At 48.6% G+C, this 144,179-nt stretch overlaps 2 protein-coding genes and 1 long non-coding RNA gene across 5 annotated transcripts; 1 reads left to right on the top strand and 2 right to left on the bottom strand.

Annotated features, from left to right (window-relative positions):
* The first annotated feature begins 13,172 nt into the window (after positions 1-13,172).
* Positions 13,173-33,289, top strand: LOC122463431. Its single transcript, XR_006286802.1, has 4 exons — positions 13,173-13,282; positions 23,970-23,978; positions 28,016-28,022; positions 33,277-33,289. It is a non-coding gene; the product is annotated as an uncharacterized LOC122463431 (long non-coding RNA).
* On the bottom strand, positions 19,133-21,231 carry RABIF (RAB interacting factor). Its single transcript, XM_037885221.2, has 2 exons — positions 21,012-21,231; positions 19,133-20,188 (listed from the first exon to the last, which is right to left on the bottom strand). Exons 1-2 carry the CDS (start codon positions 21,150-21,152, stop codon positions 19,943-19,945), a joined length of 387 nt encoding a protein of 128 aa, XP_037741149.1. The 5' UTR covers positions 21,153-21,231; the 3' UTR covers positions 19,133-19,942.
* Positions 33,290-45,244: 11,955 nt separating the features above from the next.
* On the bottom strand, positions 45,245-128,797 carry KLHL12 (kelch like family member 12). Of its 3 annotated transcripts, XM_043533358.1 has the most exons (12): positions 128,666-128,797; positions 128,445-128,634; positions 116,444-116,597; positions 115,658-115,875; positions 93,436-93,585; positions 92,137-92,251; positions 85,492-85,598; positions 62,890-63,085; positions 61,952-62,110; positions 60,462-60,560; positions 47,407-47,593; positions 45,245-46,852 (listed from the first exon to the last, which is right to left on the bottom strand). In XM_043533358.1, exons 2-12 carry the CDS (start codon positions 128,625-128,627, stop codon positions 46,726-46,728), a joined length of 1,695 nt encoding a protein of 564 aa, XP_043389293.1. In that variant the 5' UTR covers positions 128,628-128,634; positions 128,666-128,797; the 3' UTR covers positions 45,245-46,725. The 3 variants fall into 3 exon arrangements, with proteins under 3 accessions (XP_043389293.1, XP_007057964.1, XP_043389294.1); XM_007057902.4 differs by having other exon boundaries at positions 128,445-128,797; XM_043533359.1 differs by lacking the exon at positions 85,492-85,598 and having other exon boundaries at positions 92,087-92,251; positions 128,445-128,797.
* Positions 128,798-144,179: the final 15,382 nt, after the last annotated feature.

Below are 144,179 nucleotides of genomic sequence, written 5' to 3'. Positions count from 1 at the left end.
ATAGGGACGTGCTGAACTTGGGGCACATAAGTGGGGGGCAGCGGAGAGTGCTGCTCAGCTCAGCCCTTTGAGACCAGGGGCGCTTAAGGGTACCAGCTTGAAAAGTGCTGCGTAACCCAGCTCACTGAGCACAAGGACAGATGCGGGGATCAGCTGGAGAGTGCTGATTGACCCAGTCCATTCAGACTTGCTCTGTTAGTGTGTGTGTGTGTGTGTGTGTGTGCGCAGGTTCATCTAGCTCCAGGGCTGGAGGAACCCAGCCCGGGGAACCGAGGTCCGGCAGGACAGCTCCGTTGGGAGGGGACTTGCAGAAGGAAGGAGTAGAGCTCCACATGAACACACAAGTGACATAAGCAGCGCATTAATAGAATGACAGCACCCCCCCCAAAGAGTAACCCGAATAAATGAGCATACCCCAAAGTAACGGGCACATCTGGTAACACAGCCCCGCTCTCAAGACAAGGGGAGCGGAGTGAACAAAGCACTGTACATCAGGAAACTAGGCCTCAACTTCAACTCCCCATTTCGCTTCAGTGCTACCCAAAAAAAATCACTGATCTCCTTAACTCTGTACATCTGACTGTTTGGCACATCAGGAACCAGGGAGGAGTCACAGAGATCATTGTTGCTCTCTTCATCTCTCTCCGGCTCCAGGAGTTCAGAAGAACATTGAGCCGCCACTGTAACAATTTACAAAGGAGAGAGATTCAGTGCGAGCAGTGGGCATATCCCTTTCCCCAAGCGTGGCAGGCAGTGCAGCCCCAGGCTGGGACCCAGGGTCATCATGCAGGGTCAGGGGCTTAAGGATTCACCATGGCAGGGGAAGACAGCACCCCACCCAACACAATGCCATGCTCCTTCTCAGGACACACAGCTCCATCCTCAGCCACTGCCAGCAGCTCATGGGCCTCCCGAGTCTTAGCCCTTTTGCCAGAAGCTGGGAATGGGCGACAGGGGATGGATCACATGATGATTATCTGTTCAGTTCATTCCCTCTGGAGCACCTGGCATTGGCCACAGTCAGAGGACAGGATACTGGGCTAGATGGACCTTTGGTCTGACCCAGTATGGCCGTTCTTATGTTCTTATGGTGCTTTAAAGCCAGATTCAAGGACAGTTCAGGGTTATTTAGAATAACATAAACCTGGCACCAGAATAACATAATATGTCTCACATTTGGGTTCTTTCAGCCTCACGGAATCATCCTAAAAGCAGAAAATATCTTCCCAGAATGGGCGAGAGCAGACACTATTGTCTCATTGTGAAGGAGAAGGGACACTGGAAGAAACTGCTTTTAGTAGCAGGAGTAAATAAGGAAAAAACTTGAACAAAAGACTCGTTGACCCAGAGTCCCTCCTGTACCAAACAATTCTCAGATTACTCCTGGGCCAGGGAAATCATGGTACATTTACTCATTTGAGAGGCAGATTTTAGATTAGCACAGCCAATAACCCACTAACAGCTGAAATCACTGAGAACTGTGTTAAGTGTAGGGGGGGCTTGAAGACATCTTGGCGAGTGGGCAGCTGGTGGTCAAGCACTATTAGCAGGGCAGCTGGCGGAGAGGCGTGGCAAGTGGCTAGCAGGGCGACTGGTGGAGAGGTGCGACCAGGAGGACGGCTGGCAGAGAGCTGTGACCAGGAAGGTGGTTGGCGGAGAGGTGCGACCAGCAGGGCGGCTGGCAGAGAGGTGTGACCAGCAGGGCGGCTGGCGGAGAGGTGCGACCCGAGGGCGGCTGACGGAGAGGTGCGACCAGCAGGGTGACTGGCGGAACGGTTTGGCAAGCGGCTAGCAGGGCGGCTGGCGGAGAGGTGCGACCCGGAGGTCAGCTGACAGAGAGGTGCGACCAGGAGGGCGGCTGACAGAGAGGTGCGACCAGGAGGGCGGCTGGCGGAGAGGTGCGACCCGGAGGGCGGCTGACGGAGAGGTGCGACCAGGAGGGCGGCTGACGGAGAGGTGCGACCAGGAGGGCGGCTGACGGAGAGGTGCGACCCGGAGGGCGGCTGGCGGAGAGGTGCGACCAGGAGGGCAGCTGACGGAGAGGTGCGACCCGGAGGGCGGCTGACGGAGAGGTGCGACCAGGAGGGCGGCTGACGGAGAGGTGCGACAGGAGGGCGGCTGGCAAAGAGGCGCGACCCGGAGGGAGGCTGACGGAGAGGCGCGACCCGGAGGGCGGCTGGCGGAGAGGCGCGACCAGGAGGGCGGCTGACGGAGAGGCACGACCCGGAGGGCGGCTGGCAGAGAGGCGCGACCAGGAGGGCGGCTGACGGAGAGGCACGACCCGGAGGGCGGCTGGCGGAGAGGCACGACCCGGAGGGCGGCTGGCGGAGAGGCGCGACCCGGAGGGCGGCTGGCGGAGAGGTGCGACAGGAGGGCGGCTGGCAGAGAGGCGCGACCCGGAGGGCGGCTGGCGGAGAGGCGCGACCCGGAGGGCGGCTGGCGGAGAGGTGCAACCCGGAGGGCGGCTGGCAGAGAGGCGCGACCCGGAGGGCGGCTGGCGGAGAGGTGCGACCAGGAGGGCGGCTGACGGAGAGGTGCAACCCGGAGGGCGGCTGACGGAGAGGTGCGACAGGAGGGCGGCTGGCAGAGAGGCGCGACCCGGAGGGCGGCTGGCGGAGAGGCGTGACCCGGAGGGCGGCTGGCGGAGAGGCGTGACCCGGAGGGCGGCTGGCGGAGAGGTGCGACAGGAGGGCGGCTGGCAGAGAGGCGCGACCCGGAGGGCGGCTGGCGGAGAGGCGCGACCCGGAGGGCGGCTGGCGGAGAGGTGCGACAGGAGGGCGGCTGGCGGAGAGGTGCGACAGGAGGGCGGCTGGCAGAGAGGCACGACCCGGAGGGAGGCTGACGGAGAGGCGCGACCCGGAGGGCAGCTGGCGGAGAGGCGCGACCCGGAGGGCGGCTGGCGGAGAGGCGCGACCCGGAGGGCGGCTGGCGGAGAGGCGCGACCCGGAGGTCAGCTGACAGAGAGGTGCGACCCGGAGGGCGGATGACGGAGAGGTGCGACCCGGAGGGCGGCTGCCGGAGAGGTGCGACCCGCAGGGCGGCTGACGGAGAAGCGCGACCAGGAGGGCGGCTGACGGAGAGGTGCGACCAGGAGGGCGGCTGGTGGAGAGGTGCGACCAGGAGGGCGGCTGGTGGAGAGACGTGGCAAGCGGCCAGCCGAGAAGCTGGCAGAGAGGGCCAGAGCAGAGCCCCGCAGAGGTGTGGGAAGTGGCCGTTGGGGTGACGAGCGAGTGCCCGAGCAGTGCAGCGTGTAATATGCCTCCTTACCCCCCCCCCGCCCCCCCCCCCCCACACACAGAGCGCCTTCCACAAAGGTTGGGAGGTGAACTCTGCGGATGAACTGCTGAACTCTGGGGCTGCACTGGCCAAGGACAGCAACTGTGAGTGGGGTACAGAGAAGGGAAGGGCACGTTAAAGGGACTTTTTGGTTGTTGGACTTAAGACCCTGAGGGGAAAAGGACACTGCCCAACTTACTTGCGGGTGGGTCTTTTGCTCATGGTTTGTGTTTATGGGCCCTAGTTGCAATGTTTTCCCAATTTAATGCTGAGTAAATTCCCTCCTTTTATTAATAGTTTCTGCTAAACTCAGACTCTGTGCTTGTGAGAGGGTAAATATGGTCTCTTAAAGGTGCCCAGGGGGTGGTATGTAATTGTCCCAGGTCACTGGGTGGGAGCTCGAGCCGGTTTTCTGTTGTATTGTTGAAAAGGAACCCCTAGATACCGAACCCAGCCCTTGTTGCTGCTGGCTCCACCTGGCAGAAGTGTTACATAACAAAACCAGACAAACAGAAACCCAGCTAGTGCACACAGCACATACCAAACACAGTGTCACTCTCCCCCCTGGCATGTTTCTGGCTTGCTCGGCCCCTGTCCCTGGCAGCCAAGTCCGGGCAGGGAGCGGGTCACCACTGCCTCCCAGCCAGGCTCTCTCAGGCAGAAACGGCTCCATCCCACTCCCCGCCCAGCTGCCAGGGAGAGCGGCCAAACATGCTGGGGGAGGGAGGCGAAGGGAGAGAAGGACAGAGCTTTTCTCCCGCCCCCAGCAGGCCAATCTGACCCCACATGTCCCCCTACATGTCATCTCTGCTTAAACCCCTGCTTGCCTGATACACTGCTTACCCCAGCTCCTGCCCTCTGGTTTGACCCTTGACTCTGGCTCTTGACTATAGGCTCTGACCCTAGTGCTTGGGTCCTGATGTTCACTCAGACCGATGCCCACTGCAACCTCTAGGCTAGACTGCCCTTGTCCTGGTTGTCTGAACCGCTTTATACTGCTCACTACAGCACTATCTACACATGCATTTTCAGCAGGATCTGAGCGCAGAGTGAGGCAGGAGAACATGGTTAATAATTCATCAAACACTCCACCCTGGCTACTCCACAATGCAGTGCAGCGATAGGTTGGAGGTTATTGGTTTGTCAAAAAAGATAAGTGGGGCTCTATGCTGAAGACAGGTTGTGGAGCTAGTCTCCGAGGGCTGATTGATCCCCTCCACTAATGCACCACAAGGAGATTTGTTGGGAGCTGAGGACCCCACCAGAGCTGATCCTGGGTGTATCTGCCACTGGTTGACACTTGAGCAATCAACAACTTCATGGCATGTTTGCTTCATGGTGCTGGGATAGGAGCCCCCCTTGCATTGCTGGTCACTCCTGGCTGTTTCTGGTCTGGCATAGGTACAGAGTGTCAGTTACCACAGGATCTAGGTATGAGCCAGGGAGCCAAAAAGCCAAAGATCTCATTCACACTGTTCAGTGTGTGTAACATTAGCAACCGAGGTCCTGTCTCCACTGACCCAAGTGGACATTAAAGCTCCCATGACTCTCATCCCTTTGGCCAAATTCTTCTCATCTCTCACTGTGGTTGCAGTGTGCTTTGTACTGGTTGACTGCCAGGCTGCAGTCCTGTGTGAATATAGTTTGCATAGTGATCTGGAATGGATAGTGGTCCATAAATACAAGCTATTCCTATTAGATAAGTATTCTTTAGAGTGAGTGTCCTTTACTAAGCTAGATGAAAATCAGCAGAGATTACAATGCAAGGATAAACTGCTCGTGAAAGTAACTCTGCAGCCAATGTGGTGGCTTAAGCATTTTTATTCACCTCTTCTTGTGAATACAACTTTCCTTAGCAGGCAGGAAGTTGGGAACAACTCCTTTGAGAAGCAGTAGAAACATAGAAGCCAATTGTCCTTATTTAGAATGGACAATCCAGATTTAGAAACAAACAAACAAAAAACAACATTATTCTTTTTCTTTCTGTCCCACTGAAAAGTTCACACGCTCTGCTCCATCTCAGTAGGGGCCCAAGAAGCCCTAATTCTTCCTTCCAAAAGTCCCTATTCATTATTTTGCAAACACTGCCCTCTGTGGGTGGAGAGAACAGCCTGCAGATGGAGCTGACGTCATGACTGCTGAAGAGACTCCCGGGTCTACTGGGCAAATGGGCAGATCTAACTGTTGATCCAGGGGCTCCAGGATCCTGAAAAAATGTCTTCAACATCTACTAGCCTGGAGACGTAGGCCTGGTCTATACCTAAAACTTAGGTTGACCTAGCTACGTCACTCAGGGCTGTGAAAACTGTCATGCCCTGTGTAATGTAGTTAGGTCAACCTAACACTAACTATAGGTGCAGCTAGGTTGTCAGAAGAATTCTTCCATTGACTTAGCTATTGCCTCTCAAAACGAGGTAGGGGAATGTAATAAGTCACCAGGCCCAGATGGCATTCACCTGAGAGTTCTGAAGGAACTAAAATATGAAATTGCATAACTACTAACTGTGGTATGTAACCTATTGCTTAAATCAACCTCTGTGACTAGCAGATAGCTAATGTAATGCCAATTTTTAAAAAAGACTCCAGAGGCAAACCTGGCAATTACTGGCTGGTAAGCCTGACTTCAGTGTCAGGCAAATTGGTTGAAACTATAGTAAAGAACAGAACTATCAGGCACATAGATGAACATAATTTGCTGGGGAAGAGTCAACATGGTTTTTGTAAAGGGAAATTATGCCTCACCAATCTACTAGAATTCTTTGAGGGAGTCAACAGACATGTGGACAATGGTGATCCAGTTGATATAGTGTATTTGGACTTTCAGAAAGCCTTTGACAAGGTCCCTCACCAAAGGCTCTTAAGCAAAGTAGAATCACAGAAGATCAGGGTTGGAAGGGACCTCAGGAGGTCATCTAGTCCAACCCCCTGCTCAAAGCAGTACCAATCCCCAATCAAATCATCCCTGCCAGGGCTTTGTCAAGCCTGACTTTAAAAACCTCTAAGGAAGGAAATTCCGCCACCTCCCTAGGTAACGCATTCCAGTGCTTCACCACCCTCCTAGTGAAAAAGTTTTTCCTAATATCCACTCTAAACCTCCCCCACTGCAACTTAAGACCATTACTCCTCGTTCTGTCCTCTTCTACCACTGAGAACAGTCTCGATCCATCCTCTCTGGAACCACCTCTCAGGTAGTTGAAAGCAGCTATCAAATCTCCCCTCATTCTTCTCTTCTGCAGACTAAACAATCCCAGTTCCCTCAGCCTCTCCTCATAAGTCATGTGTTCCAGACCCCTAATCATTTTTGTTGCCCTTCGCTGGACTCTCTCCAATTTATCCACATCCTTCTTGTAGTGCGGGGCCCAAAACTGGACACAGTACTCCAGATGAGGCCTCACCAGTGTCGAATAGAGGGGAACGATCACGTCCCTCGATCTGCTCGCTATGCCCCTACTTATACATCCCAAAATGCCATTGGCCTTCTTGGCAACAAGGGCACACTGCTGACTCATATCCAGCTTCTCGTCCACTGTAACCCCTAGGTCCTTTTCCGCAGAACTGCTGCCTAGCCATTCGGTCCCTAGTCTGTAGCTGTGCATTGGGTTCTTCCGTCCTAAGTGCAGGACCCTGCACTTATCCTTATTGAACCGCATCAGGTTTCTTTTGGCCCAATCCTCCAATTTGTCTAGGTCCCTCTGTATCCTATCCCTGCCCTCCAGCGTATCTACCACTCCTCCCAGTTTAGTATCATCTGCAAATTTGCTGAGAGTGCAATCCACACCATCCTCCAGATCATTTATGAAGATATTGAACAAAACCGGCCCCAGGACCGACCCAGTCATTGGATAAGAAGGAAAGATTTCTCATGAATCAGTAATTGGTTAAAAGATAGGAAACAAAGGTAGGAATAAATGGTCAGTTTTCACAGTGGAGAGGTAAAAAGTGGGGTTCCCTAAGGATCTGTACTGAGACCAGTCCTGTGCAAAATATTTATAAATGATCTGGAAAAAGGGGTAAACAGTGAGGTGGCAAAGTTTGCAGATGATTCAAAACTAGTTAAGTGCAAAACAGACTGTGAAGATTGACAACAAAACTGGGTGATTCTGTAACAAAATGGCAGATGAAATTTAAAGTTGATAAATGCAAAGTAATACACATTGGAAAACATAATTCCAACAGGTTTCAGAGTAACAGCCGTGTTAGTCTGTATTCGCAAAAAGAAAAGGAGTACTTGTGGCACCTTAGAGACTAACCAATTTATTTGAGCATAAGCTTTCGTGAGCTACAGCTCACTTCATCGGATGCATACTGTGGAAGCTGCAGAAGACATTATATACACAGAGACCATGAAACAATACCTCCTCCCGCAGGAGAGTGGGATGGGACGAGGTATTGTTTCATGTTCTCTGTGTATATAATGTCTTCTGCAGTTTCCACAGTATGCATCCGATGAAGTGAGCTGTAGCTCACGAAAGCTTATGCTCAAATAAATTGGTTAGTCTCTAAGGTGCCACAAGTACTCCTTTTCATAATTCCAACAATACATTCAAAATGATGAGGTCTAAATTAGCTGTTTCCACTGTGATACAGGAGGGCCAGGTAGCAGGGTTGAGAGGAAATATATAAACCCTAGGCTAATTAAGGCATGGTTCCCTGTAGACTAGGGAGGGTTGCTACAGGTTAATTGGAGCACCTGTAGTCAATTAAGGCCCTGTCAGAAACCTAATAAAACCCCCTGCTTCAGGCAATCAGAGGAGGAGGAGGAGGAGGAAGAGGAAGAGGAGGACGAGGACGAGGACGAGGACGAGGAGGACTGGAGCTTGGAGGTGTGAGAGAGATTTGAAAGACTGGAGAACTGAAGTAAAGGAGACCCTGCCCTGGCATGGCAGGGAGACTCCCTCCCCCAGCATCTAAGGACTGAGGGTAACCCCACCCAACAGGGAAGAGGGTAAGAAACCTGCAGGGGTTGAGAGGGGCTGGGACTCAGAGCGAGGAGCAAACCCAGACCCCCTCCCCTGCTTCCCTCCTCTATCACCTTCCTGGGCCGCTAGCAGGGCCCTTGGTGCCCAAGAGCAGGGGGCAAGGGGTGGTGTCTTTGTCCCTCTCTTTCTTCCCCCCCCCCCCCCCCGCCCCCCAAGAAAAGTGCAGGACCCACCATACAAACATTGGTCATCTTGTCACACCACTCAGAAAAGAGATCTTGGTGTCACTGTGCATAGTTCTTTGAAAACATCCACTCAATGTACAGCAGCAGTCAAAAATGCTAACAGAATATTAGGAACCATTAGGCAATTGCTAGATAATAAGACAGACCATATCATAATGCCACTATATAAATCCATGGTATGCCCACACCTTGAATACTGTGTGTAGTTCTGGTTGCCTCATCTCTAAAAAGATATATTAAAATAGGAAAAGGTGCAGAGAAGGGCAACAAAAATGATTGAGGTTTGAATCAGCTTCCATCTGAAGAGAGATTAAAAAACTGAAACAGTTCATCTTAGAAAACAGATGACTAAGGGAGGATATGATAGAGGTCTATAAAATTATGAATGGTCTGGAGAAAGTGAATAAGGAAGTGTTAGTTAACTCTTTGCAAAACACAAGAACCCGAGGTTACCTGATTAAAATTAATAGTCAGCAGGTTGAAAACAGACAAAAGGAAGTACTTATTCACACAACGCACAGTCAGCTTGTGGAACTCATTCCCAGGGGATGTTGTGAAGGCCAACAGTATAAGAGGGTTCAAAAAAGAATTAGATAAATTCATGGAGGATAGGCCCATAAATGGCTATTAGCCAAGAGGGTCAGGGATGCAAGCCCATGCTCTGCACTTCTGGCTACCAGAAACTGGGAGTGGACAACGGGATGGCTCACTCGAAATTATCCTGTTCTGTTCATTCCTTCTGAAGCATCTGGCTCTGGACAGTCAGAGACAGGATACTGGGCTAGATGGACCATTGCTCTGACCCAGTGTGGCCATTCATCTGAGGGCTGTGATGGATGAAAATAGCCTGCTGCACAAAGCTGGCCAGGGTCCAATAGGTGCAAATAAGCAAATTACGCTTGCTACAAGATGACTTGCCTGCAGCCAGAAGAAAACACTGACACCTGTAGTGCTGGTTGACCTGCCGTGACTGACGTGACAACGGCCTTTTGGTGTGGCTGTGTGTGCACCACTCTCCAGTGCGCCAGGCCCATGCCAGTCATGAGCCAACCCGGGTATACCAGGGCTGACGGCCACGTCTTCACAGCACAGCAGTAACTCTGGGCTCAAGAGACAGACATTCACCATGTTGGTGAATTTCAGAAGCCCTAACTTAATTCAACTACCTGGCTGCACCTTGGGATGAAGATCCTGGCTGAGGCTTAACGGGCTGCTGACTGGAAAGGCAATGCAGAAATGTAGCTTAGTCCAGTCTTCCCAGAGTGACTGCGGGCCAGTGGTGCAGACAGTCCCATGTGTGGTGGGGAGTACGCAATTAGAAGAGTGGACTGCCAGGGGTTCCCTCTAATTTTTTACGTCCATGTGTGGAATTAATTGTGTTATGTGCACTAATATGGTGGTGATGTATGACACATAACAAAATCCATGTGGTGGGGGTGGGGCCGAGGGGTTTGCAGTATGGGAGGGGGCTCAGGGCTGGGGCAGAGGATTGAGGTGTGGGGGAAGGAGGGCTCTGGCTGGGGGTGCGGGCTTGGGGGCTGGGGATGATGGATTTGGAGTGCAGGAGGAGGCTCAGGGCTGGGGAAGAGGGTTGGGGTGCAGGGGGTGGGCTCTGGGGTGGGGCCAGGGATGAGGGGTTTGGGGTGCACGCTGCCCCGGGGCTGTGGTGCGGAGAGATGACTCCCCCCAGCCCTCTCTCCCTGCAGCAGCTTGGGGCTGGGAGAGAGGTGCCTCTCCAAGACCATGGCAGCTCCGGCGGGCCTGGGCCGAGCAGAGGGAGGGGCGCCTCCCTATCCGAGGCAGGTGCACACTTGGGCCAGGCCAAGGGAGGGACGCCTCTCCCCTAGCCGCGGCAGTCCACGCTGGGACCGGTGCAGAAGGGTGCATCTCCCCACCTGAGCCCCTGCGCGGGGCTTAATGGGCAGCTGCGCGGCTGCACAGCCACGCAGCTTAGAGGGCACTTAGACTGCAGCACCCTGCTACCCTTGATGATACAGCAATTAGATGCCTGAACAATCTAGTTATTGACTTGTGAGACATATGAAAGAAGAAGGTTGGAGACAGACTGAAATCACAGATCTAGAGATTGATTGTTCAGTGTGTGGGGGGGTGCTCACAATTGGGGCCTGCATGGGTTTGCAAGAGCATTTAAAGCTAGGGGTCACTTCTGGGCAAGCTGACCCCTTTCCCCCTCCGTCCCCAGCAGTGAAGTGCAGAAAGGTTACCAGACAGATCAGTTCTTTACTGATCAATGTAATGTGGGCTATCAGTGGGAAAACTACTTGCATCAATGTAGCTAAATTGGTGTAAGAAGAAGGAGGGAGGGATAGCTCAGTGGTTTGAGAATTGGCCTGCTAAACCAAGGGTTGTGAGTTCAATCCTTGAGGGGGCCATTTGGGATCTGGGGCAAAAACTGGGGATTGGTCCTGCTTTGAGCAGGGGGTTGGACTAGATGACCTCCTGAGGTCCCTTCCAACCCTGATATTCTATGATTCAATGACCCAGAGAGAGAGACAAAAGATTCCCACCTCATGCCAAAGCTATATAAGGGGGTGGAACAGAACAAAGGGGGCTGCAATCATGAGAAATCTCCTAGCTACCACCTGAGCTGGAACAAGGGCTGTACCAGGGGAAAGGATTGTGCCCAGACTAGGAAGGTGTCCAGTCTGTGATAGAAGCTTATTGCAACATCTGAGGGTGAGGTTTTATCTGCATTCAGTTTTCTTACCGTATTAGGCACAGACTTGTGTGTTTTATTTTATTTTGCTTGGTAATTCACTTTGTTCTGTCTGTTATTACTTGGAACCACTTAAACCCTATTTCTTGTAGTTAATAAAAATAACTTTTTACTTATTAATGCACACTCTGGGTTAATTAATACCTGGGGCGGGGGGGCAAACAGCTGTGCATATCTATCAGCGTTCTAGAGGGCGAACAATTTATGAGTTTACCCTTTATAAGTGTTATACAGGGTAAAATGGATTTATCTGGGGTTTGGTCCCCATTGGGAGCTGGCATCTGAGTGTTAGAGACAGGAACACTTCTTAAGCCGTTTTCAATTAAGCCTGCAGCTGTTAGGGGACATGAACCGGCTCTGGGTTTGCAGCCGGCTAGTGTGTCTGGCTCAAACGAAGCAGGGCACTGAAGTCCCAAGCTGCCAGGGGAAAACAGACTTAGAAGTAGTCTCAGCACATCAGTTGGCAGTTCCCTAGGGGTTTTCTGTGATCCAACCCATCATAGTGGTGTTATCACTAAATCAGTTTAAAATCATAACTTTTGTTAAATGTTGCAACTTTGAGTGTAGACCAGATCTCTCCCTCAAATGCAGTGTATGAACATGGTAGGGTGTGGGTCGAAAATGGGTATGGCTGTGGAGACCAGGCCTGGCCTTGAATATTTGGCAAGTATGGCTTTTCCCCAGCTGAATCTTATGCTGAAGCAGGGTGCTGGCTCAGCCTGATGGCTCTTGGGAAATAGGCCTGGAGGAGTCCTGAGCATTCGCCAGCTCTCCAGAGAGCTGCAACACCCTTTCATCCCCCTTTATCATTGCCTTCAACTCACATTTCCAACCCTGTCCCTTGAGCTCTTTTTTGTTTTGCCTTTTCCATGATGTGTGATGCCAACAGCCTCCCATGCAGTTCTATGGGCTGACCTGGCTAGAGCTTCTTCAGCTGGTCACTGGCCTGTCCTGGCTCAGTCACCCCCTCAGCTCAGGTGCCTCCCCTCGCCCTTCCACCTCCGAGCTGTGCAGCTAGTACTACACCCCCTGTTGTCTTGGTAAGCTACACAAGTGTGTGTTTCATAAGCATGTAAATACCTGCACCTCCTCACTCTCTATCAATGGCTAAACGTTTAAAATGAAAGTACAAAATCACATTTATGCCATTACATTCCATATTCCTTATGAAAATATGCTTATGATATGGATATGACATAACTGAGATGTACTTTATGCAAGATGGGTCTTGTAAGGTATCATTGGAAAGGTTATGATTTCTGGAGTGTGATTATCCAATTTGTATGCCTGTATCATTTCTGTATCTGAAGTTAGGAATATTGACTATGTATCTGTATTTCTAATGGGTTACTTTGGGTGTCACCCTCCAACTAGCCCTTCAGGTACAACAGTGAGAAAGCCAGACAGTGCTAAAGGCCCATTAGTAAAGACAATTGTCTGTAAAAGAGCTTAGTTTTCCTGTGGATGCTCGAGACAGCCTATGAGCAATGGCTGCCACAGCCCTGCAGAGACATGGGTCCAAGTCACCTGGTATTGGACACCCCTCCTCCCCTTTTGGAATGCTAGTGTTTTTCCACTGGAAGACAAAGGGTTTCCGCCTTACACAAGAGCTATATAAGACAGGAAAGTGACATCATCATGGTTCTCCTCTGCCTCCCCACCCAAAGAGACACTGAAAAACACCTGGAAGCAAGAACTGAACGGGGGAAGGGTGGAGCCCAAGCTGGATGGGCATGTAGCTTGTGAATAATAATACCTGGTCTCAAGCTGGAGACCAGTGCAGCTGCTTTTCAAGACTTTCTGTAATCTGTCTGCAACAATATCTAGGGTAAGAAATCACTATTGGTAACCAGTTTCTTTAGTGAAACAAGATTAGTTTGCATGTTTTGTTTTGTTTGCTTAGTAATCTGCTTTGTTCTGTTTGCTGCCTCTTTAACCACTTAAAATTCACCTTTTTAGTTAATAAACTTATTTCTTGTTTATAATATAACTCCGTTGGTGCAGGTAAGAGGCTGTGCATATTTTCCTCCACATTGAGGGAGGAGGCAGATTTTATAAAATACCTTTGGGTCTGCACTCCAAGGGAGGTGGACACCTGAGTGCTGGTGCAAGTTCCTTAAGCCAGGGGCTCTCAAATAGCGGGTCAGGACCTCAGGGTCACAAGGTTATTACAGAGGGGGTTGTGAGCTGTCAGCCTCCATCCCAAACCCTGCTTTGCTGCCAGCATTTATAATGGTGTTAAATATATTTTAAAGTGTTTTTAATTTATAAGAAGGGTCGCACTCAGGGGCTTGCTATGTGAAAGGGGTCGCCAGTACGAAAGTTTGAGAACCACCAGCTTAAGCTGTCTTCCCAGAGCTGACCTCAGCGTCTGTGTCGTTCTGCAGTTGGGGCGTGGCCCTGCCTGTGTGCACGCTGGAGGAGGCGTAATAGCCTGGCTCAGCAAGACAGGTAAAAAGGGGGCCCAGGCTGGCAGAACAGGTGGGCTCAGTGATATCTCAGCACATCAGGTGGCTTCTTAAAGGGGGGAAACCCAACACAACATTGTTCAAAGGGGGTAGGAGGGGTGTAACTACCTTCCTGGACTTGATCTCTAATCACTTCATGATATTTATTAAATAAATAGGGTTGCTCAGCAGAGAGGATGGGGTAGAGAGTAAGGGAAACCTAGGTAGGGCCCCAAAACTAAATGAACACTTTGTCTCAGTCTTCAATAAAAAAGATGATGCAGCTGACAGAGGCAAAGGCAGGATGGCTGATGGAAATGAGTGTATAGAAATGGAAATAGCCACATCTGCGATAGAAACAAAGCTCACACAGTTTGATGTGTGCACATCAAGGGGACCACAATCTCCACTGCAAAATACTGAAAGAACTGGCATATGAAAGTGCAAATAGGGGCAGAGCTCTTCTTGACCTGCTGCTCACAAACCGGGAAGAATTAGGAGGGGAAGCTAAAGTGGATGGGAACCTGGGAGGCAGTGACCATGAGATGGTCGAGTTCAGGATCCTGACACAGGGAAGAAAGAAGAGCAGCAGAATACGGACCCTGGACTTCAGAAAAGCAGACTCTGACTCCCTCAGGGAACTGATGGGCAGGATCCCCTGGGAGAATAACAGGAGGGAGAAAGGAGTCCAAGAGAGCTGGCTGTATTTTAAAGAATCCTTATTGAGGTTACAGGGACAAACCATCCCAATGTGTAGAAAGAATAGTAAATATGGCAGGCAACCAGCTTGGCTTAACAGTGAAATCGTTGCTGATCTTAAACACAAAAAAGAAGCTTAAAAGAAGTGGAAGATCGGACAAATGACCAGGGAAGAGTATAAAAATATTGCTCGAGCATGCAGGAGTGAAATCAGGAAGGCCAAATCACACCTGGAGTTGCAGCTAGCAAGAGATGTTAAGAGTAACAAGAAGGGTTTCTTCAGGTATGTTAGCAAGAAGAAGAAAGTCAAGGAAAGTGTGGGCCCCTTACTGAATGAGGGAGGCAACCTAGTGACAGAGGATGTGGAAAAAGCTAATGTACTCAATGCTTTTTTTGCCTTTGTCTTCATGAACAAGGCTACTGCACTAGGCAACACAGCATGGGGAGGAAGTGACCAGCTCTCTGTGGAGAAAGAAGTGGTTCGGGACTATTTAGAAAAGCTGGATGAGCACAGGTCCATGGGGCCGGATGCGCTGCACCCGAGAGTGCTAAAGGAGCTGGTGGATGTGACTGCAGAGCCATTGGCCATTATCTTTGAAAACTCATGTGTTAGGGGGCTTATTCCTTCACCCACTTACTTCCCTGGTCCTTCTCGCATGAACAGAGAGCAACAATACCCGAAGTCCAAAGGTACAAACAATTCGATGTTTATTGGGGTGAACTTCCAGCAAGCATGATTCCAGTTTCCTTCCTTAGTATCCTCCTTCCCAGCTCTAACACCAAAGAGCCTTACACCTGTGTCCCTGTTCCCATTCCTGCCCTTAGCCAAACATGATTCCAATTTCCTTACTCCCATTCCCTGTTCCCATTTCCCCCACCCCCACCCCCCCTCTTCCTGATTGACTGCAGACTATATAGTAAAACTTGAGGTCTGCTTAGCTATACCTTAACCAATCACTTTCCTGAAATTCAACAATCCTAACATACTGTAACATGATTATGTAACCAATTATATCCCACCACCTTAATTAGTTTACACCCAGCAAAATTAATTATACAGCAGACAGGAACAATCACAGAACCAGACAGAGATTATACAGACAAACAATAGCAAAGTGGGAACTATAATGACAAAACAATACAGAAGTGAGGATTTCACATCCCAGCTATTGATAAGTGAGTTCTTGCCAGACAGGATGCTATCAAACTAAGTTTCCTTTTACATTTTCTAGGCACTTCTCTTTCTCTGGAGGCGATAGGCATTATCAGGACAGGATTGTATCCTAACAGCCCAATAGCACCTTCTTTCAATGTGACTAGTTTGGAATGTGAGGAGGTGACCGGTCGCTTCCCAGTTTATGGCTGCCTCTGCTGCTTAGCCAAAGGCCTTGGCCTAAGAACAGGGCCTCAGACTGTCACAGTAAGAGAAGGACCTTACACCGGCAGACAGTGATTTTGATTCTTTCTTTTATACCTCTGTAACTAGCCAAGTGATAAGAATACACCTAGATTCTTAAAGTACAGGCCTTTGCAGACAGGCCTGAACATCTATATCCTAACATCATGGTGAGCGGGGGAGGTCCCGGATGACTGGAAAAAGGCTAATGTAGTGCCCATCTTTAAAAAAGGGAAGGAGGAGGATCCTGGGAACTACAGGCCAGTCAGCCTCACCTCAGTCCCTGGAAAAATGGAGCAGGTCATCAAGGAATCAATTCTGAAGCACTTGCATGAGAGGAAAGTGATCAGGAACAGTCAGCATGGATTCACCAAGGGCAAGTCATGCCTGACTAATCTAATTGCCTTCTATGATGAGATAACTGGCTCTGTGAATGAGGGGAAAGCGGTGGACGTGTTGTTCCTTGACTTTAGCAAAGCTTTTGACACGGTCTCCCACAGTATTCTTGCCAGCAAGTTAAAGAAGTATGGGCTGGATGAATGGACTATAAGATGGATGGAAAGTTGGCTAGATTGTCGGGCTCAACGGGTAGTGATCAATGGCTCCAAGTCTAGTTGGCAGCCGGTATCAAGTGGAGTGCCCCAAGGGTCAATCCTCAGGCCGGTTTAGTTCTGGAGGATGATCTGGAGGATGGTGTGGATTGCACCCTCAGTAAGTTTGCAGATGACACTAAACTGGGAGGAGAGGTAGATACGCTGGAGGGTAGGGATAGGATACAGAGGGCCCTAGACAAATTAGAGGATTGGGCCAAAAGAAATCTGATGAGGTTCAACAAGGACAAGTGCAGAGTCCTGCACTTAGGATGGAAGAATCCCATGCACCGCTACAGACTAGGGACCGAATGGCTCGGCAGCAGTTCTGCAGAAAAGGACCTAGGGGTTACAGTGGACGAGAAGCTGGATATGAGTCAGCAGTGTGCCCTTGTTGCCAAGAAGGCCAATGGCATTTTGGGATGTATACGTAGGGGCATTGCCAGCAGATTGAGGGACGTGATCGTTCCCCTCTATTCGACATTGGTGAGGCCTCATCTGGAGTACTGTGTCCAGTTTTGGGCCCCACACTACAAGAAGGATGTGGAAAAATTGGAAAACGTCCAGCGGAGGGCAACAAAAATGATTAGGGGACTGGAACACATGGCTTATGAGGAGAGGCTGAGGGAACTGGGGATGTTTAGACTGCGGAAGAGAAGAATGAGGGCGGATTGGATAGCTGCTTTCAACTACCTGAAAGGGGGTTCCAAAGAGGATTGATCTAGACTGTTCTCAGTGGTAGCAGATGACAGAACAAGGAGCAATGGTCTCAAGTTGCAGTGGGGGAGGTTTAGGTTGGATATTAGGAAAAACTTTTTCACTAGGAGGGTGGTGAAACAGTGGAATGCATTACCTAGGCAGGTGGTGGAATCTCCTTCCTTAGATATCTTTAAGGTCAGGCTTGACAAAGCCCTGGCTGGGATGATTTAGTTGGGGATTGGTCCTGCTTTGAGCAGGGGGTTGGACTAGATGACCTCCTGAGGTCCCTTCCAACCCTGATATTCTAGGATTCTATGAAATCCAGTAGCAGGTATTTGTAATCCCTGGAGGACAGCAGCTGGCTCACTTGACAATTGCCCTGTTCTGTTCATTTGCTCTGAAACTGCTGGCACCAGGCGCTGTCAGAAGACAGGTTACATGGACCATTGGTCTGATCCAGTGTGGCGGTTCTTATGTAATAAATTATCTAATTGTGGGATAGTACTGTGTGACTGAAGAAAAGCAAATATAGGGCCCATACTGAAGCAGTGGGAAGTAATCCAGGAAACTACAGACCCATTTGCGTGACCCCTAGTACTAGACTTTAGAACAACTTTTGAAGGAAAGACTGAAAGACATGGTGGAAAATAGGATAAAATGCAACATGACTCTCTGTATGACTGCCTTATCCCCGTTTACCACTATACCAATCTTTGTGTTATTCAAGTTTTATCAGCAATGATTTTGTATTTATTTCATTACCTCACTGATAAAAATATTGAATAGCAGCAGGCCAAGTACCGAATCCTGTAGAACCCCACTAGAAACACCCAGAGTTGAGGATTCCTTGCTGACTACTTCTGGAGATCTGCGAGTTAGTCACTTCTTAATTAATTTAATGTATTCTTTATTAATATTAAATATTGCTAATTTTTTAAATCAGCATGCAATGCAGTACCAAGTCAAATGCATCACAAACATCTAAATATATCAGATGTATACATTTATCTTTATCACCCAAACGTGTAATGAGGCTGAGTTTGTCCTAGAGCACGTAAGCAGATATTTTCTCAAAGTTAAAAGGATGAGTCTAAAAACCCCATGGCTGCTCTGCAAACCTCAAGCTAAATTTGGAGCACCAAGCCCACAGTTCAGTCAATGACTTCAAATAGCACACACCCTTCCTAGTTTAACCTGAATGACACAGCAACCTGGAAACACTATAGTTGCACCTCCTTAATCCTGCCCAGTCACTGAGTCAGCTAGCACTTTCAGAATGATTTGGTTTTCCTTTGATTTAGAAAGTTCATGAAGTTTACCACAGAAATATAATCAGAAGTCCATGTAGCAGTGTTCTCTCTCTGAAATCTTACCCTACAATCCCCAAACCCAGGACAAAGCAGCTGGTTTGTCAGCAGCCCCTTGCTGACCATTTCTTTATTATTCAGATATGTCATGCTGTTTTCTTTTTCTTTTAACTCACAGAGTCCACTGCTTTCACATGCATCAGGCTAATGAAGTTTTAAAAAGACGATTCTTCATGATGCATTTTTAGCTAAAACAAACGCATTTCAAGTCCCTCTCACCAAGAGCTAACTTTTGTAATTATCTGGTCTATACCAAGGATCATATTTGCTGACACTCAGTTTCCAATTTTTTTTCCTTGTACAGCAGTGGTTCTCAAACTTTTGTACTAGTGAGTCCTTTCACATAGCAAGCCTCTGAGTGCGACTCCCCTTATAAATTTAAAACACTTTTTAATATATTTAACACCATTATAAATGCTGGAGGCAAAGCAGGGTTTGGGGTGAAGGCTGACAGCTCGAGACCCCCCATGTAATAACCTCATGACCCCCTGAGGGGTCCCAACCCCCAGTTTGAGAACCCCTACTGTACAGTATGTTAAGAACTTGACTTTTGTATTAAGGCAGCATGTTCTAATTTTAAGCAAGTTTCATAATCACATTTCTGGAAAGACCTTAATAAACTTCTCAGCTAAGTCTTAATCAAATGTACTTGCAGTATGACCAGTCAGTCTACAGCAAGCAATAATAACTTGCAAAAATGTATACTTTACTGTCCTCCCTCTTTAGTCTCTACAGACAAAAGACAATACAAACATCATACTGAGAAACATGGAATAAATTTAATTAAACATGAATATTGATTATAGCAGTTCAAGTACATTTACTTTTTTGCAATTTGACTATAGATTTTATCTTACACAGGAAATACCCTCATATTTCCTGAAAAATGAAACCTCCACAGCAGTGCCAGCCCAGGCCATCTTTCATTGCCAGGCCATGAACAATTCAAACTGTAAATGCAAGTGGGAAAGTAATCCTTTAAAAGGAGGGAGAAAGCTGCCCTGGCTGTAAACTTTTACATGCGGCATGAAGGGTAAACCCTGTAGTCCAAAATATAGTGAGAAACCACTAAAACTGAATAAAATGCCTGAGAAAATGGGCAAAGTTCTGTCTACCTAGCTGTCCTCTCAAAGGTGCAGTTCTGAGTTTGTTCCTCCCTTTTGAAGAAAGCTTGTTCACTGAAATCGCAATGTTCCATATTCCAGTCAAAATTTAAATTAAAAAACAAACCATGAGTTTCTGTGGGAAAAACATCCGGTGACAGGAGTTATGCTCACATTTTACACTTCAGGAACCAAGATGAGACTGTCCATGAGTTAGGACTAAAAATCAGAAATGGGAAGACTGTGGAATCGCCATCCCCATGTTACAATGGGAAGAAGGACCAGATGAAGCCGAAATGCACTGAATGTAATAATTGCCTATTGCTTTAAATAAGCTATTAAGATGAATCCGGTGCCTCTGGCTTCATGTTGGTACATGTTAAGAGCCGTGGAATGGTTGTACTGAGGAATCCTGGCTGCCAGCTGGGATAGCCTCACAGAGAGTCTGAGCTCCACTCAGGATGCTACTCATGAGAAACACGGTCCAAGGCTATGTAGAAGCTCTTCTTATCATCTAGGCAGTGCCAGCCAATTGGCCCGATCTCACAGTCTGCGCATATGAGGAACTTTACATTCCCAACGTCCTTGGTGAACCCAATATTCTCAAAGGAAAACATGTCATCTACAAGCCAGTGATCCTGGAGCACGTCCCCATCCGGAGAGCTGCTGGCAAGCAGGGCTGTCTTCTTCTTCATGGAGGGAAGGAAAAGCTGTCAAGGAACAAAACATGGCATGAGCCATTTGTACACAGGAGCCATTTACAAACACCAGCGATCACCTGTACAGGCTCAGCTCCAATGCAGCCAGAGCTGCAGAGCAGACTGGAAGGACAAGAGACAGCCCTGCCTCACAAGCAGGCACAGATTAAGAGACATGCCGCAGAGACACACAGAGATAAATATAAGAAAAAAGCCCGCACGGGGCTGGGGGCAGCACAAGGAAACGAGGAGCCAAGCCTGGTCACGATGCTCCGCAGTGGTCTGGGGACACCAACAGGCTCCTCAGTCAGGGGCGTTGTGAGCGGGGTCTGAAGGACGAGGACGTGTCTGAAAAAGGACAATGAAGCAGGAAGGGGGCGCCGGTGGGGCTGGGGACTAGAGCCAGGGGCTGATCAGGAATCGCTGCGGATACCAGGTGATCGGGGGCTGCCCGGGCACGGCCGGCAGACAGGCAGGGTGGAGCCCGCCCCGGAAGGGAGAAAGCTGCAGGCGGGGAGCGGCGCTGCGGGCCGGGCCAGGCCGGGGGGAGGCGCTGCGGGCCGGGCCGGGGGAGGGGGGCGGCGCTGCGGGCCGGGCTGGGGCCGAGCCGAGGGGAGGGGAGCGGCGGGCCGGGCCGGGCCGGGGGAGGGGAGCGGCGCTGCGGGCCGGGCTGGGGCCGAGCCGAGGGGAGGGGAGCGGCGGGCCGGGCCGGGCCGGGGGAGGGGAGCGGCGCTGCGGGCCGGGCCGGGCCGGGCCGGGCCGAGGCGCTGCGGGCCGGGCCGGGGGAGGGGAGGGGCGCTGCGGGCCGGCCGGGCCGGGGGGGGGGGGGGCACACCTCTCTGCGCGCGAAGGTGGCGGCGCCGGGCAGCAGCACGCGCGAGCCGCAGCGCTGGCACAGCACGGCCTTGCGGTTGCGGCCCCGCGCGCAAACCAGCTCCCCCGCGCCCGGCTCCATCTCCGCGCAGGGCGCCGCCATGGCCGCGCAGGCGCATTAGTGCCGCCTCGGCGCGCGCAGCAGGGGCCCGGGGCGGGGCGAAGGTTCCACGCGGGGGGGTTGCTCCCGGAGCAGGGCTGAGTGGTGACGTCAAAGCCACACGGGGGGGCTACACGCTGGGTGACCATATTTCCCAAAGGGAAAACGGGACACAGCGTGGAGCCCCCCCCCGGCTTCCCTCCCGCCCCCCACGGAGCTGGCCCGGGCCCCCCACCTGGCTACCCCCCAGGTCCCCGCCCCTCGGCTAGCCCCAGCCCCCCCCGTGGTTGGCCCCAGTCCCTCCCCACCTGGCTATACCCTCTGCCCCCCCGCGGGGCTCTCCCAAGCGCCCCCCCCCCGGCTTCCCTCCTGCCCCCCACGGAGCTGGCCCGAGGCCCCTCCCCCAAGCCCTCCTCTCCCCTGGGTGGGGCTGGCCCGAGTCACTGGCTCGAGCCCTCCCGCACCCCTGCATGGGGCTGGTGTCCTGCTCACCCCAGCCCGGCCTGCCCCCTGCCTTGCCCCCGTGGGGGATGGCCTCGCTGCTCACCCCCCCACCCCACCCCACTTCTTTGACCAAAGTGGGCCTTTGTCCTGTTTGCTCTTGCCCAGTGATCAAGTTGGCAAACAGGACAAATGCCCACCTTTGCCAAAACAGTCAGGTCGGCTGGGACAGGGTTTAAAAAAGGGAGTGTCCCGGCCAAAACGGGACATATGGTCACTAGCTCTAGGGCTACAAGTGGAATGAGGTCAAAGAGGGGGGCTGAGCTATGGCATAGGATCACGGGCATGCAGCTATGGGGTAAGGATAGGTGACATGTGATGGGTGGTTCCAGGGCAGGGCCAGGGCCAGCAGTGGGTGGGTCAGTTGGGATTCGGTTAGTTTGAGAGCTGCCTATCCGTATCCATATCCAGCCTCTCTCAGGGGGCAGAGCAGGGCACCTGTTCTGTCCTGTTCTTGGCGATGCCTGGGGCACGTGGGCTCAGCCGTGGGGCTGTGTGGAAGGGGATGCTCTGGGTCTTTCCTTTTGTCTGAAGGTTTGTACTTATTTTCTATTTACTAAAATCTAGTTGAGACACAGCTTAATCAAGAGGTTTGTGAGGTGATTTGGCTGGGCAGCACCGACTAGTGACTGGAGCCCAGCAGTGGGAATTGAGAGTGCTGGACTCAGTTCCCAGAAGTTTCTTTTCCAGACAAGTCCCAGAAGTGAAGGCACAGTGCTAGGCCTATCTTTGGGCTGGCAGGCACAGCTTTGGGTGCATGCACTGATTATCCTCCTGAGGGAATTCTATACTAAAAAAAAAATGCTGCATACAATATTCTGAAATTCTGAATATTTTATTTGTCAATAATAAATGTGGAGGCTTCCACATGGGAGTGTAGAGCACATGCCACTGGCTGCACAGAGGTGGGCAATCACCCCCGTCCCCCCAGGACATGGATTCAGCACCTGACCCTGACACAGCGCAAGGGAAACGCCTGCCGACCTGCTCCTCCGCACCAGCTGCGCCAAGCTAGAAAGCAAGAAGGACAGAGTCTCACACACACATCCACCCTGGCCCCAAACCAGGCATGGGCAGGCAGACTCAGCCTGGCAGGATCCAAGTGTGGAGGGGATTAGTATGGGGGGACCTGGGTGTGGGGTGAGAGGGCTCTGTGTGGGGATATAGGGTGCCGCATTCTTTGAAGGGCCCAGATGCAGTGCGGATCTGGGTGCACAGGGGCTCACGGGGGGGAGGGGGGTGTTCTGGCTCCAGTGGCAATGGGACTCTGCAGGAGGGTTCAGGTGAAGGAGGTTGGGACTCATCTGAGGGGGTCTGGGGGGGGGGGGGGGGGGCTCAGCAAGGGGCAGTCTGGGTGCTGAAGAAGTGAGGCTTGGTGGAGTGGGCGTCTAGGTTCAGCTGGTTAGGGCTTAGTAGGGTGGCAGTCCAGGTGCAGGAGGCTCATCAGGGTGATCCAGGTGTGGGGTGAGGGTGGGAATCATCAGGGTTGGGGTTTGTGTGGGGCTCTGTGGGGGGGGGAGGGGGCAAGAGTGAAGGGTCTGGATGTGGGGGGGGGGGGGGAGAGGGGCTTGGCAGGGATCCGGATGCGGGGGGGGGGGGGAAATAAGGCTCAGCAGGGTGGGGGTTTGGGTGCAGGGGGGGCTCAGCTGGGAGTTCTGGGGGTCCAGATGCACAGGGGCTGGGTGGAAGGGGCAGCAGCTCCCTGTACAGTCACCCCTTTGCCCTGCAGCTGATGAGCAATGGGGGCAGGAAGCAGGGGGAGGCATACAGAGCTTCCTGCAGCCGGGGCAGGTTTCTGGGGGGGTGGGTCTGACTCAACTTCAGCCCTGGCCATTCCTTGCAGGGGAAGAGGAAGTCTCATCCTCCCCCAGCCCAGCTGGGATTAGCAGCTGAGCCCAGTGCAGGGTAGGAGCAACCGGCTGGGGTGTCCCCAGCCCTGCAGTGATTTACCTCTCTGCTGGCTGCTCCAGGCAACTGAAATGATGCACCCGCACTTCTAGGGAGGGGCACGAGACCGCTTTTGCAGCTTCCCTTTGCTTCCCTGTGAGAATTCATTTTTCTGTGGGGAAGCAAAGAAATCTGCTGGGGACATGAATTCTGCACATGCACAGTGGCACAGAATTCCCCCAGAGTATGATTGCCTTCTGTTGCTTTATCTCACCACTTCAATCAAAACAATTAAACTGCTTTTTAATCACCTTTACTCTTTCAGCCTGGGATAAACTGGTGTAAGGGCCATGTGGATGCATCATAATACTGCTATAACCCTCCCAGGCCTCCTAAAGTGGTGGTACAGCACAAAATGATGTGAGTGGCAAGGGGGAAAAAGTGCAGTAGATTTAATCTTCCTGCATTTCTCTAAAGCATTTAATACAGTTCCACATGGGAAATTATTAAATTGGAAAAGAGGGGGATCAATATGAGAATCAAAAGGTGGGTAAGGAACTGGTTAAAGGGGAGACTACAATGGGTCATGCTGAAAGGTGAAGTGTCAGCCTGGAGGGAGGTTATTAGTGGAGTTCCTGAAGAATTGGGCGTGGCATCAATCTTATGTAACATTTTCATTAATGAGACAAGGTGGGTGAAGTAACATCTCTTGTTTGACCAACTTCTGTTTCTGAAAGAGGCAAGCTTTTGAGCTACATAGAGCTAATAAAATGTGCTGATGACACGAAGTTGGAGGTATAACCAATATAGAGGACCAGAATATCCTACAAGGAGATTTGGCTGACCTTGAAAAAATGGCGTTATAGAAATGGGAGGAAATTTAGTAGTGCAAAGTGCAAGATCATGCACTAGGAGACTAGCAACAAGAGTTTTTGCTGTAAGCTGGGGACTTATCAGTTGGAAGCAGCAGAGGAGGAGAGAGAGGATGACTATGAGATGCTAATGTGACGTGGCCGTGAAAAAGGCTAATGCAATCCTAGGATGCATCAGGCAAGGTATTTCCAGTAGAGATGGATAATTGTTGTTATTGTACAAGGCCTCATCCGGAATACTGTGTGCAATTCTGATCTCCCATGTTTAAGAAAGATGAATTCAAACTGGAGTAGGTGCAGAGAAGGGCTACTAGGATGATCAGAGGAATGGAGAACCTATCTTACGAGAAGAGACTTAAGGAGCTTGGCTTGTTTAGCCTAACAAAATGAAGGCTGAAGGGAGATAACTCTTCTCCCTCCCTGGTGTTTGTCCCTCTGATGTATTTATAGAGAGCAAAGATAAGGGTCAATGCTGGCACAAGAACAAAAGGATATAAACTGGTCATCAACAAGTTTAGGCTTGAAATTATAAGGTTTCTAACTATTAGGGGTGAAGTTCTGGAACAGTTTTCCAAGAGGAGTAGTGGAGGCAAAAATACTAATTTGTTTGAAGACTGAGCTTGACAAGTTTATGGAGAGTATGGTATGATGAGGTTGCCTACAATGGCGTAGGCCCATCTGCAACTGCTATTAGCAAATATCTCCAGTGGCCAGAGATGGGGACACTAGATAGGGAGGGCTCTAAGTTACTGTAGAGAATTCTTTCCCAAGTGTCCAGGTGATGGGTCTTGCACACATGCTCAGGGTCTAACTGATCACCATATTGGGGGGGGGGGAGGGAGGGAGGGTTCACCTTCCTCTGTAGCGTGGGGCATGGGTCACCTGCTTGTTTATTCTAGTTCAAACCATGGAGTCTCTGTAACTTGAAATCTTTAAATCAAGATTTCAGGACTTCAGTAACTCAGCCAGAGGCCTGCGATGTGCAGGAGGTCAGACTAGATAATCATGATGGTCCCTTCTGGTCTTAAAGTCTATGAATCTGAGACTTTTCATGATTTTTCACTTCCCTTCTCCCCACCTCAAAAATAAATAAGTAAAGGAGCTATAAGTTGGTAATGGTACATTATCGTGCAGGATCCCTCTTTTGGAGGAACTGATGAAAAACATCTTGCCATATCCAAGGGGATTTCAGACTGAGACCATATATAAGGAAAATAATTCCAAAGTGGAGAGGAAAAAAACGTGAAAGCAACATTTTCTGTGTTGCCATTGTGCCCACTTTTACAATAATAAGTAATGTTGTGGTTCTGTGGCAGTTCACACAGCATCCTATGCCCCAGACAAGGAAAACAGATACGAGCCAAACTACACATCTGTAATGTGCCTTGCACCTACCTGCAAGAGCACTGTCTATTTGGACACTGTACTTGTGATGACTGGGAGGCAGCAGATGAGGGACTGCTTCTGTCTGGCTTTGTAAGGGGAGGCACTGTTGTTAAAGGAAGTTCTAGCTAATTGGTGCACTTCACTGTTTATTTAAAAAAAAATAAAAAACAATGCTACTTAATGGCTTTCTTAGAAAGAGCCATTGAACTTCTGAAGGAAGCAACAGGATGGGATCATGAGCACCATGTTTTCCTTGGGGGATGGTTTGCTTTATTTGAATTTGACCCTATCTTCCATGGGCAGCAGGTATAGTAGGTCAGGGGAGGCACAGCCTTCCCTAGTGCAGCTGCTGCTGCAGGGCCCCTGTTGCGGTTTGGCAGGGGAAATATTTGCTTTTTATTATGCTCCATGCAGGTTCCAGGGCGGCTGAGGAGATGGTATGTGCTATTCAGCTTCCTGGGTTCTCAGTAATCTCCCTGGACTCCCAAGAGAATACTGATGAACCTGGGAAGCTGAGTAACACATACTACCTCCTCAGCTGGCCTGGAACCTGCACGGGGCATATCAGAAGCTTAGGGTCTGCGGCAGGGAGGCGTGGCTGTGGGGGCTCCAGCCAGCCCGGGGCTCCTCTGAACGGGTTGGGGGGAGAGCTCCGGCTGCTCGGGGGCTCCTCTGGCCACGGGGGGGGAGGTAGGGGGTCTCAGGCTTTGGCTAGGGGTGGGGCAGGCGGAAGGGGTGGTGCCAGGGGCTAGCCTCTCCAAAGTGAGGCTCCACCTGTTGCCTTCTCAAATATTTTGATAAGGAACTCTGAAGACACAGCTTTTTAGAATAGTGATAAACATACATCTCACACTCTTCGCCAAAAGCACATTTGTCCCTCTATAAATAGTGCTCAGCAGTTTGTCCAGCCTCAGATATCATCTCTGCTGCTGACTGCAGCCCTCTCTCCAACATTACACGGTCTCCTGCCATCCAATGCCTCAACTCATGCTACTATCCAGGTTGGAAAGAGTTTAGAGATACCCAGATGAAGCTGGCTATTGTATAAACTTGACGTTTTGGATGGTTAATGATGATGATTTCTCTTGTGCTGTTTGCAGTGCTGCCAAACGGCTCCCAGCCCTTCACCAACACGCAAGTCATCTGGGACATGGGAGCAGGTCACGCTCCAAGAGAACTGAGTCCCTCTTTAACAGCCGCAGTGATACATGGGGGGTTGGTCCTCGGGTTTCTGAGCTCCCAGCCAGAGGGTAAGTAAAAAGAAATGAAACATCTTTTGCTTTATGCTGCAACCTGGGTGGGCTCTTAGCAGAGATTGAGGGGGGAGCACTCCAGAAGACAGGCCTCCCGTCTCTCTCATTGGGCCTCAGCAAGACAGGCAGAAGTTGAATCCACAGCACTCGGAGCTGCCAGAGCAGAGTCTTTCACAGAGGCGGGGCTGGCAGGCTCCCTACCCAGCTCCACGTGGCTCCTGGAAGTGGCCAACATGTCCCTGCAGTCCCTAGGCAGAGGCGCAGCCAGGGTGGCTCTGCACACTGCCCCTGGCCCGAGTGCCTGCTCCACAGCTTCCATTGGCCAGGAACTGTGGCCAATGGGAGCTGCGGGGGCAGCACCTGTGGGCGGAGGCAGTGCACGGAGCCACCTGGCCAAGCCTCTGCCTAGGAACCGGACATGGTGACCGCTTCTGGGGAGTGCCCCCCGAGGTAAGCGCCACTCAGAGCCCTCACTCCCTCCCGCATTCCAATCCCCTGCCCCAGCCCTGAGCCACGCCCAAACTCCCGCTGCTGCTGGAGGTGGGAGGGGGCTCAGGGCTGCAACTGCACCTGCCACTACAGAAGTCCCAGAATCTGTGACTTTCGTGACCTCCGTGACAAACTTAAAGCCTTAACGATAAGGCCATTGGGGAGAAATTAATTAATTCTTTGCATCAGACTTCACAGTTGAGGATGTGAGGGAGATTCCCAAAGCTGAGCCATTCTTTTTTGGTGACAAATCTGAGGAACTGTCCCAGATTGAGGTGTCATTAGAGGAGGTTTTGGGACAAATTGATAAATTAAACAGTAATGAGTCACCAGGACAAGATGGTATTCACCCAAGAGTTCTGAAGTAACTCAAATGTGAAATTACAGAACCACTAACTGGTTTGTAACCTATCATTTAAATCAGCTTCTGTACCAAATGACTGGAGGATAGCTAATGTGACACCAATTTTTAAAAAAGCACTTCAGTGGTGATCCTGGCAATTACAGGCTACTAAGCCTGACTTCAGTACCAAGCAAACTGGTTGAAACTATAGTAAAGAACAGAATTGTCCGACACGTAGATGAACATAATTTGTTGGGGAAGAATCAACAAGGGAAATCATGCCTCACCAATCTACTAGAATTCTTTGAGGGGGGTCAACAAGCATGTGGACAAGGGGGAATCCAGTGGATACAGTGTACTTAGATTTTCAGAAAGCCTTCGACAAGGTTCCCACCAAAGGCTCTTAAGCAAAGTAACTGGTTAAAAGATAGGAAACAAAGGTTAGTGTGACGGGGTTCGACTTAGCACCGCTGGCATCTCCTGCCGGTCGCTCCGGGAATTAGTTCTTGACCGCTGTGGAGCGCCCTCGACGCGTGGTGTTGGGCCCATCATTTGCTCTGCTGCCCTTGGACCCACGTTGCTCCCTGCTCAGCAGTGTCCTCTTCCGGACAGTCCTCGACTGCTTCAGAACACTGCCCTCCAGCAGTACCCACCGCTTCAGTCTCACCCTCTTCCGGGCTGGGGGGCATGGGGGTGTTGTTAACAGCAGTCCTTCTGTCTGCACCTGCCTCGGTGGCAAACCACAACCCTGTAGTCTAGCCTCTTATCTCAGGGGCCAGTTGCGGTCTGTCTCAGCCTCTCTCCTCAATGGCCAGGTGCAGTGCAAAGGGGGGGGGGGCAGGCCCACCTGCCCGCTACTCTGGACCCTGACCCAGGGACCCTCTAGCGGCAGCCTCTCTCTGCCCTTCTTCCTTCCCCTCTTGCCCGCTCAGTTTCCCTGGGCCACTTCCCCTTTGGCCCTATGCAGCCTGGCAGGTAGTGGGCTGGAGCCCCTATCTGCTCCCCGAAGCCTGCCCAGCACTGCTCTGTCCAAGGTGCTGCTCCTTGCCTCAGGAGCCAGTCCTTGTCCCTTGCTGGCTGGGGCGTGACTGCCTTCTCCCTAGCTGGGCAGCCTTTATATAGGACCTAGCCTGGTGCTGATTGGCTCTCCCCAGGCCTTCACTGATTGGCTGCTGATCCGCACAGCCTCTCAGGCCTTGTTCAGCCCTTTTTCTCCGGGGGTGGGGCTCTGTCCCACCACAGTTAGGAATAAATTGTCAGTTTTCAGAATGGAGAGAGGTAAATAGTGGTGTCCCCCAGGGGGTCTGTTCTGGGACCAGTCCTATTCAACATATTCATAAATGATCTGGAAAAAGGGGTTAACAGTGAGGTGGCAAAATTTGTGGAGGACACAAAACTACTCAAGATAGTTAAGTCACAGGCAGACTGCGAAGAGCTACAAAAGAATCGCTCAAAACTGAGTGACTGGGCAACAAAATGGCAGATGAAATTCAGCGTTGATAAATGCAAAGCAATGCACATTGGAAAACAACATCCCAACTATACATATAAAACGATGGGGTCTAAATTAGCTGTTACCGCTCAAGAAAGAGATTTTGGAGTCATTGTGGATAGTTCTCTGAAAACATCCACTCAATGTGCAGCGACCATCAAAAAAGCAAACAGAATGTTGGGAATCATTAAGAAAGGGATAGATAAGACAGAAAATAGCATATTGCCTTTAAATAAATCCATGGTACTCCCACATCTTGAATACTGTGTGCAGATGTGGTCGCCCCATCTCAAAAAAGATATAATGGAGTTGGAAACGGTTCAGAAAAGGGCAACAAAAATGATTCGGGGTATGGAACGGCTTCTGTATGAGGCGAGATTAATAAGATTGGGACGTTTAAGCTTGGAAAAGAGATGAGTAAGGGGGATATGATGGAGATCTAAAAAATCATGACTGGTGTGGATAAGGTAAATAAGGAAGTGTTTATTTCTTCTCACAACACAAGAACTAGGGTTCACCAAATGAAATTAATAGGCAGCAGGTTTAAAACAAAGAAAAGGAAGTATTTCTTCACACAACACACAGTCAACCTTGCCAGAGGATGTTCTGAAGGCCAAGACTATAACAGGGTTCAAAAAAGAACTAGATAAGTTAATGGAGGATAGGTCCATCAATGGCTATTAGCCAGCATGGGCAAGGATGGTGTCCCTAGCCTCTGTTTGCCAGAAGCTGGGAATGGGAGACAAGGGATGGATCACTCGATGATTACCTGTTCTGTTCATTTCCTCTGAAGCACCTGCCATTGGTCACTGTCGGAAGACAGGTGTGACGTTGCACCCCATAAGGCTTCATGGAAATATGCTTACGAATGTATATATGACATAACTGGAATATATTTCATGCTACATATGCCATGTAACACACCTCTGTAAAGATTATGATCTACTGAATCTATTCATCCTATTTGTATGCATGTATCATTTTTGTATTCAAAGTTATGAAATTTGGCTGTGTACTTGCTTGACTTTTAAGTAGCGTTAGTAAAGCATTTGGTCAGCTTCTTGAGAAAGGAATGTGCAAATTAAGTGCCCAATCAAGAAACACTTAATGAACATTGGATCTTGGATGGCTTCAATCCACATAAGAAGTCTTCCTGGAGACATTCAAGATAGCATGTGGGCAATGGCTGCTGCCTGTAAAAACGGAGTCATGCTAATGTAACGCCAATATTTAAGAGGGGCTCTAGAGATGATCCTGGCAATTACAGACCGGGAAGTTGAAACAATAGTAAAGAATAAAATTGTCAGACACATAGAAGAACATATATTGTTCCGCAAAAGTCAATATGGTTTCTGTAAAGGGAGATCATGTCTTACTAATCTATTAGAGTTCTTTGAGGAGGTCAACAAACATGTGGACATAGTCTACTTAGATTTCCAGAAAGCCTTTGACAAAGTCCCTCACCAAAGGCTCTTAGGTAAATTAAGTTGTCATGGGATAAAAGGGAAGATCCTTTCATGGATTGAGAACTGGTTAAAAGACAAGGGACAAAGGGTAGGAATAAATGGTAAATTTTCAGAATGGAGAGGGGTAACTAGTGGTGTTCCCTAAGGGTCAATCCTAGGACCAATCCTATTCAACTTATTCATAAATGATCTGGAGAAAGGGGTAAACAGCGAGGTGGCAAAGTTTGCAGATGATACTAAACTGCAAGGTGCAAGATAGTTAAGACTAAAGCAGACTGTGAAGAACTTCAAAAAGATCTCACAAAACTACGTGATTGGGCAACAAAATGGCAAATGAAATTTAATGTGGATAAATGTAAAGTAATGCACATTGGAAGAAATAACCCCAACTATAAATACAATATGATGGGGGCTAATTTAGCTACAACTAATCAGGAGAAAGATCTTGGAGTCATCGTGGATAGTTCTCTGAAGACGTCCACGCAGTATGCAGCGGCAGTCAAAAAAGCAAATGGGATGTTAGGAATAATTAAAAAAGGGATAGAGAAGAAGATGGAGAATATTTTATTGCCCTTATATAAATACACGGTACGCCCACACCTTGAATACTGTGTACAGATGTGGTCCACTCATCTCAAAAAAGATATACCGGCATTAGAAAAGGTTCAGAGAAGGGCAACTAAAATGATTAGGGGTTTGGAACGGATCCCATACGAGGAGAGATTAAAGAAGCTAGGATTTTTCAGCTTGGAAAAGAGGAGACTAAGGGGGGATATGATAGAGGTCTATAAAATCATGAGTAGTGTGGAGAAAGTGAATAAGGAAAAGTTATTTACCTGTTCCCATAATATAAGAACTAGGGACCACCAAATGAAATTAATGGGCAGCAGGTTTAAAACAAATAAAAGGAAGTTCTTCTTCACACAGCGCACAGTCAACCTGTGGAACTCCTTGCCTGAGGAGGTTGTGAAGGCTAGGACTATAACAGGGTTTAAAAGAGAACTGGATAAATTCATGGAGATTAAGTCCATAAATGGCTATTACTCAGGATGGGTAAGGAATGGCGTCCCTAGCCTCTATTTGTCGGAGGGTGGAAATGGATGGCAGGAGAGAGATCACTTATGTTATGGACCTGTGACTTGCCCGTGTTACTCCAAAACACCATCTTGGGGCTGGACTTTGCATAGGAGAGAGGAGGAGGTATCCACCCACAAGAGAAAGTCTGTTTAAGACAGTGAGAGACTCCTCCATTTTGTCTTCAGCTGGCTCAAGAGATAGCTTCTCCACCCCAAAGGATACCTGAAAGAAACTGGAACAAAGGACAGTAACCACAGGAGGTGTGAGTGGTTGCTGGACCCAGACTAGAAGAGACTGGTCTGTAAAAGGAACACCTCCGAGGGTGAGGGTTTATCTGTGTTCAGTTTTCTTACTGTATTAGGCACAGACTTGTGTGTTTTATTTTATTTTGTTTGGTAATTCACTTTGTTCTGTCTGCTATTACCTGGAACCGCTTAAATCCTACTTTCTGTATTTAATAAAATCACTTTTTACATATTACTTAACCCAGAGTATGTATTAATATCTGGGGGGGAGGAGGGGCAAATAGCTGTGCATATCTCTCTATCAGTGTTATAGATGGCGAAAAATTTATGAGTAAAACGGATTTATTTGGGGTTTGGACCCCACTGGGAGTTGGGCATCGGAGTGTTAAAGACAGGAACATTTCTTAAACTGCTTTCAATTAAGCCTACAGCTATTAGGGGACGTGGTTCAGACTTGGGTCTGGGTTTGCAGCAGGCTAGCGGGTCTGAACCAGGCAGGGCACTGAAGTCCCAAGTTGCCAGAGCAGGAAAAGTAGTAGTCCTGGCACATCAGTGGGCAGCCCCAAGGGGATTTCTGTGATCCAACCTGTCACAACAGGATACTGGGCTAGATGGATCTTTGGTCTGAGCCAGTATGGCCATTCTTATGTAATGGTGGTGTCCCACCCTGAATCGGAGAAATTTCCGGTGAGCTGGATGAATGTTGATGTGGATGTATGCATCCTTCTTGTTGAGTGCCGGGCACCAGATTTCCTGGGAGATGGAGGGGCTAATGAAAGCGAATGTCACCACATAGAATTTGGATTTCCTGATAAAGGCATGGTGAGCAGGTGGCATGCCCCTTCAGGGAGGCTAGCCCCATAGCCCCGCCCCTTCTGCACAAGGCCCTGTCCTCTGCGTCAGGAGCCCTGAACCCACTTGACCCTCCCTCCCATGGCTGGAGAAGCCCCGGGTTGGTCTGAACCCCCACCCCAAGATAGCCCCAATCCTGGGACGGCCCCAGCCGGCCAACCCACCCAAGCCCCAGCCCGGCCGGCCAGAGCAACCCCAGCAACGCTGGGCTGGCTTGAGGAGTCCCAGCCCTCCATCCCACGGCAGCAGCTCCAGCCAGAGAAGGCAGAGCCTTCCCTGGCCTATTATATCTGCTGCCCCTGGATAAAGATGTTGAGCACCAACAGGTCCAGAATGGGATGTCACCCTCTGCCCTTCTTCAGAATGAGGAAATATGGGAAGTAAACCCTCTGCCCCCTAAAGTGAAGTGGGACAGGTCTATGGCACCCTTCAGGAGAAGAGCGTCAGCCTCTTGTTGGAGGATGCATGGTGGGATGAGTCCCTGTGAGAAATCCAAGTTGGGCAATGAGGCAGAAACAAGAGGAATTTTATGGAGTATCCATGATGGATGATCTCCAGTACCCAACTGTCCATCATGATCTTGCCCCAATTTTGGATGAACAGGGCAAGACAGCCCCCAAAGACTGCTGCTGGGAAAGGCTTGAGGTGACTGTGGTGAAGGCCCCTGCGACCGGTGTCATCTGTGTGACAGCTCCTGATGGCATTGGTAGTATGCCAGGTAGGAGGTGTGGGGTCAGGGATGGAATGATTGGTTCTGCTCTCTGCATCTTGGGGCTGGGGTGTAGATGCCAAGGGACCTGAGTGTGGCTTGAGAGTCTTTCAGAGAGTGGAGGGACTCATCTGTTTTTCTCCTTGAACAGTTTTTGTGTGTCGAAGGGGAGGTCATCAATGGTGGTATGGACCTCCTTGGGGAAACTGGATGACTGCAGCCAGGAATCCCTGAGGAACACGACCCCAGTTGTTAGAGAACGAGAGGTCGTGTTGGCCGCATCCATAGCAGCCTGGAGTCCCACCTTGGCCACCAGTCTTTCCTCATCCAACAGCACTTGGAACTGCTGCTATCTGTCTGGTGACAGATGGTCTTTGAACTCAGCCAGTTTGGTGTAATTGTGAAAGTCATGTTTTGCCAGCAGAGATTGATAGTTGACTATATGAAATTGGAGCCCGACTGAGGAGGAGGCTTTCCTGCCTGTCCACCTTCTTTGCCGCTCTGTCCAGGGAGTGGATTTCTGTGGGTGATGGCGGGCCCACTCTGCCACTGCGTGGACCACCAGAGGGTTGGGAGATGGGTGGGTAAAGAGAAAGTCTGTATTTCCTCTGCCTGTGACAGGGTCCCCAGAGTGAAACCTGGACTGTGGGAGGGCTGAGCCCTTCAAACTCACCAGCCTGGGCTGTCCCTCACTTTGGGATGCTATTGTCAAGCTACAAACCTCTGACAGGCCCTGCATTTACACAGCCATTCACAGGCAGGGACACTCGAATGATCTCCCAGCCACTCATGAACCAACAATAGGGAGGCTCCAACCAATTCCCCCAGCTCCCCAGTACTGTCCTGTCTTGCATGCTCAGAAGCCTGGCCAGGATAAGCTCATTACCTAGTTCGCCAATCTGACAACAGGGTAGTAGGCGTGCAACACCCCTGTTAGCTGGAGCTGAGATTCCCCCAGGCACTTGCACTGAAACATGCTGCCTTAGGTAAAATATCAAACAGGTTTATTAACCACAGACATTGATTGTGAGTATAAGTGGGAGGCATAAAGGTCAGGGATAGTTACCTTAAGAAAATAAAAAGTAAATGCATTCTAAATCCTAAACTTTTAGTCTAAGCAAGAGTTGAATCATACAGCCTTTCTCACCCTGACAGATGGTCCAAGCAAGTTACAGTTCCTCAGTACACAGGCTGGGACACCCTTCCAGTCTCAGATTTTCCAGGTGTTTGGGGAGGAGGGGAGAAAGAACAGAAGGAGGCCAAGTGATGATGTCACTTCCCGTTTTTTATACTTTCTTTCAGCTTGCTGGAAAGATCTTTCCTGTGCCATGGGGGTCAGGCAGTTCCCACTGGTCAAGCAGTCTCCATTGCACACGTGCCTTCTCTAAGGAATCTTTGGGATAGTGAATTACTTTCTTGATGGGTGTTGATGAGCCAGTAACACTGTCTGGCTACTGATGGCTACTCCTTTGTTGTAACTGAAAGATTGGTTGTGGGTCTTCCCAACCTCACAACATATATCAGTAACACATATTGCAATACTTCATAACTTCACATACAATGACAGTACATACAATCCAACAGGTTATTATTGTTCAGTAGATCAAGCCTTACAAAATGATACCTCACTTTGTACAAAACATATCATAGTAATATCACCATGGGGGTTCCAGGTTGCTACTTTGAGGTACAGAGTGTCACACTGCCCTCTTGGGAGTGGGGGCACAGGAGCGTGACACATAGTGCTTAATTGCTTTGGCACCTCTGGGCCCGGCAGGTCAGAGCCCTGGCATCTCTGGGCTTGCTGCACCACTTATGAATATAAAAAAACTGCTTGAACCCTGGCATCTGATTGCTTGAGCCCCAACTCCTCTTTCATTACAATTTAAGCAGTGGTGCCACACTGTTCTCTCTAGTTTTCCCACCCATGTGTGGAATGAATTTTATGTGCACCAATATGGAGGTGACGCGTCACTCATCACCTCCATATTGGTGCACATAACAAAATTCATGTGGCGGGGTGGGGCTGAGGGGTTCGGAGGGCCGGGAGAGGGATCAGGGCTGGGGCAGAGGTTTGGGTGGGGAGGGGTGAGGGCTCTGGCTGGGGGTGGGGGCTCTGGGGTGGGGTCGGGGATGAGGCTCAGGGCTGGGGCAGAAGGTTGGAGTCTGGGGCTGGGCCACGGGATAGGCGCCCCTCCCCCAGCCATGGCAGGTCTGGGGTGGGACTGGGGCACCTCTCCCCTAGTCGCGGCAGGTCTGGGGCTGGTCTGGGTTGGGGCCTCTCTCCCAGCCGCAGTAGGTCCGTGGCTGGGGGAAAGGCATCTCTCCCCACTGCAGCCCTGAGCGCCTGCGCAGCACTTAATAGGCTGCCACATGGCTGCGCAGCTGAGAAGGACCTTAGGTGCCACACCAGCTGTGCCAATTGTGAAATGGCCTCGTTTATGGGAAGAGTCGTCTGAGAGGGTCCCTGGGGTTGGAGTCTGTCCCGGAGCGGATGCTGTGTGTCCTGGACTTCCTCTAGCAGGATCCCCAGATCCGCCGCCAGCTGCTGTGGCCGTTCTGGTTACTGGCAGTGGCCATCCAGCCGAGAGCGCGAGGCAGGAATACGCGCCTTGTCCGGAGATGAGGAGGCAGCAGTGCGGACCAGGGGAACCAGCAGTACCGGTTCCATCTTTTCTTCCTCCTGCTCATAGAGGGTGCTGGAGGGTGGACGGGATGGTTGATAAGAGGCCTGTGCCCAGTGGCCTTGGTACAGATCCCAGGGAGGCCAATAGGGCCAAAAGAAAGGGTGTCTCTGGGCATTTGTGGGTCCCACAGGTAATGATACCAGGCCGCCATGGCAGGGTCGTAAGCTGGGGGGGTATGTCACTCTGCAGCGTGAGTCCGGGCTCCAAGGTGGGGCGGGGGAAAACGAAGGCTCCGGCTCTGAGAAGCCCTCAGACTCCAAGGGTGGCTCTGGGAAGGGCGGCGCCGACAGTGCCAGAGGCCATAGTGGGCAAAGGGACATCTCGCGCCGGCGGCACCAAAAACAGTTTGCTCACTGGAGAAAGGCGGATGGTGGCGAGTGGAGGTGCAGAGACCACGGGGTCGGGAAGAGCAGCTCCTCCGTCAGCAGCAGCGGTTCCAGGTGCCCAGGAGTGCAAGGAGTTTGGGACAATGCGGAGGGTCCAGTTGGTGTCAGCGAAGCCAGGGGGATGGGCGCCACCTTGGTTATCGGGGTAGTCGGCAGTACCACTGGATCTCACTTCTGCTGTACCTTACCCTCTACTCTGGGAAGCGTGGGCAGAGGGCTGGCTAGATCCACCCGCGACTTCCCACCCAACCGGCTCGGGGAGGAAATGCTGTGTTTCTGAGTAGTCCTGGACAGGGATCTGCTCTTATGCCCCTGTCCATATTTCTTTCCCTCATTGTGGGGCTTGTCCAGCGGTCTTGGTGCTCTCAGATCTGGTGCCTGGGAGGTGCTCGGAGGTGTGTTCACCACCAGTGATGGGTGGTGCACGGCTAGTTCTATTGATCCTGGATCTGAATGCACCCGCGGGCACATGGCCTCCTCCATTAAGAGCTTGCGGAGGTGAAGTTCTCGAGCCTCCTGCATTTGGGGTGGGACGTACAAATGGCGCAGCGGGCCGTGATGTGGGTCTCACCAAGGCAGTACAGGCAATGCTGCTGCTCGTCGCTCACGGAAAACGAGCGTGGGCAAGCGTCACAGTTCTTGAAGCCTGGAATCTAGGGCATAGGTCCTGGGGATGGAGGAGTTTCCCCAAATGAGGGAAAAACTAGACTAAACTAAACTAAGAACTATATAATACTAACAACAACTATCTACAAGAAAAATGGACAGTAAATCACTCCCTTAGCAAAGCTAAGAGTATGAAGGAACAGGGATTCCAACTCCAGCCATGTGGCTGTAAGAGGGAACTGGAGTGGTGTTGACCTGCGCGGCCTATTATAACCTTGGCTGTAAACACAAGGGGGACACACAGTGCACGTGCGCATCAATGGACACGGCCCACCCATGTTTGGAATCCATATAGGGATCATCACTCAAAGAAGAACTAGTTCTTTTTTGAACCGCCATTATAGTTTTTGGCTTACACAACATCCCCTGGCAAGGAGTTTCACAGGATGACTGTGCATTGTGTGAAGAAATACTTCCTTTTGTTTGTGTTAAACCTGCTGCTTATTAATTTCACTGAGTGAACCATGGGTTTTGTGTTATGAGGAGTAAAAAACTGTTCCCTGGTCACTTTCTCCACATCAGTCATGATTTTATAGACCTCTACCATATCCCCCCTTAGTCACTCTCCGGCAAATACGATCAACTATATTTCTGTAAAGCCATCACACATTTAATTGCCTGCCAAAGGCCTGGACTAGAGCCAACTTCTCCCCATGCTGTGTGGGTTTCATGTGAGAGTCACCTGCTGCTGCCAGATCTCCTGAAACTGGGGCACCCGTAGCTTTGCGACAGAACATTTTAGTGCAGTGTGAAATCACAGCACATGCATCAAAATATCAGCTGTTCAGGCAACTCTGTGAGATAGGAAAGAGACAAGTTGGTTCAGACCATTTCCTGGTCCCTCCTTGGGGAGAGCAGCGTTGGCTCCATACAAGAACAGCATTAGGCCAGACATTCCCACATGAAATAAAAATTTCTGCATTAGCTGATATTTAAAAATTGGCAGTGGACTCTGTTTGTTTGGCTACCATATGGCGGCTGTTGAGGAGAACAGATGTCCTCTGTGCAGGATCCTTCAATCTCTTGGGTTGGGTCTACTCTGGCTAGGAAACTCATGCCTCAATCTCTGCTTGGCAAACAGGTGTTGCTATAAGAATTTTACAATCTGTGGCTAGATCAGTGTCTTTAGCGCAGGTGCTGCTGAACTGGTGCAATGAACAGCTCCACTCAACCTCCTTGTTAAGAGCTGGTGTAAAATGCTGTCTACAGGAAGCTGGTTTTAATGCAAAATAAGTTATATTTGTCCTACAAAGCCCAAGAATTAAGCTCCATGTTCTACTTTACCCATTAGCCGTTGACCTACCCACAGATACCGAGCACTCCAGTAACACTCCCAACTCTAGCGCACAGGACAGTGGCTCAGGTTTCACAGTAATTACACTGTCATTCCAAGACAGCGGGATCTTACTGGGATATCATGACTAGCACTTGCTGCTGCACCCGAGCATGAGTATCTGCTCCCGAGAGATTGTGTTCATCCGTGGGGTAGCTCCCTGCCTCCCCGGCTTTAGCTTCCTGCAGCATCTGCTCTGGTGATGGAGCTAGGAGCGGGTCTGTGGCATAAGTGCTCTGATCCAGCATCTGAAGTGACAAAATATCCGAGGCAGAAACGGCCCTCGATCATCAGCAGGGCCACACAGCAAGGGGCGGGGGAGACCTGCTGCTCTGGGAAGCGACCAGAGTGCTAGGCCGTGGTCACAGGGTGAAGTCACTGAAGGTTTGAACAGTGACGGCACCCCCAGAGTTAGCCAATCCCCCACCTCTCCCACGAGGCACTGAGCTTCATCGTGGGGAGCCGGCCTGGGCCTGGCCTGCTTGCTGAGAGGCTGAGGCCGCTGGCATGCTGTGGAGCTGCTCTCAGGGCAGCGGGAGGTTCCTGCAGGCAGAGACAGGCTCTCTGCGCATCACATGCTGGGTTCTACACAACTGTGCTGCATCTATTCTTTGTTTTACTGGATGCTTGAGGGCTGAGTGGGTTTCTTCAGACCCCAAGAACAGCCATTACTGGGTGCTGCCATTGTTAATGGCATGTCTGACAAGGATTGAGAACCCAGGAACTCATGCCCTTATTAGCAGGGGGGCAAAACTGCAGCCAGAGAACAGAATTCCCTTGAGCTGCTAATTCTAAACTTGTTTCCTTCCCCTGCTGAGAATCGAGCTTCCAGACCCCATTAGGAGTCCCAAACTGCTCCTCCCATGCTGGGAACCCCTCCCCCACTCATGAGGACCCACACATGGGCAAGTTACAAATATTAAGTAAGAAACACGTGTTGTTCACCAGACCAAGGCCTGGTGGACTGTGCTCAAGGGAGCAGCATGACAAAGTAGCAGCTCTTCTCACACTAGCTATTCTGCACTGACCTCTCAGCTTTCCCACCTGGCTGCAGGCCACACAAGCCAGCAAAATGGGAGACAAATGACTAGAACAGCACTAGGTTGTGTTGAGCATCCCACCATAACTGAGCAATTATCAGCTTTTATCTGTAACACCTGATTCAGGACACACTCACTGTATGACTTAAAGAAACAATTTTATAAAAACAAATGACATTATATACAAGCACAAGTGATTGCTGTGCGTGTTCGACTAGAACAATTCACATACACCTATTGCTATTGTTGGTGAATGTTAGCAGCATGTGAGGGAGCATAATGAAGATAACGTCAGTTTCCATAAGTAGATTTTTATTCCACACCCCTACAAACCTATCTATGTAATGTGGAGGGAAACGTCATACATGCAGGGGAAAGTATCTTTAAAGGGGAAGGAACAGGGTGACCCACACGGCTTTCACAGCTGGGTGTACGTGCAGCTGTTGTGTTTAATCTCCTGAAGGGTGGAGTGCCTTGCGTGCTGCTGCAGCCCTGGAAGATACATGTGGGTGGGTGGGTGGGTGGGTGCGTGTGGGGGGCGGAGTATAGGGTGGTCCTGAAATGCTGTTTCTTTTCTAATTAAGTTTTGCATGATTGGAGAACGTTTCAGCCAGAATGAAAACACAAATATCCTCCTCAAGAGAAGTAAACCCCTTTTCTTTAATGAATAATCTACAGGCGTACAAAAATTGTACCAATTTCCCACTCTTCATCAGTAATTTAATCCTGCACAGTTTACATCTATATGAAAAAGTGAATGCCAGTGGTATCTTTGTTTCTTCCTTAAAACCATGACAGCTTTTCCTATAGTCTGAGGTTAAGCACCCTGACCCCCACCCTGACTGCTCCCCCCAAAAGCTCCTCACCCTTATACTACTACCCTGGCTGCTCCCATCCATATACCACAACCCTGACCCCAGCCCCCATATTTCCCCACAGCCCTCACCCCGACTGCTCCCTCACCTGCGTATCAGCTCTCTGACCCCAGCTCCCTCCTTGTAGAAGCACATGCCTGCCGATCTGCACCAGAGCGACTATTTGTCTCCCTTGTCTTCTGCTATGCTTGCTGCAGCTTTTTGGCTTTTTACTCAGCACAGCTGTCCCCCTGTTATAGCCCTTCTCCTCCATGCCCCAAACAAGTTTCTGCAGCTGGAGCAGAGCTGGGCCTCCTCTGCCCCCAGACCCAGGGGATCCACCACCTCCTGCGTTCTCCAGGCAGGAGCAGGCTTGTCCTACACGCCCAGCAACAGGAAGAGCAAGTTCAAAACTTCCTGGGGCTTTAAAAGGGGAGGGGTACATGCCTGGGCACCTGGCTGCAGGCAGCGACCTTCAAAACGTGACCCTAGCAATCACAATGGACCGTGTGGGACACTTCCTAGAGGCCACTTAGGGCAATGGAAGCAATGCAGCATCTACACTGACGCTGCGTCGCTCTACCTACATCACCCATTATGCCTCTCGTCAAGGTGATTTTATTATGTTGGCGCAGCAGGAGCACCCCAGCCTATACACCTACCTTACGTTGACTTAACTTTGTAGCGTAGACAAAACCCTCCGTTTCTTACACAATATATCCTTAAGAGGCAGTTCTGACTCCTCACACGCAACAGGGTTTTTTGCTCCTCACACCTATCCAGAAAGGGGGACTCTGCAACCCCACATTGGAACATTAGCAATCCAGGAGATGCTGAGTTAAGGGCTGCCCACACACTTCCACTGATAGCCGAGGAGGGGGGACACTTACAAAAACCAGGAATGCAGAGTTAAGGTGACACTTCCCATATGTCCTTAACTCTGTCTCCTTCGAGCCCTGCCTTGAAGAATCCCTCAGGAAGACCACAGTACTGCACCCCTCCCTTCATCCTGGAGTTGTGCTGGGCACAGAGATAATGGAAGGTTTGGTTAAGGAGGACTAAGGCATTGTTATATTGCCAGTTTCTATTTCCCTCCCCTGCGTGGAATGCTGGGACAGAACAACACACGCACACCTACCCAGAAGAGGTGCAGCACAACAGACAACTGGATTCAGCCAGATTGCAGAATGGCTTTGAAAGCCAGTGCACTGCAGAGACCAGCCCGAGCAGTTCAGCAGCATTTTCATGCCATTCTCTGAAGAAAACTGTGCCCTTGATTTCACAAATGTGCAATACGCAACATGTTGAAATAAAAGTATTTAGCCACTATTCTACTCTTGCTAAGGCAGTAGTTGAATCAATGTCTGACCTGGCTGCGGTTTTATTAGTCAAGGGGAAAAAGGCCAGGGCATGGAAGTTCTGATTTTCCAGAGCTCAGCACCTGAAACTAGGGCCTGACTGTCAAATGGAAGCTGAGCTCTGGGCCAGTTTAGCGAAAGTGCTCACCTCCTACTGTGACCTCAGCTATCACCCAACATGCTGAGTTCTGAAAACCTGGCCCCTGGGGTTTGTGGCTCTGTTGCAACTCAATTAACTACCAATTAATGCAAGTTAACTAATAGGACTGTAAATGCTAGTCTAGATACTTCACAAAGGTCTGTTGCAGGAGTCAAAAGTTTGAGGTTTGGCCTGGGGGTCTGTGATAAAGATGCTAGCACAAAATACAGCACAAAGGTGGCTTTTAAAAATCAAATTAACTCGTCTGATTGGGTTAATGTGACTTGACACATCCCTTCCCATATTAGCTTTGTCCTGACTAGGATTTAAAGGTGTGATGATCGCATGCCTTAGCTGATGTCTCCTAACACCCACCCTACACTCCGGTGGAAACAGGGCAGTGTGGATTTCAGCATGCACCACACTGGGCAATTGATGTTTGGCTCCCCCAGGCTCCAATATACACTATTTAGCATCTATGTAGTAAAACTTATCCTGTCTACACTGGAGTGTAAAAATGTTTGTTAGAAGTTATTAGCTAACGTGATTCAGAAAAACACCTTTTATCCTGGTCTAGACATACCAGAGATTAGCCTCTACAGTGGTATCACTGCCAAGTTTTGTTCATCTTCATGTGGAACATCTCATGTAAATGTAATACACTAATTTGCATATGTGAAAATAATTTGCATATAACCATAATTTCACCTTTACAAAAATGGCCTAGATTTAGTGCTGGTGAAGGCATCACCTATTTGACAGCACTGTTGAACGAAGCCCTCATTCTTCTCCATGCTGTCAAGCCAGCAGGCCTCACTGCTAATCTGGAGATGGATGGTGTTTCTGCTAACGGGGTAGCGAGGAGATGGGTGGTAATAGACAGCCCATTGGATGATTATTTTTTCAGAACTATAACGTAGCCAGTTTGTCAGCTAGATAGTTTTTACGCAGTGTTGGTGTAACTGTGGTGGGCCCAGGATATTGGAGAGACAAGATGGGGGAGGTGATATCTTTTATTGGGCTAACTTCTGTTGTACACAGAGACCTTCTTTCAAGCTTACACAGAGACCTTCTTCACCAAGAAGAGCGTTGTGTAAGCTCAAAAGCTTGTCCCTCTCACCAACAGATGTTCAACAAAAGATATCACCTCACCCACCATGTTCAGCTAGTTTTTAATCCATTTAGTATATGCTGCTTTGATTTTGTACAGTGCTATTTTTAAATCAGAATTCCATACAGTAGCCAGTCAAAAACATGAGTCTAAATATATCACACTTATCTTTATCAACCATATTTGTAATTTCATCAAAAAACAGTATCAAGTTTGCTTGGCAAGATCTATTTTGCACAAAACCATACTGAATGCTGCCATTCTTTAATTGTTTACTGACTCCATCCAACCTCAGCCTTTCCATTATTTTACAAGGGATCGATGTTAGGCTAATCATATTAGAGTTACCTGGGTTGTCCCATTTACCCTTTTTAAAGCCTGATACTACATTGCCCCCTCCCCCCTTTTTTTTTAAAGCAGTCCTCTGAAACTTCCGGAACAGTGCAAGATTTTAAAAATTCCACATCAATGGTTAAGAGAACTCCTCAGCCAATTCTCTTAAAACTCTTGGGTGCAAGTTATCCAGTTTGCTGATTTAAGAATACTTAACTTTAACAGCTGCTGTTTAACATCCTCCCTTGTTGCTGTTGGAACAGAGTATTTCATTATCACTGTAAGATGTGAATACATCATCTAGCTTCTTTCGAAACACAGAAGAAATATTTATTGAGCACTTCTGCCTTTTCTGAATCAATATATACAATTTTACCATCTCTATCACTAATCAACCTAGACTATTGTTAGGATTTCTTTTGTTTGTGATATATTTAGCAATGACATCCCCCTCCAGCAAATACCACCTTTACAATACAGCTCTTCCTAGAAAGGTCTCCATGGTCCTGTGGACAGGGCCAAGCACTGCTATAACCTGGTTTAGGCCCTGTTATTTCATTTGCTGGACCACCATCACTGGAGGGTGGATGGACAATAGGGAAACTGGAGGTGGAAGCCTGGGGCCTGATGTTAGAAAACAGCACAAAAAGGTCTCTGCATGGAAGCTGACCCAAGAAAGGTCAGAGGAGCTGCTGCCTGCTTCGAGCGTAGACCACCACACCCCTTTGCTATGCTTATAGCCTGGGAACTCTCAGGAGTCTCTCTCCTTATGCCAATAACTCACAGGAGGTTTGGGTTAGGTCATTTCCTATTTACTGCCCTGGGGTCCTGCATGCAGTTATGGAAATAGTTAGTGCTTCCTAGTGAGTACTGGATAGGGCTCCTGTTTGGATCTTATCCCGACATGGGAGCTCACAGTTCATCAGCAAGGCAGTTCCTCATACACTCGTGTCTTAGGAAGAGGGCTAGAGAGTGGTCCAGCCAGTGCCCCTGCCCTCCCCTTGATGCAGAGAGGGTCAGCACTATAGGAAACCTGCATGTTTAAAATCCAGAAAACATGAGGAGAGGATGCTTGCAAGGGGACTAAGTGACAAGCTAGGGGATTGCAAGAGCACTCTCAACCCAGGACCAGGATCACTGAAGGATTTGGTGAGGGTGGGGAGGGAAATATGGAGGGTATTTTTCAATTACACCATTGGCAAGAAAGCAAATACGAGCTATTTTCAGGCTCTACAGGAAATACAACACACAACAAGCTGTGCCTCACCCCACTAACTCAAAAGTAACACATTTCGCAATCTCCATCTAGACTGGATGTTCCACGAACCACTTAAATGTCCAATCCTTTCCTGAATCCTCCTAAATTGGCCTCAAATCGATTTGGCAGCAGCACATTCTTCTAGATCTCCTATTCCCAAAAGATGTTTGTAACGCTGACCACAATGGACAGGACACATCTATTAAGAACCACCTACCTTGGCCTGTGTACTGCAGGTCAAAAAGTCACAGCTAAAGAGAACTTCAACATGGATGACTAACTGGTCTAATGAGGGTCTTTTAAGGCAACTACACAGGTGTATTCCCAACATAGCCCTTAAATCCATGACTAGAGGGCATAGGACAAACTCCTACGGATACTTTATTTTTGATACTTTCACTAAAAAAATACATAGGAAATGAAACACAAAACGTGATAGGAACCAATGGAGAAATTCAGAGTGTTGGCTGAAAGTGCATCATTAACTCCTTCTACTGTGTCCCTGATCCCACCCCATCCCCAAAGCACAGAATCAACAGCACACAAAAAGAGCAGCACCACCCAAAACGCAGGCATTGTGGGAGGCTTGGCAGGCTTCTGATCCTTGAGAGCAGAGAGCACCGGAGATGTAAGACGGGCTGAAGGGGAGGCAGTCTACCAAGCCAATGGATGAACCTGCAGCTTCAGCTGTGGCGCTTGGACTGTATGTTTTGCACACAGGATTACGGGCGTGAGAAGATGAGGTGTTAGGAGCCAAGGAAGTAAACAGCTGAGAGTAAAGGCATGAAAGGGGTTTGACGTGCCAGTTCTAGCTGCCTTGTGTCTCGAGGCAGGGAATGGTTCTTATTCAGTAGTATGTGTACATTCTAAATTGATCCCAAGTCCTGTCCACCCTCCCATTTCTCAGTCACCAAGGGACCTGCTGGTTCCACTGTTCTGCAAGATGACAAACACTCTCAGGGTTGTGGTGAGCAGCAGAGTGAAGTTTCTGCTGCCAGAAAAAGCTCTCTCTCCCACGGCAAGTCCATCAAGCTTCTTGAAGAAAATGCGACCGTGTTAAACACATTATTCTCCTCACCTCTTCCAATCTGTTTCCAGTAGGCAGACTGGGATACTGCAGTCTTCCCAACACCCCAATCTCCGTTTCTTCCTCCTCCACTATTAATTACCTGGAGTGCCAGACCCTTCTCCTCCTCTGCCGCACCTGAGTCTCAGTAGTTGAAAGCATTAGTGTGCGATTTCTGTCCTTTGTACACAGGTCAACGTATAACATGCAGATGTAGCTCCAGTGTAGTGCACACTGGCAATCATCTGTACGGAAGTGCACTTGGTACATGGAACACTGAGCTTTAAACATTTAGTTTGTATGAGAATCTGAAGCTGGCACATCAAGAACAGTTTGGATTCCACCCTCAAACACGCAGGTAGCTCAGAGCTGCCAGTGACCCTGCAAGGGCTGCACGTGCAGAGGTGACTGTCAGATCAGCTGTAAGTTCATATCTTCCTAAGCATTCATTAGGCTGGCTGACCAGCCAAAGCCAGAAGTCCAAGCATATCTGCTGTGTTGATAAAGTTAGCGGTTGGCAGAGGATGCAATTTCTCCTGATCCACCCAAGTACCTTTTTCTAGCTTCACACAGAGCTCTTGCTTTCCAGTAGCTGCTGGGGTGATGTGTTTGTCCATGCAACGTATTTCAAAGCAGCGCAGAAAGAATGCTGCACTGGTGCCTGCAGTCCCTGCATCCCCAGCTATCAGGAACAGTCCCTGCAAACCATGTGAGACTCTCCTCTTTCAGGCTGTCCTTCTCAAGGAGTCTCTCTCACCTGGGCTTCTCCAAAGTCACTTCTCTCGAAGGACACAAACACCAGCATCACAACGCTGTGTCCCCAGTGAGGTCACCACTTCCCAGCTGTCAATGATGGGATCATAGCACTCAATGCTGCTCAGCAGCGAGTTGCCATCATACCTGCAAATGACAGAGGGATACAGGTGAGCAATGATTTCTGAGAGGGAGAGAGGGGAGTACGGAGCCCTGGATGGGAGCTTGAGGAGTTACCCTGGGCATTCGAAGACGCAAAATGCTGCTATAGCTGTGTGCACAAGGAAGGAGGGCTGAATTAAGATCAGCACAGCAGTTCCAGAACGCCGCTCAGCAGTGTTGCAGCAGGTGGCACTGCTTGTGTAATTCACTATGGCGACACCATGGCCTTTCATTCTTTGGGAGCCAAAAGGGAAATGCATGGAGAGCCCCTGTTTTGAAGCTCTACTGCAGGATCTGCAGCCATTACACTAAACTCACTTGTATGCTGGCTATTAGTTTGCTTAGTGACAACAAGCCATCCCCCCCCACAACAGCCTGGGTTGGACACTCCCTGCCAATACGTTTTAAACATGGCTGTCCTTGTCTGCACTAAGGATTAAGTCTTGTTTAGCAGCATATCAGAGGACTCCTTTCCTACCACCAAGCAAGTTCCCAGTGTAGACAGCCCCTCAAAGAGCAGCAAGGCCCACCCTTCTTACCCAGCTATTGCATATAGCCGTCCCCTCAGCACGGTGGCACCCACGTAGCAACGAGGCGTTGTCATACTCGTCACAGTAGTCCAGGAATCAGTGCGAACGTTATAGGCTTCCACAGAGGAGAGATGTGCTGTCCCATCAAACCCACCAACAACGTAAATGTGATCGTTCAACAACGCTACTCCTGCTCCTGGAAGGGGAAGGGGAGTTATGCTGAGCAACAGAAACCAGCACATGATTATCACTGCAGCTAGGCTGTGTGTGGAAGGTCTAAGAGGGATGGGGTAAAGGAATTCCACCTCCAGCTTGGTGCAGAGCAGTTGCATTCTCCCCACTTCAGCCAATTTGGCTGAATAGCAGCTAGAGATGAATGCATTCACTCTGCAGGGGTTAGGCCTATGTGTGCATATTAATGGATCCGCTCATTTGTACTGCCACCAAACTGCTCCTCTGTACTTAGTCCCCCAGCATGGCCTCCTACACACACTCAGTAGCACCATGGAAGTTCCATTGGGTTTAAACCTTTCTGCACCCTTGAGTTGGGTGAGTGTGTTTAGAGCTATTGCTTCAGCTCTGTCTGAATACAGACAGACCCATAATCGCAGCTCTATGGCAGGGATGCTGCTGCACTTACAGGGACGGAAAGGACATTTCTTACTTGCTTCAACTTTCTGCAAAATAGCTTGTTAGGGCTGAAGTGTTTCCTGATCATTCTTACCCCAAAGGAGACACTTTGGTGAAAGTTTGGTAAACTTTGTGGTTTTCATTCATCCATCCAACTGAAAAACAACTGGATTTCCCTGCTTTTAGTGGACAGTTTGGGCAATATGCATGGGGAGGGGGCAGGGCACTGGGCTCAGGCTGCAGACAGAGCTGAAGCAATAGCTCTAAACACACTCACCCAGCTCAAGGGTGCAGAAAGGTTTAAACCCAATGGAACTGCCATGGTTCTACTGAGTGTGTGTGGGAGGCCATGCTGGGGGACTAAGTACAGAGGAGCAGTTTGGTGGCAGTACAAATGAGCGGATCCATTAATATGCACACATAGGCCTAACCCCTGCAGAGTGAATGCATTCATCTCTAGCTGCTACTCAGCCAAATTGGCTGAAGTGGGGAGAATGCAACTGCTCTGCACCAAGCTGGAGGTGGAATTCCTTTACCCCATCCCTCTTAGACCTTCCACACACAGCCAGGCAATATCTGGCTCTAAGGACATGAAGGCTGCTGTCAGTGATGCGGTGGCACTGAAGCACAGCGGAATTAAAATGTCAGTGTGAGCAGGTGCTGTTCCCACCTTGCTCCAAAATGACCATACTTACCGTATGAGGGCAAAGTTACCTTTTCCCTGGGGCATGGTTTTCTGGTAACTCAAACAACAGAAAATAAACCTCACCCTAATCTCTTTCCCAGCCTGACTGTTCCTAGCCACACGACCTTTCAGATCTGGTGCAGCTGTGAAGCATCTAGCACACTGAGCCAGCAGAATGTGCTCAGTAGCTTTATGCAGGGTTTTAAATCTTGCTAACAGTGTAGGTTAACAGCCGAGCCCTCGATAGATTCACAGATTCCAAGGCCAGAAGGGACCACTGTGATCATCTAGTCTGACCTTCTGTAGAACACAGGCCAGAGACCTTCCCCAAAAGAATTCCTACAGAAGATCAGTTAAAAACATCACTTCTTGATTTAAAAATTGTCAGTGATGGAGAATCTACCATGACCCTTGGTCAGTTGTTCCAATGGTTAATTACCTTGTAAAAATGTATATCTTATTTCCAGTCTGAATGTGTATCTCTAGTCAGGGTTGTAAATATTGCCACCTTGTTACAGTCAACACTATTAACTATTTTACTGCTGATCATCTTCACAGAAACATCCAGCTACCCTGGGATTCTATTCTATACTCACCACCATAGTATCCGAGAGCCTTCCAGTAATGCATTAAGCCATGTGACTATAGATCTGTCACATATTGTTTGTTCTCTCATTTTCTCCGCAGATGGAGAAGCACATGAAAGGGGGTATCTTGGGTTGGTAGCATCTATTGTTTTTAAATATAGGTATACCTGTTGCTCTGTGTTTATAGTAGAGAAAGCAAGGGGAAAGAACTGTGCAGAAAGTGGTGAGGTTTTTGATAGTCCTTAGTTCCTGGGGGAGTTTGTTCCATAGTCTCAGGCTACCCCAGACAAGAGTTCTGTCTCCTCCAGAGATGAGCTTTGCTCTTATTGTTGAAAGTTCAATTGTGCCAGACCATTGTGTGGGAGAGTAAAAAATGGTCACCTACCTTTCTTAACTGTTGTTCTTCGAGATGTGTTGCTCATGTCCATTTTAGGTGTGTGCACGCCCACATGCACAGTTGTCGGAGATTTCTGCCTTAGCGATATCCATAGGGCCGGCTGTGGTGCCCCCTGGAGTGGCACTCCCATGCTGCGGTATATTAGGTGCTGCCAGCCCCGCGCCCTCTCAGTTCCTTCTTGCCGGCAACTCCGACAGAGGGGTTGGAGGGAGGGGGGGAAATGGAATGGACATAATCAACACATCTCGAAGAACAACAGTTATGAAAGGAAAGTAACTGTTTTTTCTTCTTTGAGTGCTTGCTCATGTCGATTCCATGGTAGGTGACTCACAAGCAGTATCAATGGAGGTGGGCTCAGAGTTCACAGCTTAGCATCTTGCAGTACTGCCCTAACGAAGTCAGCATTGTCTCAGGCCTGCTGGGTCAGCGCACAGTGGGACAAGAAAGGGTGGACAGATGACCATGTGGCTGCTCTACAGATGCCCTGGATAGGCACATGGGCAGAACGGCTGCCGAAGAAGCCTGTGTCCTGGTAGAGTGGGCGGTGACCATCGCCGGGGGTGGCACCTTCACTTGGTCATAGCAGAAGCGAATGCAGGCAGTGATGCAAGAAGAAATTCTGAGTGGATACTGGGCGACCTTTCATCCTGTCAGCCCCTGCAATGAACAACTGCATCGACTTACGGAATGACTTAGTCCTATCCACATAGAAGGCCAGAGCCCTCCTAATGTCCCGGGCATGTAGCCTGCGCTCCCCTTCTGACTTACCGGTCTTCTTTCCAAAGCCACATGAGTAAATGTCCTTGTTTCAATGAAACTGAGAGACTACTTTAGGAAGAAAAGCCGGGCGCGGCCTTAGCTGGACATTGCCCTTGTAGAAGACCGTGTACTGCGGCTCCGAGGTGAGCGCCTGAATCTCGGATACCCAGCGGGCTGACATCACTGCAACCAGGAACATGACATTCCAGGAAAGGAGGAGAGAACAGGAAACCAAGGGCTCAAAGGGAGGACCCGTGAGCTGAGACAGCACCAGATTCAAGACTCACGGAGGGACAGGGTCTTTGACTTGTGAGTAGAGGCGCTCCAGGCCTTTAAGGAATCTGGCCACGATATCCTGAGCAAAAACAGACCTACCCTGGAAAGGCGGGTGGAAGGCCGAGATGGCTGCTAGATGGACCTTGATCGATGAGAGGGACAAGTCCTGGAGCTTGAGATGTGGGAGGCAGTCCAGAATAAGCGGCAGTGAAGCCCGCTCAGGACAAAACAGCTTTGTCCGCAATCCAACAGGGGAACCATCTCCACTTGGCCATGTAGGTCGCTCTGGTGGAGGGCTTTCTGCTTCCCAACAGAACGTGCTGAACCTCCACCGAGCACGGCTGCTCCTGCGCGTTTAACCACGCAGCAGCCAGGCTGTCAGATGTAGTGCCGCCAGGTTGGGGTGTGGAAGACTGACATGGTCTGGGACAACAGGTCTGACCTGAGCAGTAGCTGGAAAAGGGTTGCAACCAAGAGGTCCAGGAGGGTGCTCAACCAGCGTTGGTGCGGCCACACCAATGCCGTGAGGATGATCCTTGCCCTGTCCTGTTTGATCTTCATGAGGATCCTGGGAAGCAACGTTACTGGAGGTGTACATCAAAGCCCCCGACCATGAGAGCAGAAAGACATCAGACAGGGCTCCTCTGTCCATGCCCCCAATTGAGCAGAAGATGTGGTACTTCCTGTTTTGTCTGGAAGCAAACAAGCCCATCCGGGGAGTTCCCCACCTGTGGAAGATGGAGCTGACCAACTCTGGATGAAAAGACCCCTCGTGGCAAGACAAGAACGTTGTGCTGAGGCGATACTGTACTGTAGACAGAAGTTGCAGAGCCAGAGGGCTTCCTGGCAAAGGGCAGACGACCTAGCTCCGCCCTGCCTGTTGATATAGAAGACTGTAGCCATGTTGTCCATCAGGACCTGTACCACCCTATCTTGTATATGAGGTAGAAAGGCCTGGCAGGCCAGTCAGACCGCCCTGAGTTCCCCAACACTGATATGAAGGGAACGATCTTGACTGGACCAATGGCTGAGTGTCGAGATCACCGAGGTGGGCTCCCCAGCCCAGGTCCGAGGCATCGGAGACAAGGGTCACCAATGAGGATGGGGCCGCAAAAGGGAACACCTTCCAACACTGATGCGGGATCCTGCCACCAGATGAGGGACGCCAGGATGCTGTCCGGAATCCTGACCACCCGGTTCATGCTGTTGGGGACGCAGACCGACACCAGCCATGCTGACCAGGTCTGAGGCGGAGTTGTGAGAGCCAGACCGTGTAAGTACATACTACCATGTGGCCCAGCAGCCTCAGGCACGTGTGGGTGGCGGTGAGTGGGTGGGCCTGCAAGCCTGCGATAAGATCCAACATGGCCTGGAACCGAGTCTTGGGGAGGAAAGCCCTGGCCCGAGTGGAGTCAAGGACCGCTCCGATGAACTCTATGTGTTATACCGGGTTAAGGTTTACTTTGTTTAGTTTATTATAAACCCCAGGTCGCGACAGTTGGAACAGACCAGGCCTTTTCCAATGCCCCCAGGCAAAGGAAGTCTTTGACCTCCTGAATGAGGAGCTGCTCGTGAGAAGGGTCCCTGAAGAGGGACAGGGGAGAAGTGGGAGGGGTGGTCCGCTGTAAACGGCAGGGTATAGCCAGAAAAAAATGCATCTAGCACCCAGTGGTCCAAGGTGACACAGGACCAGGCTGACCGGAAAGGGCGGAGGCGGTTGACGAAAGGGAGGGTTTGGATCCAGTACATCCTTGAGCGCACCCTCAGAATGACTGCTTCTGGCCTCCCTGACTTCTGGGAGAGTCAGGTTGAGCAGCCGGACAGGAAGAGGATGGGTAGCGTCTCTTAGGTGCTTTGTCCTTGTTCTTTCTCCTGTAGGAGCCAGATCTGGGAGCTGGGGGCCTAGACTGCGTCTGAGGAGGAGGCAGAGGGCAGAACGGCTTCTTGGGCTGCTGAGGGGTGTGCAGACCCAGGGAATGGAGGATGGCTTGGGAGCCTAGAGTCAGTCAGGCTCAACAATGCGGCTAACTCTTGGGCACAATCCTGTGGGAGGCCTCCCGTGAACTTCTTAAGGGAGTCCCACAAGTTAAAGGTTTCAGAGTAGCAGCTGTGTTAGTCTGTATCCACAAAAAGAAAAGGAGTACTTGTGGCACCTTAGAGACTAACAAATTTATTTGAGCATAAGCTTTCGTGAGCTACAGCTCACGAAAGCTTATGCTCAAATAAATTTGTTAGTCTCTAAGGTGCCACAAGTACTCCTTTTCTTTCCACAGGTTAAAGTTATAACATCCCAGCAGGGCCTGATGGTTAGAGACCCTAAACTGTAAGCTGGCTGTCAAATAAACTTTTCTCCCAAATAAGTTGAGTCTCTTGGCCTCTTTATTTTTGGGGTTCTGCTGGGGTGGCCCTGTCTGTTCCTTTGATTCACCGCAGACACAACTAATGATGCTGTGGCAGGATGAGTATACAGATACTCAAAGCCCTTAGCAGGGACACAGTATTTCTTTTCCACTTTTTAGGATGTGGCAGAATAGATGAGGGCATTTGCCACACCAATTTGGCTAATTTTGAGCACCCCTGGGTGGACGGGCAATGCAATTTTTGCTGGTGTGGTGGCCAAGATGACACTTCAGCAACCTCTTCAATTTGCAAGCCCAGATTCTTTGTCACCTGTTTAAGGAGGGCCTGGTGCTTCTTAAAATTGTCCAGGGGACTGCCGGTGCGGGAAGGTCTGATCACTGCCTTGTACAGGGACAACGATGATGACTGAGTGGCCTGAGGGATAGTGTCACCCCCTTCTTTATTGGGGGAGGGCTCCCTTGGCGCCAGAGTACGGGGTGCGGGTTCCACCTCTGTCACGGTGCTCTGATTGTGGCACCAGCTGCACCTTGGCCGGTTTGTCCCATGTGGCAATGGAGGGATGGGAGTACTGGACCGGCATCCCCCATGGATTCCAGGACTGCCACTGCGGAGGGGGTGGGGGACACGGCCCCTGCTGCGTTGGCACCACAGCCGGTGCCACCTCAGTCTCCTGCATCGGAGGGGAGTCACCCCGCCTTGGTGATGGGCTGAGAAGTCACGGTCCGATCCAACCACTGCCCCTCCGGTGACCATGGCGAAGCTGTTGAGGCCTGAGTCTGCCTACAGACCCTGGTAGGCAAACGGTGGTGCGACAGGGAATTGTGCCACCTGCCGGAGGAGTGGTACTGAGGTGAGTGTGAGCGACATCCAGACCCCGAGTGAGCCCTCCAGGATGGGGACCGACAACAAGGAGACCTTCGGGGGGGGGGGGGGGGTATGCGGCGTATAGGTGATCTATGGCTGGACGGTCGTCAGTACTGCTGGTACGGGGAGCAGCGCCATGAGTCCAGAGTCCCCTGCCTTATAAGAGGGGATCTCAATGGAGATCTCAGCCGTCTGGCTGGGGAGGTAGGGTACGGTGCGGGTCCTGAGGTCGCAGCGAGGGGGACTTGCATCTGCAATCCGGGGTGTTCCGCCAGTCTAGGCTGCAGCACCCTGGTGGCCTTCCCCTTTGGTGCCACAAGCAGAGCCGTAATCGGTCACCTGGCACGGCACCTGCGGAGTCAGCTGGCCTTGTTCCTTGGCCGCTGAGACCACTTTGGGCACTGCGGGCCCCATCACAAACTGAGAACTCTTGCAGCTGCCCGGGGTGGGTCCTTGGTGGGGCTGGTGGGTCCAACCTCTGCAGTATCTCTGTGACTTCCCGTAGCAGGTGCTTGGCCTGACACCGGTCCTTTGCCTGATGCTCCTCTGTCCTTCAGTGCTGAAGGGCTCCGTTTCCTCAGCTGCTTCTTCAGCGTGGTGCCGGCGGCGCACTGAGGCCAAAGTGCTGGGCTTAGGTGCTGCGGTGGAGAGTTCCAACACCGGATGAAGAGCAGCCTCCATCAATAACGCCCTCAAGCAGATATCCTGCTCTTTCTGAGGCCGCAGGTGAAAGTTCTTACAGATGCAGCACCTGTCCTTGCGATGTCCCTCTTCCAGACACTTAAGATAGCTATCGTGCGGACAGCTGACTGGCATCGGCCTGCAGCATGATACAGATGGCTTAAAGCTGGGGGAGCGGGGCTCGGAGTAAAGTCCCAACGGGGGAATCTCTTGACTAACTAACACTATTAGCTAAAGAACTATGAAACTCTGTACAACCACAACTAGCAAGTCAATGGATAAACCGCTACTGTTCTTGCAAAGCAAGACAAGGCGCTCAACCAACCTCATGGGCGCTAAGAAGGAACTGAGAGGGCACAGGGCTGGCGGTGCTCGATATATCGCCGCATGGGAGCGCCACTCCAGGGGGCGCCACAGCTGGCCCTATGGATACCACTAAAGCAGAAATCTATGACAACTGTGTACGTAGATGCATGCACACCTAAAATGGAATCGACATAAGCAAGCACTTGAAGAAGAATCAGTATTCCCTTCCAAGCTATCCCATAGTTGAGCAAATTATACTTGATACTAGGGCTGTCGCACAATTAAAAAAAAAATCGCATTGTTAAATAATAGAATACCATTTAATTTTTTTGATGTTTTCTACATTTTAAAATATACTGATTTCAATTACAACACAGAATACAAAGTGTACAGTGCTCACTTTATATTTATTTTTTATTACAAGTACTTGCACTGTAAAAAAACAAAAGAAATAGTATTTTTCAATTCACCTAATACAAGTACTGTAGTGCAATCTCTATCATGAAAGTTGAACTTACAAATGTAGAATTATGTATAAAAAATAACAGCATTCAAAAATAAAACAATGTAAAGCTTTAGCGCCTGCAAGTCCACTCAGTCCTACTTCTCATTCAGCCAATCGCTCAGACAAACAAGTTTGTTTACATTTACAGGAGATAATGCCGCCCGCTTCTTGTTTACATCACCTGAAAATGAGAACAGGCGTTCTCATTGCACTATTGTAGCCAGCATTGCAAGATATTTATGTGCCAGATGTGCTGAAGATTCATATATCCCTTCATGCTTCAATCACCATTCCAGGGGACATGCGTACACGCTGATGACGGGTTCTGCTCAATAACAATCCAAAGCAGTGCGGACCGAGGCATGTTCATTTTCATGATCTGAGTCGGATGCCACAAGCAGAAGATTGATTTTCTTTTTTGGGGTTCTGTAGTTTCCGCATTGGAGTGCTGATCTTTTAAGACTTCTAAAAGCATGCTCCACACGCCTCAACCTCTCAGATTTTGGAAGGCACTTCAGATTCTTAAACCTTGGGTGGAGTGATGTAGCTATCTTTTGAAATCTCACTTTGGTACCTTCTTTGCGTTTTGTCAAATCTGCAGTGAAAGTGTTCTTAAAATGAACAACATGTACTGGGTCATCATCCGAGTCTGCTATAACAAGAAATATATGGCGGAATGCGGGTAAAACAGACCAGAGGAGATACAATTTTCCCCCAAGGAGTTCAGTCACAACTTTAATGAACGCATTATTTTTTTAACGAGCATCATCAGCATGGAAGCATGTCCTCTGGAATGGTGGCCGAAGCATGAAGGGACATACGAATGTTTAGTATACCTGGCACATAAATACCTTGCAATGCCAGCTATAAAAGTGCCATGCAATGCCTGTTCTCACTTTCTATTGACATTGTAAATAAGAAGAGGGCAGCACTATCTCTTGTAAATGTAAACAAACTTGTTTGTCTTAGCGATTGGTTGAACAAGAAGTAGGACTGACTGGACTTGTAGGCGCTGAAGTTTACATGGTTTTGTTTTTGACTGCAATTATGTAACAACAAAAAAATCTACATTTGTAAGTTGCACTTTCACCACACAGAAATTGCAATACAGTAGTTGTATGAGGTGAATTGAAAAATACTATTTCTTTTGTTTATCTTTTACAGTGCAAATATTTGTAATCAAGAATAATATACGCTTTGATTTCAATTACAACACAGAATACAATATATATATGAAATGTAGAAAAAACATCCAAAATATTTCATACATTTCAATTGGTATTCTATTGTTTAACAATGCGATTAAAACTGTGATTAATTTTTTTAAGTTAATTGTGTGAGTTAACTGCGATTAATTGACAGCCCTACTTGATACATTAAGGGTATTTTGGGGTGGTCTCAAAACAGAAAGCTGCCTAATAAATAGTGATCTCTTGTACAAGATTTCACTTTATATATTAGTTACCCAATAATACAATAATTAACAATAGACTCCAGTAAGTTACATTTAATGTTGCTAAGAGCAGTTCAAAAGAAGATATATCATTAAGCACATCTGTAAATACTTTAACATGTTAAAACATGTGGAAATTGTAAGTTAAAATTATATAAACAATTCTGATACCAACTGTAACACCCAGTCTGGAAACAAAAATGTGACCAGCACCCAAACTTTTACTCTGCCCCAAGCTTTGTGTTCATTAACATTTTATAGTCAGATCCAAATTCCACTGAAATCAATGGTAGTTTTTCCTTTCACTTTAATGACAGCTGAACCTGGACATCACATGCCCTTTTAACATGCTCTATTTGGATAACTGATCATATATGTATATTGTTTGTTCTGTCTGAGCAATTTGGCTCATTCACTGAGACATGAATAGCTCCTGCGTAATGGACACATTTTATGATTTGGTGTAAGAATAAATTTTAATGTATGTTCATCCAGTAGCTTTGTCTCTAATGATCATTTTCTAAATATGGGAACATAGAATTATTTCCCTCAGTAGGGAATGATTTCTACTATGAAGGATGCTATTAAAACCTAAGGCATGCAAATGGTCTTGAATAGCTAGTTTGATTTTGTAGACTGTATACGGCCAAATGAAAAGACAGGCTTTTTATAAACTTTGCACGAATAAAAGTAATGTGTTAAAATGTTTAGGTGTAATTTTGAGAGAATCTATGCACTGAATGGATGATGTTTATTTATTTTATTAGAGGCAGAGTTCTGGTTGTTTTGAAGCTCCTCACAGCGAAGGTTTCTGTTTAACAGTCTGTATGCATGAACTGGGCAGTAAAGCTGGGGGCAGGACTGTTTATGGAACATTGGCTTGAGATCTTCTTGCTTTGTAAGGGTTATTTTGTTAAAGTAGTACCTACTGGTATATCAGTTCTTAATTTTTCACTTCACAAGCTTATGTGTCACTTGACCAAAGGTTCTGGCTATTTCGTTTCCTAGACTTTATAGAAAATATTTTATAATGCTCTTTTTGGGTATGACGACAAACTGGAGGGAGTTCAAAGAAAAGCAGCAACATGATTGGGGGCTGGAGGGATAAATATACTAGGAATGATTAGAAGAGCTAGAACTGTCTAATCTGACTAAGTAGGGAGAACACAATCACATGGTAATAATCTACGCATATTCATAGAGTGTAAGTACCAAGAGGAGGAATGATTTCAGTGCCAAATGAACTGTTTTCAAAAAATGAGAAGGGAAGTTGAATGGATGCAGGAATACATCCTGAACTCTAGAGTGCGCTACCATACAACTAATGTAGCTAGGGCCCACATTAAACTCAGCAGCCCAGCTGTTCAACAACACAGGCCACTAGGAACACATCTCTATGATACACTGCTTCCTGCACTGGCTCCTCATTGAATACAGACTGCAAGGTCACTGTCCTGATTCTCTGCATGGAACTGGCCCAAGTATCTGTCTCTCTGTGACCATGACACCCTCCAATGGCTACATTGAACTGGACAATAAAATGGTCAGCCACTGCGGAGGGTTAGTGACTATGGAAGACAGAATCTTCATAGCAGATGGAGAAAAACTATGGAAACTTACTACAAGATGAAATCAGAACTACTAACCTCATCGCATTCAAAGCTGAATGCGATCCCCGTTTTCACTCAGGTTCTGCCACACTAGCACCTTTGTGGTCACTTTAAAAAAAGTGAAAGGCAAACCAAATATAAAACCCATCAGACCCCTAAGATTCCCTTTTGGTGACCAGAAAGGAAGAAAGTGCACTGCTGATCTTTTTAATTCACAGGAGGCATTCTGATGTGAGGGTGCTGAGTGCCTAATAGAGACAGAGGAGCACTGCTGGCTAGGGCATATCCTGACGCATCGTTTGGGAACAACACTGTCCCGTTGGCTCCAGGGCTATCGTGGAAACAGCAAAAGACTTAGCTTTGTGGAGCTAAGTCAACGGTCACCCAAGGCTGCGTAAAGACTGCTGCTAGGATTGCTGTGCATCTATAACAGGGGTCAGCAACCTATGGCACATGTGCCAAAGACCGTATGTGAGCCGATTTTTAATGGCATGCTGCTGCCTGCCGGGTCCCAGCCGCTGGCCCCGCTCAGTCAGCTGCCGAACCCAGGCCGGGACCCCGGCAGGCAGCAGCGTGCCATTAAAAATCCTGCCCGCCCTGGCCCGCTCCCCCCTCAGTCGGGGCAGGGTGAAGAAGTTTGGCCCTGCCGGAGGGCAGGCAAGCTCCTCCCTCTCCCGCCTCTTCCCCCAGCATGCTGGGTTCCTGCCCCTCCTCCCCTCCCTCCCTGCCACCAATCAGCTGATGGCCCTTGTGAAGGAGAGGGAGAAGCAGAGCCCAGCTCACTGCTCCGGGGAGGAGGCAAAGAAGAGGTGGGAACGGGGCCTTGGGGAAAGGGGGTGGAATCAGGGCATATCCCCTCCAGCCCCCTGCTGTGAGCCACTCTGGGCAAGGGGCTGGGAGCATGCCCACGATCATAGCCCACACTCCCAGCACCCTGCCCTGACCCCTACACCTCCCCACACACTCCCAGCCCTCTGCCCTGACCCCTGCACCCCCCTCACACACACCCAGCCCTCTACCCTGACCCCTGCACCCCCCCAACGACCCCAGCCCTGACTCCAGCACCTCCCACACCCCAACTCTTGCACCCCCCACATTACCACCCCCACCCTGAGCACCAACCTGGAGCACCAGCACCCCTCGCACCAAATGGGAGCTGCCCAGGTAAGCACTCCACACCCAAACCTCCTGCCCCAACCCTGAGCCCCCTCCCTCATTCTAACTCCTGGCCAGACCCTGCACCCCAACCCCCAGCCTGCTCCTTCACCCCCAGCCCTGTGCTCAGTGCACTCCCACCCTCAGCTCAGTGCAGAGAGAGAGGAAGAGAATAGGCTAGAACCAGGGAGAAGGTAGGCTGGGCAGCCGGGACCCTTGCTGGCAGGAGCCGGCGGCTGGAACTCCAGACCGGCAGCGGGCTGAGTGGCAGCAGGCTGAGCGGCTCAGCCCACTGCCAGTCTGGTGTCCCGGCCGCTGGCCCAGCTCAGCCAGCTGCCGGTCTGGGGTTCTGGCTGCTGGTCCCTTGCCAGCCGGGGTCCCGGCCGCAGGCCCCGCTCAGCCTGCTACCAGCCTAGATGAACGGAACCCCAGGCTGGCAGGGGGCTGGCGGCATAAGAGCAGCATTTTTAATTTAATTTTAAACGAAGCTTCTTAAACATTTTGAAAACCTTGTTTACTTTACATACGACAATAGTTTAGTTATATAATGTATAGACTTACAGAGAGAGACCTTCTAAAAATGTTAAAATGTATTACTGGCACACGAAACTTTAAATTAAAGTGAATAAATGAAGACTCGGCACACCACTTCTGAAAGGTTGCCGACCCCTGATCTATAACAATGCTAAGTCCCACAGGCCAGCAGATGTATGATGGCCTCCAGGATATGAAGGCAGGCCAGAAATCATTGCTCTATTCAATTTAGCAGTGCACCCTTCATATCAGAGTTCTCACCTGAGCGCTTGGTGGCCATTGGGGTGACATTTGTCCAGTGTCCAGCGTGAGGGTCATACCTCTCTACAGAGTTCAAGATGTTCAGCCCATCATAGCCACCTGAAACAACATGGGAACCAACAGCGGGATCAACACTGATCACTGTTTCTGCAAAGAGAACATTGCAATGCCTGTGTCTGTTCCATCTCAGATGGCTCTGGCTTAGTGACTCCTTGGCAGCTTGAGCAACACTACTCACAGCGCGTGGCAAGGCTGAACAAAAGCAAACACAGAATCTAGTCCAGGGATCTCACACTCCAATCACCAGGAGGGCCACATGAGGACTAGTACATTGGCCCCGCAACACTGACACCCTGCACCCCAGCTGCCCCCACTCCATCCCTTCCATGAGGCCCCGCCCCTGCCCCGCCTCTTCCCACCCCTTCCCTGCCCCCATTCCAATCCCTTCCCCGAAGTCCCCACCCCAACTCTGCTCCCTCCCTGTCCCTATTCCAACTCCTTCCCCAAATCCCCGCCTCCTCCCCTGAGCATGTGGCTCTCTGTTCCTCCCCCTTCCCTCCTGGAAAGCACCTGGAGGTAGGCAGAGGAGCAGGGACGCGGTGCGCTGGGGGGAGGGGGAGCTTGGCGGGCTGCAGGAAATAAGACCCCTGATCTAGCCTGCAGCAGGCAGGGACTGAAGTTCTGGAGGCCACAGACAGCAGGAGCTGGGGATGACCTGAGGTGGAAGGCAAAGGCAGCCATTGCAACTTTTTCAGGAAATTGTACACAGAGTGGCCATGTCACACTGCCTCAGCAGGGGAAGAACACTGTGCTACCAGCCCAGAGGGCAAGGAGAAGAAGGGAGCAAGGGAAGGTTGGGGAACCTAGGATGGAGCAGTAAGTGAAAATGTAGTGTGAGACACGAGACTCCCCTAGAATAGGACCATGATGAGGGTGGTCAGAAAACAAAACTATGGCACTGCCTTGACCAACGGCCCTGGAGAAGCATCCAAAGAATGAGCTCATTTAAGAGTTTAAGACCATTCTCCATCTGGGACTCACAACATTCAGTGTGGGCAGCTGGGGCCTTCCAGCCTCAGAGAGAGGAGCTGGAACACAAGCAGTTCAGAACAGGCCACTCCAGCCTTTCCATGTTCCAATGGCACCAATAGACAAAGCTACTCCCAGGTACTAGTTATCCCGCAGCTTGCACATTCCAGCCAGCACACAGCCCCGCAACTTCCTCATATTTCAGCTGGCACGTGGCCCAGCACTCCTCCCATGGCTCCAGTACAAGCCATCAAAATGTCTCCTCGGCAGTGACTATGCAAGAAGTCTGTATGCTGACTGAGCTACCCACTATCTCAGGAGAGTGAAGTATACAACAACTGGGATTCTCTTTTAGGCTGTATTCTGCACATCCCAGGAGCCCGTTATAGATGGTGTCGGCCCTGAATTCTGGGTGGGACACTAATACTTGCAGAATGCTGATGGATCCTAAGGTCACCTACCAAGGCAGTAGATAACACCATTAGCTACAACCAGTCCTGCTCCTTCCCGAGCTGTTTGCATGTCTCCCAGCATACTCCACTGATCAATATTTGGGTCATATCTCTCCATACTGGTGTGACGCCGACTTCCATCAAAACCACCTGAAACGTAGATCATATCTGCAACATAATACAGGAAGCAGATTCAGAGAGACATGAATACACACACAAGCCCTTCCCTCTCCCGCACTTCCCACCCTTTATATTATTTCATGCACACCATGTGTGTGTGTCCCTGTGCATAGAAGAGGCCTAGGGTCACTTGGACACTGCCATTCATTGATGTTACATCAGCACTTCCTTAGAATGAATATTTAAAAGATGCAACACACTATGCTTGAAACCTGCTGCATAAATCCCAGCCCAAAGGCCTTCCTTAGCTATACTCCCCCATACGGGTCTATTGAAAAATATCTATTTGTTATATTCAAATTGTTCACTGCAAATGACATTTCATCGACTGTTTTAAAAGATGTTAAACTGCAACAAATGAACCAATACAGGCCCCTGAAGGCACTCCCAGCCAAGAGAGGGGGAACGGGACTGATCTGTTAGAACAGGTCCCAGCAGCGACTTCCAGCTGGGACACACAGAAGTTGATCACTGGGAGCAGCATGTTTCTAACAACTGCCTGGGAGATGAATTCTGAACTTCAGGGTATAAAATGGAAGATTCCCACTCTCTGGAACTAGAAACACACACTCTTAGGACAAAGAAGAGGAAGAGCTGCTCTTATGGTTAATGGGCAAGTGATTTTCTTTCTCAAACTCCAAATGCTGAGAGATACAATCTCTAATCAGTTACTCCTCTCCCCTTATCAGCCACCTGCCCTCGGAAGGCGCTGACACACTGTATTTCATGCTGGCTGGCCCCTGTGACAAGTGCTGATCAGTGTGTACCTCCTAGGGTAGTGGCCCCTGCCAGGCCTCGACGAACATTCATTGGAGCCACTGAGTACCAGATGCCATCCTCATCCGACGTATAATCCAAGCACTCCACAGAGCTGAGACGGGAGCGGCCGTCGTATCCCCCGATCACATAAATCCGATCATGCAGGGACACCGTGGCAACATAGCGCCTCTTACGGGTGATACTCTAACACATTTGAAGAAGTGTCAAAGACAGAAAATGACACCAATACATTGAGAACTATCAGAGTCTCTCTAAATTATTCCATCCCTTTTTGCTGTTACACTGAAAGGGACCCGTTTATATAGCCAAAGTCCTCAATTCTATATGGCATACTGGGTGAAAATTATATGTAGAATCTGTGTGTATGGATCCCCTTCCCTATGGTCTCCCCCTCAGCGCGCCCTCCTCCCAGTCCAATATCCCTTGCACTATTTATTTTGCAATTAAATTCAGTTTCCTTTCTGTTGCCCCCAAAACATTCCGGAGATGTCTGCATTCCCACCACTTGTCAGCACTGTAGTAACTGTCAAGAGGGAAAACTGGAAAGTTTGGCAGACGTATAGGGAACATCCGGGGGTGGGAGGGGGGAGAGTTCACCCCCAGAGCAGAATGGGATTTGGGAATTCATGGCATCCAGGCTCTTCTGGGAAGGAAATGCAGTTTCTCCCTCCCTTCTCCCACCTCCCCCCACCAGGGGTGGGGGTGGCTTTACATTTGGGGAGTAGTGTTCCTCATTCTCCATCTCAGGAGCCACTAGCTCCTCTAATGTCCTCTCTCCACTATCTCCCATTACATTCAGCAACAACAAACATGTATGTTAGCAAGGTGTCTCTGTTAAAATATCAGTGGTGAAATAGTTACTGTTCACATTTAAATGATCATCAATAAGCTTCACAGTTTTAAGACCCCACTGAGATGAATGGGGCAAGCCACACTCTCATGGAGCTATAGTTTCAGTGTCTCTGCACACTCAGTTAATGAAATAATAGTAATAATTAGTCTTCAAACAGAGCTTTATCATCAGCAGATCACAGAGTGCTTTAAAAAAGAAGAAGGTATCACTATGCCCATTTCAGATAATCAAACTGAGGCACAGAGAGGTGGCCAAAGTCCAGAGAGTCCCAGTAGAAGGGCTGGGGACAGAATTCAGGTCTCCTGAGTCCTGGCACCTCCAAAACATCACTGCATGGCTCACATCCCATTCATAGTTTGATTTTTTTTCCTGGACCACATGAGACTTAATGGTGACCTGCAAAGGAAAGAATAGGGCTAGAGCCTTTTTTTAAAAAAATTCTTTACAATGGATAAAAGAAGAACGTGAATGGTTTTTTGTAAGTTTTTTCCCTTGTTTCTTTTCCTATATTAGAAATTCAGGTTCTGTCTAGGCTCTGAGGGTGTGTCTACACACCAAAGAAAACCCTGTGGCTGGCCTGCGCCAGCTCACTCGGACTCCTGGGGCTCAGGCTGTTTCATTGCTGTGTCAATGTCCAGGCTTGGGCTTGAGCCCTAGATCTGGGACCCTCCCACCCCACAGGGTCCTGAGCCCAGACACCCGAGCCACGGGTGTCTAGTGGCTGTGTAAACACACTCTATGGTGACTGCAGACTTAGTGATATGATGACATCACAAGAAACCAAGAGGTATAGTAATTGAGAGAAGGGATTTTTAATCCCATAAAAATTTAAAAAAACCCCAAACAGCTATTTAACTTCAACAACATATTAATATTTTGGAGAAAGGATGTATTTGTTAAAAATTCCCCAACCTCATACCTGCAATTAAGGTGGGAAAGCAGATAGTGCACATGCTCTGAGACACTCAGCAAAACCAGGGCAGATCAGAGTTGACACTCCTGATAGATACTTCTGAGGTAAAAAAAAAATAAAAAAATTTTAAAGCCAGAAACAAACAAAAGCCCTTCCATTCCTTTTTTTATCCATCTTAAAAGGAGCAAAAAGGTCAGAAGCCCATTTTGATAAAGTCCTTTGCAGGTTTAAATATATATATATATATATATTTTTGGGTGCAGAGCTTATGAAGCAACTTAAAACAAATTGGCAATGATGCAGCCATTTATATAGCCCTGTAATCACATCACACACAGGGTTTTGATTTAATATTGCAGGAGAGACAGCATACTTCCACCACTCTTCTCCTGCCCTGGAATTTCCCTCTTCAGTCCCTAATTTCTCCCCCTTACCTTTTCTCTTCCTCCCTCTCCCCACACTCCCTTCTCCTTTTCTGATCTTGGAGAACATCTGTAATCCTCTAGCTCACAGAAAATAGTAGCAAGCAGGAATGGCACTTCCCTGGATAATGAAACTGGCTTCTCTACCGTAATCCTTTACTAATCTCTATGGCTAAAATATCAAGACTCCGATATAATCCTTTCCTGTGATTTAAAAAAGCCCTACTCTCAAGTACATAAGGAACTGCAGCTGTCCATCACATTAGGAGTTCTTTACATTTTCCACAACCGAGAACAAGGAAGACAAAAATAAGGAAGATTCACTTGTGTGGGGGGAAGGGGGGGAGAAGAAGGGGGACGTCACATTAGAACACAGCCCATTTTGATTAAGCAGCACACAAAAATCTGGAATCCAACACTTTTCCCGGAACTCAAAAAAAAAAAACAAACAAACTTTGCCTACCCTATAGTAAACATTGAAATTTACAACCAAATCAGTTGCTCCAATCAGTCGTTAGAGAGAGGTTGGATACGGGCTTAAAATGGAAATCTAGATCAACTTAAGCTCTGCAGAGGCAAAACACACGTGTTTCCACCAAAAGGAAGAGTGCTCTACAGTATTTATGTTCTGAGTTCTTAGTGTACTTCAATAAAGTAAATTATATTTACATTCTAACTATCTCACAGGTTTCTTTAGCTAGTCAACTCATAAGGAAGTTTCAGAAGTTGTGCATCACATCCTAACTAAACCACGTTTCCATATAGAATCATAGAATACCAGGGTTGGAAGGGACCTCAGGAGGTCATCCAGTCCAACCCCCTGCTCACAGCAGGACCAATCCCCAGTTTTTGCCCCAGATCCCAAATGGCCCCCTCAAGGATTGAACTCACAACCCTGGGTTTAGCAGGCCAATGCTCAAACCACTGAGCTACCCCTCCCCTCCTAATATCTTTGTTGCTCTAGGGTATAGCTGGAAAGAACACTTTACTAGATGCCCCAAAAGCCACAATCCCTCAATCAAGGAAAAATGCCATATTAGGAAAAAAAAAGAAAGGGAAAAAAAAGTAGGGCTGTTGCATGATTACAAAAAATGAATCACACAATTAAAAAAATGAATTGCGTGATTAATCGCACTGTTAAAAATAGAATACCATTTATTTAAATATTTTTGGATGTTTTCCACATTTTCAAATATATTGATTTCAATTACACCACAGAATACAAGTGTTCAGTGCTTATTTTATATTATTGTTTTTATTTCAAATATTTGCACTGTAAAAAACAAAAGAAATAGTATTTTTCAATTCACCTAATACAAGTACTGTAGTGCAATCTCTTTATCATGAAAGTTGAACTTACAAATGTAGAATTATGGACAGAAAATAACTGCATTCAAAAATAAAACAATGTAAAACTTTATAGAGTTTACAAGTCCACTCAGTCCTACTTCAGCCAATCGCTCAGACAAAACAAGTTTGGTTACAATTTGCAGGAGATAACCGCCCACTTCTTGTTTACACTGTCACCTGAAAGTAAGAACAGGTGTTCTCATGGTACTGTTGTAGCCGGCGTCGCATGATATTTACGTGCCAGATGTGCTAAAGATTCATATGTCCCTTCATGCTTCAATCAACATTCCAGAGGACATGCGTCCATGCTGAAGATGGGCTCTGCTCGATAATGATCCAAAGCAGAGTGGACTGATGCATGCATGCGCTACACTCATCCCCCTCAGATTTTGGATGGCACTTCAGCTATTTAAACCTTGGGTCGAGCGCTGTAGCTAATTTTACAAATCTCACATTGGTACCTTCTTTGCGTTTTGTCAAATCTGCTGTGAAAGTTTTCTTAAAATGAACATGTGCTGGGTCATCATCCGAGCCTGCTATAACATGAAATATATGGCAGAATGCGGGTAAAACAGAGCAGGGGACATAACAATTCTCCCCCAAGAAGTTCAGTCACAACTTTAATTATTATTATTATTTTTTTAAACAAGCATCATCTGCATGGAAGCATGTCCTCTAGAATGATGGCCGAAGTATGAAGGGACATACTAATGTTTAGCATATCTGGCACGGAAATACCTTGCAACGCCAGCTACAAAAGTGCCATGCAAACGCCTGTTCTCACTTTCTGGTGACATAATAAATAAGAAGTAGGCAGCAGTATCTCCCGTAAATGTAAACAAACTTGTTTGTCTTAGCGACCGGCTGAACAAGAAGTAGGACCGAGTGGACTTGTCGTCTCTAAAGTTTTACATTGTTTTATTTTTGAGCGCAGTTATGTAATAAATAAATAAAATAATCTACATTTGTAAGTTACACTTTCATGATAAAGAGACTGTACTACAGTACTTGTACGAGATTAATTGAAAAGTACTATTTCTTTTGTTTAACATTTTTTACAGTGCAAATATTTGTAATAAAAATAATATAAAGTGAGCACTGTACACTTTGTATTCTGTGCTGTAATAGAAATCAATATATTTGAAAACGGAGAAAAACACTGAAAATATATAATACATTTCAATTGGTATCCTATTGTTTAACAGTGCGATTAATCCTGATTAACTTTTTAATCACGATTAATTTTTTTGAGTTAGTCGTGTGAGTTAACTGCGATTAATCGACAGTCCTAAAAAAAAAAAGAAAAACTTAGTGGGGAAGTGAAGGCACTTATAAATAAATATATATACATAATATATGGAACAAATGGAAGAAAGGGGAAGTTGATAGTAATGAATATAAATCAGAAGTAAGGAAACATAGAAAATTGATAAGGGAAGCAAAGGGACACAAGGAGAAAACTATGGCCAGCAGAGTTAAGGAGGACAAGTTTTTAAGTATATTAGGAACAAAAAGAAATCTAACAATATTTGTCCATTGCTAGATGGAAATGGTGGAATTATCAATAATAATGCAGAAAAGACATTAGCGTTCACAAAATATTTGTGTTCTATCTTAGGGAAAAACACAGATGATATATTTCAGAAAGCTTACGCTCTAATAAATTTGTTAGTCTCTAAGGTGCCACAAGTACTCCTGTTCTTTTTACAGATGATATAGTCATATATGACAAAAGGAAAAAAGGAGAGCAGCAGAATATAGACCCTGGACTTCAGAAAAGCAGACTGACTCCCGCAGGGAACTGATGGGCAGGATCCCCTGGGAGGCGAACATGAGGGGGAAAGGAGTCCAGGAGAGCTAGCTGTATTTTAAAGAAGCCTTTTTGAGAGTGCAGGAACAAACCACCCCGATGCATAGGCACAGACCCCATGGGTGCTCTGGGGCTGGAGCACCCAGGGGAAAAATTAGTGAGTGCTCTGCACCCACTGGAAGCCAAGCTCCCCCCCCCACGCACCGCGTCCCCGCTCCTCTATCTACCTCCCAGTGCTTCCTGTCTGGCCACCACCAAACAGCTGTCTGGTGGTGTACTGGGAGGGAGGGGGAGGAGCAGGAACATGGCGCGCTCAGTGGAAGAGGCGGGACCGGGGCAGGGATTTGGGAAAGGAGTTGGAATTGGGGCAGGAAGGGGGCAGAGCCTCGTGGAAGGGGTGTAGTGGGGGTGGGGCTGGGGGCAGAGGGGGGTCAAGCACCCACCGGCAGGAGCAGAAGTCGGTGCCTACGATCCGATGCATGGAAAGAATACGGCGGGTGACCAGCCTGGCTTAACAGACAAATCTTCGGGGACCTTAAACACAAAAAGGAAGTTTACAAGAAGTGGAAACTCGGACAGATGACTGAGGAGGAGTATAAAAATATTGCTCGAGCATGCAGGGATGTAATCAGGAAGGCCACAGCACAATTGGAGTTGTTATCCTTCACATCTCTTGCTAGCTACAAGAAGGGTTTCTACAGGTATGTTAGCAACAAGAAGGTCAGGGAAAGTGTGGGACCCTTACTGAAAGGGGGAGGCAACCTAGTGACAAATGATGTGGAAAAACCTGAAGTACTCAATGCTTTTTTTGCCTTGGTCTTCACAGACAAGGTCAGCTCCCAGACTGCTGCACTGGGCAGCACAGTATGGGAAGGAGGTAAGCGGTCCTTGGTGGTAAAAGAACAGGTTAAGGACTATTTAGAAAAGCTGGACACACACAAGTCCATAGGGGCGGATGCAACGCATCCAAGGGTGCTGAGGAAGTTGGCTGATGTGATTGCAGGGCCACTGGCCATTATCTTTGAAAATTCATGGTGATCGGGGGAGGTCCTGGACAACTGGAAAAAGGCAAATGTAGTGCCCATCTTTTTAAAAGGGAAGAAGGAGAATCTGGGGAACTACAGACTGGTCAGCCACACCTCAGTCCCTGGCAAAATCATGGAGCAGGTCCTCAAGGAATCCATTTTGAAGCGCGTGGAAGAGAAGGTGGTGATCAGGAACAGTCAACATGGATTCACCAAAGGAAAGTCTTGCCTGATCAACCTGATTGCCTTCTATGATGAGATAACTGGCTCTGTGGATATGGGGAAAGTGGTGGAAGTGATATATCTTGACTTCAGCAAAGCTTTTGATATGGTCTCCCACAGTATTCTTGCCAGCAAGTTAAAGAAGTATGGGCTGGATGGATGGACTATAAGGTGGACAGAAAGCTGGCTAGATCGTTGGGCTCAATGGATAGTGATCAACTGCTCGATGTCTAGTTGGCAGCCAGTATCAAGTGGAGTGCCCCAGGGGTCAGGTTTGTTCAACATGGAATCACAGACTATCAGGGTTGGAAGGGATCTCAGGAGGTATCTAGTCCAACCCCCTGCTCAAAGCAGGACCACCCCAACTAAATCATCCCAACATCTTCATCAATGATCTGGATGATGGGATGGATTGCACCCTCAGCACGTTCGCAGATGACACTAAGATGGGGGAAGAGGTAGATACGCTGGAGGGTAGGGATAGGGTCCAGAGTGACCTACACAAATTGGAGGATTGGGCCAGAAGAAATCTGATGAGGTTCAACAAGCACAAGTGCAGAGTCCTGCACTTAGGACAGAAGAATCCCATGCACCGCTACAGACTAGGGACCGAGCGACTAGGCAGCAGTTCGGCAGAAAAGGAGCTAGGGGTTACAGTGGACGAGAAGCTGGATATGAATCAACAGTGTTCCCTTGTTGCCAAGAAGGCCAACAGCATTTTGAGCTGTATAAGTAGGGGCATAGCCAGCAGATCAAGGGACGTGATCATTCCCCTACAGTCAACATTGGTGAGGCCTCATCTGGAGTACTGTCTCCAGTTTTGGGCCCCACACTACAAGAAGGATGTGGAAAAATTGGAAAGAGTCCAGTGGAGGGCAACAAAAATGATCAGGGGGCTGGAGCACAAGACTTATGAGGAGAGGCTGAGGGAACTGGGATTGTTTAGTCTGCAGAAGAGATGAATGAGGGGGGATTTGATAGCAGCCTTCAACTACCTGAAGAGTGGCTCCAAACAGGATGGAGCTAGGCTGTTCTCAGTGGTGGCAAATGACAGAACAAGGAGCAATGGGGGAGATCTAGGTTGGATATTAGAAAAAACTATTTCACTAGGAGGGTGGTGAAGCACTGGAATGGTTACCTAGGGAGGTGGTGGAATCTCCATCCTTAGAGGTTTTTAAGGCCTGGATTGACAAAGCCCGGCCTGGGATGATTTAGTTGGATTTGAGCAGGGAGTTGGACTAGATGGCCTCCTGAGGTCTCTTCCACCCCAATCTATGATTCTATGGTAACACTCTTTCCATTCCAGTAGTATCTCAGGTGGATGTTAAAAAGCAGATACTAAAGTTAGATATTTTAAAATCAGCATGTCCAGATCATTTCTACTGAAGAGTTTCAGAAGAGCTGGCTGAAGGAGCTTGCTGGACCATTAATGTTAATTTTCATGCTGGGGAAGTTCCCAAAGGCTGGAAAGAAGCTAATGTTGTAGCAGTATATGAAAAGGGAAAAGGGCATGACCTTGGTTATTATAGGTCTGTGAGTCTGTCATCGATCCCGAGTAAGACAATGGAGCAACTGATACGCAACTTGATTCATAAATAATTAAAGGAGGAAAATGTAATTAATGTCAATCAGTATGGGTCTACATAGTGGAACATTGAAAGCAACTTGTGACTATCACCATGCGAAAGAATAATAAGAATATGGATTTATACAACATAGATCCTGTCAAACTAACTTGGTATCTTTTTTTTTTTTTAAATCAATCAAACCTGTAATCTCATTAAAGTTAATAGTGCTGATGTAATAATATACAGAGATTTCTGTAAGGCGTTTGATCTGGTACCACATGACATTTTGATTAAAATTCTAGAAAGATTTTCAACTAGTAATGATCACGCCTCGGATTAACCTCATTGGCTATGATACAGTAACATGGCATGGATTAAAAGATGGCTAACTGATAGGTTTCAAAGTGTAACTAAATGGGGAATTCATCATCAAGCAGTTGTGTTTCCTTTGGGGATCCTACCGGGATCGTTTCTTGGATCTATGCTATTTAACATTTTTATCAATGACATGGAAGAAAAAAAATGTTAACTAACCTTCCATAAATATTGTTCTTTGAGATGTGTTGCTCATGGCCATTCCATGCACAGACACACCCCTAGAACCTCGACCAGGGGTATTTTATCTGCTACCCAAGATCCATAAACCTGGAAATCCTGGACGCCCCATCATCTCAGGCATTGGCACCCTGACAGCAGGATTGTCTGGCTGTGTAGACTCCCTCCTCAGGCGGTACGCTACCAGCACTCCCAGCTATCTTCGAGACACCACTGACTTCCTGAGGAAACTACAATCCATCGGTGATCTTCCTGAAAACACCATCCTAGCCACTATGGATGTAGAAACCCTCTACACCAACATTCCACACAAAGGTGGACTACAAGCCATTAGGAACAGTATCCCCAATGATGTCATGGCAAACCTGGTGGCTGAACTTTGTGACTTTGTCCTCACCCACAACTATTTCACATTTGGGGACAATGTATACCTTCAAATCACCGGCACTGCTATGGGTGCTCGCATGGCCCCACAGTATGCCAACATTTTTATGGCTGACTTAGAACAACGCTTCCTCAGCTCTCGTCCCCTAATGCCCCTACTCTACTTGCGCTACACTGATGACATCTTCATCATCTGGACCCATGGAAAAGAAGCCCTTGAGAAATTCCACCATGATTTCAACAATTTCCATCCCACCATCAACCTCAGCCTGGACCAGTCCACACAAGAGATCCACTTCCTGGACACTATGGTGCTAATAAGCGATGGTCACATAAACACCACCCTATACCGGAAACCTACTGACCACCACGCTTACCTACATGCCTCCAGCTTTCATCCAGACCACACCACACGATCCATTGTCTACAGCCAAGCTCTACGATACAACCGTATTTGCTCCAACCCCTCAGACAGAGACAAACAACTACAAGATCTCTATCAAGCATCCTTACAACTACAATACCCACCTGCTGAAGTGAAGAAACAGATTGACAGAGCCAGAAGAGTACTCAGAAGTTACCTACTACAGGATAGGCCCAACAAAGAAAATAACAGAATGCCACTAGCCATCACCTTCAGCCCCCAACTAAAACCTCTCCAATGCATCATCAAGGGTCTACAACCTATCCTGAAGGACGACCCATCACCCTCACAGATCTTGGGAGAGAGGCCAGTCCTTGCTTACAGACAGCCCCCCAACCTGAAGCAAATACTCACCAGCAACCACACACCACAGAACAAAACCATTAACCCAGGAACCTATCCTTGCAACAAAGCCCGTTGCCAACTGTGTCCACATATCTATTCAGGGGACACCATCATAGGGCCTAATCACATCAGCCACACTATCAGAGGCTCATTCACCTGCACATCTACCAATGTGATATATGCCATCATGTGCCAGCAATGCCCTCTACCATGTACATTGGCCAAACTGGACAGTCTCTACGTAAAAGAATAAATGGACACAAATCAGATGTCAAGAATTAGAACATTCAAAAACCAGTCGGAGAACACTTCAATCTCTTTGGTCATTCGATTATAGACCCAAAAGGGGCAATTCTTCAACAAAAAAAACTTCAAAAACAGACTCCAACAAGAGACTGCTGAATTGGAATTCATTTGCAAACTGGATACAATTAACTTAGGCTTGAATAAAGATTGGGAGTGGATGGGTCATTACACAAAGTAAAACTATTTCCTCATGTTTATTCCTCCCCCCGCCACTGTTCCTCACACGTTCTTGTCCACTGCTGGAAATGGCCCACCTTGATTATCACTACAAAAGGTTTTTTCCCCCCAGCTCTCCTGCTGGTAATAGCTCATCTTACCTGATCACTCTCATTACAGTGTGTATGGTAACAACCATTGTTTCATGTTCTCTGTGTATATAAATCTCTCCCCTGTATTTCCACTGAATGTATCCTGTGGCGGTTCAAATACAAGACAGCACCGAGCTTTTAGCAAGCAAGCGAGCTGGTCTGCCAATGGACTTCTGCCTGTCAGCTTTCCACCTTCCCCTTTATTCTTTCTCTCCCCCCGCGCATTACATTCTCCAACAGATAAAAGGAATACACTGGCTTTGTTTAACATTCTTATTTACCAATTGCTATCTACCGCATTCCTTGCTCTCAGGCCTTGATCCCAGTCCTGGGAGGCTTCCCCACGGTTCATGTCATCTGGGCGAGATTCCAAGGTTCATGCCCTTGAGAGGAGCTGTGTGTGCACAGCTCCTACACAACACTCCGGGTGTGCCCTGAATGTTGCCAAGCGCATGAACCCTGTATGAATCCTACAGTATCCGATGAAGTGAGCTGTAGCTCACGAAAGCTTACGCTCAAATAAATATGTTAGTCTCTAAGGTGCCACAAGTCCTCCTTTTCTTTTTGCGGATACAGACTAACACGGCTGCTACTCCAAAAACATTCCACGCTACGTGTGCACACGCCATGTGCGCTGTTGCCAGAGATTTTTTCCTTCGTGGTATCCGCTGGGCCAGCTCTAGCATCTTCTGGAGTCACATGCATATGACCAGGTATAAAGGGTGCCGCCAGCCCCGCACCTTCTTAGTTTCTTCTTGCCGGTAACTCCCACATAGGGATAGAAGTGTGGGTCATGGAATGGACATAAGCAACACATCTCAAAGAACAACAGTTATGGAAGGTTAGTAACTGTTTTTTCTTCTTTGAGTGTTTGCTCATACATCTTCTATGCTATGTAACTCACAAGCAGTACCCCAGGAGGTGGACTCAGAGTTCATGGATTTGCCGAATGCAACATTGTTCTCCCGAAACTGGCATTGTCCTGGGCGCAGTCAGACCTTGTCTTCAAAAAATACCGTGCAAGTTGGTTTGGACATAAGGGCCTTAATCTCAGACAACCTTCTGGCCGAGGTGACTGTCTCCAGGAAGGCAACCTTCCAGAAGAGAAGTAGTAGGTAGCATGATGCTAACAGCTCAAAGCGGGGCCACAAGCCTCGACAGGACTAGGTTTAAGTTCCATGGGGGAGGGGGTCGATTCGCCAATCTGAGGATAGAGTCTTTCTAACCCCTTGAGAAACGGGACCATCATTTTGTGAGAGAACATTGATCTGTCATTCACTGGGGGGATGGAATGTTAAGATGGCCACCAAATGAACTTTAATAGACGAGAGACCCAGATCCTGCTGCGTTAGGTGGAGCAAATAGTCCAAGATAGACTGAAGAGAAGATCGAGATGGAGAGGGATCCTGTTCGGAGGCCCAATAAGTGGAACGTTTCCACTTGGTCAAGTAGATAGCTCTGGCCCTGAGGTTGTTGAGGTGGGTTCCCCCCAAGTCTGATGCGTCCGAGACTAAAGACACCGATGGCTGTGGGACCATAAAGGGCACCCCCATCATTACCGACCTTGGCTTCTTCCACCAGTCCTGGGAGGTGAGGACCAGGCTAGGGCTCATAAGTACTGATTCCAAGTGGTATCTGCTAGGGGAGTATACTGATGCTAGTCACATCTGTAGGGGCCTCAGGCACAGTCTTATATATTGAACCACGTAAGTGTAAGCCGCCAGGTAACAACAGCTTGAGACACACTTAAGCTGTCGTGATTTGGTGGGCCATGACTTTGGATATCAGATCTGCCATGGTTTTGAAGCGGGCCTGCAGCAGAAAGGCTCTGGCTTGGGTCAAGTTGAGCACAGCCCCAATACATTCTATTCTCTGAACCCAGACAAGAGTTGACTTCTGCTCGTTTATCAGCAGGCCCAGAGCACTAAAGGGGTTTCGGCTTGTGCTGATATTATCTTGCACTTGAACCTGCGATTGACCTTTGATCAGCCAGTTGTTGGGGTACAGATACACCTAAATACCTTTCTGCCTGAGGAAGGCTGCTAGAACCCTCATACACTTTGTAAAAACCCCTGGGGCTGCTGACAGGCTGAAGGAAAGGGTGATGAATTGGTAGTTGCCATGATCCACTACAAACGTGAGAAATCTTCTGTGGGCACAGAAGATAGAAATGTGAAAGTATGCGTCCTTTAAGTCGAGGGCAGCATACCAATCTCTTGAGTCCAGAGAGGGAATGAAGGAGGCCAGGGAGACCATGCAGAACCTCAATTTCTTGAGATATCTGTTGAGACAATGCAGGATCCAGGATAGGCTGGAGCCACCCTTGTGCCTTTGAGATTAAGAAATATTGGGAGTAAAACCCCTGCCCTCTCAACTCTTGAGGAACTTCCTCCACAGCCCCCATATGTAGGAGGGATTGGACCTCCTGGATAAGGAGCTGCTCATTAGAAGAGTCCCTGAAGAGGGATGGAGATGGTGGGTGGGTGGGAAGGGTGGATAAAAACTGAAGGGTATATCTGACTGTCACTGTACTCGGGACCCATCAGTCCAATGTTATGGATGTCCAAGCCAGGCTGAAGAGCAACAGATGGTCCAGAAATAAAAGGGGGTGGCAGATCTGAAATGACAACTAGTGCAGCGCCCTCAGGCACATCTTCAAAAGGCCTGCCAGAGTATCCGAGTCCCCAACTGGGAGGCTGAGGTGGACGGGAATGGTTGGCACCATTTATAACCTCTGCTTTTTCTTTTGTAGAGCTCCTGTCTTGGAGGTCTGGAGAACTGAGGAGGCTGCTGGGGCATTAAGTGTTTTCTGGAAGCAGATGGAGCATACAGGCCTAAGGATCGTAGGGTGGCCCTCGTGTCAATGATGTCTCGTGTCCTTCTGCCCCGAGAAAAGGGAGAAGCCTTCAAATGGGAAGTCCTGGGTTGATTGTTGGACCTTGTGGGGAAGGCCGGAGAACTGGACCCAGGAACAGCGCCTCACGGTGACTGTGAAGGCCATTGTTTGGGCCAGCGAGTCAGCAGCATCCACAGCTACCTGGAGAGAGGTCCTGGCCATGTTCTAATCCTCTTCTAGGAGGGCTGCAAACTCCTGTCTTGAATCTTGAGGCAGGGAGTCTTTGAATTTATTCAGGGAGTGCCATAGATTAAAATCATATCTCCCCAGCAAACTTTGCTGATTGGCAATACACAGTTGGTGGCTACCCATGGAATAAACCTTTCTTCCGAAAAGGTCCAGTTTCTTAGCGTCTTTTTGTTTCAAGTAGCTCTCGACTGGCCCTGCCTGTCCCGTTTGTTAGCTGCAGACACCACCAGGGACCCAGGGGAAGGATGTGAGTACAGGTAATCGAACCTGCTTGCTGGCACATAATACTTTTTCTCTGCCCTCTTTGAGGTGGGGGCCAGAGAAGAAGTTTGCCACAGGGCCTTGACTGGTCCTATCACTGCCTCACTGATGGGTAGGGCAACTTTGGATAGAGCTGCTTCAGCCAGGATATCAATAAAGCTGTGTGATGTCTCTTTGAGCTCCTTGATCTCCAAGCCCAGGCTTCAAGTGACCTGCTTCAGCGGGTCCTGATGGGCCTTAAAATTGTCCTGGGGAAGTAGGCTACTGGGACCCATGACAGCTTCGTTTGGGGAGGATGAGAAGAAAGCACTCCTTCCTCCTCCTCCATTATGTCCACTTGTGGCATTTCCTGGACTTCAGTATCAGGGTCAGTACCGGAGTTGGGGTCTGGTGCCGAGCAGAAAGGAGCAGTATCCCGTCTCCTGGAGGCCACCAAGTAGGAACAGTGGGAGACATGCCTTGGTACTGGGGGAAACCCCTAGGGGTTCCAATAGGACCATGGCATTGGCCAGTGACCCACCGCCTAGGTGCCCGCTGGGGGACCAGCAGTGAAGCTCAATGGGGAATAGGCTGGGTATCGATGGTGGGCTTCTGGTGATACACAGGGTTCCCCATGGACTCCGAAGAGGATTCCTCTCGGCAACCATGGTGGAAGGGTATCCACTTCCATATGGTGCTGGTATTCTGGGGACCAGCGGCGTGCCAGGGAGTGTGGGGCTTTCCCCTGGATGGTGCCAAGAAGGTGCATGACACACCCTATTCCCTCCTGCTTTCAGACGCTAGAGCTGGTACGTGCCCCAGTGGGGTTGGAGGGACTGGAAGAGAGAGAGAGAGAGAGAGAGAGAAGGTCCCTAGTCTCCTGAAAAGCCTCCAGGGTTGACGGCACCGTCAGTCCATTGCTACCACGGTGGCTCCCTGGTATCAGAGGAAGATCCTGGCACCAGACTCAACACCTTTGGCAGAGTCAATGGTGCTGACGTGGGACCGGGGTAGAAGAGCGGCCTGGCATGGGTCTCACTCCCTCTCCCCACTTGTCTCTCTTCTGCACCAGCGAGCGCCCTTTTTCGATGTGCTGCTTTTTGTGCTTCTTCCTTGGCACCAGCAATGGAGAATGGTGTTGGGGGAGTGCTTCGCACCAATGCCAAAGTACTTGGAGCCGAATCGGAGTGGCTCAGCACTGAGACAGGTCTGAGGGCAGTTTCCATGAGGATAGATTTTAGTCTTATGTCCTGGTCCTTTTTAGTGCAGGGTCTGAAGTCCCAACAAATTTTGCATTTGTCCTTTACATGAGTTTCCCCCAAGCACTTTAAGTCACTCGACTGTAGGTCACGCACAGGCATAGGTTTGCCACAAGAGGCACAAGGCTTGAAGCCTGGGGACCGGGGCACACCCGGCCCCTGGGGCAAAAAGTCCTTTGACAATAGGAACTATATACACTATCACAACTTGGAAAAACTAAATGCACTATGTATGAAGAAAGAGTCTGAAATCACTGGGAAGTAACCTTGTCAGGGCAAGAAAGGATCATTCCAGCAACCATCATGGGCTGAGGAACTGAAAGGGTGTGGGGCTGGCAGTGCCCCTTATATCAGCATATATGCACACGACTCCAGAGGGTGCTAGAGCCAGCACAATGGATACCGCTAAGGGAAAAATCTTCGGCAACAGTGCATGTGGCGTGCACACACCTAGCACGAAATGGATATGAGCAAGTACTTGAAGAAGAAACAAAACCTTCACTAATAAAGTTTGCAGATGACACACGAACTGGGAGAGTGGTAATGAAGAGGACTAGTCATTGATTCAGAGTGATCTGGATTGGTTGGTAAGCTTGGTGCAAGCAAACAATATGTGTTTTAATACGGCTAAATGCAAACATATCCATCTAGGAACAAAGAATGTAGGCCATACTTACATGACAGAGGACTCTTTACTGGGAAGCAGTGACTCTGAAAAACATTTCGGGGTGGTGGTGGATTATCAGTTGAACATGAGCTCCCACTGTGACGCTGTGGCCAAAAGAGCTAATGCAATCCTTGGATGCATAAACGGGCATCTTGAGTAGGAGAGGTTATTTTACCTCTATATTTGACACTAGTGTGATTGCTGCTGGAGTACAGTGTACAGTTCTGGTGTCCACAAGTCAACAAAGATGTGGATAAATTGAAGAGGGTTCAGAAAAGAGCCACAAAAATGGTCAAAGGATTAGAAAACATTCCTTATAATGAGAGACTCGAAGACCTCTACCTATTAAGTTTAACAAACAGAAGGTTAAGGGGTGACTGGATTATAGTCTATAAGCACCTACATGGGGAATATTTAATAAGAGGAGGTTACTCACTTGTGCAGTAACTGACGTTTTTCGAGATGAGTGTCCCTGTGGGTGCTCCACTCCAGGTGTTGGTGCGCCCCTGCACCTTTGCTGGGAGATTTTTACAGCAGTACTCACACAGGCCGCATACATGCAGTGCCTGCCTCGTGCGCCTGTTGTGTCTCAATAGCACACGTGCGTGGCCGGGCTCCTTAGTTCCTTCTCTATTATGGAAACCGCTCCAACTCCGAAGTAGAGGGGAGTAGGGTGGGTAGTGGAACACCCACAGGGACACCCATCTCGAATAACTTCAGTTACTGTACAGGTGATTAACCTCTTCTTCTTCAAGAGATGCTCCACTGTGGGTGCTCCACTCCAGGTGACTGAAAAGCATTGTCTCTTGAGGTGGTAAGGACTTTGGAACAGGTAAGAAAAGCTGTACATAGCACAGCTCAGCCCATACGAGAATCAGTTAGGGGTCCTTGAATAAGACCATAGTGCTTTGCAAAGGTGTGTTCAGAAGCTCAAGTGGCAGCCTTGCACATATCTGCAAGGGGAACGTTACGTAGGAAAGCCACAGACGTTGACAGGGATCTGGTGGAGTGTGCTCTAATAGAAGTTGGAGGAGTCATGTTCTTCAATTGATAACAAAGGCGAATGCAACCCACTATCCAATTGGAAAGTCTCTGATTAGAGATGGCTGTACCTCTGGAGTGTTCCGCAACTGAAACAAAGCGTTTTGGCGAATTCCTAAAGGGTTTGGTCCTGTCCAAGTAAAAGGACAAAGCTTTGCGCACATCCAGTGTGTGCACTGTTAACTCAAAAGTGTTTGTATGTGGCTTAGGGAAAAAGGTAAGTAAGTGGATAGGTTCACTGATGTGAAAAGCTGAGTGCACCTTGGGAAGAAATCTGGGGTGCAGTCGAAGGGTGACTTTGTCCTTAAAAAAATATAGTGTACGGTGGATCCACCAGGAGTGCTCTGATTTCTCCTGCATGTCTGTCGGAGGTAATTGCCACTAAAAACGCAGTTTTCATGGATAGGTGCAGGAGAGAACACGTTGCTAGCTGTTCAAATGGTTGCTGCATCACGCATGTTTGGACTAAGAGATGGTCTCAAGGTGGAGTGGGTAGCTTAAATGTCTGGGTATAGGGACTGGAGGCCCTTGAGGAACAGCTTTGTGATGGGATGAGCAAAGATAGTAGTTTCCTCAGTCTTGTGGTGTCTAGAGACAAGGGTCACAGTCTACTGAGTCATTTTCATCATAAGCCAGTGAGGGAGGTGAGGAGAAGCTATCCTCCCTTGCACAGTCTCTATTGTCTCCCAGTCTCACTGATTAATTGGGAGGGGTGGGGGGCAAAGGGGGGAGCCCGAGCCTGGGCCTGCCCTCTACTCTGGGCGCCAGCTATGGTAGCTGACCTTTTAGAAACATGACGTACAATTCCCTGGGCTACTTCCCCCACAGCAGCCCTCACTTCATAGAATCATAGAATATCAGGGTTGGAAGGGACCTCAGAAGGTCATCTAGTCCAACTTCCTCAAGCTCCACTTTACTCTTACCTCAGGGCCTCCTTCCTTGTGCCTGATATGGTGTGTACTACTCAGTCTCTCCAACAGCACAACTTCCTCCCACAGCTCCTGACATCCACACCCACTTGACTGACTAGGAGGCTTTTAACTAGTTTCAGCCAGTCCCTGATTGGCTTCAGGTGTCCCAATCAACCTAGCGTTTTTCCTGCCTTCTGGGAAGTTCTTAATTGGCCCCAGGTGTCTTAATTGACCTGGAGCACCTGCCATTGGACTTATCCTTGTACCACGGATTTGTTTAGCCTGGAGCTAATATATCTATCTCCCACTACTTTTCTATAGCCATCTGGCCTTGCCCCGTCACATTCCTCATTGAAGAACCAGTGAGGAGCTATGCTTTGAGATGTAGGCTGGGGTGGTGTAGTCGACCGCTTTGCTGTGATCATAGGTTTGGAAGAAGGGGCAGCAGAATCAGCAGACAAATGGACATCCTGGTAAGAAAAGGGTACCACGCCTGCCTGGGCCACTTAGCGGCTATTAGTATGACCCTGGCACAGTCTGTCTGTATTTTGAGTCACACTGTGTAGAAGTGGCATCAGGGGGAATGCATACAGTAATTTGCCACTCCATTGGATCATGAACGCGTCCCCCAAGGAGTGTTTCCCTAGGCCTACTCTGGAGCGGGATTCCAGATACTTGGTTTTGCGGTTACAAAAACGTCCAGTTTCGGGTAGCCCCATATTTTGAATATGTTGTGTAAGATGATCTTGTTTATCTCTCATAAGTGTTCTAGGGGAAATGCTCTGCTGAGCTCATCCGCGGTAGTGTTTAAAGAACCGGATAGGTAAGAAGCTGAAATCTGGATATTGAGTTGGATATTGAGCTTCACAGCTTCGGTGCAAAGAGAGTGGGATCGAGCTCCCTCTTGTCTCTCTATAAAAAACATGCAGGCGATGTTGTCAGTCATGATCCTGATGCTTTGGTTTTTGATGAAGGGGGAGGAATTGGAGGCAAGCGTTGCACACTGCTCGGAGTTCTGGAAGGTTTATCTGTAAAGAAGCTTCGGTAGGGGACCAAAGTCCCTGAGTGGTATGATACCCTGTGTGTGCTCCCCAGCCAGTGAGGGGTGTGTCTATAGTAATTATAATGAAGGGGGAGTCCTGTAGGAATGAGACTCCGGATCAGAGATTGTGTGGAAGGGTCCATCATATGAGTGAGTCCTTGACTTTGGTAGGGATAGACAGAAGTCTGTTTAGACTGTGTACGTTTGGTCTGTAGACAGTGGTCATCCAGCCGTGGAAGCACCGCATGTAGAGGCGTGTTTCTCTGATCACAAAAGTACAAGAGGCCATATGGCCCAGAAGTTGCAGGCAGTCTCAGGCAGTGACCCGAGGGCTGTTCCGCAACTTGGCGATCAGATTTCTTATGGTGTTGAATCTGTTGAGTGGGAGAGATGTGAGTTCCGTTAATGAATCGAGGTGTGCACCTATGAACTCCAGTTGTTGGGTAGGAATCAATGTGGCCGGGCCATGCCTGGCTGTTTGGGGAGGCATAGCCTCCCCTAACCGGCCCTCCATACAATTTCAGAAACCCGATGCGGCCCTCAGGCCAAAAAGTTTGCCCGCCCCTGCTCTAGTAGATGGTGTATGGATGCCTAGGGACCTGAACGTAGCTCTGGAATCCTTCATGGTATGCAACACTTTGTTGGTCTTTGTGGCAAATAATTTGTCTCCATCGAAGGGGAGATCTTCCACAGGTATTCTGAATCTCGTGTGGGAAAGAAGATGTAAACCATGAGGCTCAACGCATCATGACTGCTGTCGCAGAGCCCCTCAGAGACTACAGATTTGAATTGTTGTCTCTTGTCCTCAAGAATATCGGTAATAAAGTCCATGAGTTTCTTGTCGTTTCTGTGGTAACATTTGGCCAATAGGGCCACGTAATCAGCCACCCTGAATTGCAGTGTGCACGACACACACTTTTTGACTGAGTAGGTCCAACCTTTTACTGTCTTTGTCAAAAGGGGTGAACGGGAGATGCTGTTTGTTCCTTTGGTTAGCTGCTTCAACTACCAGCGAATTGGGTGCTCAGTGTATGAAAAGGAACTCCGAGCCCTTGGAAGGGACATAGTATTTCCGGTCTGCTCACTTGCAGGTAGGGGTTATAGTGGCTGGTGTTTGCCAGATATTCTTGGCAGGGTCCATAATGGCTCCATTAATAGGAGGGCAATCTTAGATGCACTGGAAGGTTGCAGGATGTTGGGCAGCTCACGCTGATTTTTGGGTACTTCCTCCAGGGTAATCTTAAATTCATTAGCCACTCTTTCGAAGAGATCCTGAAAATAAGAAAAATCATCCGCTGTTGTTGGAGGTGGGGACGACAGGTTAATGCTGTTTGGAAAGGTCTCAGAAGCCTCTTCTTCTGCATGCAGCACTGCAGGCTGTTCCTGTAGCTCAGTCACAGATGTATGCACATGTTCAAGAGGAGATGAGGTGTCACCTTTCTGGGGCTGTGTCGGTCACCATGGTGTCTCCTGTATGATCCCCAGGGGCCCCAGTAATGCCACTGTCTGGGGAATGGCACGGGTGGTCCCATCCATGGGTGTGCATACCAGGGTGGTAGGTCCTTGGAGTATGAAGACCTTGATCTCCTGTGTCCCCTGCTGACTGGGGTCTGGAGTTGGGAGGAATGGTATGGTGAAAAACCTCCCTGAACATCGGCATCCTCATAACTAGAGAAGTGAGAGGGAATAGGAGATAGCTGTCGGGGCCGTGTTGATAGGTCTGGTGAAGGATCAGTATCAAGCAGGGGGGATTGTAGGGTCGGTAATACCAGTAAAACCCGTGAATGAACAAACTACGGTGCAGCAGTGTTTGCAGCCAGAGTGCATTCTGTTAGCTGCAATTGCGGTGTCTTGGGGTTGGGTGGTGCCGAATGCCGCTGTGCCGTAGAGGCAGGCATAGTGACTTGAGGTGCCGGTGCCGCAGTAGCAACCACACTAGGCTGTGACACAAGCAGGCTCAGTTGAGTCAGCACTGGGTCTTTCACGGTGCTGCATGAGAAGAGATGGGCAACTTTAAGCCTGAAGCCTTGGTGTGCCTCAGAAGCAGCCGGGATACGTGCGGTGCCAGAGGTGGCCGGCGCTTCATATGTGCTGAGCCATGGAGTGGTTGGCACTGAGGAGACAGACCTGCTCGAAGATCGTTTGGGAAGCGGTAAGTCTTTGTGAGGCGAGGCACGTGGTCAGTTTTTTGCTGTTTTTTTAATCTTTTGGTGACCTAGGAGGGCTTTGTCTCGATGAGGAAACTGCACCCGGGTCGGAGGCAGGTCCGAGGGACTTCTCCATTAATATTAACTTGAGCCTGAGGTCTCTGTCTTTTTGTGCCCTAGCTTTTAATTTACTACAGTGGATACATTTCTGGGGGACGTGGGACTCCCCCAAGCAGCCAACACATTGAGAGTGGCCATCTGAAATAGGGACGGCGTCTCTGCATGCAGTGCAGCACGTAAAACCTGGTGAGCCAGTCATATTATGAACTAACTGACAGGAAAAACAGGAAGGAAGAAAAAACTGGATTTTTTTTTGGTTAGTTTTTTTTTTTTTTTTTTTTTGAGGGACTGGGAAAGGAAAAATAAAACTTATCTAACTAAATACATGGTAAAAATGTGTATACCTAACTAGACTAGCTAAAAGCAAAGAAGTTTTTCAGTGACTGCTGAGCTCCGTCTCAGGCCAGGGATGGTAGAGAAGGAATTGAGGAGACCGGCTGCGCACACGTGCTATTGAGACATGGCAGGTGCGTGAGGCAGGCACCGCGCATGCATGGCCCGTGTGAGTACTGCTGTAAAAATCTCTGAGGGAAGGTGCAGGGATGCACCAACACCTGGAGTGGCGCACCCACAGGGACACTCATCTCGAAGAAGAACAGGCTCTTCAATCTAGTAGAGAAAGGTAAAACACAATCCAATGGCTGAAAGTTGAAGCTAGAGAAAATTTAGACTGAAAACAAGGTGTAAATGTTTGATTGCAAGAGTAATTAACCATTGGAACAACTTACTGAGTGTTGTGGTGGATTCTCCATCACAGACAACTTTAAAATCAAGATTGGATGTTTTCCTAAAAGATCTGCTCTAGGAATTATTTTGGGGAAGATCTACAGCAGTGGTTCCTTCTGGCTTTGATATCTATTGATCTATGAAGTAAGACATTTTTCTCAATGTATATTTCCTGAAATAATATTTTAATTAATCTTTCCAAAAAACCTGATATGTCTATGTTATCAATATTAAGACTAACGACCATCAATTAGTGGCATCTTTTCTCCACAGATCTTACTGCGCTCTACCAACTTCACTCATTTATTATACACTGTTTATACACTAGCATCATTTCACCACTGAAATACAGCGTCCTCTGGATAGAACTTGGCAGCTGTTTAACAGCTAATAGCAACACTACACAACAGCTTAGGAGAGGAAATGGAGAATACTGAATCTAACTTCAGTTGTAATTTAAGGAGGTAGATTACAGTCATCCAAGCTGGAATCTGGCCAGAACACAGAAACTCATACAAACCCTTGCAAAGAGTTTCAGGGGAATTTTTAACCGCCATAAGAGCCTGGGATCTAAATTTAGTATCTCACCTAAAAGAGCCCTTAGTACTGAGTTGGGGCACCGGTGCACATCTCAGTCAAGCAGAGGAAGCATGCTGAATCATTAACATTTCTGGCAACATCTAAATCTCAGCAGTCCCTCTGAACATAAAGCTCCAATTCTAAGCGGAAGAGAATGGACAGTCCATAAGGGGAACACTAAGCAATTATCCCCTTATCAGAATGTTTAGACCTATCAGTATTTTGATCCATTACATTTGCAGGACCCACTGGTGGTGAAAAATGTGGTAAAGCAGATGATTCCTTACCGGCAAGAAACTCCACTCCTGAGTCTTTGGGTCATATTTTTCCACCACGTCAATAGGTGACTGCTGGCTGCCAAAGCCTCCAATCACTAGCAGAACCTCGTTAGCCCCTGTAGAAAAAAAGACCAGAGTCAAGTTAATTCCTCTGCCATCAAAGGATCACCTTTAAAGAAGCTTTTGGATCCATCCTGGAGGGATGGTCTGTGCCAGGAATGATGGGGCACAGCTGCCTCTTTAACTGAATATTGCTGTCACTGCTCTGTCTCCCTCCCCGCTCCAGACAGACAATATTCAGCCTTCCCCACACCTCAAAGTGACTGGTGGACGGTGCATGCTCCTCCTAGCTTATTCTCACAAGAATTGTTCTCCTTTCTCATCATCTAAGCTACCCCTCAGATGCAGGCCAGAGAGGGCACCCTCCCTCATTCACCATTTCACTGTGAATGCCCTATACCCTCCTCATGCAACCACAGTTGCTGCTGTACCTACTTAGCTACCCCACTGAAGCACAGTGCGAGACCTATCCTGATGGAAGGAAGCAAGTCAGCTACAAAATATTCATAATTAAAGGTAGAAGGGATGATTTGCGGGAAGAACTATTTTCTGAAAATATTAAAATCCAAATAAAGTCATTTTCAGGTGACCATGAAGTTAATTGTGTTGAATATTTCTCCTATAAAGGAAAGAAAAGAATTCAGTGCCCTTTTTGCTTCTTTATCATGTATAAGGAAGGCCTGAAAGGATTTTTCCTGCCTGTTCTGTTTAGCTTAGAAATATCAAGAATATCACGTTTCCTCTTCCATTTTTTCTGGAGGTCTCTTGGAGGCCCAGACTACTGGAATGGGAGCCTGTTAAGCCCCTACTTAAAGGGGAGCAGTGCCGGATCTTTAACAAGGAAGCTTATTTTCTCTCCAATGTTTGTCAGGAGTTTAAGTAAATAAATACATCAAAGAACAGTGTAATCGTTTCAAAATCTCTTCCCCCACTCAGTTGCCCAGTTTCACCTCCTTGCTACTCGTAAGATCATCATCCTACTACTTCCCCAGTTTTCCATAATACTGCCAAGTAAAACAGGAATAGCCAAGCCCTGAAAAGAAAAAATCCTAAATATTCTGCCTAATCCTTCCTTCTACATCAAAGAGAAGGAAAAAAAAATCAAACTATTTCTTTCCTTTGCAGTCACCTTAAAACTATGTAAACAAGCAAATGATTTTGAAGCATGTATTATATCCCAAAGCTCCACAAAGCTCTATCTCGTTTCTGTCTGATTTCTGCCTCTTCTCTGAGGGTATGTCTACACAGCAATTTAAGCCCAGGTCTCAGGCAAGGCTCAGGCCAAAGCCCCCTTGCATACACACTGCATATATGCTAACCTAGGGCTCACACCCAGGATCCCAGGACCCTGAAGGGCTGGAGGGTCCGAGCCATAGAATATCAGGGTTGGAAGGGACCTCAGGAGGTCATCTAGTCCAACCCTCTGCTCAAAGCAGGACTGATCCCCAATTAAATCATCCCAGCCAGGGCTTTGTCAAGCCTGACCTTAAAAACTTCTAAGGAAGGAGATTCCACCACCTCCCTAGGTAGCCCATTCCAGTGTTTTACCACCCTCCTAGTGAAAAAGTTTTTCCTAATATCCAACCTAAATCTCCCCCACTGCAACTTGAGACCATTACTCCTTGTTTTGTCATCCGCTACCACTGAGAATAGTCTAGATCCATCCTCTTTGGAACCACCTTTCAGGTAGTTGAAAGTAGCTATCAAATCCCCCCTCATTCTTCTCTTCTGTAGACTAAACAATCCCAGTTCCCTCAGCCTCTCCTCATAAGTCATGTGTTCCAGTCCCCTAATCATTTTTGTTGCCCTCCGCTGGACTCTCCAATTTTTCCACATCCTTCTTGTAGTGTGGGGCCCAAAACTGGACACAGTACTCCAGATGAGGCCTCACCAATGTCGAATAGAGGGGAACGATCACGTCATAGAATCATAGAATCATAGAAGATTAGAGTTGGAAGAGACCTCAGGAAGTCATCTAGTCCAAAGCCCTTCTCAAAGCAGGACCAACCCCAACTAAATCATCCCAGCCATGGCTTTGTCAAGCCAGGCCTTAAAAACCTCTAAGGATGGAGATTCCACCACCTCCCTAGGTAACCATTCCAGTGTTTCACCACCCTCCTAGTGAAATAGTTTTTCCTAATATCCAACCTAGATCTCCCCCACTGAAACTTGAGACCATTGCTCGTTGTTCTGTCATCTGCCACCACTGAAAACAGCCTAGCTCCATCCTCTTTGGAACCCCCTTCAGGTAGTTGAAGGCTGCTATCAAATCCCCCCTCATTCTTCTCTCTGTAGACTAAATAAGCCCAGTCCCCTCAGCCTCTCCTCATAAGTCATGTGCCCCAGCCCCCTAATAATTTTTGTTGCCCTCCACTGCATTCTCCCCAATTTGTCCACATCCTTTCTGTAGTGGGGGGCCCAAAACTGGACACAATACTCCAGATGTGGCCTCACCAGTGCCGAATAGAACGGAATAATCCCTTCCCTCCATCTCCTAGCAATGCTCCTACTAATGCAGCCCAATATGCCATTAGCCTTCTTGGCAACAAGGGCACAGTGTTGACCCATATCCAGCTTCTCGTCCACTGTAATCCCCAGGTCCTTTTCTGCAGAACTGCTGCTTAGCCAGTCAGTCCCCAGCCTGTAGCGGTGCAGGGGATTCTTCCGTCCTAAGTGCAGGACTCTGGGGGAGGTTTAGATTGGATATTAGGAAAAACTTTTTCACTAAGAGGGTGGTGAAACACTGGAATGCGTTACCTAGGGAGGTGGTAGAATCTCCTTCCTTAGAGGTTTTTAAGGTCAGGCTTGACAAAGCCCTGGCTGGGATGATTTAACTGGGACTTGGTCCTGCTTTGAGCAGGGGGTTGGACTAGATGACCTTCTGGGGTCCCTTCCAACCCTGATATTCTATGATTCTATGATTTGTGCTTGTTGAACCTCATCAGATTTCTTTTGGCCCAATCCTCCAATTTGTCTAGGTCACTCTGGACCCTATCCCTACCCTCCAACGTATCTACTTCTCCCCCCATCTTAGTGTCATCTGCAAACTTGCTGAGGGTGCTATCCATCCCGTCATCCAGATCTTTAATGAAGATATTGAACAAACCCGACCCCTGGGGCACTCCGCTTGATACCAGCTGCCAACTAGACATCGCACCATTGATCACTATCCATTGAGCCCGACGATCTAGCCAGCTTTCTATCCACCTTATAGTCCATTCATCCAAGCCATACTTTTTTAACTTGCTGGCAAGAATACTGTGGGAGACCATATCAAAAACTTTGCTAAAGTCAAGGTGTATCACGTCCACCGTTTCCCCCATATCCGCAGAGCCAGTTATCTCATCATAGAAGGCAATCAGGTTAGTCGGGCATGACTTGCCCTTGGTGAATCCATGTTAACTGTTCCTGATCACCTTTCTCTCCTCCAAGTGCTTCAAAATGGATTCCTCGAGGACCTGTTCCATGATGTTTCCAGGGATTGAAGTTCCCCAGAATCTCCTTCTTCCCTTTTAAAAAGATTTGCACTACATTTGCCTTTTTCCAATTGTCCGGGACCTCTCCAATCACCACAAGTTTTCAAAGATAATGGCCAATGGCTCTGCAATCACATCAGCCAACTCCCTCAGCACCCTCGGATGCATTAGATCTGTACCCACGGACTTGTGCATGTCCAGCTTTTCTAAATAGTCCTTCACCTGTTCTTTCACCACTGAGGGCTGCTCACCTCCTCCCCATACTGTGCTGCCCAGTGCAGCAGTCTGGGAGCTGACCTTGTCTGTGAAGACTGAGGCAAAAAAAAAAAGCATTGAGTACTTCAGCTTTTTCCACAGCATCTGTCACTAGGTTGCCTCCCCCATTCAGCGAGGGTCCCACATTTTTCCTGGCCACCTTCTTGTTGCTAACAAACCTGTAGAAACCCTTCTTGTAACCCTTCATATCCCTTGCTAGCTGCAATTCCAATTGTGCTTTGGCCTTCCTGATTACACCCCTGTATGCTCGAGTAATATTTTTATACTCCTCCCTAGTCATCTGTCCAAGTTTCCAGTTTTTGTAAGCTTCCTTTCTGTGTTTAAGCTCCCTGAAGATTTGTCTGTTAAGTCAAGCTGGTTGCCCGCCATATTTGCTATTCTTTCTGCAAATCAGAACACAAGGACACACATTCTGTCCTTCTGATATATTTTGTACCCTGGTATTCCTGTGTCCCACTGATTATCCTCATTCCACCAAGTTTCTCTGATGCCTATTGTATATCCTCATTTAATACGAGGCACTCTAGTTCACCCTTCTTATTATTTAGGCTTCTAGTATTTGTATATAAGCACTTAAAAAAATTGTCACTTTTTAGCTGTCTGCCTTACATGATGGGAATCTTGAATGGGAATCTTATGACTGTTTCTCATCAGATCCCACCCACATTTTATCATCTTCCATCCTCTTCTCCTTACTAGGACGTAGCGAATCTCCAGTAATAGATCCTCCCCTAAGGGATGTCTCTGTCCGAACCATGCGCTCTTCCGCACCTGTCCGCTTTCCCCCAGCCCTTAGTTTAAAAACTGCTCTACGATCTTTTTAATTTTAAGTCTAATTTTAATTTTAGCAATCTGGTTCCATTTTGGTTTAGGTGGAGCCTATCCTTCCTGTATAGGCTCCCCTTTCCCAATGGTGCCCCAGTTCCTAATACATCTAAACCCCTCCTCCATATACCATCATCTCATCCATGCATTGAGACCCTGCAGTTCTGTCTGTGCATGGAACTGGAAGCATTTCAGAGAATGCTATCTTGTAGGTCCTGGACTTCAATCTCTTACCTAGCAGCCTAAATTTGGCCTCCAGGACCTCTCTCCTATCCTTCCCTATGTCATTGGTACCTACATGTAATATGACCACCGGCTCCCCCCAGCACTACACATAAGTCTATCTAGATGTGTCAAGAGATCCACAACCTTCACACCAGGCATGCAAGTCACCATGTGGTTCTTCCGGTCATCACAAACCCAGCTATCTATGTTTCTAATGACCGAATCCCACATATCTATTACCTGTCTCTTCCTAATAACTGGAGTTCTCTCCCATGGAGAGGTCCTCAGTGGAAGAGGATACCACGACATCATCCAGAAGGAGGGTCCCAACTATGGGATCATTTCTTTCTGCTCCAGTTCGATGTTCTCCTTCCCTGAGACTTTTATCCTCCTCAACCATGCTAACCCACCAGTCAGTGCTTGTTTCTCAGGCCCAGAAACAGCACTCCACCGTCTTCAGCTGCTCTGTGAATGCCACCAACAACCAGGAATTCTTTTTCGCTATGTCCCTCAGCTATATCCCCGGTTGTTATGATACTTCTCGTGGGTCTGCAAATACAGGAGAATCAACCGTCCTGTATTTGCAATGTTCATGAGAATAGTGCAGAGCTCTGTGGGCACCATGCTTCTGTCAGAGATGGTGACACCGAAAAGTGTTGCATGTGTTTGTGACTTTTTTTTTTTTAAATTATGGATATGGATGGCATTATGGGATAGAGACGGTTGCATGCTGAGAACCTAAGTCCCTGGCTGAGTCATTTCTATCCCACAACACACTGCAAAAATTTCCCAAAAGAGACTGCACTGGACAGTGGTACGTGGCACACTGGGATAACTTCCTGTGGTGCAGTGCACTTTGCATCAGTACAAGCACTCCTGGTCAGTACACGCAGCACTGACACAAGCAATCAAGCATGCACGTGCCTGTGCAGATAATTAACCAGTGGAGCAATTTACCTAGGGATGTGGTGGATTCTCCAGTACTTGAAGTCTTTAAGCCAAGATTAGAATGTCTTTTACTGAAAGATCTGATGATCTTATAGACTCAAGATGACGATGAGTCTAAAAGATCTGTTCTGGCTCATCTAGAAGTTACTGGGCTGAATACAGGGTTAACTGGGTGAAAATCTATGGCCTGTGTGTCATGCAGGAGGTCAGACTAGATTATAATACTATAATAATATAAAACTTTGTGGGAGTTGTCAAGAGAGATGAAAAGCATTTTTCCCCTGCAGCAACTGACCTCTAACTACATTGCAATCAACTGAGCTCAACTATGCAGACCTGTCAGAAAGGCAGATCATACCTTCAAGCAAGAATGGGGCTTGCTAAACCATGTGTCAAAGAGAGGCAAAGGGCTTATTTTTGCTATTTAACACTGAGGTATCTCTTCACTTCCTACCTCCCTGGTGTTTTTAATGATCCTGGTAAAGGGGTAGAAAGAAACTATCCCACCACGTTCGGATACAGTCTAGAAGCATGGACAACTCTGCGGGGAAAGACGGTCTTGTCACTAAAGCACAGGACCGGAAGTTAAGGCGATCTGGTCTCTATTCCCAGCTCTGCCAGAAATTTACTGTTTGTTCTGAGTCAAATCACTTCCATTCTCTCTCTCAGTTTCACTCTCTGTACAATGGGAATATTACTTGTTTCCCAAAGGGTTGTGAGAGTTAGCTCATTAGTATCTGTGAAGCACTGAGAGCATCAGTCAGAAGGCACTAGACAGCATCTAAATACAATACCTGGCAATGTCCCAGAGAATCTCCTGAGTGTCCTTTCCTTTGTTGCTCACCTAGACGTGCTCTGGTCCTGGGTCCCTGCATCTGACTCCGGAGCTCAGGCCTTAGGTGGAATTTCTTAGCTTCATCTACAAGGTCTCTGCACTGCAAACTGCACCGTATAAAAGGCTGGGGGAAAACATGCATATGTTGTATGTTTGATTTGTTTTAAATTCCCTAGAAACAATCATATTAGAACCAGTTCCACTGGATTTAAATGACATTAATACTCTGACTTGCATGATGACCTACTGGCAACAGAGAAAGGCTGCAAGTGCTACAGATGAAAAAAGGCCAAAAACCTGCACAGTGCCAGATACTGCAGGGCTCCCTAACTGTGGAAGAACAAACAAGACCGAGTAAATTACCAAACTAAGATAAACCAATTTAAGCAATATTTAAACCAGTTCAACTACGTCTGTGCTGGGGATTGGGATCAGGGTAATAAAATTAGTTTTAGATCAATTTCATCACACCAGTGAAACCATTCTAATGTAGTCTGTTGCAGGAAATTCTGCCCTGCTTGGTGAGGGTAACACAAATAGGCATCTCCAGCTGGATAAGGATAACGCTATGACTTTCTGTGACCTTCGAGACTTCTGCAGCGTCCGGTGCTGGCTCAGGGGCTGCCCAAGACGGGCAGCTCCTGGGCCAGCAGCAGCAGTTTGGGTGTGTGGGAGGGGGCTCAAGGCTGGGGCTTGGAGTGCAGGGCGGCGCTTACCTCGGGGGGTGGGGGGGCTCCCCTGCTGCCACCGGCATATCCCTGCAGCTCCTAGGCAGAGGGGCCAGGGGGCTCTGCACGCTGCCCATGCCCACACAGGCACGGCACCTTGGGGTTCCCGGCCAATGGGAGCTGCGGAGCCAGCGCTTGTGGCGGGAGCAGTGTGCAGAGCCCCCCTGGCTGCCCCTCCCCCTAGGAGCTGCAGGGACATGCTAGTCGGAGCCAAGAGCCCGCCAGCCCCGCCAACCCTCCCCACCCTGCACAGGTCCTGGGCAACATGCCACCACCCGCTCCGCCCCAGAGCCCACAGCACCCCCAGACCGCGCCCCCACAGCTCCCTGCCCCAAGTTTTAGTTAGGGATATATAGTAAAAGTCATGGACGGGTCACGTGACCGATCCATGAATTTTACTAAAAATATCTGTGACTAAAATGTAGCCTTAATTATAGGCCATCAGTGAAAGGAAACAGTGTGGAAAGCATCCCCAATGTGATCTATTGAGATATTTTGGGGACTGAACTATGGGATGTAAAGGAATAATGATATGGACTCTTAACCTCTCTATATCACAGGATCACTGTGCTGTTTATACCTCAGTGTCTATGACATCTGTGATGTAGCGGGGGGTAAGAAGCGGCATGCGCACGTACTGCAGCAGCTCTGGCAAGGAGTCCTCCCGTTCCTTTTTTGAGTGTTTCACCCAATTTATAACTGCCTCAAAAACAGGTTCTTCAGAATCCACCTAAAAAGAAAAAGCACTGATCAGACTTCAGAGGGTTGTTCCAGTGACTGGATTTGGGATAAGCAATAACTTTCCAGCTTGTTGACTCTGCTTCTCAGTGAGCAAAAAGGCTGAATTCTTAAGCAACGGTTTATCATGAGGGTTTCTAAGAATGATATTTACAAATGATCACCAAGAAATTCTCTTTGATTTTTCCTATTTAAAGTGCCACCCAATTGTTCTCTTTTATATCATCACCACCTCTCCCAATAGCTTTCTGGAATTTTCCATAGCCATCAGAATTTACTCATTGTGCTCCCATTAACCCTCTGCAGCCCCTATTCAAATGCCCAGACACTAACCTCTAACACCACAGGCTCCGGCTTTCTTGGTCCATTTCTCCACACTTGAAGAAACCAACCTTCAAATACCCACCTCCTCCCAGAGATATTTATCGTCTCTGGAAAACTGAAATCTGTTGCAGAGAGCCCTGAGCACTTCGGCTAGGCTCTGAAAATACAAATTGTTTGACCGTAGGTAATTCCAGGGCACACTAAAAGTGCAACCACTGAGGAGAAGGCTCATAAGTAATTAAGGTTTCAGCAAATCACTAGGGTTGGGCAAGAATCAGCAACGGAACATGAGTACCCACCTTACTGCCAGCATGACTAGTGATTTCATTCCAGTCATACAAGAAAGCCAGCTCCACTTCCTATGCTTTGGATTCTGCATCTCAAATGGGTTTTGCTTCAGAAGTAAGGGAAGTTCAGATGTTAGGTAGATGTAGGGGTCTGGTAAAACCTCACAGGTTTCAGCTACAAGATGATACCCCAGCCAAACCAAGTGAGCATATCAGCAAACCCTTGGAGGATGGGGTAGGTTTAAAGATGAGGCAAAGCTCTTACCAGGAGAGCTCAGAGAGCAGAGCCCCAGAGATAAGGGGGCAGTTCTACATACAGAAATTCACTCTGAAACATAAAGCATACAGCCACGATCGGTCACTTCCGTTTAAACTGTATCTGAAGTTAATTTTCTTCCTTTCAGTATTATACTTAGTGGGCTTGATCAAGAACACAGCATAAAATCTAAACATATCAAATGCATTAATTGATACTCTGAGAGCATCCTTGAAACACATAAGCAAGCAGAAGTGATCATGCCCTTCTCTGTTAATACCTGAACAGCAGATCCCCATACCTAACAAGTCTGCAGCTAAAATCCCACTTTAGAGACAGGAGAAGCTACTGTAAACCCCAGGAATTTGAACACCACCAGCTTCATTTCCTCCCCAGTGTAATGTTTATAGAGTACTCACTGAAATAATGGCAGAGGCATATCTGAACGTTACAGGATCTTTAACTCTGTGAAAACAAGTGATATTGCCACTTATATAGTGTCCCCATGTGTGACATTGCACTCTCTATGATTTTATAAAAATATGCTAATGAGTGTGAATATAATGTAACTGGAATATGCTTCATGCAAAAGGTCTCTTGTAAGGTATCATTACAAAGCTTATAATCTACTGAGTGTGGTCACCCTATTTGTATAAATGTATCACATTTGTATCTGAAACTAGAAATAAGAATTATAACTGAGGTCCTATTGTAGTTATGCAAAGTGTGGGCCATTAATGGTGGTTTGGAATCTTGATGGCTCCCATTAACCAGGAAAATTGACCGTAGATGGATCTGTTTACTTGTAAGTCTTCCTGTATACTGTGTGCTGGCAAGAGGGTAATGAAGTCTTACAGTGACATGTGATCATGTCACCTGAACTGGAATCCATCTTTAACCTGGTGCTTTTCCATTGAGAAGAGGGGTGGGAACCCAGAGGGACAAAGGATTCCCGCCTTATGCAAAAGATATATAAGTGAATGGAACAGAACAAATGGGGCGGCCATCATGAGAAATCCCCTAGCTACCACCTGAGCTGGAACAAGGGCTTTACCAGGGGAAAAGATTGTGCCCAGACTAGGAAGGCGTCCAGTCTGTGAAAGAAACTTATTGAAACATCTGAGGGTGAGATCTTATCTGTATTCAGTGTACTAGACTTAGACTTGCGTGTTTTATTTTATTTTGCTTGCTAATTCACTTTGTTCTGTCTGTTACTACTTGGAACCACTTAAATCCTACTTTCTGTATTTAATAAAATCATTTTTCACTTATTAACCCAGAGTATGTATTAATACCTGGGGGGGCAAACAGCTGTGCATCTCTCTCTATCAGTGTTATAGAGGGCGAACAATTTAGGAGTTTACCCTGTATAAGCTTTATACAAGGTAAAAAACGGATTTATTTGGGGTTTTGACCCATTGGGAGCTGGGCATCTGAGTGTTAAAGACAGGAATACTTCTTAAGTTGCTTTCAGTTAAGTCTGCAGCTTTGGGGCACGTGGCTCAGACCCTGGGTCTGTGTTGGAGCAGACTGGCGTGTATGGCTCAGCAAGACAGAGGTGTTGGAGTCCCAAGATGGCAGGGAAAGCGGGGGTAGAAGTAGTCTTGGCACATCAGTTGGCAGTCCCAAGGGGGTTTCTGTGTTCCAACCTGACACACCATGATAAAAAAAAAAAAAAATCAGTCTCCAAAGTAACGGCTGGTACAGCATTAAAACCTCAGCTCCTGAACTGAGTAAAACTGCCATCCACACATGGGTTGCTGTCTCCTGTTCTCCTCAACACACCTCCAGCTGCCAGAAACACTCAGAGCTCATCGCATCCATTCCCCCTTCTCCCCTTGAAACAGAAAAACGGCAAACAGGAAAACAGAGGGACAGCAGGATTAGCACATGAGCATCAACGATCCCAATCCAGGCATGCTGGTGAACTTCAGAAGCCCAAATTTACACCCACTTGTTTGCAACCTGGGATGCCAATCTTAGACTGTTCCTGGAATGGCCAGAATGGCTGCTACAATACAGAAATTTGGTTTATCCCAATCTTTACAAGAATGACTGCAGGGCACCAATGCATATAGTCAAAACTTGATGGAGGAGTGCACAACTAGAAGACTGGAAGGTGAACTGCAAGACCACACTATGCTCAATGATGCAGCAGTTAGATGGCTGAACAATCTAGATATTAAACTTGTGATGCATATGAAAATACAATCCCAACCAGCCCAGCAGCCTTGAATAGAGGTGTGCTGCCCAGTCAAAGGGCAGATATGATAGGACAGACACCCTAATTTTGAAAAGCTCATCATGTTTATTGATTTTTTAATTATCAAAGGACTTTTTAAAAGCAGCATACATTTTCAGGGCCTTTCAAATTCCATGGTGCCCCTTTTACTTTGAAGAAAGCAAATTAAACAGTTCTCCTGGACTGTTGTGATGTTTCTTGATTTGTGTTTGTCTCATTTACACTGTACATGTTTCGGGCCAGGGAATGTATCTTACTTAGAAAATTACTGTTTACATTTACTTTATTTTACAAAATACATTATACTCAGAATACAGTCAAATATTAATTAATTCAGAACTGAATCCTGGCACTTCAAATGGCAAAATCTTCCTGACATATAAACCTTTGATTAGTTTTTACATATACTGGATCTACTTCCACTTTATAGGCTCCATGAAAATATAAAATGCAGCTTACTAAATCAGGGCAGCCACCTGGTTAGAGATAATTTTTTAAGCGCTGACAATGTATTTGGCACTGTATGAGACACAGAATGAAGTGGTCCCTCCCTGAGAAACTCACAGTCCAAAAGAAATTGAGTAACATCTCAGGCTTAAAGAGAAATTCATACTTCTACCATCTTGATGCAGCAGATCTGGATGTGTGTCTTACAAATAAACAGCTGTCTAGTCCAATGATCAATTCTCAAAGCGGCCACCACTCCCAAGTACCTGCTCTCCTCACAAACAGATCAATACAGCAGGAAACAGAACTAAGAGGTCACTAGTTTGGCCAACCTTTCAGTAGTGGCTCCATTCAGTGACCCACTGCAGAGCTTTGGCACATATCTGAAACTTCATCTCTTGTATGTAGAAGTACATTTTAAAGATACTGATAATGTAAGAATCAGATGCTGCAGACACACACATTTCTTAACCAACAAGAGAACAAACAACAGGTAACTAACAAGTCATGATTGCAGTGTTTGTAAGCTAAACTCTCTATCCCCTTCCCTTCATATCTCTTGGTCTTTTCAGACTGTAGAGTCTTGGCAGAGACCATCTTCCTATGTGTTTGGAAGGCACCCAGCACAGTGTGGGCACAAATATTTTTTTTAAGGCTCCAACCCTGCAAACGTTTACATATGTACTTAGCTCTACTCACACGAGCAGCTGCAGAGATGCCACTGGGACTGCTCACGCAAGTGAAGGTAAGCACATGCATAGGTGTTTGCAGGCTCAGACTCCAAACAGTAATAACCTACATTACCAAGATTGCACCACAGATCACTGAAAATGAAGGAATTTTAAAAATACAACTACTTGTCACTAAATATGCTAGCTTTCCTTTCTGCGTTTCTTTCTGTTGTCCAAGCTGAATACAAAGCGTTAACAGTGATCTCAGCTGTGTCAAAGCAGAATAACTTTGCAATGGATTGACTATGTGATAGATTAGTTGGTGCACTGATCTGTTGATAAAAGAGAATGGAAGATTGTTAAGACTTTGCATGACAGAGCGAGAGGGACATGCCAGTGGGAGCCGGGGAGCCCCCCCTGAAGTAAGCGCCACCCCACAACCCTACCCTCTGCCCCAGCCCCGAGGTGCGCAGCCTGGGACTTCTGCTGGGGGAGGGGGAGGCGCGCAGCCCAGGACTCCTGCTGGTGCTTGGGAGGCCGGGGGGAGGAAGAAGAGGTTGGCGGGGCTGGCAGGCTCTCGGCTCCAACCGGCAGCCTGCAGCTTTTAGGGGGTGGGGTGGCCGGGGGGGTTCCTGCCATAAGCGCCGGCTCCGCAGCTCCCATTGGCCAGAAACTGCAGCCAATGGGAGGTACTGGGGCGGTGCCCTGCAGCACTCTGAGCCCCCTGGCCCCTCTGCATAGGAGCTGCACGGTCATGCTGTTGGGAGCCGGGGAGCCTCCTCCCAGAGATAAGCGCTGCCCTGCACCCCAACCCCTTGCCCCAACCCTGAGCTCCCTCCTACACACCCAAACTGCTGCTCCTGGCCGCTGCAGAAGTCATGGAGGTCACAGAAAGTCACAGAATCCGTGACTTCCACGACAGACATGCAGCCTTATTCATAACCACAAGAGGCAAGACGTCACAGTGAGAGAGAGGAGGGTGAGTAGGGTGTGGCGTCCACAAAGAAGAGGACCAGGAGGAACTCCACACAGCCATCAGTTTCCGATTGATACCAGGTCCTCAACGCAGAAACTTTGGAAGACCTCTCTCTCAAGATCAAGCTGGTCCAAGGGAATGGCAAGATGTATGGGACACATGTGGATGGAAGCTTGACCCAAATGCTGAGCAAATCAAATTTGCCCAAAGAGTTCTCAAAGTGTTCAAGGAAGACAGACGCCGCTTGTTGGGGATTCAATACGCACAAGAATAGAACGAACATTCTACAAGGGGCAGGCAGGCAGACAACATGATGCTGTCTTCCCAGAATCAGTACATGAGACGTCATGCTAAGATTAGATAGGCTTCTGAAGTGAACATGCAACAATCTATTGGTGATGGTTCATACTGGCAATAATGACACTGTATCAAGAAATCTCTCGCAGATCAAAGATGAGTTCAGCGAACTCGGAAACATACTGAAGAATAACGTCTAAGCAATCTTTTAGATCCTTCCTTTGCATGAGAGAAGGAAGCTAGAAGGCCTAAGATTCTAGAAGTGAACTGCTGAGTAAGTGAGCAGTGATGGAAACATTGGTACACTTTCTATGTGGAGAGGGCCTGTATGGCCTCCACCTCAGGACAATCTCCTCTAGGACAGGCTGGCTAAAGTAGTCAACAGGAAATTAAACGAATAACAAAAGGAGAGGGCAAAAAAAGCGAAAATATAAGTACTCATTTAACACAAAAGTCAAGATGTTGAGAACAAAATTAATAAAGGAACCAAAGGACATGAAGAGAAGAAATTCTTGTCTTGCCTATACACCAGTGCTAGAAGCCTGCGTAATAAACAACAGGAACTAGAATTGAATTTATGCTCATAAATGAGCAATCTATTTGGTATTACTGAAACCTGCTGGGATGATTCCCATGATTGGAATGTTAAAATCAATGGTTATAACATACCTAGAAAAGGCTTGAGTGGGCAAAAGCGGAGGGGGAGTAGCACTCTATGTCAAAAAAGGAATTACCTGTTTCAGAGTCACTGATAACTCAGAAGAAAATGATCTTGGATGCTTATGGATCAATGTCAGGGTGGATAAAAATCAATGATTTAAAAAAATTTTTTTTTGTATTTGATCAGATTTTTTTGATAAGATGCTTTTTGAGGAAAAAGGAAAAAACTATCTAAGGAGAGTTTTATCATGGAATAGGGATTATAAATTCTAATTCTGTAGTATGAGACAACATATTCATGTAATGTTTAAGAAAAGTTTTGTAAATGAGTTCCAATACATCATGAATTAGGGACCCAATCTTATGGGGCTCCAGGGGCTTCTGTACAGATTATTTAGGTTAATTTTTCTATCTACCCAATGCGACTCAATGCTCAATCTAGAAGATACCATCAGAGATGCTTAGTTTTACAGTTCTCAAACTGTGGATTTGTGCCTCCAGAGATAACATGCTTGTTAACAGCAAAAATGTTTTTACATAAGTAAATAAGTAAATAAATAAACAGAGATGAGAAATAACAGACCTCAACCCTATTGTCCCTCTGCAAATTTGTGTACAAAGAGACAATCCCTTACCTCTCTCTAAAAGTGCAAAGTTTCAAAATGTTCAATGACTAGAAGATTGTTGGGGGCGGAATAGATCTGAACAAGGAGAAGTCTGGAGATAAATGCGAGAAGGGAGGGACAGGCAATAGAAACAAAAGTGAAACTGTTTGAGCAGCATATTCCAGAAGTCTTGAGGTCTTTCTGAGTATAGCCTTCATTGATTTGAGATCTACCATACCATTATCTCACTGGAAGGGAAAACCTATAATGGCAGCAGGCCGTAAATGAGACCCAGTTTGGGAATATGAACCATTCAAGAAATATATATTTGTTGATGATATTTTAAAGAAAGTCACACCAGTGAACTGGTGGAAGTCACTTAAGCACTTGGATTCAGAGACTGTTGAAGTGATAATCTCACTTTTAAACAGCAGTAGCTTCTTCTGCCGGTGTAGAAAGAATATTTTCTTCCTTTGGACTAATTCATTCCAAATTGAGAAATCGTTTGGGACCTGAAAAAACAGGAAAGCTTGTTTTTCTTTTCCAGATTATGAACAAACAAGAAAATGAAGGTGAAGACAATAGTTAGCTGCAGAAGCCAATATTTTAAGTTTCTCATGTTGACCTGGCTGACAGTCAATTTTAATTTGTTTTTTTTAATATTTCATTTAACTATTTTAATTAAAAACAATTTTAACAAAAAACAAACCTGATTTTAAAAAACTTGAATGTTTAACTAACTTCAAAAATTCATATGCTTGTTTTGTTAAAATATTATATGTTTGCTGTTGAAGAAAAAAATCCAAAATACATAATATTGTTGTTTTAGTTAAAACAATTTAAATGTCTGTCTGGTGATGTTCTCCTCCTAATATAGCATGGCAAGAAAAATCCTCCAAATATTATTGATTAACTTGTTGAACTGGAGATAGTTCACCTCCCAATGACTTCATAAATATCTGCTTCCATTACCTTTGGTAAATGAAATAACCAAACAATCATTCATTTTCTGATATAGCTGTAAAACTAATCTGAAAAGTTTTCAAAATAAATCACTGCTTAAAAATGTATAGCGTGTACCTTCTAAAAATGAAACCTTCATCTACCTCTCAGTTGTGAAGAATATGTATTAAGGTTATAACACCCAACAAGAATGAACTTTTATGTAGAAATCCATGATTAAATCGAGTCTTCCTGACTAGTGATTTCAATCAAACCTACCCTGATCAATGTCCTAACAGATAAAGCACAATATGGGATATTAGTGGTGTCTGCTACAGACCCACAAATCACATTATAGAACAGGATGATTGTCTCCTTTTGCACCTATCTATAAAGTATAGGGAAAAAAAATTATGTGATCACATGGGACTTGAATTTCAGTGACATATGCCAGAGGTCTCATACTATCAGTATTGAAACATCCTTGGAACTTCTAAACATAATAGATGAGAATTTCCTAATTCAAAAAGTGTTGCAACCAACATGGGGGAATTCTATATTAGACCTTATCATAGAATCATAGAATATCAGGGTTGGAAGGGACCTCAGGAGGTCATCTAGTCCAAACCCCTGCTCAAAGCAGGACCAATCCCCAATTTTTGCCCCAGTTCCCTAAATGGCCCCCTCAAGGATTGAACTCACAACCCTGGGTTTAGCAGGCCAATGCTCAAACCACTGAGCTATCCCTCCCTCCCTTATCACCTTGTCTTGATAAAGAGGAACTGATCACAGAACTAAAAATATACAGTAGCTTAGGAACAAGGGATCATAAGTTGATTATATTTATAATGTGGAAGCAGATTAAACTATAGACCAGTGATACACATATTTGATGCTTTAAAAGGAACCAATTTTACAAAGCTGGAAACAATTATTAGCAAAATCAGCTGGGAGGAAGAATCAGAAAAATGTGAATATTTGGGAATTAACAACACTTTTCTAGATTCCCAAAAGCCACAATCCCACAATTGAGGAAGACGGGCTGCACTAGTTAAAAATACTGATTTAGAAGGGAAGTGAAAGCAGGTATACAAAATAAATATATAAACAAATGGAAGGAAGGGGAAGTTAATAGTAATGAATATAAATCAGACGCTAACAATTATAGAAAATTGATAAGAGAAGAAAGGGACAAAAGGAGAAATGGTCAGCAGAATTAAGGACAATAAGAAGGAGTGTTTTAAATATATTAGGATCAAAAAGAATCCTAACAATGGCATTGGTCCACTATAAGATGGAAATGGTAGAAGTATCAATAATAGTGCAGAAAAGACAGAAGTGTTCACAAAATTCTTCTGTTCTATATTAGGGAAAAAACACTGATGATGTAGTTATATCATATAACACACTAGTGGAATGGAAAGAACCTCAGGAGGATGTCGAACAGCAGCTACTAAATTTAGACATTTTAAGATCAGCAGGTCTGGATTACTTCCATTGAAGAGTTTTTAAAAGAGCTGGCTGAGGAGCTTGCTGGACCATTAACGTTGATTTCAATCAAACTCAGAGGACAGGAAAGTTCAAAAAGACTGGAAGAAAGGTAATGTTGTGCTAGTTGTTAAAAAGGTTAAACAAGATGACCTGGGTAATTATAGATGTGTCAGCCTGACATCGATCCCAAGCAAAATAAAGGAGCAGCTGATACAGGACTTGATTAATAAAGAATTAAAGGATGGTAATATAATTAATACAAATCAATATGGGCTTATGGAAAATAGATCCTTTCAAATTAACTAGATATCTTTTTTTGATGAGATTACAAGTTTGATGGAAAAAGCTAACAGTTTTGATGTAAATGAATATTCTTAGAACTCTAATGAGTTTGACTTGATACTGCATGACATTTTGATAAAAAGACTAGAAAGATATAAAATCATCATGCCACACATTAAATTGGTTAAAAGCTATCTAACTTATAGGTCCCAATATGTAACTGTAAACAAGAAATATTCATTGAGCGGGTGAGTTCTGAATAGGGCTCGTCAGGTATTGGTTCTTTCCTCTATGCTATTTAACATTTTTATCAATGACCTGAAAAAAACAGATTCATAGATTCCAGAGCCAGAAGGGACCACTGTGACCATCTAGTCCAGTGGTTTTCAACCTATTTTCATTTGTGGACCCCTAAACATTTTTAAATGGAAGGGTGGATCCCTTTGGAAATCTCAGATATAGTCTGCAGACCCCCTAGAGGTTCACGGACCACAAGTTGAAAACCAATGATCTAGTCTGACCTCCTGTATAACATAGGCCATAGAAACAAATCCTAGAGCGTATCTTTTAGAAAAACATCTAATCTTGATTTAAAAAATGTCAGAATGATAGAGGATCCTCCATGACCCTTGGCAAATTTTTCTAGTAGTTAATTAGTCTTACTGTTAAAAATTTACAAAATTTAAAAATGCTCTGTCTTTGTCTAGGTTCAACCTCCAGCCATTGAAAGTGGTACCTGACAACAGAACAAGGAGTAATGGTCTCAAGTTGCAGTGGGGGAGGTTTAGATTGGATATTAGGAAAAACTTTTTCCACTAGGAGAGTAGTGAAGCACTGGAATGGGTTACCTAGGGAGGTGGTGGAATCTCCTTCCTTTGAGGTTTTTAAGGTCAGGCTTGAAAAAGCACCGGCTGGGATGATTTAGTTGGGGATTGGTCCTGCTTTGTCCAACCTGCCGGGGGTTGGACTAGATGACCTCCTGAGGTCCCTTCCAACCGTGATATTCTATGATTCTATGATCATATTGGATCACCTTTCTCTGCTAGATTGAAGAGCGCTTTATTAAATATTTGTCATTTAAATACTTACAGACTGTAACCAAGTCACCCCTTTACCTTCTCTTCATTAATCCAAACATATTGAGCTCTTCCAGTCTTTCACTATAAGGCATATTTTCTAATCCTTTAATCATTCTCACAGCTCTTCTCTAAACCCTCTCCAATTTATCCACAGCTGTCTTGAATTATGGACACCAGGATTGGACACGGCATTCCAGCAGCAGTTGCATCAGTGTCAAACACGGAAGTAAAACAACTTCTCTACTCCTACTCAAGATTCTCTTGTTCATATATCACAAGATTGCATTAGCTCTTTTGATCACAGCATCATGCTGGGAGCTCATATTCACATCATTATCCCCAAAATCTTTTCAGTCACTGCTTCCCGGGATAGAGCCCCCCATCCTGTAAGTATGGCCTACATCATTTGTTCTAGATGTTCACATTTACATTTAACTGTATTAAAACAAACACACACGCATATATATATTACACTTGCGCCCAATCTAGCAAGTGATACCAACTGCTCTGAATCACTAACCTGTCCCCTTCATTATTACCACTCCCCCTATTTTTGGGTCATCTGTAAACTGTATGAATGATGATTTTGTGTTTTCTTCCAGGTCACTGATAAAAATGTTAAATAGCGTAGGGCCAAGAACTGATCCCTGCTGATCCACACTGGCAACACCTGCTTCATGAATATTCCATATCAGCCAATTTTTAATCCATTTAATGTGTGTTATGTTCTTTTATATCATTCCAGTTTTTTAATCAATATTGTGTGTGGTACCAAGTCAAACACCTTACAAAAGTCTATTATGGCAACACAATTACCTTTATCAACCAAACTTGTAATCTCATTATAAAAAAGGTATCAAGTCAGTTTGACAGGATCTATTTTCCATAAAACCCATGTTGATGTGCACTAATTACATTACCCTCCCTTAAGTCCCATATCAGCCACTCCATTATCTTGCCCAGGATCGAGTCAGACTGACAGGCCTATAATTATCAAGGTCATCCGTTTACTTTTTATAACAACTGGCACAACATTAGCTGTCTTTCGGTCTTCTGGAACTTTCCCAATTCTCCAAGACTTATTGAAAATCAACATTAATGATCCAGCAAGATCCTCAGCCAGCTCTCTTAAAACTCTTGGATGCAAGCTATCTGGACCTACATTTCAAAATGTCTAACTTTAGTAGCTTCTGTTTCACACAGAATCATAGAATATCAGGGTTGGAAGGGACCTCAGGAGGTCATCTAGTCCAATCCCCTGCTCAAAGCAGGACAAATCCCCCACTAAATCATCCCAGCCAGGGCTTTGTCAAGCCTGACCTTAAAAATATCTAAGGAAGGAGATTCCACCACCTCCCTAGGTAACGCATTCCACTGTTTCACCACCCTCCTAGTGAAAAAGTTTTTCCTAATATCCAACCTAAACCTCCCCCACTGAAACTTGAGACCATTACTCCTTGTTCTGTCATCTGCTACCACTGAGAACAGTCTAGATCCATCCTCTTTGGAACCCCCTTTCACATCCTCCTGAGATACTAATGGAATGAAAAGAGGTTAAGCAGCAGCATATGATAAGATTATATCACGTTTTTCCCCATATACAGTACAGAAATATTTATTGAACACTTCTACTTTTCTGCATTATTACTGATAATTTTACCATTTCCATCTAGTAATGGAAATATTAGTCAGGATTGTTTTTGTTCCTAATATATTTAATAAATTCCCTATTGTCCTTAATTCTGCTAGCCATAGACATCTCCTTATATCCCTTATAAATTTTCTACAATTCCCAACTTCTGATTTATATTCATTACTATCAACTTCCCCTTTCTTCCATTTGTTATATATTTATTTTTTTACAAGCTACCTTTACTTCCTCTCTAAACCAGGTCAGTTTTTTCACCAGCGTGGCCTTCGTCCTCAGTTACAGGATTGTATTTTTTGGGGTATCTTGTAATGTGTTCTTAAATGATTCCCAATTATCATTTATATTTTTCTGATTAAATTCTTCCTCCCACCTGATCAATCTTATAATTATTTTCAACTTTATGAACTTGGCCCTATTAAAACACCGAGTATATATAACTGGTTTGAACTTTATTCTGCTTCCACATTATAAATGTGATGAACTTAGGATCACTGGTACTTAAGGTACCCATTAATTTTTAGTTCTGTGATCAGTTCCTCTTTATCTATCAAGACAAGGTCTAACACAGAATTCCCCCATGTTTGCTGCAACACTTTGAGAGTTAGGATATTGCCATCTATAATGTTTAGAAATTCCAAAGATGTTTCAGTATTAACATCATGAGACCTCCAGCAGATGTCATTCAAACTGAAGTCCCACATGATCATACAGCGTTTTCCCCTACATATTATAGATAGAATCACAGAATAAAATATTAGGGTTAGAAGAGACCTTAGGAGGTCACCTAGTCCAATCCCCTGCTTAAAGCAGGACCAACACCAACTAAATCATCCCAGCCATGCCTTTGTCAAGGTTGGGCTTAAAAACCTCTAAGGATGGAGATTCTACCACCTCCCTAGGTAACCCATTCCAGTGCTTCACCACCCTCCCAGTGAAATAGTGTTTCTTAATATCCAACCGAGACCTCCCCTACTGCAACTTGAGACCATTGCTTCTTGTTCTGTCATCTGCCACCACTGAAAACAGCCTAGCTCCATTCCCTTTGGAACCCGCCTTCAGGTAGTTGAAGGCTGCGATCAAATCCCCCCTCACTCTTCACTTCTGCAGACTAAATAAGCCCAGTTCCCTCAGCCTCTCCTCCTCATAAGTAATATGCCCCCGCCCCCTAATAATTTCCATTGCCCTCTGCTGGACTCTCTCCAATTTGTTCACATCCCTCCTGTAGTGGTGGGACCACAGCTGGACACAATACTCCAGCCCCAGGAAAAATCATGGAACAAGTCCTCAAGGAATCCATTTTGAAGCACTCAGAGGAGAGGAAAGTGATCAGGAACATGTAGGGCATGTAGGAATGAAATCAGGAGGACCAAATCGCACCTGGAGCTGCAGCTAGCAAGAGATGTCAAGAGTAACAAGAAGGGTTTCTTCAGGTATGTTGGCAACAAGAAGAAAGCCAAGGAAAGTGTGGGCCCCTTACTGAATGAGGGAGGCAACCTAGTGACAGAGGATGTGGAAAAAGCTAATGTGCTCAATGCTTTTTTTGCCTCTGTCTTCACTAACAAGGACAGCTCCCAGACTGCTGCGCTGGGCATCACAACATGGGGAGTAGATGGCCAGCCCTCTGTGGAGAAAGAGGTGGTTAGGGACTATTTAGAAAAGATGGACGTGCACAAGTCTATGGGGCCGGACGAGTTGCATCCACGAGTGCTAAAAGAATTGGCGGATGTGATTGCAGAGCCATTGGCCATTATCTTTGATAACTCGTGCCGAACGGGGGAAGTCCCGGATGACTGGAAAAAGGCTAATGTAGTGCCAATCTTTAAAAAAGGGAAGAAGGAGGATCCTGGGAACTACAGGCCAGTCAGCCTTACCTCAGTCCCTGGAAAAATCATGGAGCAGGTCCTCAAGGAATCAATCCTGAAGCACTTACACGAGAGGAAAGTGATCAGAAACAGTCAGCATGGATTCACCAAGGGTAGGTCATGCCTGACTAATCTAATAGCCTTCTATGATGAGATTACTGATTCTGTGGATGAAGGGAAAGCAGTGGATGTATTGTTTCTTGACTTTAGCAAAGCTTTTGACACGGTCTCCCACAGTATTCTTGTCAGCAAGTTAAAGTAGTATGGGCTGGATGAATGCACTATAAGGTGGGTAGAAAGTTGGCTAGATTGTCGGGCTCAACGGGTTGTGATCAATGGCTCCATGTCTAGTTGGCAGCCGGTGTCAAGTGGAGTGCCCCAGGGGTCGGTCCTGGGGCCGGTTTTGTTTAATATCTTCATAAATGATCTGGAGGATGGTGTGGATTGCACTCTCAGCAAATTTGCGGATGATACTAAACTGGGAGGAGTGGTAGATACGCTGGAGGGCAGGGATAGGATACAGAGGGACCTAGACAAATTGGAGGATTGGGCCAAAAGAAACCTGATGCGGTTCAATAAGGATAAGTGCAGGGTCCTGCACTTAGGATGGAAGAACCCAATGCACAGCTACAGACTAGGGACCGAATGGCTAGGCAGCAGTTCTGCAGAAAAGGACATAGGGGTTACAGTGGACGAGAAGCTGGATATGAGTCAGCAGTGTGCCCTTGTTGCCAAGAAGGCCAATGGCATTTTGGGATGTATAAGTAGGGGCATAGCGAGCAGATCGAGGGACGTGATCGTTCCCCTCTATTCGACATTGGTGAGGCCTCATCTGGAGTACTGTGTCCAGTTTTGGGCCCCACACTACAAGAAGGACGTGGATAAATTGGAGAGAATCCAGCGAAGGACAACAAAAATGATTAGGGGTCTGGAACACATGACTTAAGAGGAGAGGCTGAGGGAACTGGGATTGTTTAGTCTGCGGAAGAGAAGAATGAGGGGGGATTTGATAGCTGCTTTCAACTACCTGAGAGGTGGTTCCAGAGAGGATGGTTCTAGACTATTCTCAGTGGTAGAAGAGGACAGGACAAGGAGTAATGGTCTCAAGTTGCAGTGGGGGAGGTTTAGGTTGGATATTAGGAAAAACTTTTTCACTAAGAGGGTGGTGAAACACTGGAATGCGTTACCTAGGGAGGTGGTAGAATCTCCTTCCTTGGAAGTTTTTAAGGTCAGGCTTGACAAAGCCTTGGCTGGGATGATTTAATTGGGGATTGGTCCTGCTTTGAGCAGGGGGTTGGACTAGATGACCTCCTGAGGTCCCTTCCAACCCTGATATTCTATGATTCTATGAACAGTCAGCATGGATTCACCAAGGGCAAGTCATGCCTGACTAACCTAACTGCCTTCTATGATGAGATAACTGGCTCTGTGGATGAGGGGAAAGCAGTGGATGCATTATGCCTTGACTTGAGTGCAGGACTGCCCTGCCAAAGGCTACATCGTCCCTCGCCTGCTGGGTAATGGTGTAGTGGGACATGAAGATGTGGATGGAAGACCATGTTGCTGCCATGCATATGCCCTGGATAGGGACCTGAGCCAGGAATGCTGCAGATGACGCCTGCACTCTCGTGGAGTGCACCATAAGCGGAGGGGCTGGAAGTTTTGCCAGGTCATAGCAAGTCCTGATACAGGACGTGATCCGTGATGAAATGCGCTGGGACGAGATCGGGAGCCCCTTCAACCTTTCTGCGACTGCAATAAAGAGCTGCAATGACTTACAAAATGGCGTTGTGCGCTCAATGTAGAATGCTAGGGGACGCCTAACATCCAGGGAATGGAACATATACTCTCTGTTACTGGCATGGGTCTTAGGGAAGAACCTAAGTAAAAATAGGTCTTGGTTCACATGAAACTGGAAGATTATCTTTGGCAGAAACGCAGGGTGGGGGCAGAGCTGCACCCTGTCTTTATAAAATACCATATGGGAGGCTCGGAAGTCAGCGCTCTGAGCTCGGATACCCTTCTGGCCAAGGTTATGGCCACCAGAAAGTCCACCTTCCAGGAGAAGTAGGACAGAGGGCAGGTTGCCATGGGCTCGAAAGGGGGTCCCCATGAGTACGGACAGGACTAGGTTAAGATCCAACTGGGGAATGGGCCGTCATACCTGGGGATAAAGTCTGTCTAAGCCCTTGAGAAACCTGCACACCATGGGATTACTAAAGACTGACCCACCCGCTGCTCCCGGGTGAAAAGCCGAAATGGCAGCAAGGTGTACCCTGAGAGAGGATATTGCCAACCCCTGCTGCTTAAGGTATAACAGGTAGTCCAAAACAAGGGGAACTGACGCTAGCTGTGGTGTGGTTCGCTTCCCCTTTGTCGAGACCAGATGGAAAAATGCTTCTACTTTGCCAGGTACGTGGCACTAGTAGAGGGCTTCCTACTTCCCAGCAGGACCTGGGTCTGAATAATGAAGCTCAAAAGAGTTCAGCCATGGCGTTTCCACACCATGAAGTAGAGGGACTCCAGATTGGGGTGTTGCAGATGGCTGTGGTCCTGTGTGATTAGGGTCAGGCATACAGGAAGCACCACTGGCCTGTCCACTGAGAGGTTCATCAACATGGTGAAACAGTGCTGGTGGGGCCACGCTGGCACTACGAGGATCAAGGAAGCCCCATCTTGGCAAGTCTTGAAGAGGACTTTGTGTATGAGAGGGAAGGGCGGGAATGAGTACAGCAGGTGACTCGTCCATGAAAGGCGTCCACGATGGAGCCTGAGCTGTGGTTCAGAAAAACAGAACCGCTGGCACTTCCTGTTGTTCCACGTCGCGAACAGGACGATGTGGGGAGAACCCCACCTCTGGAAAATCAAGTGTGCGATGTCCAGCCTGAGGGACCATTCGTGACCGTGAAATGAACGTCTGGGGCGATCGGCTAGTTCGTTTTGCGCTCTGGAAGGTGGGATGCCTCTAGGAGTATCGTGTGGGAGATACAAAAATCCTACAGCTCAAGGGCTTCCTGGCACAGGGGAGAGGAGCGAGCACCACCCTGTTTGTTTATATAGAACACTGCTGCAGTGTTGTTCGTCAGCACTGACACACATGCACCCTGCAGGTGGGCCTGGAATGCCTGACATGCCAGACGAACCGCCCTCAGCTCCCTTACGTTGATATGCAGTGATAATTCTGTGTGGGACCATAGGCCTTGAGTTCTGATATTGCCCAGGTGCACTCCCTAAACAAGCGCCGAGGCGTCTGTGACCAGGGATAGCAAGGTTGGGGTTTGGCAAAGGGTACTCCTGCACAGACCACTTGTGGTTGCAGCCACCAGCGGAGAGACCCGAGAATGCGAGGGTGGAGGATAACTATTGCATCCAAAGGGTCCCTGCCTGGCCTGTATACCTGTGCCAAAGAGCTCCAAGAGGTGAAAGCATAGCGGCTGAGTACTGCTTGCTGGCTGGCCACTCAAAGCTGGAGCCCCCTGGACGAGTAGACCTTCCGGCTGAAAAGGTCCAGCTTCTTAGCGTCCTGTGACTTAGGTGCGGGACCCAGCTGTCCTTGCCTCTCTTTGTGGTTTGCAGCATCGACCACCAGAGTCCCAAATTGGGGGTGGGTGAAAAAAAAAAGTGACCGTACCCGTTCTGCAGCACAAAATAGCATCTTTCCACCCCTTTAGTGGTGGATAGTATAGAGGCCTGGGTCTGCCAGAGCACCTGGTGTTTTGGATCGTTCTTATGAGGGGCAAGGCCACCCTAGAAGGACCTTCAGGGGCAAGGATGTCCACCATCGGGTCAGAGTCCTCCATGACCTCCTCTGCCTGGAGATTGAGATTTAGGGCCAACCTTCTAAGGAGGTCCTGGTGTCCCTTGGTATCCATCGCGGTAGGGTGGTGGTGGTGCCTGCCACTGCCTCGTCTAGCAAGGAGGAGGCCCATGGGACAGGGTCTCCTGCCCTTCCGGCTCTCTGGAGGCTGAGTCAGGTACTTCGGAGCCTCCTGTGACTGGAGGTGGCTCTAGTGTCACTGATGGTGCTGGTTTGAGAACTGAGCCTGAGCGTGACAGCCCAGAGTCCCTGTCTCGTGCAGGGTCCTCAGGAGCCCTGGGGGTGTGGCAAGCCAGCGATGTTGCTTGCGGCGGGGGGAGGGGGCACCACGGGGTTCAGATGCCACCGATGTCAGCCTGGAGCCCTGACCCTGAGCCTGATGGTAGGCCCAAGGGGTCAAAAAGGGCCATTGAACTAGGCCCTGCCATTGGAGTAGCCAGGCAACCACCAGTCCTCATGGTTCCATCAGTCTGCAGTGCTGGGACCGGTGCCAGGACCGGGAACAGTAGTGGCTGCGTCTAGAGACAGAAGACTCGGTGTCTGACTCGGATGAGTAGTTTGTGCCTGACCATGGGGGGACGGAGCTGGGGAACGGTATCGGGGAGATGGTGAGCGGTGCCATAACATCACAGGCTTATCACGATGATGAACCGGGGCGGTGCCGCAGCCACATGCAGTGCCAGCATAGATATTTCAGTCAGTGCCTGAGCCTGCACCTGTGGGGCCAGGGACTGCGCTGTCATGGCAATACGGTCCTGTGCTGCCTCATAGGTGTCCAGCGTGAATGGAAGCTCGAATTCGTCCTCCCAATGCTCCCGAGTCAGGAATTCCACCAGCACCAGACTCAACAGGCCTCCTGTTGGGGCCGGAGTCAATGGTGCCAGGTCTTGAGGCCCAGACCGTGGGTGTCCCGCTGGAGTCCCCTCGCGGCTTCTTGATGGGGGGAACGGCCCCTATATGCCTTCTTTTTCTTATGCAGCACCAGGGACTGCGAGCAGTGCCGCATGGCACTGGCCTTACAAGTTGGGGAGCGTTGCTGGAGCTCCTTCGAGGAACCCTTCCTCAGTGCCAGGACATCCCACACCGAGGCCGGGGCGCTGTGCACTGATGATGCCGGTGCCGCTTCTGGTGCCAGCTGTGGACAGAGGGCCGACTCCTTCAGGAGGCGCTTCAAACAATAGTCCAGCTCTCTCTTAGCCCTGGGTTTGAAACTCCTGCAAATTGGGCACTTATCTGTCTGATGGCCTTGTCCTAGGCACTTGAGACAGGCAGCATGCGGATCGCCTGTGGGCATAGGTTTTGCCACCTCTCGCACGCCTTTCCCCTGGTGCCTGGGGAAACTAGAGCGGGGCAGAAGCTCCCCAAAAGTAAGTCCAACTAACTACTATATAATGAACTAACAACTAAGAAAAGGGAACCACTATGTAGGCACTTACGAATGCAAGAGACTGAGCTGCTCCAACAACTGTCACTGGCGGTAAGAAGGAACTGAGCTGGCGGCGGGTCAGCAGGGACCTATATACACTGCCATAAGGTGCCACTTCAGGGGTCTCCACAACTGACCCGACGGGTACCGCTAGGGGAAAAACCTTCCAACGATCGTGCATGCGACGCACGCACACACCTACTGGAATGCACATGAGCAATCACTCGAAGAACATATGCTCCTAGTGTAATTCTAAGGCCAAAGGGGCTAATACAGAGGTCTCAAAGTCCAGGCCCGCGGGCCATCTGCGGCCCGAGAACCTCCCCACTGAGGGCCATGGAAACTTTTAAAAAAGTTTTTTCATCCAGCCCTCATGGCTGCCGGCCGGGAGAGTGAGGCAGGAGGGGAGCGGCAGGAGAGATTTACATGCCCGTCCCCTCAACATTGCTCCATCCTGCTGCTCCTGGGACCCTCCCAGGGGTTGCACTTGGCAAGGTGTCATTCAACTTGGCTCCCTGCAAGCAGTACCCTATCCCTCCTGTTGCTGGCGGAGCCACAGAGGAGAGAATAATGCAGCCATGCTGCCAGCTGTCTGCTGCAGGCGCCGCCCCCACCGCCCCACCTCCCATTGGCTGGGGGAGAGGGACAGACATACCATCACTAGTTGCTGGGCAAGGTCAGCCATGGAGGCAGCGTCACTAGTCACCGGGCAGAGTCAGCCAGGGCGGCATGAGGCCAAGGGAGTGAGGGAAAAGGGTGGGAAACAGGCTGGGAGGAGGCGTGAACACCATCTTCAGTTACGTTATTGGCCCACTGGGAGCATTTGAGGACTGGCACTGGCCCTAAGGTAAATTGAGTTTGAGACCCCCTGGGCTAATACAATCCTTGGATGCATAAACAGGGGAATCTCAAGTAGGAGAAGAATGATTATTTTACCTCTGTCCTTGGCACCGATGTGACTGCTGCTGAAATACTGTGTCCAGTTCTGGTGCCCACAGAAAGGAGGATACTGGTAAACTGAAATGACCTTGACAGAAAGCGGGAGTGTACTAATAAACTTTGCAGATGACACAAAATTGGAGGTACTGCCAATATGGAGAAGGACCGGAATATCATACAAGATTTGGAGAACCTTGAAAGCTAAGTAATAGAAATGGGATGAAATTTAATAGTGGAAAGTGCAAGATCATGCATTTAGGGATTAACAACAGGAGTTTTTGCTACAAGCTGGGGACTTATCAGTTGCAAGCGACAGAGCAGGAAAAAGACCTGGATGGACTGGTTGATCACAGAATGACTATGAATCACTAATGTGATACAGCCATGAAAAAGGCTATTACAATCCTAGGATGCATCAGGTGAGGTATTTCTAGAAGAGACAGGGAAGTGTCATTGCCATTATACAAGGCACTGATGACACCTCATCTGGAAAACTGTGTGCAATTCTGGTCTCCTATGTATAAGAAAGATGAATTCAAACTGGAACAGGTGCCGGAAAGGGCTACTAGGATGATCAGAGGAAAGGAAAACCTACTTTATGAGAGGAGACTTAAGAAGGTTGGCTGGTTTAGCCTAATAAAACAAAGCTAGAGGGGAGATATAATTGCTATCAGAAGGATAACAACTCCTCTCCCTCCCTGGTGTTTAAGGGCCATTGATGGCACAAGAACAAAGGGATATACACTGCCCAACAACAAGTTTAGGCTTGAAACTAGACAAAGGTTTCTAAGCATCAGAGGAGTGAAGTTCTGGAACAGCCTTCCAAGAAAAGTAGTGAGGGCAAAAACCTAACCTCTTTCGAGACTGAGCTTGATAAATTTATGTAGAGGATGGTACAATGAGGTAGCCTACAATGGCATATGGATCATCTGCGACTGTTATTAACAAATATCTCCGGAGATGGACCCTAGATGGGGAAGGCTCAGAGTTATTACAAAAAATTCTTTCCCAGGTAGTTGGTTGGTGGGTCTCACCCACATGCTCAGGGTCTACCTGATCACCATATTTGGGGTGGAAAAGGAATTTCCCCCCTAGGTCAAATTGGCAGTAACCCTGGGATTTTTTCACCTTCCCCTGTAGTGTGGGGCACAGGTCACTTGACGATTTTAACTACAGTAACCTATTTGACAGGCAAGGAAGGTATCTCACTCTGGAAGAGTGAGATATTTCCTGCCTGTACAGAACGCACTGGAGATGAAAGCAGAATCCACAAGCACTATCCTAACAATAATCAACACTGGCCTAAGCATAACCTGATGCCTAATAAATATATTCCATTGTAACTATTTTTGTAACTACAACTGTTAACCCAGCTGATCACCCACTGTTAAGCCCAGGCCAGAGTTCACGATTTCTGTTCTACACCAGAGAGAAATATCCCCCATGTCTGTTGTGTCTTGGCCTTTCTCCTTGATTGTAACTAATTTGGTTTTGGTTTGTAGTACTGGTCTTTTCATAACAGTTAGTAACGAACACAGTAACCAATGTTTCATTCTCCATGTTCCAATGACAGCTACCTTGCTGCAGAAGGGAGGTTACACTCCACCTGTCAGTTTCAGAATATGCAGCTGATTCAGTAAGAAGCAGATTTCAGTAGAGCATTCAAAGCCTGCCTGATAGCCATTCTAAGAGTTTTATGAACTAACCAATGTGGGGGAAATGGAAGAGGGCTAGACATACCGTTATTTGCTTTGTTTTCAAGCAGTATTTTGCTCTCACTGATTTGCACAACAAATCCTGCTACCTTTACCTGAATTTCATCACATTTGATGAGCTTTTCCACCTCTTCCTGATTTAAGAGGATGAACTCTTCATGCTGAACCACCTCTGGGAAGTGTTTCTGGCTGAAGACCTCTGCTGCCTGCATTAGATCAACGCAGTTGTGTGTCTCAGCAAAATCTCGGATGCCCAAACAGTTTGATGGATCCAGCTGGCTTTCCAAGAACTCACAACAAGCCTGCTTCACACCTATAGAAATGAGATGAGTGAGTGAGCTCATGCACTTCTGCTATCCAATCCCTGCTTTGGAAAGTAATTTAGAAAACCAAGCTCTAGTCTATATTGAAATGTCAACCCCAAAACCTTGCTTAGAGGTATGCACACACAAAGAGGCATATAGGCAAACATTTCTTCAGAGGCCAGGAAAAAATAAAGCAACAGACAGTATGTTTAGACCACTGACTATTTATACATATTAAAAATAACTTGACAAATATAGGAGAGACTCAAAAGGAAGCCTTACAGAGCTCGGGGATCTATAAGACCTTAGAGTGAGAGATGTCCTGGGACAATTATTTGTTTTATCACCATTTCTCCACGAGGGTTAAACTTTCTTATCAGTGAGAACAGAGTACATACAGCAGCACATTTGACAAACGGCTATTATGCAATTTCAACACAAAAAGACTTGGGTCTGGAAACAGCCCAGCACCCTATTCTGCTTTCTGCAATCTTTCCTTTACTTACAAGTCAGACATTCCAGAGCCCTAAACAGCATCAACTGTACAATCTGCATGGTTAATTGGTTTGCAATTACCTTTCAGCTGAAGCAGACATGCTGCTGGGAGCAATTCCTGGACATTTTCTACCGTCACATGAACCGTTTCTGTATACACAAAGTCCAGCAGGATTTCCATAGTAGAGGCTGTCAACCCTTGGATATCCACATATGGTTTATCTTTTTCTGAAAGCTACAAATTAAAAGCAAGGGAAATAATGGTTTATTTTCCAGAGGTCAGACCAAAAACCCAGTGCTTGCTCTTAAAAGTTGTCCCTGCAGAGTACTCTGCCTTTTCAGTGTATGTAAAAAGGGAAAAGATAGAGATGAAGGAATTCCCTTGGAGAATTCAGCATGTGTGCGTGCGCGCATACACACGTGTGTAGAGAAGACAGCATAAGTGTTTCTTTTGTGTAGAAGGATGCCTCAGGGAAACTGTATTTTGGAAGAAGCCAGATGAGATTTGACACAACAGAAGCTTAATGGGTGGTATTTAACCTAAGATGAACAGCAGACTCACTAACATCACCTGGCATAGGCGAAGACTCCGTGGGTGCTCCAGGGCTCAAGCACCCAGGGAAAAAAATAAGGCAGTGCTCAGCACCCACTATCCACAGTGGTTTCGCCCTGGTGCTGGCCGCCTGATCAGCTATTTGGTGAGCATCTGGGGGAGGGGGCAGAGAGAAGGGACAGTGGGTGGGCAGGCGGGGGGAGGGTCATCGGGGGCAGAGAGGAGGGAGCAGCGGGCAGGCAGGAGGCCTTAGGGGAGGGGGCTGGGCAGGAAGAGGTGGAGCAAGGGCAGTACCTTGGGGAAGAAGCCAAGCAGGAGTGGGGCCTGGGGTAGAGCACCCACTGCGAAAAATAAAAAGTCAGCACCTGTGTCATCTGACACGCAGAAGCGAGGAGGGAAGGAGAGTTCCCCCCAACTCTTCCCCTTGGACTGGCTGCCTGACACATTATGGGTTGTGTGGAGCAACCATCTCATGCCTGTCTTTATAAACACACCACACAAAAAGTTCCATTAAGCTAGAGTTAAGATTGAAGGGACAGATCAGTAATTTAAGGATAAAAATCCTTACAAGAACTTCATAGTTCTACTAAAAAGCCAGGAATTTCAGAGCCAAGGTTAAACTTGCATGAAAAACATATGAAAATAGAGAAATGCACAGTTAAGGTACCCAGTTAACCTTAACTCTGGCCCACTTAGCAATGCCAACCTTCCATCTTCCTTTTGTTATTTTGTAAGAGGTGTTATTTTGGATCAAATATTTTTTCTAAGGGCTTTAAAGGATCCATCAACTGTGGACATATTAAACTCCGAGAAGCCACAGTACTCATGTGTGTGCAGGTGAAATACTGAGATTGTGCTTCAGTTTATAATTGGTTTCAAGTCTCTATTGTAAACCTGATGACTCTGTTTCTATTGACTCTTAGATAAATGGCTAGCATACAGAACCACAAAGCCTGCTCCTGCAAGCTGTTGAGGATCTCCTGTCAGCATGCACAGGCCCTTAATGAGGTCTTCAGGATGTGACTTCTGAAGTAGATTTTTTTTCCTGAAGCCTGTATATGGCTAAAGGTGGCAGTGTCAGTACTCGACGTGTATGATTCAGAGAAAAGCACCTGAGCTTCTCTTGTCAAAGATGAGATTAAACAGTTATGGATAAGGATTCAGTAAGGAAGGATTGTTGCTTGGCCACGGAACTGCCAGAGTTGAAGGAGAAGAAAATAATCCAGTAGTGGAGGAAATCAGTGCAGTCCTGGGACTTCCTGTGAAGGTGCAGGCAACGCAGGAGTGGAGTAAACAGACTGAGCCAGTGCTGTGGGTTACTGGGATGCACTTTACAGTAGAAGAGAGGGGAACAGGAGTCAAAGGTGATGGAGAAAGCAGAATGAGGGTGCAAAAGAAAGAGGGTAAGAAGAGTGTAAGAAGTCAACAGCCTGAGGATTATAGAGAAGTGGGATGTAGAAGGTGAGTGGATCATATACAATGAGACTGGCAGTCTGAGAAAGAGGATTCATAAAACTTAAGGCCAGATGGCACCACTAAAATCATTTAGTCTGACCTCCTGCAGAGGCCAGGCCAGAGAACTTTACCCAGTGATTCCCACATCATAGAATATTAGGGTTGGAAGAGACCTCAGGAAGTCATCTAGTCCAATCCCCTGCTAAAAGCAGGACCAACACCAACTAAATCATCCCAGGCAGGGCTTTGTCAAGCCAGGCCTTAAAAACCTCTAAGGATGAAGATTCCACCACCTCCCTAGGTAACCCATTCCAGTGCTTCACCACCCTCCTAGTGAAATAGTGTTTCCTAATATCCAACCTAGACCTCCCCTACTGCAACTTGAGACCATTGCTTCTTGTTCCGTCATCTGCCACCACTGAGAACAGCCTAGCTCCACCCTTTTTCGTCCCCCCCAGTCAGGTAGTCGAAGGCTGCTATCAAATCCCCCCTCGCTCTTCTCTTCTGCAGACTGAATAACCCCAGTTCTCTCAGCCTCTTCTCGTAAGTCATGTGCCTCAGCCCCCTAATCATTTTCGTTGCCCTCCGCTGGACTCTCTCCAATTTGTCCACATCCCTTCTGTAGTAGGGGGACAAAACTGGACACAATACTCCAGGTGTAGCTTCACCAGTGCCTAATAGAGGGGAATAATCACTTCCCTCTATCTGCTAGCAATGCTCCTACTAATGCAGCCCAATATGCCGCTGGCTGTCTTGGCAACAAGGGCACACTGCTGATTTCTCATCCACTGTAATCCCCAGATCCTTCTCTGCAGAACTGTTGCTTAGCCAGTCGGTCCCCAGCCTGTAGCGGTGCATGGGATTCTTCCTTCCTAAGTGCAGGACTTTAAGCCCATAACTTCTTGTGAGTTACAGCATGTCTTTTAGAAACAAACATCCATTCCTGATTTAAAGACTCCAAGAGATGAAGAATCCAGCATGTCCCTAGAAAAGTTAGTTACACTTACTATTAAAAATGTTTTCAGATGATGAGTCTCCATTTAGGTTTCAGAGTAACAGCCGTGTTAGTCTGTATTCGCAAAAAGAAAAGGAGTACTTGTGGCACCTTAGAGACTAACCAATTTATTTGAGCATAAGCTTTTGTGAGCTACAGCTCACTTCATCGGATGCAATTAGTTACTTTTTGAGATCTGTCAAATGGATTATAAATTAGCCAACTAACATCTTACTGCACATTTTTTTCATTCATGCTTTCACTTTCTGCCTTATCAATGGTCTGCACTGTATAACTGCTAATTTACTATCAAATCACTACTATCAACTTTCTCTTTTTCCATTTGATAAAATTGCTGCTTTCACATCCCTTCTTTACCAGGACAGATTTTTTGATTGAAGAAGCCTTTGGATACAGGGAAATCAAGAAGGAACAGCTTTTAGTGAAAACAAAATCAGGTGAGTGGTCATTTTGGTAAGTGAGCAAGCTACATCATGGTTTAAAATCATAAAGACAGGAGGACAAGTAGTCAGGTGTGGAGCAGAGGGGTATCAATTTGGAGATCGAGGTCACCAAGGATGAGAATGGGAAACTGAGAAGAGTGGAAGAGGGAAAGCCAAACATGAAAATCTGAAGATGGTGCTGAGGGAGTGCTGAGGCAGCAGGTGATAGCTGTTTGGATAGAGAAGAGAGTATAGTCAGATGGAACATTGCTCAAAAAAGAACAGAGCCATTCCCCCTCTGCTCCTGAGGAGAGTGCAGGAATGGTGCTGCACTTGGGCCAACGCTTTGAAGAATCAAAGCTCACACCCCCTCCACAGTGAACTAGACAGAGTTGTCGACCATGCTCGTTAAAAGGAGGAAAGAGTGACTCTCCCATCTTGTGACCTCACTGTCCCCAAGCACTATACTTTTCCTATACCTCTCCAACTTCTGTAAACATCCTGAAATAAGCAGGAAGTAAACAAGTAAAATAAGCTGGCTGTATTTTAAAGAATCCTTAATGAGGTTACAGGGACAAACCATCCCGATGTGTAGAAAGAATAGTAAATACGGCAGGCGACCAGCTTGGCTTAACAATGAAATCTTTGCTGATCTTAAATACAAAAAAGAAGCTTACAAGAAGTGGAAGATTGGACAAATGACCAGGGATGAGTATAAAAATATTGCTCGGGCATGCAGGAGTGAAATCAGGAAGGCCAAATCACACCTGGAGTTGCAGCTAGCAAGAGATGTTAAAAGTAACAAGAAGGGTTTCTTCAGATATGTTAGCAACAAGAAGAAAGTCAAGGAAAGTGTGGGCCCCTTACTGAATGAGGGAGGCAACCTAGTGACAGAGGATGTGGAAAAAGCTAATGTACTCAATGCTTTTTTTGCCTCTGTCTTCACGAACAAGGTCAGCTCCCAGACTGCTGCACTGGGCAGCACAGCATGGGGAGGAGGTGGCCAGCCCTCTGTGGAGAAAGAAGTGGTTCAGGACTATTTAGAAAAGCTGGACGTGCACAAGTCCATGGGGACGGATGCGTTGCATCCGAGAGTGCTAAAGGAGCTGGCGGATGTGATTGCAGAGCCATTGGCCATTATCTTTGAAATTCCATGGTGATCGGGGGAATTCCCGGACGACTGGAAAAAGGCTAATGTAGTGCCCATCTTTAAAAAAGGGAAGAAGGAGGATCCTGGGAACTACAAGCCAGTCAGCCTCACCTCAGTCCCTGGAAAAATCATGGAGCAGGTCCTCAAGGAATCAATTCTGAAGCACTTACAGGAGAGGAAAGTGATCAGGAACAGTCAGCATGGATTCACCAAGGGCAAGTCATGCCTGACTAATCTAATTGCCTTCTATGACGAGATAACTGGTTCTGTGGATGAAGGGAAAGCAGTGGACGTGTTGTTCCTTGACTTTAGCAAAGCTTTTGACACGGTCTCCCACAGTATTCTTGCCAGCAAGTTAAAGAAGTATGGGCGGGATGAACAGACTATAAGGCGGATAGAAAGCTGGCTAGATTGTCGGGCTCAACGGGTAGTGATCAATGGGTCCATGTCTAGTTGGCAGCCGGTATCAAGTGGAGTGCCCCAAGGGTCAGTCCTCGGGCCAGTTTTGTTCAATATCTTCATAAATGATCTAGAGGATGGTGTGCATTGCACCCTCAGCAAGTTTGCAGATGACACTAAACTGGGAAGAGAGGTAGATACGCTGGAGGGGAGGGAGAGGATACAGAGGGACCTAGACAAATTGGAGGATTGGGCCAAAAGAAATCTGATGAGGTTCAACAAGGACAAGTGCAGAGTCCTGCACCTAGGACAGAAGAATCCCATGCACCGCTACAGACTAGGGACCGAATGGCTCGGCAGCAGTTCTGCAGAAAAGGACCGAGGGGTTACAGTGAACGAGAAGCTGGATATGAGTCAACAGTGTGCTCTTGTTGCCAAGAAGGCCCATGGCATTTTGGGATGTATAAGTAGGGGTATTGCCAACAGATCGAGGGATGTGATCGTTCCCCTCTATTCGACATTGGTGAGGACTCATCTGGAGTACTGTGTCCAGTTTTGGGCCCCACACTACAAGAAGGATGTGGAAAAATTGGAAAGAGTCCAGCGGAGGGCAACACAAATGATTAGGGGACTGGAACACGAGTTATGAGGAGAGGCTGAGGGAACTGGGGATGTTTAGTCTACGGAAGAGAAGAATGAGGGGGGATTTGATAGCTGCTTTCAACTACCTGAAAGGAGGTTCCAAAGAGGATGGCTCTAGACTGTTCTCAGTGGTAGCAGATGACAGAACAAGGAGTAATGGTCTCAAGTTGCAGTGGGGGAGATTTAGGTTGGATATTAGGAAAAAACTTTTTCACTAGGAGGGTGGTAAAGCACTGGAATGCATTACCTAGGGAGGTGGTGGAATCTCCTTCCTTAGAAGTTTTTAAGGTCAGGCTTGACAAAGCCCTGGCTGGGATGATTTAATTGGGGATCGGTCCTGCTTTGAGCCTGGGGTTGGACTAGATGACCTCCTGAGGTCCCTTCCAACCCTGATATTCTATGATTTTATGATCTTAGCAGGTCTGCAGAGGATGGTATAGGTACAGGAAGCAAAGCAATGAGATAGGATCTGAAGGGGGACTAGGGATGCCAGGAAAGTGACCCAAGGTGCAAAGACTTCCTAGTCTGCTCCCCACACTCATTTTCCATACAAAATTCTTCCTTGCCCCAAACCAAATCTACCAATTTTGAAGCCTCTGCTTGTGGACTGGGAAGTAGGGCAGTTGGGGAAAGCTGGGGTCTGAAATACTCACTAGCAATTTTAATCATGAGAAGGTAGCAATAGCTACCATTTCATAACACAGTGGTAGTAACTCAATGCCCAGATGTCAAGAACAGCACCTACAACCTGCTTGAACTATACCGCCTGGATATCAGGTGAGATTTTTATTCAAGGACAACCAAACTCTGCTTCATTTTGGCACTTTCAATACCACAAAAACATTTATCTTAACATTGACCTTCCATAAGAGAAATTATAAGCCACTGCATCACCATGCTTCTTTCTGTCTTGATACCCTGTTGAAGGAAGATCCTTAAGACATTCAGTGTGAGGAACTGACCTTGCTTTATAAGTCCGTGTGCCTGTGGCTGAAATCATCCACACTGTTAGCCACGTGGTGGGGGGAGGGGGTGAAGCGATCATCCCAGAGAATTGGGTGTGGGGGGAGTTATTTCGGTTTGTGCTGCACCTTAACCTGAAAACTGCAGCCCCTTCTTTTAAATTGCCAACCCATTTTAAAGGGCCAACCCAACGGCTGCTTGGTATGGGAAAGGAGGGCGCTGCTCTTTGAAACCATTCCTACATGTTATGAAGGTTGAAGAAGCCGAAACCCTTTGTCTTACCATGGCTGCTTGCAAGCCGAATTCTGTTGCCCAGCCGAGCATGTGTTATGTCTCACACCAAACAGGCAGACCCTCAACATAAGAGGCAAAGTGCAACCTTGTACCAAATGCACATGTGCTATGTAATGTTAACAACAAGGTTCACCGTGAAAGAGTCTACCCAATGCTCTCTAAAATGTGTCTTTTTAACTACTACTCTCCCTTTTTCCCCCTCCCGCAGCTGCAAATGTTTCAACGCTCACACTATCATCTCCATCCCCGAGGCTAGCGAAGATTAGAAGGCGAAAAAAACGCACTCGCGATGAAATGTTCTCTGAGCTCATGCTGTCCTCCCACACTGAAAGAGCCCAGCAGAATGCGTGGAGGCAAGCAATGTCAGAGTCCAGGAAAGCACAATATGAACACGAGGACAGGTGGCGGGCTGAAGATGATAGGTGGCGTCAGCTTGCTGACAGAAGGCAGGAGTCAATGCCGAGGCTACTGGAGGATCAAACTGATATGCTCCGGTGTACGGTTGAGCTACAGGAAAGGCAGGAGCACAGACAGTCGCTACAGCCCCTGTGTAACCAGCCACCCTCCTCCCCAAGTTCCATAGCCTCCACACCCAGACGCCCAAGAACGCGGTGGGGGGGGGCCCTCCGGGCACCCAGCACTCTATCCCAGAGGACTGCCCAAGCAACAGAAAGCTGGCATTCAATAAGTTTTAAACTTTTAAAGTGCTGTGCGGCCTTGTCCTTCCCTCCTCCACCACCCCTCCTGGGCTACCTTGGCAGTTATCCCCCTATTTGTGTGATGAATTAATAAAGAATGCATGAATTTGAAACAACAATGACTTTATTGTCTCTGCAAGCGGTGATCGAAGGCGGGAGGAGAGGGCGTTTGGCTTACAGGGAAGTAGAGTGAACCAAGGGGGCGGGTTTTCATCAAGGAGAAACAAATAGAACTGTCACACCGTAGATTGGCCAGTAATGAAACTGGTTTTCAAAGCTTCTTTGATACGCACCGTGCCCTCCTGTACTCTTCTAACCACCCTGGTGTCTGGCTGCGTGTAATCAGTGCCCAGGCGATTTGCCTCAACCTCTCACCCCGCCATAAACATCTCCCCCTTACTCTCACAGATATTGCGGAGCGCACAGCAAGCAGTAATAACAATGGGAATATTGGTTTCGCTGAGGTCTAACCGCGTCAGTAAATTGCGCCAGTGAGCTTTTAAATGTCCAAAGGCACATTCTACCACCATTCTGCACTTGCTCAGCCTATAGTTGAACAGCTCCTGACTACTGACCAGGCTGCCTGTGTCTGGCTTCATGAGCCATGGCATTAAGGGGTAGGTTGAGTCCCCAAGGAGAACTACAGGCATTTCAACATCCCCAAAGGTTATTTTCTGGTCTGGGAAGAAAGTCCCTTGCTGCAGCTGTTGAAACAGACCAGAATTCTTGAAGATGAGAGCGTCATGTACCTTTCCCGGCCATCCCACGTTGATGTTGGTGAAACGTCCCTTGTGATCCACCAGTGCTTGCAGCACCATTGAAAAGTACCCCTTGCGGTTCACATACTCGCTGCCTTGGTGGTCCAGTGCTAAGATAGGGATATGGGTTCCGTCTGTCGCCCCACCACATTTCGGCAATCCCATTGCAGCAGAGCCATCCACTATGACCTGCACATTTCCCAGGGTCACCACCCTTGATATCAGCAGATCTTTGATTACGTTGGCTACTTGGATCACAGCAGCCCCCACAGTAGATATGCCCACTCCAAATTGATTCCCAACTGACCGGTAGCTGTCTGACGTTGCAAGCTTCCACAGGGCTATTGCCACTCGCTTCTCGACTGTGAGGGCTGCTCTCATCTTGGTACTCTTGCGCTTCAGGGCAGGGGAAAGCAAGTCACAAAGTTCCATGCAAGTGCCTTTACGCATGTGAAAATTTCGCAGCCACTGGGAATCGTCCCAGACCTGCAACACTATGCGGTCCCACCAGTCTGTGCTTGTTTCCCGGGCCCAGAATCAGCGTTCCACGGCATGAACTTGCCCCATTACCACCATGATGTCCACATTGCCGAGGCCCATACTTTGAGAGAAGTCTGTGTCCATGTCCTCATCACTCTCCTCACCGCGCTGCCGTCACCTCCTCGCCTGCTTTTGCAGGTGCTGGTTCTGCATATACCGCTGAATAATGCACGTGCTGTTTACAACTCTCATAACTGCCGCGGTGATCTGAGCGGGCTCCATGCTTGCCGTGGTATGGCGTCTGCAGGAGAACAGAGTGGCAGCGGAAGCAGCGGGTGGATGATGCTGCTGACAGCAATATGGTACCCGAACGGAAAAAGGCGTGAAACTATTGTCGGCCGTTGCTTTGACTGAGGAAGGGAGGGGGGAGCAAGGGGTAGGCTGGCAGCAGACGGTGCAGTATGACTGCTAGCCGTCATTGTCTCCTGGGTGCTCGCCAGCAGACGGTGCAGTACGACTGTAGCTATCATCATTTCTAGGCAGGCTGAATCTCCATGAGATGAAAGTCAAGAAGAGAATGACCTGGAGTCATTCCCATTTATGTCCGAGGTCTGCCAGGAGTACTCATGTCTGCCCAGGCGCCCCCGACCGACCTCACCGAGGTTAGCCAAGAGCACCCAGGAGACGACGACAGCTACCAGTCGTACTGCACCGTCTGCTGCCACAAGGCAATAAGCTGCTGCTGTGTAGCAGTACCGTGTCTGCCAGCACCCAGGACACGTACAGTTTCAGTGAGCTGAGCGGGCTTCATGCTTGCTGTGGTATGGCGTCTGCACAGGTAACCCAGGAAAAAAGGGACAAAATGATTGTCTGCCATTGCTTTCATCGGGGAAGGGGAGGGGGCTGACGACGTACCCAGAACCACCCGTGATAATGTTTTTGCCCCATCAGGCATTGGGATCTCAACCCAGAATTCCAATGGGCGGCGGAGACTGCGGGAACTGCGGGATAGCTACCCACAGTGCAATGCTCTGGAAGTCGATGCTAGCCCCGGTACTGTGGACACACTGCCACGACTTAATGGTCTTAAGTGGGGACTCACACAATCAACTGTATAAAATCGATTTCTAAAAAATCAACTTCTATAAATTCGACCTAACTTCATAGTGTAGACATACCCTTACACAGCACTCTTCTTCAGGTCTGGAAAAGGTACTCAGAATACCACAGCTTAATACAAGATGGAACACATTGTTAAAGAAAGGAGTTAACATGTTGCAAGAGACCATTCAAGGTGAAGTGAACAGTTAACACTTTGCAGTGGTAGGACAAAAGTGGGTTAGTGGATTACAGACTGGATTTACAGCTCATTACAACAATGTCTTTATTGAGTTCATGATTTTTAGTATCTAGCAAAATTATGAATGTAAGCTCCCAGGCTCATCTTTTGAAGATGTCGTGCAGGTTTCTTCTGAGAGGTCAGGTATGGAATGATCATTTTGTGAGTGTCCACACACGAGTAATATGGTGTTTTTGTATTTTCATATTTCTGTGGCCAGGTCTACACTACAGACTTATATTGGTATAACTACAAAAAATCCACACCCCGAGCAACGTAGTTATATTGACTTAACCCCTTATGTAGACAGTGCTATGTTAACAGGAGAGCTTCTCCCATCAACATAGCTACCGCCTAACAGAAGTGGATTAACTACACTGCTGGGAGCAGCTCTCCTGTTAGCATAGAAAGGTCTTCACTTAACTGCTACAGCGGTGCAGCTGCACTGATGCAGCATTTTAAGTACAGACCTGCCCTGTGAGAGTTCATTTGAGAGTTTGTTTCGTTTCACCCACATAGTTTTTGGGGTATTTAGGATATGTCTACGCTGTAATTAGACACTTGCAGCTGACCCATACCAGCTGACTTTGGCTCATGGGCCTCAGGCTAAGGTGCTGTTTAACTGCAGTGTAGATGGTCCAGCATGGGTTTCAGCCCAAGCTCTGGGACCCTCCCACCTGACAAGGTCCTAGGGTCTGGGCTCCAGCCTAAACATTTACACTGCAATTAAACAGCCCCTTAGCCCAAGGCCCATGAGCTCAAATCAGCTGGCACAGGCCAGCCGCGGGTTTTTAATTGCAGTGTAGACATACCCTTAGTATGCTGGGTGAGGTACACCACATGTTGTGATAGGCATGTATAGGACACATGGATCTTGAAAGGTGTGTTGTGGGGGTCAAGGAGAAATGGTCTCAGCCTAGTTCCTAATGCACACTAATCACTGCTGCCATTGGCCCTTATTGGCAACCTCAGCAAAGGTCCCAAGGACTGACTGTGCTACTGCTAGATGTGGTCCCTCTGATAAGGGCTAAATTGCACTGACAGGGAGTTAGGGGCTAGTAGACAGGGAAGTTTGCATTGCTTGCTGCCCATGTTGTGAGTATTGGTGGATAAAAAGCTTCAGTCTCCAGCAAAGTGAATCCTGCACACCTACCAGCAATAAGTTCACTACAATTTTTTTTAAAATCACATATTCATCTACACAGACACTTGATAAAAGGCAGCCAAGGTTGCTGAAGGACAATAATGCAAAACTGAAAATCGCGAAAATGAGGAAGCATAAGGTAAAGGCATGCACCTATTTACATCTTTTGCGAAGATCCGGGGAGAATGGTATCCCCAGACAAGGCTACTGGCATTGTAGGGAGACAGAATCTCAGTTTGCTTCAGCCCGCTCTCTCCATACCAACTCAGAGGCTACTAGAAAAAGGAAATTATCTTCTCAACACAAACGTATCTTTTACAAACCCAGTTCCACAATCCCTCACTGCCCCCTCCATGTTTTTTCTGTTTGCTACAGCATTAAGCTTGAACCAAAGCCACAGACAGCTCCTGCTTTTTAACAATCTGAGCCAAACAGCAGCCAAACGTGACCTCCTTTCAGCACTGTGCAAAGGAAGAATGTGCAATTAGTGTAAATCATTATCAAATATTACGAAGAAGAGCCTGGCCGCGTGGATAGGGAGCTGGGCCTGGAGCTCAGCGCTATGGTCTGCTCGTGGTTCTGCCGGGGACCTGTTGTATGACCCTGAGCCAGCCCGCTCTGCGCGGTCCCCCAGGCTGTTGGCTCTTGGGGCAAGAGCCGCCTCGGCTGCAGCAGGACGGGCGCCTGGCGCTCCCCTGGCGCCGCGCGGGGGACGCGCTCAGCGCCGGCCCCGCGCAGCCAGGCCGGGAGCGGGGCGGCGCGCGCCCTACCTCGCTCGTGAACATGGCGCAGAAGTAGTCGCTGCAGGCCGCCAGCACGATGCGGTGCGCGGCGAAGGCCTGGCGCTGCACGCGCAGGGTCACGTCGCACAGCGTGCCGCTCCGCCGCAGCGCGTTCATGGCGTTCAGGATGGACTTGGCGTGGCAGTTGGTCATGACGTCCTTGGGGGCCATGGCGGCGCCGGCCGGGCGGGTCCCGGCGGCCCTGGGCCGGGCTCGGCTGAGGGGAGCCCCGCGCGGAGGCCGGAGCGGGCCCGCTCCCGCTAGACGGAACGGGGGGCAGCGGCGCACCCGAGGCTGCTCGGCAGGGCCCGGCCGCCTCCGCCGCGCCAACCGCCAGCTCTGGGCGCCGGCGCACGCTGGTGACGTCACCCCGCGTAGACCCCGCCCTTCGTTACCCAGCAACGGAACCCTGTGCTCTTGCCCCGCCGCAGACCCCCGCCGTGCGGGGTTTCCGGTGCGGGGGTCGCTCGGGCGCGGAGCGGGAGCCTTGCCAGCGCCGCGGGGCTGCGGTACGTGCCTACGCTCTGCACACTGGCCGTCCGCGGGCAGCGGGAAACGGGGGCTTTGGAACCCCGAGCCCCGCGACACAGTCAGCTGCCGCGGTGCCCCGTGGGAGGCGAAGCCTCGCGGGCCGCGTGCTGCGCTGACCGCGTGCGTGGTGCAATTGGCCGGAGGTGCAGCGTCATCCTGTGCGATGCGCGTATCCCGTCCCGCTGTAAAGCGCAGTGGGCCCTCGCCCCGTGCAGGCCGTTTCGTTCCGCCCCGGCCCCGGCCCCGGCCCCGGCCAGTCATGGTCCAGTGTAAGCTGAACTGTTTCCCCCCACGTGCTGCAAACACTGTCAACTGAATCAAAGAATCATAGAGTATCAGGGTGGGAAGGGACCTCAGGAAGTATGGAGTCCAACCCCCTGCTCAAAGCAGGACCGATCCCCAACTCAATCATCCCAGCCAGGGCTTTGTCAAGCTGGGCCTTAAAAACCTCTAAGGATGGAGATTCCACCACCTCCCTAGGGAACCCATTCCAGTGCTTCACCACCCTCCTGGTGAAACAGTGTTTCCTAATATCCAACCTAGACCTCCCCCACTGCAACTTGAGACCATTGCTCCTTGTTCTGTCATCTGCTACCACTGAGAACAGCTGAGCTCCATCCTCTTTGGAACCCCCTTTCAGGTAGTTGAAGGCTGCTATCAAATCCCCCTTCACTCTTCTCTTCTGCAGACTAAATAAGCCCAGTTCCCTCAGCCTCTCCTTGTAAGTCATGTGCCCCAGCCCCCTGATCATTTTCATTGCCCTCCGCTGGACTCTCTCCAATTTGTCCACATCCCTTCTGCAGTGGGGGGACCAAAACTGGACTCAGTACTCCTGGTGTGGCCTCACCAGTGCTGAATAGAGGGGAATAATCTGCTGGCAATGCACCGATGAATGCAGCCCAATATGCCATTGGCCTTCTTGGCAACAAGGGCACACTGCAGACTCATATCCAGCTTCTCATCCACTGTAATCCCCAGGTCCTTTTCTGCAGAACTGTTGCTTAGCCAGTCGGTCCCCAGCCTGTAGCGGTGCCTGGGATTCTTCCATTCTAAGTGCAGAACTCTGTTACCCCTCTCTCATGTGGTGCAAACCCTGTTACATTGGAAGCACCAGTGTTACCTGTGCCTGGTGCAAATGCTTTTAGAGTGTGAGATGCAATGTTACTCTCCCCTCAAAATGTGTTCCAAACACTATTAAACTGTAAGCTGTTAGGGGTGGCAGGTTTGTAGAAATTTTGGTAGTGCCCAGAAGCGCCCCCCCCCCAAACTCCGCCCCCCACCTGCCTAAGGCTCTGGGAGGGAATTTGGGTGGGGGGAGGTCTGGGGTGCAGGCCCTGGGCTGGGGATTGGGGTACAGGAGGGGTGCAGGCTCTGGGAGGGAGTTTGGGTGCAAAAGGGGTGAGAGGCTGGGCTCTGGGAGGGAGTTTGGGTGGGGGAGGGGGTCTGCAGTGCAGGCTCTGTGATGGAGTTTGCGTGCTGGGTGCAGGCTCCAAGCTGGGGCAGGAGGTGGGGGTGCAGGAGGGGGTGAGGGGTGCAGGCTCTGGGATGGAGTTTGGGTGCAGGCTCTGGGCTGGGGATGTAGGAGGGGGTGAGGAGTGCAGGCTCAGAGAGGAAGTTGGGGGATGGGAGAGGGTGCAAGCTCTGAGAGGGAGGTGGGAGGGGGTGCAGGGATGAGGGGTTGGAGTGTGGGAGGGGGTTCAGGGCTGGGGCAGAGGGTTACAGTGAGGGCTGGGGGGTTCATGATGCAGGAGGGGGCTCAGGGCTGGGGCAGAGGGTTAGGGTGCGGGGCATGAGGGCTGTGGCTGGAGCCAGGGATGAGGAGTTTGGGGTGTGGGAGAGGCTCAGGACTAGGGCAGAGGGTTGGGGTGCTGGGGGGGTGAGGGCTCTGGCTGGGGGTGCGGGCTCTGGGGTGGGGCGGGGCTGGGGAGTTTGGGGTGCAGGCAGGCTGCCCCCAGGGCTGGGGCCAGAGAGGAGGACTTCCCCCAGCCCTCTCCCCGCTGGCAGCAGTGAGCTCTGGGGGAGGGACCCTCCTTTCTCCCTCCGGCAGCACACTCACCTCACACGACTGTCACTACACTTGCTCCTAGGGCCCCTCTTAGGTCCAGGAAGCCCTCTTGCCTCCCCTGTGGTGGGTGCCGGGGGGGGGGGGGGGGGGCTGCCATCACATATGCCCCTCCTCCCCTGCTGCTGCCCCTCACTGTAGCCTCAATGGGGGTGAGGGATAGGGCTGCCCCTTGCCCACCGTAGGGCTGGAGCGGTGACTGCGGGTGGGGGGGCCCCCTGTGCTGGTGGAGGATCCTGCCAGGAAAGGGAAGGGTCCGAGGCGGAAGGGCATGGTAACGGCAGCCTGCCCTGCCACCAGTGACGGGGGGGGGGGGGGGGGGGGGCACTAGGACCCGGTGGCGGCAGTTGATGCAGGGAGCCAGAAGAGCCGAGTCAGCATGGAGCTGCAGGGGAGAGGCAGGAATGCTCTGGGACCCGGGGAAGGTGCGTGGGGGCAGCAAGTGGGGGCCAGGGGACACTTGGAGGAGATGCATGGGGGCGGCAGGTGGGGCCGGGGGAGGGACCCGGCCCCAGACGTTGGTGGAGCTGGGTCCCCGGGCCCTGAATATTGCTGAACCCCGGGCACCATGGGCCCATACAACTCCCCGCCCCTGTAGGCTGCAATGGTACCCTGTGTGATGCAAACCCCATTACACTGTAAGTTGCTGTTTCAGAGTAACAGCCGTGTTAGTCTGTATTCGCAAAAAGAAAAGGAGTACTTGTGGCACCTTAGAGACTAACCAATTTATTTGAGCATAAGCTTTTGTGAGCTACAGCTCACTTCATCGGATGCATGATTTCTTTTTGTAAGTTGCTGTGTTACCCTGCATGGTGCAAATCCCATTATACCTAAGCTGTGGTGTTACTCCACGTTGTGTAAACCCTGCTAGACTTTAAGATACAGTGTTACTCAGCATGGTGCAACCTCCCCATTACACTACAAACTGCACTGTACTCCACATGGTGCAAACACTGTTGTACTGTAACCTGCAGAGTTACTCCACGTGGTGAAAAGTTCTGTAACTGTGTAGAGAGAGTCCTGACCCATTGTTCCTTCAAGAAAGCTCATTTGCATGGGAGATGGGGCCCTAGGCTGGGAGTGTAGGAGCAGGATTTTATAATTGTACTATGAGAATTAATGTATGATTTGATTTCATTCTGTCAGCCACCCTTTTTGAATAGCAGACAGGAATGACCCTCTGGGACACTGGTAGAAATGCATCTGACAGACCGCCAGTGCCTGTACTGATGATAAGGCAGGGACAGACCAGAACAATCCTTATGACTGAATATGTTTTACCCTTTTGTTTTAGGATAAGTTATAATGTCTACTGTGGTTTCCTATATGTATTACAAATTAGGCACTCAAGTTAAATATACATTTCTTTGTTTTAAGGTTTAGTAAGTAAGATACAGGATCTTGTATTGTGTCTACGTTAAGGAGATTAGAGGAAGGCTTAATTTACAATGTCTTTTGCTCAAAATAAACTGACACTGTTTGTATTCTCAAAGGTCTCGTGAAAGACTGTTTGTTTGAATGAGGAATGTATGTGTCAGGAAAAGATAAGGTGTAAAGGCCGTTGTTATAGCCAGATGGTCAAGGAAGAAGGAGTGAAGAGACTTAACGACACCAGAGAACCATCAACGCACATCCATAATGAAGGAAGGGCAGATTGACGATCCTGAGGTGAAGGCTGGCACCCCTAAAGACAGGACAATTGATTAAATTGGAACCAGGACAGGATGACCTTCTCGGAGGTGTATTGGAATGTTTACATCAAAAGATACACCAATTAAGAAGTAACTGGTTACAAACTGACACAGCAAAATCCATAGACTTCAACAGAGAAGAAAGACTATAAGAACAGGCTGCTTGGCCATGGGACTTTGGGTTCATCTTGCCACACTCCAGGAGCATCGGATTGCGACCGACAGAGCCCTGCTCCCCTTTGTGACCAATCTGGCATCCGATGAAGTGAGCTGTAGCTCACGAAAGCTTATGCTCAAATAAATTGGTTAGTCTCTAAGGTGCCAAAAGTACTCCTTTTCTTTTTAGATTGGTCCAGACTCTGGACTGGTAACTATAAACATCGACTGGCAGGACTGTGTGCATGGTGTGTGTCTGTATGATTGAAAAGCATATGCTAACTGTTGTATTCTCAATAAATGCAGCGTGCTGCCTTCTCCCCTGTAAAGATCCCGTGTTCTGCTTATAAGTATAACGGGAGTTGGGGGGCTGAACCGGAACTCACCTCTGACTTCTTGACATTTCCATGGCACTTCTCACCATTGCATCACCACCACTGACTGGTCTAGCAGTGCTGTGCACTTCCCAAACCTTATTTAGGGAGGCGTCACAGCACCCTTATGAGGCAGGGAACTATAATCTCTCATTTTACAAAGAGGTAACTGAAGCCCAGAGGGGTAAAGTGACTTGCCCACAGAACCAGGAAGAAAACATAGATCTCCAGTCTTACCCATCAATTCACAGTGTTACTGTCCACAGTCCTTCAGCTTTCTGGGCCAGAGTCCAGCCCTAGCTGCAGCTCTTCTTCTCTTCTCCAGCGATGTGCAGGGGCTGCAGTGTCCCCTGGAGGAATTCCCACTGTGCAGGAACAGTGCTGGGTCTGTATAAACAGCCCAACACTGCTCCCTTTCACAGCACCCAGCATAGGCACCTGTGAGGAGTTTGCCATAATGTAGGCCTTCTCTACACTACAGAGTTTTGTTGACAAAAGTTATGCAGACATAACAGCAACGGCTTCAATTAAACCTCTGTTGCATGTCCGCACTATGCTCCTTGTGTTGGCAGAGCCTATTCACACTAGCAGCTCTTGCATCGAGACAGAGAGCAGTGCACTGCGGGAAACTATTGCAGGGTGCTTTGCAAAGGGTTTGCAATGCCTCATGGGGCAGGTCCAGTGTCATATGAGGCAAGTTTCTCAATCCCGTTGTCCCATGGGACTCACCTGTCCCCTGCAGAGCCGGGCTGGGAGGAGTTGATGCGGAGCCTGCCCAATCGGGGCACAGCGGGGCACAGCAGGGGTCAGTCCTCAAAGCGAGGGGTGGGGTGGGGAAATCGGGGCACAGCAAGGGGCGGGGGTCCATCCCTGGGGCGCGAGGCAGGGGAATCGGGGCACGGTGAGGGGGTCTGTCCCCGGGGCGTGAGGTCGGGAAATCGAGGCACGGCGAGGGGCGGGGGTCTGTCCCTGGAGCGAGAGGTGGGGGAATCAGGGCACAGAGGGGTGGGGACAGACAGGGTCCCCTCCCTGGCTGGCGCCGGTACCTACTTTGGAGCCCGGTCCAGGCGCCAGCCAGCTCCCTCCATCAGGCTGTGGGGCAGGAAGAGCAGCAGTGGCTAGTGAGCAGAGCTTCTCCAGACTCCAGCAGCCACTGCTGCTCTTCCAGCCCTCGGGTGGTGGCGGCCAGTTACTGCATGTAACCGGACTTTTAGTGTAGCTGACTGGACTCTGCCGGTTTCCCTTTTTGACTGGATGTTCCGGTCAAAAACTGGACACCTGGCAACCCTACATCCATGAGCTGATCTCATCCAAACACTGGCTCATGTTGGTGGTAGTGGTGTGGTCGTACGCAGTGAAGGAAGGGAGAACAGTGTGTCAGCCACATATTCATAGAATCCTAGAACTGGAAGGGATGTCGAGAGGTCATCTAGTCCAGTCCCCGCACTCAAGGCAGGGCTAAGTATTATCTAACCCATCCCTGACAGGTGTTTGTCCAACCTGCTCTTAAAAATCCCCAATAATAGAGATTCTACAACCTCCCTAGGCAATTTATTCCAGTGCTTAACCACCCTGACAGTTAGGAAGTTTTTCCTAATGTCCAGCCTAAACCGCCCTTGCTGCAATTTAAGCCCATTGCTTCTTGTCCTATCCTCAGGTTAAGAAGAACAATTTTTTCCCCTCCTCCTTGTAACAACCTTTTATATACTTGAAAACTGCTCTCATGTCCCCTCTCAGTCTTCTCTTTTCCAGACTAAACAAACCCAATTTTTTCAATCTTCCTTCACAAGTCATGTTTTCTAAACCTTTAATCATTTTTGTTGCTCTTCTCTGGACTTTCTCCAATTTGTCCACATCTTTCCTGAAATGTGGCGCCCGGAACTGGACACAATACTCCAGTTGAGGCCTAATCAGCGTGGAGTAGAGCGGAAGAATTACTTCTCGTGTCTTGCTTACAATACTCCTGCTAATACAGTTGTGACAGGTGTCGGTCGGTCCTCCGAGCCCCTAGGGGCGATGGAGAGCTCTGGTCTCCGTGGCAGGCCTCAGCCACACCTTCCGGGCATTGGGGAATTAGCGGGGAGGTGCGCCGGCCGGAGTCAGGAGCATGCCCCTCAGGCGGGGGAGCGCCGGGGTAGGGGAACGCAGGCCCACCCAACTCCACTGCGTTCCAGCCCAGGGCCCCGACAGTGGCGGGAGGCGAAAGTCCCGCCGCTGGGTCAGCGGGGCCATCCACGCCCGCTGACCAAACACACCCACCCCATGGTGTAGTTGGGCCCCTGGGCTACTTCCTACCCGGTCTCTCAGGCGGGTCGCTCCGGTCCCTCCATCTCCTCCGGGTAATCCGCTGCGGGCCCCTCCCGCTCCCCCTCGGTCTCGGACTCACGCTGGCCCGGGCTGCAGCCAGGCCCCTCCAGGTCCTCTGGGTATTCAGCGGCTGGCAGCCCTGGTTGCCACAGGCCTTCCTCCCGGTCAGGCTCCTCCTTGGTCAGCAGCAGGATCGCGAGGGAGCAGCCAGCAGCCTGTGTCTGTCTCCCTCCCTGGTGCTCTCTTCACTGGGCAGAGGGCCCTGCCCTTTGTACTTCCTGTCCCACCCTTCCCCTTCCGGGGATTGGCGGAAGCTTGGCCTGGCCCTGCCCACTCAGGCTGAAAGGGTGGCTCTTTACCCTCTGGTTCGGAGGGGAGCCACCCTGGCTCCCTACATACCCCACCCCTCAAATCCAGCTCCTGATCTTCGGAGCTGGCGTCCTCACCTTCTCCGAGGCGGGATAGGAAATCCGCATTGGCGTTGTCTCGTCCCGCTCAATGGTGAATCGTGAAGGCATAGGGCTGCAGAGCGAGATACCATCGCATCAGCCTGGCATTATTGTCCTTCATCTTATTAAGCCACTTCAGGGGTGCGTGGTCCGTAACCAGTATAAAGGGGGCCCCGAGGAGGTAGTAGCGGAGAGCATCGACTGCCCACTTAACGGCTAGGGCCTCTTTCTCCACAACGGAGTAGTTCCGTTCTCTAGGGAACAGCTTCTGACTGAGCTAAACAATCGGGTGTTCCTCCCCATCCACCTCCTGCGAGAGGACCACCCCAAGCTCAATGCCTGAGGCATCTGTCTGGACAATAAAGTCACGATGAAAGTCGGGGCTGAAGAGTATTGGACCACTACACAGCTGGTCTTTGATAGTTCGAAAGGCTGTCTCGCACTCGTTGGACCAATGCACCCGGTGGGGACTGTCCTTGGTCAAGAGCTTTGTTAGCAGGGCCGTAAGGCTTGCGAAGTGGGGTACAAACCGCCGGTAATAACCAGCTAAGCCCAAAAATTGACGTACTTGCCTCTTCGTGGTCGGCACCGGACATTCCTGGAGTGCTTGGACCTTCCCGATGAGGGGGTGGACCTGTCCCCGGCCCAAGGTGTACCCCAGGTAAGTGGTTTCCTCCCGCCTGATTTGGCATTTTTTCGGGTTGGCCGTCAGCCCGGCTGCGCGGAGGTCCCGGAGGACTGCCGCTACTTGGTTAAGATGTTCCTCCCAGTTATTGCCATAGATGACCACATCGTCCAGGTAGGCCGCCGCGTATTTCGTGTGTGGTTGCAACACCCGATCCATCAAACGCTGGAAGGTTGCCGGGGCCCCATGTAGGCCGAAAGGCATCCGGGTGAAATGGTGTAACCCCGAAGGGGTGGCAAACGCGGTCTTCTCCTTGGACCTGGGATCCAAGGGGATCTGCCAGTACCCTTTGGTGAGATCTAAAGTGGTGATATAACAGGCCTTCCCGAGCCGGTCGAGGAGCTCATCGACGCGGGGCATCGGATAGGCGTCAAATTTTGAGATGGCATTGACCCTCCGGAAGTCAATGCAAAACTGCCGGCTCCCATCGGGCTTCGGTACGAGGACGACGGGGCTCCACCACTCGCTCTGGGAGGGCTCAATAACACCCAGCTCCAGCATTGCCTGGACTTCCTCCTCTACGGCCTCCCGCATTCGCCTAGGCAATGGCCGGGTTGTCTCTCGGACCACCACCCCGGGTTCCATCTGGATCACATGGTAGGTGAGCGTAGTCCGCCCAGGTTTCGTGGTGAACGCCCTCACTAAGCAGAGTGCCTGTTCTTGCTGCTCGACGGTGAGTGTCTCTGCTAGCTGGAGTTCACCATTATCCGACTCTTCGGGTGGTTGGGGCCCCAGTTCCAGTTCGGGGGGATATGGGGCCACTAGGAGCCCTTCCCGGTCCCGCCACGGTTTTAAGAGGCTTACATGATAAATCTGCTTTTCCTTATGGTGACCAGGTTGCCGAATCTCATAAGTTACCTGCCCGACCTGGCAGAGGACCTCATACGGACCCTGCCAGCGGGCAAAAAGCTTTGATTCCTCCAAGGGGAGCAGGAAGGAGTACTCGGTCCCCGGGCCCGAATGATCGAGCCTGGGCGCCCCGATTGTAGTGTTGCTCCTGGGCTCTTTGGGCGGTGTTTAAGTTCTCCCTCATGAGCTCGCCCGCCCGCACCAGCCGCCCCTGCAGTTGTAAGACATATTGCAAGAGACCCTGTGTTGCGGACGGGTTGTGTTCCCAAGTCTCCCTCAAGAGGTCCAACACCCCGCGGGATCATCACCCATAGAGGAGCTCGAACGGGGAGAACTTCGTGGACGCCTGTGGGACTTCTCGAATCGCCAGTAGTAAAGGAGGGAGCAGCTGGTCCCACTGGCGGAGGTCCTGGGTGGGGAAACGCCGCAACATCCCCTTCAGGGTCCGGTTGAACCGCTCGACCAATCCGTCAGTCTGGGGATGGTAGACCGAGGTCTGCAATTTCTTAATCCCCAATAGGGCACATACCTGGCGGAACAGCTTAGACGTGAAGTTGGTCCCTTGATCAGTGAGTATCTCCTGGGGGAGGCCCACCCTTGCGAAGATCTTTACGAGCTCCCCAGCGATAGTGTGGGCGGTGGTACTTCTTAAGGGGATGGCCTCCGGGAAGCGGGTGGCGTAGTCCATCAGGACGAGGATGTATTGATGGCCCGCCTTGCTTTTTGGGAACGGCCTGACCAGGTCCATTGCCACCCGCTCAAATGGCACACCTACGACTGGTAACGGGACCAGGGGGGCCTTCCGTACCCTGGCCGGGGCTGCATGTTGGCAGTCCGGGCACGACGCACAATACTCCTTCACCTCACGGTGGACGCCGGGCCAGAAGAACCTGGCCAGGACCCTGGCTACAGTTTTTTCCTGCCCTAAATGGCCGGCAGCCGGGATGTCATGTGCAAGCTTCAGGACAGCCTGACGATGGATGCGGGGGACCACGAGTTGGGTCCGGACCTCTTGGGTCTGGGGGTCTCAGTCAAGGCGGTAGAGCCGCTCGTGGTTGAGTTCAAACCTGGGTCACTGGGTGGTGCGCTGCACCTCCACGACCTCACCATCCACCCGAGCCAGCTGCTCATAGGCAAATCGGAGCGTAGGATCCTCTCTTTGATCTCGGCTAAAGTCCACCAGGTCAGGAGGGGGACCCGCCATTTCCCAGTCATCCTGCCCGGAGGTGGGGCCTGGTTCAGCTCCAGGGTCGGAGCTCGAGTCAGGTCCTGTCTTCTTCTCAGGCGGGGCTCCCTCGAATGCCTCTTTGGTGGGTAGGGATTGGAGCACCTCAACGAAGTCTGGCCAGTCACGGCCCAGGATCACTGGATAGGTGAGGGATGACGCCATCGCCACATTCACCAACTGAGTTACTCCGTGCACCGTAATGGGGACCCGCACCGTGGGGTACGATTTTACATCTCCGTGGATGCACTGAATCCGTACTTCCCCGACGGTCCGCTTGGTGTCTGAGAAGAGCGCCTGGCGGACAAGGGTCTGCCCACAGCCTGAATCGACTAAACCCACCATGGGGACCCCGGTGACTTCCATGGGAGCTGTCAGTTTGGCCACGGAGGGCAGACGGGCCCGTCGCTCCCCGGCGCACACCAGGCCAAAGTTGCAGTCCATTGCAGGATAGCCCTGTTGCAGATGCCCATACTCGCCACATCGGAAACAAGGTCCTACCTCTGGGCGTGCCGGCCGCATGGGGGCACCAGTGGGGCCGCAGAGTGGGCCGGGGCCTGGTGGTCGGGTTAAGCATCCAGGGCCGGAGAGTGGTGTTGACTCGGGCCGTCGGGAAAACTCGGTCCTGCCGCCTTCTGGTCGTCGGGTATGGTGGGGTGCGTTGGTTTGGGAGGTGGGCCCCCTCCGTTCAAGTTTCTGTGCATTGGGTCCAGGGTTTGGGGGGCGGGCGGCCGGTCCTATTGGGGCCTCAGCCTCGAGAAAGTCCTCCATAAGCGCGACGACCGAGCTCAGACTTTGTGGCCGGTGCCGTAACACCCAAGCCCTCCCTTGGGGTGGGAGGATGTGCACGAATTGTTCAAGGATGACCTGTTCCATCACCTCAGCTGCGGTTCGACGCTCGGGTTGGAGCCATCGGGTACCCGCGTCCTTCAGTTCCTGGGCCACCGCCCGGGGTCTGGCGCTCGGTGGGTAGACCTTTTCCCGAAACTGTCGCCGAAAGGTTTCCGGGGTAATGTCGAAGGCATTCAAGATAGCCGCTTTCACTCGAGCATAAATGTGGGCCTCATCATCTGGGAGCCCATGGTAAGCCTTCTGGGCTAGTCCCGTCAGATATGCGAGGAGTGTCGCCCATTGGTCAGGCGCCCAACCAGACACTGAGGCAACCGCTCGAAGGTCACTAGGTAGGCTTCCGGGTCATCCTCAGGCCCCATCTTGGCCAAACGGATTGGTGGGGTGGGAAGGGTCGGGGTGGCTGCCCGCTCCAGTTGAGTGCCACCATGGCCCGACCACAGGGTTGCAAGCTGCTGGAAGCACTGGGTTTGTTGTTCCTGGTGCTGGGCCCCCAGGGTTTGAAGCAACTGCTGCTGGTGGGCGCCCAGCTGCTGCACGAGTTGGTGCTGCTGCTGTTGCTGGCTCTCAGCCAGGGACTTGATGAGCCGTTCCATCTCCATCTTTCCAGTAGGGGAGCTTCAGAGGCGCCCTCGCATTAACTCCTTTCGGCAGGGGTTGGGATCGCCTGCCCGCATTCTCCACCACTTGTGACAGGTGTCGGTCTGTCCTCCGAGCCCCTAGGGGCGATGGAGAGCTCTGGTCTCCGTGGCAGGCCTCAGCCACACCTTCCGGGCGTTGGGGAATTAGCGGGGAAGGTGTGCCGGCCGGAGTCAGGAGCGCGCCCCTCAGGCGGGGGAGCGCCGGGGTAGGGGAACGCAGGCCCACCCAACTCCACTGCGTTCCAGCCCAGGGCCCCGACAGTGGCGGGAGGCGAAAGTCCCGCCGCTGGGTCAGCGGGGCTGTCCGCGCCCGCTGACCAAACACACCCACCCCATGGTGTAGTTGGGCCCCTGGGCTACTTCCTACCCGGTCTCTCAGGCGGGTCGCTCCGGTCCCTCCATCTCCTCCGGGTAATCCGCTGCGGGCCCCTCCCGCTCCCCCTCGGTCTCGGACTCACGCTGGCCCGGGCTGCAGCCAGGCCCCTCCAGGTCCTCTGGGTATTCAGCGGCCGGCAGCCCTGGTTGCCACAGGCCTTCCCCCCGGTCAGGCTCCTCCTTGCCCAGGGCTTCGCCTGGGTCAGCAGCAGGATCGCGAGGGAGCAGCCAGCCGCCTGTGTCTGTCTCCCTCCCTGGTGCTCTCCTCACTGGGCAGAGGGCCCTGCCTTTGTACTTCCTGTCCCACCCTTCCCCTTCCGGGGATTGGCGGAAGCTTGGCCTGGCCCCTCCCACTCAGGCCCAGAGGGTGGCTCTTTACCCTCTGGTTCGGAGGGGAGCCACCCTGGCTCCCTACAACAGCCCAGAATGATATTTGCTCATTTTGTAACAGCGTTACACTGTTGACTCATATTTAGTTTGTAATCCACTATGACCCCCAGATCTTTTTCCACAGCACTCCTTCCTAAGCAGCCATTTCCCTTTTTGTATGTGTGCAACTGATTGTTCCTGGCACTACAGCAAACCAGGGGGAACAGGAGACCCTGGGGGTCTGGTGCACATTCTTTCAGGCAGCTGGAGGGGCAGAGGAAAAGGAATATTCCAGCCGCTGATGCCTCTCCTCTGTAAGTGGCCCTGTGTGGGCCCCGTCTACTACCTGCACAGCAGAAGGCTCTGTATGAATGTCACTCTGCTACCATCCCTCCCCAACAGTGGGCTCTGTGCAGGTGTTACTTTGCTACCATTCCCATTCTCCCCACCCCCACCCTTCCTGCAGCAGCAGCAGCATCTGTGCATGTGTTAACAGGGAAGAATTGGTGAGGAAGTAGAAGTGGTGGCAACCTGGGCAGCAGTGACCATGAGATGGTCAAGTTCAGGATCCTGACCTAAGGAAGAAAGGAGAGCAGCAGAATACGGACCCTGGACTTCAGAAAAGCAGACTTTGACTCCCTCATGGAACTGATAGGCAGGGTTCCCTGGGGCACTAATATGAGGGGGAAAGGAGTCCAGGAGAGTTGGCTGTATTTTAAAGCCTTATTGAGGGTGCAGGAACAAACCATCCTGATGTGCAGAAAGAATAGCAAATATGGCAGGCAACCAGCTTGACTAAACAGAGAAATCTTCAGTGAGCTTAAACTCAAAAAGGAAGCTTACAAGAAGTGGAAATTTGGACAGATGACTCAGGAGAAGTATAAAAATATTGCTCGAGCATGCAGGGGTGTAATCAGGAAGGCCAAATCACACTTGGAGTTGCAGCTAGCAAGGGATGTGAAGGGTACCAAGAAGGGTTTCTATAGGTATATTAGCAACAAGAAGAAGGTCAGGGAAAGAGTGGGGCCCTTAATGAATGGGGAGGCAACTTAGTAACAGATGATTTGGAAAAAGCTGAGGTACTCAATGCTTTTTTTGCCTTGGTCTTCACAGACCGCTGGGCTGCACAGTATGGGGAGGAAGTGAGCGGCCCTCAGTGGTGAAAGAACAGGTTTAGGACTATTTAGAAAAGCTGGACATGCACACGTCCATGAGTCTGGATCTAATCCATCTGAGGGTGCTGAGGGAGTTGGCTGATGTGATTGCAGAGCCATTGGCCATTATCTTTGAAAACCGTTGGCAATCAGGGGAGGTCCCAGAAGTTTGGAAAAAGACAAATATAATGCCCATCTTAGAAGAGGGAAGAAGGAGAATCCGGGGAATTCAGGTAAGAAGGAGAATCCAGCCTCACCTCAGTCCCTGGAAAAATCATGGAGCAGGTCCTCAAGGAATCCATTTGAAGCACTTGGAGGAGATGAAGGTGATCAGGAACAGTCAACATGGATTCACCAAGGGCAAGTCACGCCTGACCAACCTGATTGCCTTCTGTGATGAGATAACTGGCTCTGTGGATATGGGGAAAGCAGTGGATAAGATATACCTTGACTTCAGAAAAGCTTATGATACAGTCTCCCGCAGTATTCTTGCCAGCAAGTTAAAAAAGCATGGGCTGGATGAATGGACTATCAGGTGGATAGAAAGCTGGCTAGATCATCAGGCTCAACGGGCAGTGATCAACGGCTCAATGTCTAGTCGGCAGCCGGTATCAAGCGGAGTGCCACAGGGATCTATCCTGGGGCTGGTTTTGTTCAACATCTCATTAATGACCTGGATGATGGGATGAATTGCACCCTCAGCAAGTTAATGGATGACAGTAAGGTGGGAGGAGAGGTAGTGTGATGTTGCATCCCATAATGCTTTATGGGAATATGCTTATGAATGTATATATGACATAACTGGTAATTCACTTTGTTGTCTGTTATCACTTGGAACCACTTAAATCCTACTTTCTGTATTTAATAAAATCACTTTTTACTTACTAATTAACCCAGAGTATGTATTAATACCTCAGGGGGCGGGGGGCAAACAGCTGTGCATATCTCTCTTTCAGTGTTATAGAGGGCGAACAATTTATGAGTTTACCCTGTATAAACTTTAGAGAGGGTAAAACAGATTTATTTAGGGCTTGGACCCCATTGGGAGCTGGGCATATGAGTGAGAGAGACAGGAACACTTCTTAACCAGCTTTCCGTTAAGCCTGCAGTTTGTGGGATGTGGTTCAGACCTGGGTCTGTGTTTGTAGCCGGCAAGCGTGTCTGGCACAACCAGGCAGGGTTCTGGAGTCCCAAGCTGGCAGGGAAGGTAGGGGCAGAAGTAGTCTTGGCACATCAGTTGGCAGCCCCAAGGGGGTTTCTGTGATCCAACCTGTCACAGGTAGATATTCTGGAGTGTAGGGATAGGGTCCAGAGTGACCTAGACAAATTGGAGGATTGGGCCAAAAGAAATCTGATGAGGTTCAACAAGGACAAGTGCAGAGTCCTGCGCTTAGGACGGAAGAATCCCATGCACCGCTACAGGCTACACACACTGGAGGCAGACACGCACACATTAGGCACACACACATACACTGGGGGAGACACACTGGGCACACACACACACACACACTGGGGGTGCACTCACCCACTGGGCTAACACACACAGACAGTGGGGGGACACACACACTAGGGGAGAGACACTGGGCACACACACTAGGGGAGACATACTGGGGACACGCACACATACTGGGGAGACACACTGGGCACACACACACACTAGGGGCTCACACACACACTGGGGGAGACACACTGGGCACACATACACTGGGGGAGACACACTGGGCACACACACTAGGGGCTCACACACACTGGGGAGACACACTGGACACACACACACACTAGGGGTTCACACATATATTAGGGGCACACACACACACTGGGGGGACACTCTCTAGGCATGCATGCACACACTAGGGGCTCACGCACACACACTGGGAGACACACTGGGCACACACTCACAGACACTGGGGGACACACTAGGCACACACACACACTAGGGGAGACACACTGGGCACACATACACACTAGGGGCTCACACACACACTGGGGGAGATACACTCAGCACA

This window comes from Chelonia mydas, chromosome 21 (genome assembly GCF_015237465.2).
Source record: "Chelonia mydas isolate rCheMyd1 chromosome 21, rCheMyd1.pri.v2, whole genome shotgun sequence".
NCBI lineage: Eukaryota > Metazoa > Chordata > Testudines > Cheloniidae > Chelonia > Chelonia mydas.
This window is presented reverse-complemented; position numbering and strand designations above follow the sequence as displayed.

Excerpts from the sequence above, each read along its gene's own strand:
- RABIF (XM_037885221.2), bottom strand. The coding sequence starts at position 21,152 with ATGGCGGCGCCCTGCGCGGAGATGGAGCCGGGCGCGGGGGAGCTGGTT. Across the intron at positions 20,189-21,011 it reads CCACCTTCGCGCGCAGAGAG|CTTTTCCTTCCCTCCATGAA; the intron begins GTGTGCCCCCCC and ends GTTCCTTGACAG.
- KLHL12 (XM_007057902.4), bottom strand. The coding sequence starts at position 128,627 with ATGGCCCCCAAGGACGTCATGACCAACTGCCACGCCAAGTCCATCCTG. Across the intron at positions 116,598-128,444 it reads GCGCCATGTTCACGAGCGAG|CTTTCAGAAAAAGATAAACC; the intron begins GTAGGGCGCGCG and ends TTTAATTTGTAG. Across the intron at positions 115,876-116,443 it reads ATGTCTGCTTCAGCTGAAAG|GTGTGAAGCAGGCTTGTTGT; the intron begins GTAATTGCAAAC and ends TCATTTCTATAG.